The sequence below is a fragment of the Pinus tabuliformis genome, chromosome 1_1 (assembly GCF_031772625.1).
Source record: "Pinus tabuliformis cultivar Carrire ecotype Pingquan chromosome 1_1, CPIR1, whole genome shotgun sequence".
Lineage (NCBI taxonomy): Eukaryota > Viridiplantae > Streptophyta > Pinopsida > Pinales > Pinaceae > Pinus > Pinus tabuliformis.
In genome coordinates this window covers 552,763,022-552,907,200 of record NC_142297.1, presented here as the reverse complement: position 1 = coordinate 552,907,200, position 144,179 = coordinate 552,763,022, and the positions used below count along the sequence as shown (strand labels likewise).

Here is a 144,179-nt window from a genome sequence, read left to right as displayed (position 1 = left end):
GAGGTTGTGCCGCAATACAATTATCAATTAATCAGTTAGATCTTTCTGTTTCTAGATCTACAAGAAATTGAGGATTGGGGACAGTATAATCAACAGCCCTTTCGGACTTAGACTCAAACAATGATATTTCAAACCGTTCATCAAACTCAAGCTCTTCAAGATACTAAAAAATATCAGGACATGAATCAGACTTGAACACGTGAGTTATGGTGCTTTCTTGATGAAGGAGTCTAGGAATCAAATTGGGATTTCCATAGATATGAGGAGGATCCGGGTCTGGATTGGCTCTAGTATATCGTCTCGAAGCCAGCATGTTATTGAGGAAAATCACAGGACACAACCAACTTACTCAACCTATCCAATCCTAAGCTCATCATCCGGAAGCTTAGAATTATTATGAAACAAGGGGATTTGATTTCAGTTTTCATCCCCAGTGGAGTCGCCACTATGTTAGCACCTAAAACTTCCCTAGGCTAAAGGAAGGCAAAATTCAGGGTAACCACAAACCACGCTCAGTCTAGTAGCTAGCCCTACCAGAACAGGAGAGGGCTCTCTCTGAGTCATGCTCAGTGAATAGATAAGCAAAAAATGGTCTGAGATGTATTACAATGAAATATTGATCTTAGGCTAGTAAGTGAATATGGATACAAGAAACAATTTTTTTGAATGACCAAGCTTCTGGGTTGGTATGGGACCAACGGTCAGCAAAGAACAGAGAATTTAATACAAAGGCATAGATTACTTCGTGAGGTAAGGCAGGCAGAAAGTGTAGCAATTTAGTTTGGAATAACGTGGAACGGAGAGATTTCTGAGGAGTGTGAAAAGGGCATAGGAACATGAATCCTTTTCAACAGAAGAAGAACACTGAACATGAAATTTTCCCACAGGCAGAGCAATAAAATTGAATTCTACCTAATCTCACTTAGAAAATTTCACTGGAAATGAACATGAATTTGTTGGAAATAATACTGAGAGGGGGGGGGGTGAATCAATATTATCTAATCAATAAAACTTTTTCATTTTCATACTTCAGAATCATATATGCTACTTCAGTTAAGTATACCCACATATATATGCGACTGTGTCTATTGCAACTAGTGTATAACAATTAAACTTGCGATTCAGTTATGTGATCTTTAATGGATGCATCAGAACATTATTAGCCATATTAACAGTCAACAGTAGTAGTAAAACAGATAGATCAACACACATAAGCAACACACATGAACACCATGATATAAGGTGGAAACCCAATGTGGGTGAAAACCACCTGCCGCAATTCGTTTCTATCTTCCTTTATTAAGAAACTTCTTTTACAATGTACTAGCGTAGTCCTTTACTAGCACGCAGGCTACAACCTGCAGAAGGCTACAACCTTCTCTCATTCTCCAGATTCTCTTGGAAGGGAGCTCCGACCCCCTTTGCTCTTGTACTAGCTAAGATACTAGTTCGTAGGTGCCGGCCTACAATCTTCTCTCCTCCAGGTACCATGTTTCATACATTTTTAGACTGGATACTCCTGAAGCACAACACATAATCTGAAGGCCACATTTCATCAAATTTTCATACTGGACCCATAACTATCATTGAAGCTCAAAACAATCACTACTAGCATCATCAATCTCTGAATCACTGAAACACTGAAACCCTGTCAATCAACACAGTCACAGAACTCTGTAAAATCAATCAGAACCAACTGTATCATCAAAAACATGCATCAGAGTGCATATGCTACTTGGAAGTGCCGAACATGCGTGTATACGCAACTTCATCAAGATGAACCAGGGTATATGTCATTAATCACTTATTCATAACTCCGCTGCACTTCCTGACTTCAGACATAACCAGATCATTACATATACAAGGATAAATATATGTGTTAGCACCCAGATCTAGTCCATTGGATCACATAAATATGAGTCATTATGATCTTGATCCATATTAGTTCTCATCCATCAATACACAATCATCCAACCAAGATATGCAAAATACTGAGACCATTAAACTATCATCAGAACTCGTCAACAGTCAGAACCACCTGTAACTTCAGACATCATGGCGCAAATGGTATACGCTACTACAATGAACGCAACCTGCGTACATACGCACTTACACCAAATCCAACCCGCGTACAGATCTATAAATATTCAATCATGACTTGCAGCGATTTCAAACTTAAGTTATACCCAGTTCAGATCATTACATGCGTCAATATACAGATCTAGAATAAACATAATCAATCATATAGAGATAGTTCATTTCAAACCATTTGAACCCGATCTATCCTTAGATCTTGTTCTCCATCCACCGGTGAGATCCCTCCTTATCTCAGATCAAACAATGCATCATCAACCCATAACCTGCATACTGGATCTCATACTTCCTCAGATATATAAGACTTTTCGGATACCCTTGCCTAATGATCTTCTTCTCCTTTTATAGTCTTAGGCCTTGCTCAATACCACGGTCCAAAATGATAATAAACCAATACTACGGACTCAATACTTGGGATCAACATGTCTGACGAGGTACCATGGTCCAAAACCATAGGTTCAAATACCAAGGACTAACTACCATGGACCAAAGGTAAGTTTTCCAACATATACGTGCTTTTCCTTGCATGAAAGTGCGTGTATACGCATACGTGCCTTTGTAACGTCTAACCCACGTGTATACGCGGCTTGGTCATGATGAACTTGCATATATATATTTTTCTTCATACTTGTAGTCTGATCATCAATTCCTTGCTGCTAACCTTCTGCTCATCAGTTCCTTGCTGCTGACCTTCTGCACTATGATTTGTCATCTGTGCGATTTGCCATCAAGGACAACACTTGTCTCATAATGCCAACAATCTCCCCCTTTGGACTTGATGGCAAAGCTAACTTGTCACTCTTAGAATTATCATCTGATTCCTTTGAAATGTCCTGCATCCTATGCATTTAGTCACATCTGAAGATTCATCTAGTTATAAATAAGTGAGTTGATATTCTATGAGTGGGTTGCCATCAAGTACAACACATGCATCATAATGCCAACAATCTCCCCCTTTGGACTTGATGGAAACAACATCAAATCACTCTCCCCCTTTGACATCAAGGGAAAAGGGCGAACCAAGATATTCTCTTTCCTTGATAATCCTTCTGCTGCCCATACTCCCCCTGAGTACCTGATGAAATCTCTGAATGAGCTCAAGATCATTTGTCAAAACTTCTTGATATCATCAGCAGCAACAATGTGAGCACAAAGAACTATAGGAATCCTGTACCATAACTGTAATATATGATCTTTATGCATATGACGACAGCAACATATGAGTGATTCATCATCAAGTAAAGAAGATGTGAATTCAAGCTTAAAACTTCTCCTTATCCTTATGAAGGTCACCATGTAAGCATCATATATACATCAGTGAATCCACAAATCTGATTTGAAAGTCAACTATGTATCACAAGAGATTTTGTCATGGACAACTCATAACCATATCATAGTAAGATATATCATTTAGCCATATAAGCATCATCACCAAGGACTATTAACCATAATGCCAACAATGAATTATTAAAGGCATATGTTCCCCCTCAACCTGTGCCATCTGTTTGCTGTTAGATCTGATCATGCATATTTCAGCAATAAGCATCAAGACATCATCATCAAAAACCCCTCTAAACATCTTACAAGTATCAAGACATTTTCACACATCCTCAACAGACTATAACTATTAGCCAATAGAGAAAATAATGGACTGAATCATATCAGATCCTTTTCCTGAACCTGTCGCTACTGCATTTCTTCAGATAATCATATACGCGACTATGTAGTATCCAACTTGCATATATATGTGACTTCCCTTTATGAAACTTGCGTATGAGATTCAGGACACTGAAGTTTTATACTTTCAGCTCCCTCTGAGTTTGTTATGTCTGTGTTGTGTTGTATCTGAGTACATTGTGTTGTGCCACATATTTCTGACTATACTTCATTCTTCTTCCATATCTTCAAGTGTGATGATGTTTTCTCTTTTTGGTGTGATGTCCGTACTTTGTTCTTGCATTCCTTTGCTATATGTCCAAGCTTGTTACATGCATAACATCTCACATGTTTCATATTCCTCTTGTAACAATCAACAGCTTTGTGACCAAACATATTGCAAGAAAAACAATATCCCTTGAAGTACCTGGAATGTGATTATCTTTCTGTGTGATGATCTTGAACCATCCTTCTTCTGAATCTGGCTACAACATGTCCAAGATTATGACATTCATAACATTCAATACTATTCATCTGAGTAAATGGCCGACCATAGTTAGGAGTAAGATATTTTCTTTGAAGAATCTCTTTCCTTGATTGTTGATGAGGTTGACCTCTCATATCCTTGTTGATCATTTTGGATTTTTCTATAGAGTTCCGTGCCTCACCTTGTGAACTAGATTCACCTTCAACAGATTCATGAAAACCAAGACCAGTCTTGATAGCAGGAGACCTTTGACTACTAAGAATATCATCCAAGGCTTTAGTACTATCTTGAAATCTCAACAGTTTATCCTTTTCTTCTAATTTACCTTTCAAGATATTTACCTCAACTTGAAGTTGTTCTTCCATTTCTAGACATTGCTTCTTCAAGTCTTCTTCAGCTTTCCTTCCTTCTTCCAACTGATGCCTTAGTTTGAGAATCTCCAAGCATTGAGGAAACTGATAGTCATAGGATTAGGAACGAATAAAACAGAAAAAATAAAAAATAAAAATAAAAATAAATAAAAAATAAATAAATAAATAGAGAAAAAAGGGCTATTGAACACTATTGAACATTTTGTGGAAATAAGCTGGAGGAGACAGATGTTGTGAGAGGGTCCAGAAAAATATAAAGAGGGCCAAAGGAGCAACAGGACAGTAGACAGTCGAAGGGGAGAAGTAGCCAGCAGAGAAACACAGAAAGTTGTTCTTTATGCAGAGCTTAGTGGAGCTCACAGTAGACTGACTAAAGCTGTGTGAAGACATTATCAGAAGTCATGAAGGCTATTGGACACTCTGTGTGGGAAGTATGAAGAGTTATAAAGACTCCTTCATAAGAATACTCGTTGTCATTGATGTTGTAGGATGGAGACTACAATGAAGCTATAAACAGACAGAACTCAATAGAGAAGATTTTTGGGAGTAGAACATTACTATCAAATGTGCGTTGACAAGATTGGTTCAGAACACTTGGGGCTGGTGCCTCAGAAGTAAGTATGATTATAGTTCTTGGGGCTAGTGCCTCAGAAGTAAGAAGGATAGGAGTCCTTGGGGTTTGTTGTCGCACAGATTATCACGACAATGCTCAGACTGGGGGTTGTCACCCTGATCCCCAATCTCTCAGTTTAAGCCTATCTCCTGCGGCTAAGGGAGGTAGACCCTATGGGATAATTGATGACCAACTGTGGACCGGTTGGGTTGGGAGACACAAAGGAAACAAGCACTTAATTGATTTTATTAAGTTAATAGACCAGTGCTTTATGAAATAAATGATTAAACAATTATTTGTCGAATGCTACAGAAATATGAACTCACTAACAATTGTTTACCATCAAATAACTCAATCAAAGGTTAACTTTTACCAAATGTGAGATAATCAATAAACATTCAATGGCCTAACAATATTCCAACAATTAAAATTTTGAAAGATTAAAAGCTTTAAATAACCACGTAATTTTAAATGCTAACCAGAGATCACATTCATGTAGCTAATCTTCAAATGAACATTTAAGCATGTTTAACCACATAAAGAAATGAAAAATATTAATCCTACATCAAGATTTTAGCCTCAACAGGAAAGATATATCGCAAACATGACAAATACTTGACCCAAGACTAAATCTGGCAAAATATTTCCAAAATATTTTATATTGTTTAAATAAAAGAAGACTAAGCCAATTGAAATCTAAATAAATGAAACTTAAATGTAAAGAAAATTCCAAACTATAGGACAAAGTAAAAAGTCTAAAGATATTTTTTGGTGCCGTTGTCGGGGGTAGAGATTTTATATCCTTGGCCCTTTCCTTTCGAGCATTTCCGCATTTCACTCCCTATCCAGGTGGTGACTCCACTTCATATATTATCTACAATAGTGTATACTAGAAGACATCCAAGCAATCTGTACAATCCTGCTCCTGATCCTTAAAGGGCTCTCACGGTACAATTACACAAACTCTCTTCTCGTACACTTCTTGTTAATCTCAGACAGGAAGCCCTCTCTGATATCCATTTGCTTTTTACTAGTCAAGTTGGGCACAACATCATGGATATATACGCCCCTTGCGATTTTTCTAACATTCCAGGGTATCCCAATGATCTTCCATCACTTGGGATAGATAAGTTGTTTAACTTTCAGGGAGATAATGCGATTAGTGCTAATTCGCATTTGAGAGATTTTAGTATATCGATGTCTAAGTACGCAAGGTCTGCTGATTTCGATCATCAGGATGTTAGGATGACTCTTTTCATCTTAACTTTAGGAGGTGATGCCTATGATTGGTTTGCAGAAAAGCCTCAGAATTCATTTAATTCCTTACAATCGATCATTGATGTGTTTAAGGAAAATTATGGAGATAAGAGAGATGGAAGACACCTCGTAAAAGCTATTAGCATAATAAAAAAGAGAGAGAATGAAACTCTTGAAGAATTTAACAAAAGGTTTAATGGTATTGTTAGAGAATTACTGCAAGACTATAAACCTACAGACAAATCTCTCCGAGATTTTTACACTGATGCCTTTAGTCCTGAGCCATCTTATGAATTAAGGCGTGCTAGGCTTAATGATTATAGATATTTCCAAGCCTTAGCTATAGAGCTTGAAAAGGTCAAGGTAGCATCTAGGAAATTTGAGATCCCAGGTTTCGATAGGGCTGCTACGAAACTAAAAGAACCTAAAGGAAAAGCAGTTCAAGAACCTGAAAGAGAGCTTGTTCAGAAATTTCTCCAATAGATCAAAAGCATGGAAATCAATCATAATAAGGAATAGCTACTTTGCAGAATAGGTTGATCCAAATATAAATAACACAAATGCAAAATTTCCAACCTTGAAATAATAATAATAGAAATAAAAATTGGCAAAAGAAGGGTCAATCTAGTGACCAGAGACCTCCTAATTCGTTAACTAATTTGGTTGATAATGCTCCTCCTTACTGTCGGGTTTGTGATGCTCTTCATGAAGAGGCCACTTGTCCCATCGTCAGAAGAATTTTAGATAATGGAATGTTTGGGGCAAGTGATCAAATAAATGTAGTAGATAACAAGTTTCCTTTGTCTATGGATGATTGGATAGAGGTCAAGGAAAATAGTCGTGACGTTATGAATCCTTCATCAGCTTTTAGTATAAATAACCTTGAAAATGAAGATGACATTTTGGCTAGGTTATATGGTGAAAAACCTTCTCCCGAGCAAATCATGGAAATTGCTAGAGATAAAGGTTTGACATGTCAAAGAAGGGATAAAGATTAGAGCAGGAATCAAATTCCCCCTCGAACTCTTAACCCTGGTTTAAACTTTGGATTAGATGTCTATTTGGGAAGTTGGTTCAACAATGCGAAAATCTGGGTTCCTGTCTCTAAGATTGCTAAAATCCCTTCCCAAAGAGATAAGTTACTAAAAGTTATTCAAGGTCCTCAAGTAAATACTTCTCAATTGAAGACTCGGGAAGTTGACTATCATGATGCTCCCATATATTTACAAAGCTTAGATGTAGATAACAGAGATCACCAGCCTTTATTTATCACCTTGTTAGTTAATCGATATAAATTGAATAATTGCATGTTGGATTCTGGTGCATCAACTTGTGTAATGACTAAAAGGGTCATGGAACAGCTTAACTTAAGAGTTTCTAGACCCTACTATAACATATGTGCCATGGATTCTAAGAAAATTGAAGTGCATGGTTTGATCAAAGATTTGCAAGTTCATCTATCAATTTACCCTGATATCATAATTGTTATGGATATTGTGGTTGTTGATATGCCTGATGCCTGGGGTATGCTTTTATCTAGAAAGTGGGCCTCTAATCTAGGAGGAAGTATTCAAATGAATTGGTCATATGCTATGATTCATTCTCCTAGGGATGATGGTTTTGTAAGACTTAATAGAGAGCCTGAAAGAAAATTCAATGTTGAAGATCCTAAGAGACCTCACAATGAGATAATCAAAGAGAATTCTGAGATTGGGAATTATGCTAGCATGTCTAATTTCATAATTCCTCCTGATGATAAGATTAAGGATCTCAATGATAGAGTTTGGTACATTTACTTTGATGGTGCATCGTCTAGGCATGGTAAGGGTGTTGGACTAGTGCTTAAGTCTCCCCTTGATCACATTTTCAAGTTTGCCTATCGATTAGAGTTTGAAGCAACCAACAATGTCGTTGAATATGAGGCTTTGTTGTTGGGACTTGAATTGGAAAAGTCTTTGAAAATTAAGTTGCTTAGCATTAAGGGGGATTATGATTTAATTATCATGCATCTTAAAAATAAATTCACATGTAAAAATCAAAGACTAACAAATTATCGAAATGATGTGTGGGACACTATGGAACATTTTGATGCCCTTGACCTCGAAGATATCCCAAGAGAGCAAAATAGTTTGGAGAATGAACTTGCCATAGCTGCTACTACCTTCTAGTTATCTGATGAGCTAATTAATGATAAGATCAAAATGGAAGTAATTTTTAGACCATCTGTTCCAGATAACTCAGAGAATTGGCAAGTCTTTAATGATGAAAATAAAGTCATTCGTTTTCTTAATAGTTTGGATGAGTTTGAGGATTTCTGGATAGATTCTAAAGAGGATGGATCTTTCAATCATGAGCATATCATAAATCCTACTCCTAGGATTGTGGTTGCCTTAGAGCAACATTTTGATCGGCATGATGCCACGAAGTTGAGAGAAGAAAATAAGATGGACCTAGGCGAATATCTCGAGATAAACATTGGTACTTCTGAAAACCCAAAGATTGTTAAAATTGGTAAAGGTACTAGTGTGGAGGAAAGAAAAATGTTAACTAATTTACTTCGCGAATATCGAGATGTTTTAGCCTTTTATTATGATGAATTAAAGGGCTATAGGGAAGACGTCATGGAACATACTATCCCCTTAAAACATAAAAATCCTAAACCCTTTCGCTAGAAGCTTAGGCAGATTAAACCTAAGTTAGCCCCTTTGGTTCAGAGAGAGCTTGCGAAAATGCTTGCAGCGGGAATTATCACTCAAACAATGCATTTGACATGGTGTTCAAATTTGGTGATTGTTACGAAAAAGAACAGTACGATAAGGCTTTGCGTCGATTTTCAAAATATTAATCTAGCATGCAAGAAAGATAATTACCCTTTGCCAAACATGGAGACTTTATTTCAAAGAGTAACCAGTTCTGGAATGATGTCATTGCTAGATGGTTTTTCTAGGTACAATCAGGTATGGGTTAAAAAGGAAGATCATCATAAAACGACATTGACCACGCCATGGGGTACTTTTGAATACATCAGAATTCCATTTGGATTAACCAACGTTGGGGCTACATTTCAAAGGGCTATGGAATATGCCTTCGAGGAGTTAATCGAGAAATTTATTGAGATTTACCAAGATGATCTTACTGTATTTTCTAGAGATGGTATTAGTCATATAAATCATCTTAGGCAGGTTTTCGACAGATGTAGAGGATACGAGATTTCTTTGAACCTAACTAAGTATTTTTTTTGGAGTAATAGAAGGGAAATTACTTGGCCATATCATTTCTAAGGGTGGAATCAAGATTGATCTTGAAAGAATTGAAGCAATCCAAAATATTCCTCTTCCTCATAATCTTAAATCCCTTCAATATTTTCTTGGAAAGACAAATTTTCTTAGAAGGTTTATTGCAAATTATGCAGAAATAACTAAGCCTATTCAAAATCTTCTAAAGAAAGATGCAAAATTTGTTTGGCAAGAAGACGACAAAAAGGCTTTTCAAGAAATCAAATGCGCTATTGCAAGAGCTCCTGACTTAGTTAGTCCTGATTATTTCAAGAATTTCATGATTTTTTCTTTCGCTTCTGAAGATACCATTGCTGGTGTCCTGTTACAAAAGAATAAAGACGGTCACGAGCATCCTATTGCTTTCATGAGTAAAGCGCTTCAAAATTCCGAATTGAAGTACAATACCATGGAAAAGCAAGCTTATGCCCTGGTCAAGTCTCTTAAGCACTTCAAAACTTATGTGGGTTATTCTAAAATCATTGTTTTCATCCCACATTTTGTTGTTAAAGATATATTAACTCAAATCGATTGCTTAGGGACTCGCGCTAGGTGGTTTACTAAAATACAAGAATATGATTTAGAGATCAGACCCACCAAGCTAGTCAAAGGCCAAGGTTTGGCTCAAATGTTGACCGAAAGTAACGAAAAGACTCTTGGTTTGTTTTGTCTTAGTGATCTATCTTCACTGGAATTGCAAAGATTAGGGGAGCATGAGTGGTACAAGGAAATCGTTTATTACTTGATGAATCTTACATGTCCTAACCATTTAGCTGCTCATAAGAGAAGGGCTCTTAGACTAAAAGCCATTAAGTATTGCCTTATGAAGGATGGCCTTGGATGGAGAAATCATGATGGCATAGTGCTTAGGTGTGTTGACGAAATTGAGTCCAAGAAATTAATCTCTAAGTTTCATTCAATATTTTGTGGTGGTCATTATGCTGCTAGAACTACTGCCCACAAAATCCTGAGAGCCGGTTATTATTGGCCTTCAATTTTTTTTTTTTGTGCATAAGTTTGTTAGAACTTGTAAAGCGTGTCAACTATTCACTCGGAAACAGAAGCTTGATGCCCTGCCCCTACAACCTATCATTATAGAGGCACCTTTTCAGCTTTGGGGTTTGGAGTTCATTAGGAAGTTCCATGAAATTTCTAGCAATGGCTATTCATGGATTTTGACTGCTATAGATTATTTCACTAAATGGGTTGAAGCCATTCCAGCTAAGAATGCCACTGAAAAGGTTATTATGGATTTCATTGAAAATAATATCATTACTAGATTTGGTGTCCCTACTAAGATCACTACTAACAATGCCAAAGATTTTAGTTCCTCATAGTTTTCATATTTTTGTTTCAAGTATGGCATTGTCTTATCTCATTCGTTAAATTACTATCCTCATGTAATGGTCTGGCCAAATCAAGTAACAAGAATCTCATAACCATTATCAAAAAAATAGTAGGAGATAATAAGAGATCATGGGATAGCAAAATAAAGTATGCTTTATGGGAAGATAGAATCACTAAGAAGAAAGCTACTGGTAAATCTCCCTTTGAATTAGTTTATGGCTTAGATGTAAGCTTACCTATGCACTTGAAATTTCCAGCTTATCAGCTCCTTTAGAATTTTTCTACTAATAAAGATGTTGCTCAGAATAGAATAGATCAGATTGTGGAGTTAGATGAAGCTCGTAGGACAACTTTTGATGCTATATGTAAAAATGAATCTAATAGTAATAAAAGCTTTGATAAATTCTCTTGATATAGATCTTTGCAGGTGGGAGATATGGTACTTCTTTGGGATCGCAAGAATGAAAAACCAGGAAAACATAAGAAGTTCGACAATTTGTGGCTGGGACCGTACATCATTTGAGGTATAGCTGGACCAAACTCATTCCACTTGAGCAGATGGATGGTGAACCACTTGATCTACCTGCAAATGGCCAAATGCTCAAGTTGTTCTTCAAAGATGATATCTGATGCCATAGGGAATCCCTTGTATTGTATTTCTAACCCTACTCTTTGTTATTTCAGAATTTTATTTATGTTTTAGTATTAGATTTACTTTCCTTGTTAATAAATGAAGGGCTTATATCTTTCATGTGCTTAAATGTTATATGATGATTTCTGGATGGACGCTACTTATTTCTATTGTGTGTTGCATGGATGCAGATTTTGGATTCTCACATTCCTGCAGTGCAGCAACGTGTCCCCAAGTAGAGCCAGATGTTGACCACTACGTGTCAGCTTCCCATAGCAAGTACACCCCATTTTCTTTGCAAAAGGGATACCGCTTGATTGACGTGTCCATGCCATTCGACAGTCATCATCAACTTGATACTATTATGTTGTAAACATAGTCTGCATGTGTGAATTGTAATAATTTTAGCAGAGTTGAGTCATGTATGTAAATTGCCTAGGTGGACCTAATTTTCTAGTGATAATCTACGTTTCAAAAGGTTTTTTGTCTCACTGATCCATGATCGGCAGAGTTTCTTTCAGCTTAACCCCAAAGCCAGAATGAATTTTGTCATTAGAATCTTAAGGGAATCCTAGTGAGTTAATCTTCTAGATTATATCTGTGTCACAAGACTGGGTGGTCTATGAGGGTTTATGTCAAATGGGTTTCCCCCCCTTGATATGTAAAATTGTAAAAGTCATGATGAAAAGTGTCTTGAGGGTTAGGAAATGTTTTAATCCCGTCATAAGTCCTAAGTCCTAAGTCCTAGGTCCTAGCTGATTTTTCCAAAGTCTAAGTTTGAGGATCCATAAAAAAAAATAAAAATAAATAAATAAATAAAAATAATAATAAAATTTAAAAATTTAAAGAAATAATTAAAAACAATAATAATAATAAGAAGAAGAAGAACAAAATAAAACAAAAATTTTAAAAATAATAAAATAATAATAAGTCAAATTTTTGAGTAAATAAATGCTGAATTTCAATTTTTTAATATATTAAAATGCATTTAAAAATTTTGATGGATTAGATTAAAAGATATCTTGATACTCATCGACGGTCGTGATCATTTTGAAATGGATCACTCGAACTAGCCGTTGAGATTTTTTCCTTTAAATAGGGTGCTAGGGGTCATTTGAGATCATTGGATCTATGAGTCTTGTGCTGAAGAAATCTCTCTTGTAAACTTTTTCTGGTGCAAATAAAGAAAGACTTTTGGGTTGAAATCTTGCTGGTGTTACTATCTTGAAGTGCTGTGAGCTGTTTTATTTTCTGCATAATTTTATTTTCAACCATTAGTAATAGCTTGATGTAGAATATTGTGGAACACAGGTATCTTGTTCACTTACTAGGGTTTGAATGGTAATAAAATTTCTGAAATAATGGTAGGTATCTCCATTGCATATGGAATTTAATACTGTTTTTCCCCTCTTTATTGATGGTTGAAGTGAGCTGTGCAGGAAACCCTTATTGAGAAAATCAGTGGGCATTTGGGGAAGTTATCGGCTGAAGCAGCCAACTCCCGCAAGAATTTTCTTGTAGAGCCCAGCCAGTTTCGATTCTGGGTCTGATATTTTAAGTTTTTTTTTTAATTACATGAGACATTTATAAAGTGTCTCATAGTAAAATTGAAATTTTGAAAATAATATTAAGGATTACTAACAACTCTAGCTGTTGTAGAGTCACAAAGTTGTAAATATTGTAGCTGGTTTGTAGGGTTTTATTTTTTATATATATTCTCTGGCTGTTTATCTTTCCATTACAGGTTGCAGGGTTTCCTGAATATTTCTAAGGGTTTGATCAGCCCCTTGCTATATCATAGGGTTCCTTTATGTTACAAGGGCATTTTGAAATTTTTTTTAGGGAGATCGACATTCTATATTAGATACGTTTCTGCAGTTACAGCACTCAACGCTACCCGATGTCTCCAATCACACAGAAAAATCAAGCAGCTTCATCCTTTACCATCCAGCTGCCGTTTATGACTTCTTTTCTCCTGTACATGGTATCCTACTCATCACGCTATTCATCTGTTGTTGTCCATGTTCCACGCCTCTGTTGAAACCTACAATCCCACCTGCGCCCTTGCTATCTCATCCTTTTCTCCCACGCAGTCACATACACACGTTGCCGCTGCCATCGAAGCACCATCACGCAGCAGATCCTGCCGTCTCTCACCTGCAGCATTGCAGCTGCCACTTCTGCTCCTGCGTTTTCTTTTGAACGCCCTCCAACCTGCAAAACAAATTGGCAGCGTGGTGCCATTCCCACGGATTTCTTTCCCCTGCTCGTTGTCCCTAAAGCTTGCGAACCTTGCAGTGTCCCTCCAAGAACCCTCTCCCCCTCTGACCTAAGCTCCTCATGCTGCCATTTCTGCGTTGATTCCACGCTCAGCTCGTTTGGTTCTCAACTGCACAGGCAGACCCGTAAACAACAAGACAAGCGTTGGGTTTCTTATTGTGTTCGCGTAGCAAGAAAAACTCAAAACACTACCAGCATTGTGTTTCCCTGCTCGAGATTCACCTTCCTATCGCCATCCACTTACCTGTACATGTAACAGCCAAAACTAAAGATTTGATATGCGTAAGTCTTTCTCCATATGCATAAGGAGAGATCATTTTTTTTCAGTTCAACGTAAATACAATTTTAGGTTTTACTTTAAATTTTGGTTTCATATAATAAGGAAATAAAAATCAATTTCATTTTGTTATATTTAGATCATAATTTAGCTTAGGGTTAATGTTTTTAGATTTATGAATTAAATTTTATCTTAGTTCAAAGATTTTCGATTTTATTTTAGTTAGGTTTTGATTTATTCCATTTTAGTTTTGATAAGAGAATTTTAATTTTAAATTTAGATTTAGATTAGATTTTAATAATTTCAAGCTTTGTTTACTTTAGTTTAGATTAGATTAGGACTTTAATTTGTTTTATTTGAACCTTTATATATATATAAAGGGATAGTCTTTAGACTTTTTACTTTTTCCTATAGATTAGAATTTTCTTTACATTTAAGTTCTGTTTATTTAGATTTCAATTGGCTTAGTCTTGTTTTATTTAAAAAATATAAAATATTTTGGAGATATTTTTCCAGATTCAGTCTTGGCTCAAGGCTTTGTCATGTTTGCAATATATCTTTCCTGCTAAGGCTAAAATTTTGATGTGGGATTAATATTTTTCATTTATTTATGTGGTTAAACATGCTTAAATGTTCATTTGAAGATTAGCTACATGAATGTGATCTCTGGTTAGCATTTAAAATTACGTGGTTATTTAAAGCATTTAATCTTTCGAAATTTTAATTGCTGGAATATTGTTAAGCCATTGAGCGTTTATCGATTATCTCACATTTGGTAAAAGTTAACCTTTGTTTGAGTTATTTGATGGTAAACGATTGTTAGTGAGTTCATATTCTGTAGAATTTGACAAATAATCGTCTAATCATTTATTTCATATGGCACTGGTCTATTAACTTAATAAAATCAATTAAGTGCTTGTTCCCTTTGTGTCTCCCAACCCAACTGGTCCACAGTTGGTCATCCATTATTCCATAGGGTCTACCCCCCTTAGCCACGGGAGACATGCTTAAATAGAGAGATCGGGGATCAAGGTGACAGCCCCAGGTCTGAGCGTTGTCGTGACAATCTGTGTGACAACAGGGTTGATGCCTCAGAAGTAAGAGGGATTGGAGTCTTTGGGATTGGTGTCTCAGGAGTAGGACGGATAGTTGTCCTTGGGACTGCTGTCTTAGGAACTGGAAGGATTGATGTCCTTGGGAGTTGGTGCTCCTAAGTCCAAGATCAGTGTCTTGGCGAAATAGAGTTGGAGCCTCGCAAAAGTCCAAGTTGGTGCTTGGCAACTAATTGCAACCATCTATATATTGTATCTATTTTACCACACAACTTATATTAATAAAAGCATTTATTTTTGTTGTTCATCTTGTGTTCTGAATATATATGTTTTAACTGGTAAAACAATAGTCAGAAAAGGAAATACTGATTAACCCCCCCTCTTAGTATTTCCAACATATATAAAATCGATCAAGCAAAACAAAATGTATAACAAGGTGGAAATTACACTTTAATTATTTGACCACGCACAAAGGGGATTGTGAACATTGAAATTTTTCAGTTTTTTCTTGTATCTACTAAAATTTGACATTGCTTATAGGAGATGCATGTGTTGACGGTATGGGAGGGTTCCAAGGTTAAAATATGACTCACACAAATAATTCGACAAAATTATGACATAAATGTTAAGGATATGAAATTATATGGATGGCAAGATGTGATCATAGAAGCAACAATCCTAGCAACTACTAGAAGAAACAAAATACCAATACTCATCACATGGTTTCATTGAATCTTAAATTTATCCATTCTCATAATAATGAAACACCAACACAAGATTGAATTTGAATTAAGGACTAGTGTCTATGATGATATTTAACAAGAAGAATTTTTTTGGCCCTCTTATTTGAATCTTGTCTCCTCATAATGAAAAAGATGCCTTGGGTTTATGGTTTAATGGATCAACCTAAATTTTGGGGGATAATCCTTAAACCTAATATCCACTCCCTTTTGTAATTTGTAATCCCTGCTTCTCCTTGAACCCTTTAGCCCTATAACATTTTTAACATATGGTATCTAACACTTAATAATTCCCCACACCCATAAATCACATAATCTATATATCCCTGATAACTCCTAAACCCATAAGTCTCAAACCCTTTATAACCTAATATAAATATATAACCCTCAATATTGAAATTTTAATACTTTAAGCCTTCAAATCATAATATAATAATCAATGCATCTATTACTTGACAATAACACCTAACCATTGAACCATGTAACTTATGTGGCATATAAAACTCAACTCCTAGTCCTTAAAATATAAGCATAATACAAAATTTTAATTAATCATTAAATTCACATCCATATATCTCTTTATTAGTAACTAATAACACTAATAATCCAGAAATTGTATAACAATTATCCCTATATAACTCGAGAACCGTAATAAAAAATCAATATATTGTATTATCATTATAGTCCATATTGCATATAATGCTTGATATCACTAATACTTATAATGATTAATCCCTATATCCCATACAATCCTTACTCCTAAGATATTTCTATTTTAACCATTATACTTAATACTTCAAATTAAACATTATAACCTTCAACATTTATATGTCTAATATAATCCATAACTTGGATGACGTAACCATAAGCATAAAACTTAACCAATATAAACCAAACGTTATAAACTACGATATGAAAAATTACCTCACAAGAAATATAAAGCATATTCCTTATAGCATATAGCATAGAATTTTCATAACTCCTATAAACCCATTCTTCAAATTTTTATAACCTTTAAACCTTATACGCCATTATTATCAATATAGCCACTATAAATAACCGCGAATTCTAATAATAGTTAACAGTAAACCTTGTAAGTCATATGAGATCTATAACCCCTTAACACTATAATATCTACCCACTCCCCCCTTCCCACTCATTCCTAACCATTGTATCTCCTAAAAATAACCATTCAAGAATAACTTCTAATTATAAAAATAAAATGAAAATTATTTAAAATAATAAAAATTATAATATTTATTTCAATTTCAAATATAATAGGCATAGTGTGTGGGTGAATTTGGGGTTTTATAGACATAGCATAGAAACAAACCATTAAATTTGGGATTTCCAAGAACAATTTTGGGTTTTCAAGGCATAAAACAAGAAGGGACAAATTGGGTCTCCCAGGTAAGCATAACACAGGAACGAATGACTATCAGGAAACCTTCTTAGAGCGCATGAGCTACAAGCAATTAGACATTGCACAAGGACCTAGGGTAACGCCCTCTGTTACTGACTATAAATATGAGTGGGAGTATATTTGGTCTTTGTTGGAGAGTCTTCTAATTGATGAATACCTTCGGGCAGGTTGATAACCTAAGTTATCCCTTACGAAAATGACGAAGGCAACAAAGGCATGAGCATCTCGGGTTTCGTTCTCAACAAAGGCATTATAATTTAAGGTTTTGTTCATTATGAAGGCATGAAAATTTGGGCTTTTGTTCAATGATGAAGGCATGAGCATTTGGGGAATTTGGTGTTTTTTTCAAGGACAAAGGTGTGAGCAATTGGGACAAAATTGCACCTCCTTTACTGTGTTGAATTTGGCATAGTTTAATGAGTAGGCAAATGCAACACTCAATGTGTTAGAGGCATGCTATAAGGATTTTCAAGATTACCATCAAGTTCCCATGCACTTTCATACTATGAATTGTGTTTGGCTATTTTAAACCTTGTAAACCTCTATAAAACAAATATTTGTGAGAAAAAATAAAATGCATAATTAAGTTGCAAACTAATGCCAAAGAATATTACTAGCATTATATTTAAATAATAATATAAGTTTTCCAATTTTTTCAAAACTCATTTGAAATCAAAATTTACTTAAAAACATAAATATCCATTTAAGTGATATATAATTCATCATTTACACAAAAACATATTTTTTATGTCATAAGGTGTTTCCCTTTGATGCCAACACCCCTCTATGCACACCTGTCATCACACTTTTCCATTTTATCCATCGTTAGATGATTGGATTGTCCTAGTATATTGATTTAATTGCACCAACACAGAGAGTTTTACTTTTCCCTTTATGCCGATGTCACCCTTCTTATACAATTGCTATTATGTGTTTCGTCGACAAGGGTTTTCCCATAGGGACGAAATCATAAAATAGAAAATGATGAGGATGATGGGGCCATAGGATCATGGGAGAGAAGTGGATTGATGAGGGCAGTAGCGAGGAAGAGAACCTATAGATATTGTAGTTCTAATTGAATGTTCAATGCATCTCTATAAAATAACGATTAGCCTCTCATTCATTCATTTCTCAATCCATCAATTCAAGAAGAAATGAGTCCATCAATATGAATTCAAGAAGAAATGAGTCCATCAAAATGTCCATCTACGACAGTGTCTAGCTTCAGTTTATCATCTCACATTAGGTAGGGAAGTGTGCTCCCACGATGAGCCCTGAATGTTTCATTAAATCAATGGTTGGGATTTATAGCTTTGCATTGTGGTTTGGATTTTGAGTGTTCATGCATGTTCTTTGTTTACAATTGAAGTGATTATTCTCAATGCCTATGGTGGATTAGCCCCGGAAGACTCTATTTCTTTATGCATCAGGAAATTACACACTAATGCATAAAGAGGTTGCATACATTATGTAATACACTAGTTTTTGAGAAATATAGAGAAAAATAAATAGAGAAAATAAATCGTTTCTCTTCCTTCTTGCATTGGGTTGTGGATGAAAGCTCATATAATACTCCCTTTATTTATTTTTCTATTTTTACTATGGTGTGAAAGGCCCCCGTTCCGTACTTTGGCATTTGAGATTTCAATGGGAAAGGATCGCTTCAAAGAGTTGCGGTATATTATAATGGAAACAAATTTTTTCATCTTACTCCATTGCTTTTGCTTATTCTGATGCTTGTAGTGATCATGTGTATACCATCAAACTTATATGCCCGTAATGAAAGATGCCTGAGTTTTCCCCCCCGACTGGTTTTCATATCGAAACCTATTGTTGTGATTACACCCTTTCTTTATGTTGGACATCATATAATATTTGCATCTTCTGGTTTCTTGTGAAGGTGAGTACAAAGAATGTTACTTATATAACTATATTCTTTTGCTTTTATTTTCAAGTGCCTTTTGTGTTCTTGTTTCTTGGCCTCCATATTTATTCATCGAATTTTTCAACTGCCTGATCACTGTCCTCCTCTGTTTCAGTTCTACAACCTGAAGGCACGTCCCCTGCATCGAGTGTTGTTTTCGAGAACCTCTCCTAGTCTGCTTCTAAATTTCATCTCATTTCTGTTTCGATTATAAATTTATATGGTTGTTTAGTTGTAGCTTGAAATTAGTTTCCATAACCCTATTTTGTTTACATTAGAACTGAATAGAGGAATTCAATATGCAACCTCCTTTAAATCAATATGAATTCAATAAGAAATGTGTCCATCAAATTGTCCATCTACAATAGTGTCTGGCTTCAGTTTATCATCTCACATCTTGTAGGGAAGTGTGTTCCCTCGATGAGCCCTGAATTCTTGCATTAAATCAATGCTTGGGATTTTTAGCTCTGCATTATGGTTTTGATTTTGTGTGTTTATGCATTTTCTTTGTTTACAATTGAAGTGCTTATGCTCAATGGTTATGGTGGATTAGCCCCAGAAGACTCTGTTTCTTTATGCATCAGTGAGTAACATACTAATGCATAAAGAGGTTGCATACATTATGTAATACACTAGTTTCTGAGAAATATAGAGAAAAATAAATTTGAAGTATTCAAACATTCTCTTTGCTTTATGATTGACCTAACCACTCTCCTTAATTGTAGGATATGACTTTTATGAAACCTATCCATTCTTTTCATCCCCCCATCTTCTCCCAATGGAATTATGTGTTCCTCACTTTCCCTCAATGGCTACGCACCTCTTCTTCTTCCTTATTGTTACTCCCTGTTGTGTGTCTCTACTCCCCTGCTTAGTATGCGCCGGGGATAAACAATATGCGTTTTGCTAAAATAATGTTACTACATGTGGGATTATGAGTATCACATATCCTTTCAGTGTTGGAAACTGTGGATGTGGTCTCCCTCACTTTCAAATTGACTGTGTGCAAAACTCAAATCCTACAATCACCATTGATGGCCTCAATGTCACATTATTAGGGATTGATTTCCACTCCCACTTCTTCTTTATTTTGAGGGAAGAGAACTGTCGATTTTTCGATCAACACCTTCATATAGGGTACATCATCTTCAATGTTACAGGCAAATTTAACAGGACTCTAAACGTCTACACCTGTTCTCCATGAGAAATCAACACAAGGAAAGGGGATCTTAGTAAATGCAATTCTAGCAGCTATAATAGTTTGTTCGACAATGGGAATTTGATGAAGGAATGTTCTTCGACACAAATAATAGTTGATGTGAGAAGAGTGGCATAGGTTTCAAATGATACAGTTAGAGATGAAAGGTGTAGATCAAGTGGAGGCATATGTGGTTTTAACACTTCGAATTCAATTGAGCCCTTCCTCTGCTATTACAAATATGGGCCACAGACGGACAAGTGTCCCGGCCATGGTATTCTTTCGATTTATATTTATGTGGAAGATCCCTTAATGCTTGCTTTAAATCAATGCTTGGGATTTATAGCTCTGCATTGTGGTTTTGGTTTTGTGTGTTTATGCATGTTATTTGTTTACAATTGAAGTGCTTATCCTCAATGCCAATGGTGGATTAGCCCCGAAAGACTCTGTTGATTTATGCATCAGGGAATTGCATACTAATTCATAAAGAGGTTGCATACATTATGTAATACATTAGTTTCTAAGAAATATAGAGAAAAATAAATCGTTTCTCTTCCTTCTTGCACTGGGTCATGGATGAAAGCTCACAGAATACTCCCTTTATTTATTTTTCTGCTTTTACTATGGTGTGAGAGGCCTCGGTTCCGTACTTTGGCATTTGAGGTTTCAGTGGGCAAGGATCGCTTCAAAGAGTTGCGGCATATTATAATGGAAACGAATTTGTTCATCTTACTCCATTTTTTTTTTTCTGATACTTATAGTGATCACATGTATACCATCAGACTTATATGCCCGTAATGCAGGACGCTTGAGTTTTCCCCCCAACTAGCTTTCATATCGAAACCTGTTGTTCTCAATAAACCCTTTCTTTATGTGGGACATAATATAATATTCAAATCTTCCGGTTTCTGTGAAGGTCAGTACAGAGACTGTTCGTTATATAACGATCTTATTTTGATTTTATTTTCAGGTTCCTTTTGTGTTCTTGTTTCTTGGCCTCCATATTTATTCATTAGATTTTTTAGCGGCATGATCATTGTCCTCCCCTAATTGAGTTTTGTAACATGAACACAATTGATACCTTCTATGCGCCCCCTCCGTCGAGTGTTATTGCCCATAACCTCTCTCGATCTGCTTCTAAATTTCATCTCATTTCTATTTCGATTATAAATTTATATGGTTGGTTAGTTGTAGCTTGAAATTAGTGTCCATAACCCTGTTTTGTTTACATTAGAAATGAATAGAGGAATTCAATATGCCACCTCCTTTAAATCAATATGAATTCAAGAAGAAATGAGTCCATCAAAATGTCCTTCCATGACAATGTCTCACTTCAATCTATCATCTCACATCAAGTATAGAAGTGTGTTCCCTCGATGATCCCTAAATGCTTGCATTAAATCAATTCTTGGGTTTTATAGCTCTACATTGTGGTTTGGATTTGGTGTGTTTATGCATGTTCTTTTTTTACAATTGAAGTTCTTAGGATTAGCCCCAGAGGACTCTATTTCTTTATGCATTAGGAAGTTACATACTAATGGATAAAGAGGTTGCATACATTATGTAATACACTAGTTTCTAAGAAATATAGAGAAAAATAAATTCGAAGTATTCAAACATTCTCTTTGCTTTATGATTGACCTAACCACTCCCCTTAATGGCAAGAGATGAATTTTATGAAGCCTATCCTTGCTTTTCATCCCCCATCTTCTCCCAAAGGAATTATGTGTTCCTCACTTTCCCTTGATGGCTACGTGCCACTTCTTTTTCCTTATCATTACTTCCTGTTGTGTGTCTCTACTCCCATACTCAGTATGAAATTGGGGCAAACAATATGAGTTTTTTGAAAATAACGGTAGTACATGTGGGATTATGAATATCACGTATGCTTTTAGTGTTGAAAACCGTGGTAGTATATGACTTTTATGAAGCATATCCCTGCATTTCAGTGATCACTTTCATATAGGGGATGTTGTCTTCAATGTTACAGGAAACTTTAACAAGACTCTAAACGTCTATACCTATTCTCCGTGTGAAATCAACACAGGGAAAGGGGATCTTAGGAAATGCAAAGCTAGTGCCTATTATAGTTTGTTCGACAATGGGAATTTTATGAAGGAATTTTCTTTGACACAAATAATAGTTGATGTGAGAAGAGTGGCATGGGTTTCAAATGATATAGATAGAGATGAAAACTGTAGATCAAGGTGAGGCATATGTGGTTATAACACTTCAGATTCAACTGAGACCTTCCTCTGCTATTGCAAGGATGGGCCACGGACCGACAAATGTCCCAGCCATGGTATGCTTTCAATTTCTATTTATGTGGAAGTGTGTCTGAACTATTTGGTTGAGTAGCCGTGGAATTAAATAGAATAGCCCTTGAAGCTAATTTAAATTATATTTTTGAACCATGGAAGAAGATTAAGAATGGTGTTGCAATAGGTAAAGATCTTTCTTGTAGGTACATGTATTTTCACTTATCTATTGACGGGTATTTGTTGGGCTTATTAATTACTAATGGATTTTAACAACTCTAGGTGAATCCATTGGAGTGACTGTGTTTATAGTAGCTGCTTTATTAGTGAATATAACTATGTTCAGAAGGAAGAGGCTTTATTTTCGCAAGAGTTTTGTTGTTAGGAGTTTTAAAAAAAAATGAGAATAAAGTTACAGAAGCAACTACACAAAGTAAGATAGGGATGCTACCCATTTTCTCCTACCAAGTATTGAAACAGATGACTGATAATTTCCACGAGAAGAATCAAGTTGGAGATGGAGGATATGGTTCAGTTTAAACTTCAGGATGGTCGTGTCGTGGCAGTGAAGGGACTGCATGAGGATAATTGTAAAATATTCAAACAGTTCATCAACGAGGTGCAGATTCTTTCGACCATCTATCATCCAAATCTAGTTGGTCTCTATGGTTGTAGTCTCCCACAAAGTCCAGATTTGCTTCTTGTTTATGAATATGTTCCAAATGGTACTTTGTCAGATCATCTTCACTAGGAAGTGAAGAAGGATAAAGGTCTAGATTGGGATACCTGTCTTAGAATTTGTATAGAGACTTCATAGGCCCTAGCATTTCTTCACTGCCATGAACCGCCTATTTTCCATAGAGATGTAAAATATTCAAATATTTTGCAGGATGAGGAATTGCATGTCAAAGTAGCGGATTATGGGATTTCAATATTTGTACCATTAGATGTAACTCATGTTTCCACTGATCAATAGGGCAGGCCCGTCTACGTTGACCTGAAATACCATCAATGCTTTCAAATCATAGATAAATATGATGTCTACAATTTTGGAGTTGTTTTGATGGAAATCATCTCTGCCAAGCAAGTCGTGGACATAAGTCGTAATAAAAGGGAAATTGCTCTAGCCAATATGACAATGGCAAAGATTAAAGTGCGAACTTTGCATGAGCTAATAGACCCAGATCTGCAAATTGACTCAAAATCTAACATAAAAGTGATGGTTATTGCAGTTTGTGAATTCGCTTTAAGATGCCTTGCAGAGAACAAATAAGAACAACCAGATATGAAGGAACTTGTGGCCAAACTTGAGAAAATAAAATAAAATGGTGTCCATTGTAAACACACGCTATTTATGGTCCCTGATGATGATGGGTAATGGGTAGACATAATGGGTAGTGTCTACCCAAAAAGTTAATGGGTAGTGTCTACAGAACATATGTTAACCATTAAGAAATTGGTATTCCCATAAATACTCAAAGAATAGGATTTAGAAATACAATTTGTTAATTGAAATTTATAATGAAAATCATTTTCGTACCTGGAAAAGAGTGAAATGAATGAAGAAAAGGACAAGTTGAGGGCAATTGAACCAAAAAAATTTATTTTTTGGCTACACAGTTGGGGTTCCTTTAATTACATCATGCCTCCCTTGAATTTCTAAGGCCAACTATGTTATTATAGCTTGTAGCTTTGTTCCAACCAACAAAATTATCTATATATTTTGGAGATAAAATGACATAAAACCCAAAGAATTCAATCAAAAAAATTGTCGTGATTATTAACTCCCATTATCAATAATTGAGTGTCATATTAGTCCAAGATTTTTGTGCACTTAAAACTAAGGGAACTAAAGAGAGCCAAAAGAATGAATACCACCTTGCTCATAGAAATAAATCCAACCAAAAAGAGGATGTTAGCTTAAACAACAACATAAACTCTTTTTAAGAATATGCATATTGAAGTCATTGGAAGTAGAGATAGAATGTTGAAGGTTTACCTACACATTGAGGACTGTAGATAGCAATTTTTAGCCATTCTTATTTCCTCTTTTCTTGTTGTCCTTATTTATCTTACTAACGACCATAACATTCTGCTCCTCCTCAACACCTGCAATAGTATCCAATATTGTCTCCTTCTAGTTGAAGTCATTCCATAGCCTGCTAAAAGTGGGAAGTTTCAAGACCTATTTAATGCAATGGGCATTGGGTACTAGCTCTTTACCCTTCACCTAGTAATTTTCATCTTCAATGATTCTTGATATGTCACAATGCTTCTCGAATTAATGCCTTACGGTGTTTCCTTTGCAACATCTCGTACAAATGCTAGTATTATTTTTAATAAGAAAAGTAATATATATATATATATATATATATATATATATATATATCCTCCAACACAAATGATATATACAAAAATTTGAAAGGTTTACATTACAATGAAGTTTTTTAATTTAATATATAAATATAACTAATGTACTTATATAAATTAAATGAGAGGTAAATGCTAATAGCATCAATCAATTATAAACATCAAAACACTTACTTTATCATACATTTCACGTTGCTAAAACTAAACAAATTATAAAATTTAACTTAATTATAAATTTATTTTAAACTCTTATTATTATTAATTGTAAAAACATTAATATATAAGTTAAACATATATATATTTCAAAAGACATGTAATTAGATTTTTAACCATGAAAATTGATCCCAGTTTAACATAGATGCAAATAGACTTTATTACAGTATCAATAAAGCAATGCCATGGCTTATCAATACCACATGCCCTCATTTCATATAACACTTACTAATAAGACCTTTTATTTATTTAATTAATCTAATTTAAATAAAAAATAAATAAAACAACTACTTTAAACATAAATATAACCTTAATTTTTACATACTATTAAAAATATTAAATTTCTATCATCGATCCAACCTAACCTTATAAATAATTAAACTAAAATTTCTCAAAACCCCTAAAATAAAATAAAAAATCTACCAATCCAACCTAACTTTTATAATAATTAAATTAAAATTTCTGGGAATCCCTACAATAAATATAGTTAGAGAATAAACATAGTTATATTAAACCTATGTAAATTATATTATGGCATAAAATAAATTGACGAAATTTACTCAAAGTTTTTGCATACTATTAAAAATATTAAATTTGTACCCTCAATCCAACCTAACCCTGATGGATCATTAAATTAAAATTCCTTGGAGCCCCCATAATAAACATGGCTAAATTAAACATTCTTTAAATTTATTCTGTCATAAAATAAATTGGCTGAAGTTATCAAAAGTCAAACTGTATGGACAAATGTTCGACATATGGTACGGTAATAACATAAATATTTAATCAAATATACAAAGGCTACTGACGATAGAAATTTTCAACACATGGCAGGCCATTAACATAGATATTTAATCACACTGCTACTAAATCAGAACTTATAGCTAATACTGAGGAACCGGTTCAGGTTGATCAGATCGGCGCAATTTTTGGAGTTTCAGTTCGGCCATTGGATTCTGGTTTCATATACTAGGATTCCATATCAAACCTAACCATTCCATATCAAACCGAAGCAGCCAATTTTTTTGAGATTCAGTTCGGACATTGGATTTTGGTTTCATATAGTTGGGAATCCATATCAAACCACATATTTGATTTCTGACTGGGGATGGATCATTAATAAAATTGACTATAAGATTAATCATTGAGCCCATAGGAGGCTTCCAATGGGTGGAAGGCTTATACTGATTAAGACCGTTTTATAATCAATATCTGTATTTTGGATGCACATTTACACCCTCTCGATGGCCATCATCAGGAAGATTGACGCCATTCTGGTTAGATTCCTATGGTGTGGTCTGGTGCACTTAAAAAGATCCAAAGATCCATCTTGTACGTTTGTCCACTCTAGCCTGCTGACTGTGGGGGCTGGGATCCTAGATACTTTATCTTTCAACACAACATTAATCTGTAAGAGTCTGTGGAGAGGACTGAGTGGTAGTGGCATCTGGTCACAGATTACTGAGGAAATTATATGGCTTATAAGTATCTAGAAGATTGGATTAAAGATGGGGCTTATCAATCATCCTTTCCTCTTGTATTTGGCCCAGCATGATCAGAAATAGACACTGGCCATTCGCTGGTATATGTTGGGATGTAGGAAATGGTAACATGACAGGTGTGGGTATGGACATCATTAAAGGACTATTGCGCTCTCATTCTCGGCGGTCTCCTTTCTTTCATCATCTGCGCAGTAGAGGTATGTACTCTATATCTCATATTCTATCTCATAGAACTACATCTCGTTGCATCCAATCTTGGATTCGGGCTGTAGACATTGATCTCTCTCGTACATTGGCTACAGAATGGGACCTATACATCAGACAGATTGAGGCTGTTGGGATTCAACTCACTGAAGAGGAAGATAGATTGCCCTGGATTGGGAAAACCAATCAGAACCATATTGTCATCAGCGAAATTTATAATTTCATCTCTAACTCAACACCTGTAAATAAAAAACCACATTGGCTCTACAAGATATGAAAGTGGAAGATTCCATTAAAACTTAAATGTTTTCGCTTGACTGGCCCTCCACTATAAAATACTCACTTGGGAAAACCTCTCTCACATAGGCTTCTACGGTCCTAGCATATGTCCTCTCTACATGCAAAAGAAGGAGGATGTGTCTCACCTACTTTTAAACTATTCTATTGCATTAGAGATCTGACTTTCTTTTCTCAATATTTTCCAGAACGATGGGAGCTGGACACACCACAACCTGGAGGCATGTTTCAACCTTTGGTTCACTTCACACAAAAAATTCTTCTCCTTTACATCATATGGGGCATCTGGAATTGCAGAAATAGTAGGATCTTTGAGCATAAGAAAGTACATATCAAATACAGTGTATTGTATTGGGGACAGCTAAGATTGGATCCAAGAAAAAATGATGTGTGGCCAAAGTTGTTCCTTGACATTATCTTCATTTTTGGTGGGAGGGATAAATGGGCAGGCTCAGAAATCATTGTTCTCTAGGGTTTACTTACAATGGCTCAACATAAAAAACATACAGATATTAGGAGACTCAAGGGTTCACCTGCTTTCAACCACCATCGATGTCCCATTAAATGAAGCGTATTCGATCCATAAGGCGTTCATTTTAGCGAATCTCTAATGATCACATTTACATAAGGCGTTCTTTTTAACGAATCTCCTATGATCACATTTACCCAGAGCAAAATACCATGGTAGGCATGCTCGCCAAGAGAAGTGTGTCTGGCTCTCATGGATCCACTATGCTTCTTACAAGCAGGACACCACACCAGAGTTGATTCCGGAAGCATACCTATTTCATGATCTATATATCTTAGATTTTGATTAACCAGAGTTATCGTGATTTTTGAGAACTAGTTTTATAAATGTAAAACGCCAAATGTACTTTCAAACATACAGTATCCTGCAAATTTTCCACTTTTGTTTATAAAACAAGTATAGGTAAAACTTCTGTTTTTATGTTCAGGATGAAAAAAAAAGACATGATCCATGATCAAGTATACGTACACTCTTTTTCTTTGTATAAAAAAAGCTTTTTTTCTAACATATATAGATAGATAGATAATCACACATACAAATACTATCCCAATTCCGAATTGATATCTTCATTATTCAGCTGAGTATTACAATGTAGGCCGCCTTGAAACATTAACTACTATGACAGAGAAGTAATAATTCAAATCGTAGTGAGCATCTAAGTACGTTATATGTTCTAAAGCTTGTAGAAATATACAGGATTAACTTGTATTAAGGATTACAGGATTAACTTGTATCATTCCGTTTCTCAGATCCTAGACAATAGCGGGTGGCTGCGGTCCATGTCATCCCACCCTGAAAGATGGCGTTGAAGTAACCCCTTTTTGTGTAAGCTTTCGACGGTGTCAGCTACACTCTTTATCACAGGTGTAAATGAGAAATTTAAATCCTTTAGCTTCTGGTTAGAAAGCTCATATGGCTGCTTCCTTAGATTTATCTGGTCTGAACACCTGCGTGAATGATGGTGCAGAGAATTACAGTGCTTATTTTGCTTGATTCGTGTATATGTATATAATTTGAAAATAAATATATTAAAATATATATTATGCAAAAGGGCTGTGGGTGCGTACTCGGTAGGGAGGGGACAGCGTGGGCACAGTTTGGCCAACATGTCGACGAGGTCTCCTCGGTGTATGTTGCATTGTGCGCACATATATCTGTGGCCGCTGGCTGAGGGCGTTTCATACACTAAAATATGAGCCTCTGCAACGTCTCTCACATCCACATATACGTGAGTTAAGTTCGCATACGTCTTCGCTGACCCTGGCATCGATCTTCGTCGATTAAATCGGTAATCGTGTAACTAACTAGGATAGAAAGCTTTACCTACCTGTCAAGTATTTCATAATATGAGCAGTGCCAACGTCCATGGTGGGATTCAAATTCGGACCTAAAACCAGCCCAGGAATCAACACTACCAGCTCTAAATTCAATTTCTTGGCTAGCTCCCATGCCGATCTCTCTGCCAAGGCTTTTGCATAGCAATACCAGTTCTGCAATTAATGAACAAAACCAAGTAATACAGTTAGCCCAAATCCATACGATCCAACTTGATATTTCTATATATATTGAGAGTAGTGTATTAATCCAGAGAAAGTAATAAATACACTGGTCTGTATGCAGTAATCCAAATTGCTCCAGCAATCCTCATCGACTTTGGCAAATGGGTTTCTGTGAGGGTCCAGGTAAACAGCACCGATAGAAGACGTAAAAACTACGCGCTTCACCCCCATTTCTGCGCAAACCTCCATCATATTCTTCGTTCCTTTCACCGCTGGCGCTATTACCTCTTCCTGCATATAATTACATCCATCATGTACGGACCTAAGCCCATCAGTGGCTACAATGGTTAACAATATCTAACAGCCAAATGGCCACAAGACTAATACAGTTGCTTGCCGCCATTTTAAACTACAACTAAATTGATGGGCGCTAACTAAATATATTGGAATTGCAAAGGTCTAGAGGTTATAAAATAATTAATTACGGGGTTATTGCTCATAGCGGTAGCCACATGAAATACACCATGGCAGCCTCGGATGACTACTACTAAGCTCTGGTAATCGAGAATATCAGCTCTCACAAGCTCAAGCTTCTCTTTTGGTCCTTCCAACGCTCTAAGATGTGCATACTTCCACCCATCATCTGTATATGTCAAATACCATCGGAAACCCTAGCTCCATGAAGAAATAAACAAATAATTAAACTGATTATATGGTAAGCCTACATACCATTTGGGTTGGTGCGAACTACTCCTCTCACGGTGTAGCCTCTTTTGAGGAGCATCTTAACAAGCCACGAGGCAATGAATCCCCCTGCTCCCGTCACGCAAACTGTTCTGTTCGTTTCTTTCATCTGGTGTTATCTGGTGCCTTTTGCCTAGATAGTGCAGGCTGCAACTCTCAGATGAGCAACTCAACCGTTGATATGAAGTCAGGCAACTAGCTCATCGAATCGTATACATGTAAACTTAAAACAAAAAACTTGCACAATTTCATTAATTTCTTTACTCAATTACATCATGCTTATATAGGAATTCCTAAATACTCATAACTAACTCTGTTCAACTGCTCATAACTAATTCTGTTCAACTGCTCCATAACTATAACTAATTCTGTTCAACTGCTCCATAACTAAATCTATTTCTGCATTATTCTCACATCCTCCCTTAATGGAGAAATGGATTTTCTACCATACCTAACTGACTTCTAGAACTTGTACTTTGAACATCTGTTGTATTCTCTAGATTGATCTAACTACTGCATTAACAGAGGGGCAAAAAATATAATTCGACGGAGCAAATACTAAAGCCTTGAAATATCTAAGTCTACAACCTCGATGTTGAGCGGAAAAACAAGGAAGGCTTGGCTAACGAGAAGCTTCTAGCGAATGTTATCAAGCTTTCGATCCTTAAAAAGGAAAACAATTCAGTGCATTAAATTAATTATGTGCCTCTAAATTGCACTAAAATGTACAGAGGCCGACTCCTCGCAGAATTCTTCTGCAAACTTTGCACAGAAACCGTCTTTTCACTAAATTTCCACGGCAAAAACGCTCTACACACGAAGCTTTCCAACGGCTATGCTATTTCGCATGCTCTCTGCAACTCACGCAGCAACACAGGGAGGTCCGCCTCACGCAGGATCTTCCACAAGCCAGGCGTTCACACATAGCAGGCTCTGTGCCTTTGGACCTTTCACGCCCTCACCCAGGTCTCAAGGAGGTCGACTTTGGCTGCTTCACACATCCACCCTACCTTCACTCCTTCTTGGCTTGGAACACATCACTCAACACCTTCCAAACACTGGGCACACTCCTCCGGTGAAAACCTCTTCACTTCTAGACTCAACGCACTCCACACAGCACTGACACACAGGTTTCAAGAAAATCAAAGAAACTCCAGCAAACGGTTCTTGACAGCCTTCAACTCAGACCCTTGCTTCAGGCCTCACTCAAAACTCCAACGCACAACAGCAGACGGACGGTTCTTCAGTCCACGCAACAACAGCTTCTTGATGGCTGCAACGGGCCGGTTCTATGGTGACAGCACACCAGCAAATGGATTATACGAAGTTAAAACACTGCTACCCGAGTTCTTGACAGGGGTCTTGGCAGCAACATACGCACAACAGCGCAGATCCGGCCTCACGCAAACACCACTCGGCCTTCCTCACCTGCGCTCTCACCCCAGCTCAAATCCTGAGCTCTGATACCAACTTAAAACAAAAAACTTGCACAATTTCATTAATTTCTTTACTCAATTACATCATGCTTATATAGGAATTCCTAACCACTCATAACTAACTCTGTTCAACTGCTCATAACTAATTCTGTTCAACTGCTCCATAACTAAATCTATTTCTTTCTCACATGTAATTTGTAAAGAGAAATGCGGCTTTTGAATGCCATTGATGGTGAGAATGTGATGACAATACATAACCGCCATGCCTAGAATTTGACTGCCTGTAGGATGTTGTTGGTTTATTGTTTTTTTTGTTGACAGTAAACATAAAAATGACATGTCTATAATAACAAGTACAAAATGAGTAAAACCTAACCGACATAAATCTGATTAGTTGGATCCATCAATTCTAGTCCGTTTATAGGCAGAGGAGGGATGGTTTATTAAACTTGATAAGACCAAATTGAAGTTTGAAGGACTCTTGTATCGTCACTCTGATACAAAAGAGTATGTTTTCTAATTTAAACTGTAACATTGTAAGTCCTTTAATGTGTAGACTAGACGATCTCTCGAATGATTCTTTGGTCCGTTGTCACAATATGGCCAAAATATTAAATAATTTTGAGGATAGTATAATTAGCTGGAGGAATTGGTTTGAAAGTTATGGAAATTCTGGTTATATTTAAAGAAAATCAGGTAAGGATTTTTGTAAATACAAATTATAGTTGTTAAACTTTAAAATTTTAAGTGTCTTAGACATTTTTTTATGGTGCTGAATCTATTTCCACCATCAAAAATACTATTCAAATACTGACTCTACAAAAATTTGACTTTTCTCCCCAGATTCTTACCACTTTTAATTTGACTTTTTTCCCAAATTCCTCCACCTAAATAGACTACTCCAATAATTTTTCAATTTTAGTCCTTGTCCCTCATATGTAAGTAATTGTAATGCATTCACACTCACATTCAGAGTAATGCCGACGGGCCTGGTTTGATGTGTGATTTGACATGGGCCTGGTTTGATCTATGATTTGACATGTTCTTTAATAAGCGTGTAAGATCTGACATTGCACCTGCATAGCAAGTAGGTAGGGTGCAGATTGACGGATGTTGGAGGCGAAAATAGCGGCCGAAGGGATGGATTTGGATTGAATAGAGGTTCTAGAAAATTTATATGGAGATGAATTAATTAGGAGGTCATTGATCACAGCAATAGCCCAGTGAAATGCACCATGGCAACCTCGGACAACGCTAAAGTCTTGAAATAGAGAATATCTGGTCTCTATTAAGCGTTTATTTTTCTTCTCCCAACACTCCCACACATCGTTGGATTTCTCTTTATCCGTTAAACACATTTTTAAAACCCACACATGGTTGGATTTCTCTTTATCCGTTAAACACATTTTTAAAACCCACACATGGTTGGATTTCTCTTTATCCGTTAAAAACATTTTAAAAAAAAAAAATTGATTATATGTTTGGGATGTTTATGCTTCCGCTCAAGGAGTTATGTTTCATATTTTGTTTTTATGATGTTTTCATAATAAATTTTCATTTCATTTAAAATTTACACTTCAATAATTATTCATGTTAAAAAAAATTCAAATATTTTAAAAAATGACTATAATACACAAATCACTTATTAAATTTTGATTTTTGGTTTGAAATTGTATGGAATACTCACAATACAATCTCCACAATCTTGAATTCAAATGTCTTTGACCTGAACATGCCAATGTTCCATAGCATTTGTATATATATGAGATATGACTAAAGAAACCTTATAAGATATAAAATGACAAAAGAAGTAAAATTATTGAATCTTATCAATAAAAACTCAAAAATAGATTAATTAATATGGTTTATGCTAAGATTTACATATATAAGATATACTATATGATCTATAGATAAATTATACATTTAACAATATATATTTTAGCACTGTTTTGAATCATGGGATATACAGTAATACTAACAAAGATTAAATGCATAATATCTAAACCTTTTGAAAATTAAAAGACTAAATCTATAACAAACCGATATTGCAAATCTCTTGACATCATGTTATAGGCTTATGTTATGGTTTCCTCCATTATTACATTATTGGAGAGAAAATACTAATAAGAATTAAATGTGGTAAAAATAGGGTTTGATCCAATAATTTCTTCTTTTATTACCAAAATTAAGGAAAACCAATATATATTATTGTTCATATATATAAATAACTAAACAAACACACATATAAAAACAAGTGTGCGTATTAAAGTAACAATGAATAAAATCACAACAAACTCACTCTCACAGACATAAAAAAACAAGTGTGTGTTACAAAGTAACAATGAATAAAATCATAAAAAGTTCACTCTAATAGAGCTCCATATCATATCTAACTAGTTAATTTTTTAGAGAAAAGAATTTCCTTGAAAATTGACAAATAATTTTCAAACAATTGAACTTATAACCCTAATGCAAGCAAGCATGGAATTATGTTTGATCGTTGAGTTTTGCCAACTCAACTAAAGGTGACCCTACATTCATCTCATCTCTTAATAGGATGCTTCTAGCTTTGGGAGAGGTGGGAGGACCTAAGAGAATGCATGGGAGATTGAAATTGAATAATGAAGGAATAACTTATCAAAAAAAAAACAAAGGGCTTTGGCAGTATGTCTAAAGAAAACTTATGCCTAAATGAGGATGATATAAACAATTATGGTAAATATATTCATGAACTACAGGTGGCCCTATGTTCATCCCATCTTTGATTGAGATGTTTCTATCTCATGAGCATAAACAATCGATAGATGTGGTGTTTAGGAACTAGAATCCAATAAACATACCCAAAAGAAGAAAAAGGATTTGGTAGTATGTCTAGAGAAAACGTATGCCAACATGAGCATGATGGAACAAATTGGTTGCAATTTTATCCTTTTCCTACATAGACTCAAATATTGCATACAACTTTCTAGACACATCTCATCATCCACTAGCTCAAATGAAAACTCTAGATCAAAATCCTCATTGTGCTACTCACAAATATTATGCAACAAATAACATGCTCGAAGAAAAATTTTCAAGTCAAGCAACTTCACCTTATTGCAATTTTCTAGATAACACCACCTCCCTTTCAATTGATTGAATCCATCCCTTGCAATTTTCTGGATCTTGCTTATCTTGTCAATGAAACCATGTTGAGTCTAGGTAAGATTATCTTGAACATATGGAATTAGAAGCAAATCGAAGAGTGGATAAGCGGAGCTACCCATAACCCAACCCCTATTAAAGAAACCATTCATTCCCTAGTTGAACAAACCGAAAATCTCTAGGACTAAGTCATCAAACATAAAACCCAATAAGCCTATACAAATATTAGTGAAGGATCATGTGCTATCAACAACTCCCTGCAATGTAATGTAATAGGATGTTGTTTGGTTTCTTTTAGTGTGCCTTTTATTGAAGAAAGAAGCTACACGAGCATTGGTTTCCTAATCTACCCTTCCATAAACTAACTGTTGGGTCCCTATAATACTAGTGATTACCCCATTACTATTGTAGTTATACCCCTTATTTATATTGATGTACCCATGTAGTGCCCATATTGTTACTATTGTGCCACATAGAAGCCCACTATTGTTATTGTTGTGCCCTACAATATTATTGTTATGTAGGCTCTGATTGTATTGGGACCACTTAGACTCCTATATATAGAAAGGAGGTATTTTCATTTGTATCATCCAAGAATTGTTCATTTATGTAATGTAAAGGAGGTTGCCCCCTCGAAGAGGCTGAATTCTAAGTCGTGGATCTCTCTTTTCTATCTTTTTGTGAGCTGGTTTCATAACATTTGGTATCAGAGCTTTGGATTCTAGGGTTTCGCTGCTCCAAACAGGTCATCGTGGCATTTTCGCTATAACTTTTTTTCTGGGACGTTTCAGAAGTCGAAAAAAAAAACCCATTTGAGAAGAATTGGCGCTGAACCTTGGGTCCGAATTTCAGAGTACCTTATCAAGTGGAAGAACTTATCCGCTGAAGATTCCACATGGGAGGACGAGAATTTTATGCAGAAGTATCCTGAACTACTCAAGCGTTGAGGACAACACTTTTTTTGAAGGAGAGGGGCATGTTGGGTCCCTATAATACTAGTGATTACCCCATTACTATTGTAGTTATACCCCTTATTTATATTGATGTACCCATGTAGTGCCCATATTGTTACTATTGTGCCACATAGAAGCCCACTATTGTTATTGTTGTGCCCTACAATATTATTGTTATGTAGGCTCTGATTGTATTGGGACCACTTAGACTCCTATATATAGAAAGGAGGTATTTTCATTTGTATCATCCAAGAATTGTTCATTTATGTAATGTAAAGGAGGTTGCCCCCTCGAAGAGGCTGAATTCTAAGTCGTGGATCTCTCTTTTCTATCTTTTTGTGAGCTGGTTTCATAACACTAACCTTGTCCAATGTAACTTCACCTACTTTAGTTAAGCTAGCCTTTCTTTTCCCAACCAAACCTATTCCAGAATAAACTACCATAGCCTACCTAAATCTTACCTTAACTTAGCTTAATCTAATCTAACCTAGCCACCTAACATAACCTAGCATATCCTATCTTAACTCATCCTTAACCTAGACTAGCATACTCCATCTTAAAGTATATAAGCTAATCTCTAACCTTCATACACCAAATTATTCTTTCCTACCATAAAATTATGTCTAAAGCCCCGAGTTCAATCCAATGTTTAAATACTAATCCCAAAACTAGAACTATAGTGCATCCATAACCTAGACCTAAGACAAAGCCTTCCTCACATTGTATTTGCTTAAATAAATGATAATACTTCATTGAACACATATATGATGTAACAATTACATCTTATTCAAACCCACTTTTTAATATGAAATAATCGATCATAGACCCATAATGTGAAACAAATTAAAAATGACATAATCTAATAAAAAAATACAAACTAAACTAAGTGATTTAAAAAAATGAAAATAAACACATCAATAGTGCAGCCATAACAATCAAAACACTTACCACATGAGACATCTCATGTTCCTAAAATTACAAAAAATTAAAATATAACTTTACTTTAAATTATTATTATTAATATGAATTATGAGAAAAATTAATATATAAGTTCAACATTTATATATTTAAAAAACATGGAATAATATTGTTAGCAATGGATATTTACAATGGAGATTTTTAATTTATAAATAGGATTTGTCACAATAACATGGGTCAATACTATACTATGGCTTATGAGGACACCATGTCCAAAAAGCCATAAATCACTTCATACAATGCTTGTTTATATGACTATTTCTTTTATTTGATCAATTTAAATAAAAACAAAAATGGGGCATGGAAATAAATCTCATATTTTGGTTTGTGTCCAAAAAACCAAACACCGCAACACTTCCAAGTTTTGACCAGGCTCTCACACTAATTCTTCGATCGTTTTGAACTTTCCAAAAAAATGTCTCAACACAGCAATACGACCCCTTCAACAGTAATATTATTGTTGAATACAGCATGCAGTGACACGCTTCAACGAATGTATTCAAGAATGAACGAGATTTGCAGAGTTTCGACAAAGATTTCAACATAAAAGCGCAGAGAGTGAAATGAGCTCGGATAGGTCATGCATAGAGGCACCAATGAATATCTAGGCAGGCAATGGAATATGGAGCAGAGCACAGATCAAGTAGCTTCCAAATTATTTCAGGACAGAGGCAGAGCAGCTGGCAGTGGCAAATTATTTAAGGACAAAGGCAAAGCAGTGCTGAGTGGACAGAACGACAGAGGTGTTTGAGGACAAAGGTCAGGCCAGCGTACATCCCACAGTAGCAAAGAATGAGGGGAGTTACAACTATTTTTAGAACTGGCTCTGATACCTATCAGGACAGGCAGTAACTCTCCAAAGGCAGTAAAACTGATTCGTCTATTATTCCATAGGTAGCCTATTGTTATATACAATAGGAGTGATTGTTCAGTTCATCTCTCGATGACTGTTCACATTCCTAATTTATTTATTTACAAATTCCCCCAATCATGAAGATTAGGTGTCGACAGTGTGTTTTAGTATGAATATTCCAAAATATTCCATGGAGGTTAAATCTCTCCCATCCACCAAATAATTATTCATAATTACATTAACTTTTGGTTAGTTTGTTTTAGTATGAATATTATAGAATATTCCACGGAGGTTAAATCCCTTTCATCCACCAAATAATTACTCATAATTACATTGAATTTTGGTAGGTATGTTTTACTATGAATATTCCAAAATATTTCATGGAGGTTCAATCCCTACCATCCAACAAATAACTATTCATAGATACATTAATATAATCTAAAGACTATTCCAAAATAGACATGTCAATGTAATTAATTAAATCATTAATTATTTAATCAATTTAAATAAAAAGAAAAACGGGGCATCAAATGACTTATGAGGACACCATGTCCAAAAAACCATAAATCACTTCATATGATGCTTACTTATATGACAATTTCTTTAATCAATTTAAATGAAAAGAAAAATAGGGCATGGAATGACTTATGAGGACACCATGTCCAAACAACTATAAATAACTTCATATGACGCTTGTTTATATGACTATTTCTTTTATTTAATGAATTTAAATAAAAAGAAAAACAGGGCATGGAATGACTTATGAGGACACCATGTCTAAAAAAACATAAATCACTTCATATGATGCTTGTTTATATGACAATTTATTTTATTTAATGAATTTAAATAAAAAGAAAAACAGGGCATGGAATGACTTATGAGGACACCATGTCCAAACAACCATAAATCACCTCATATGATGCTTGTTTATATGATTATTTCTTTTATTTAATCAATTTAAATAAAACGAAAAATGGGGCATGGAGTGACTTATGAGGACACCATGTCCAAGAAACTATAAATCACTTCATATGATGCTTTTTTATATGGCTATTTATTTTATTTAATCAATTTAAATAAAAAGAAAAATGGGGCATGGAAATAAATCTCAACTTTTGGTTGCTGTGTTTTAGTATGAGTATTTCAAAATATTCCATGCAGGTTAAATCTCTCCCATCCACCAAATAATTATAAATAATTACATTAACTTTTGGTTGGTGTGTTTTAGTATGAATATTCCAAAATATTCCATGCAGGTTAAATCCCTCTCATCCACCAAATAACTATTCATAATTACATTAACTTTTGGTTGATATGTTTTACTATGAATATTACAAAATATTTCATGGAGGTTCAAGCTCTACTATCCACCAAATAACTATTCATAAATACATTAATATAATAGAAAGACTAGCCAAAAATATATACATGTATATGGACTTAGTTAAATCATTTATTATTTAATCAATTTAAATAAAAAGAAAAATGGGGCATGGAATGACTTATGAGGACAACATGTCCAAAAAACCATAAATCACTTCATATGATGCTTGTTTATATTACTATTTCTTTGATTTAATAAATTTAAATGAAAAGAAACTGGGCATGGAATGGCTTATGAGGACACCATGTCCAAAAAACCATAAATCACTTCATATGATGCTTGTTTATATGACTATTTCTTTTATTTAATCAATTTAAATAAAAAGAAAAACATGGCATGTAATGACTTATGAGGACAACATGTCCAAAAAACCATAAATCACTTCATATGATGCTTGTCTATATGACTATTTCTTTTATTTAATCAATTTAAATAAAAATAAAAATGAAGCATGGAATGACTTATGAGGACAAAATGTCCAAAAAACCATAAATCACTTCATATGATGCTTGTTTATATGACTATTCCTATTATTTAAATAGAAAAAAAAAATGTGGCATGGAATGACTTATGAGGACACTATGTCCAAGAAACCATAAATCACTTCATATGATGCTTGTTTATATGACTACTTCTCTTATTTAATCAACTTAAATAAAAAGAAAAATAGGGCATGGAATGACTTATGAGGACACCATGTCCAAACAACCATAAATCACTTCATATGATGCTTGTTTATATGACTATTTCTTTTATTTAATCAATTAAACTAAAAAGAAAAATGGGGCATGGAATGACTTATGAGGACACCATGTCCAAAAAAAACTTAGATCACTTCATATGATGCTTGTTTATATAACCATTTCTTTTATTTAATCAATTTAAATTTTAAAAAATGGGGCATGGAAATAAATCTCAGCTTTTGGTTGGTGTGTTTTAGTATGAATATTCCAAAATATTCCATGGAAGTTAAATATCTCCCATCCATCAAATACTTATTTATAAGTACATTAACTTTTGGTTCGTGTGTTTTATTATGAGTATTCTAAAATATTCCATGGAGGTTAAATCCCTCTCATCCACCAAATAATTATTCATAATTACATTAACTTTTGGTTTGCGTGTTTTACTATGAATATTCCAAAATATTTCATGGAAGTTCAATCCCTACCATCCACAAAATAATTATTCATAATTACATTAATATAATAGAAAAACTATTCCAAAATAAACATGCTATAGACTTAATTAAAAAAATAATAATTTTTTTTATCATATTTAAAAAAAATATATATATATATAACATAATTATAATTTATTTATCAAAATCACAATCTTATCTATAACAATAAAATATAATTATAAATATAAGTTAAAATAAGATATGTATCATATAATAAAATATATTTTCTATAAATTTTTTTATAAAAATTATTCCATTAAAATAAAAAAATATATAAAATAAACTTTATAATTATAATTTAAGTAGAGAAACATTACAATATATATTGAACATTAAAAGCAATTTATTTATTTATTCCCATTTATACTTTAGTTATTTATTATTATTTATTAAAAAGATATATAATAACATAGTATACATCTTCTTCCTCTTTCCAAAAGGAAATTATAAATCTACAAAATAAATACTTGATATATAATCATAATCAGGTAAATACAGAAAACTTCCTTTATCCATATAAATATTTCAAATAAAAAAAAGTCATATGCCATGTAATGTACAAAGGACAAATATTTGGTTTCCAAAGCTTGATCGAAAAAATTACAATTGGTTCCAGAATCTCGATTGAAAAAATTACCTAAATGTAATAAGCAGGGCATAAAATGCAAAGAAAACTAAAATGCGCTATAGAGGTGGGTTAAATTATTATAGCTTGCATCGAGTGGAGACGCGGTACATTCTATAAGACAATACTAAAACAACTAAATATGATATAGTGAAAAATGAAAAATAATGTTATGTTTATAGTTAGTAACTGAATATTTCATACTTCACATACAAAATATAAGTATAAAATTTGGTTATGAAATCTGCTTTAAGATTTATAAATTAAAGAGAGAGATTTGAGATAAATGCAAAGACACTAAAATTCCTGAATTCATATGCAAAAATGATAAAAGGTTGAAAAATAAAAAAGGGTTTTGAAAGGTATTAATAACATTTTCCAGATCAACTATCAAATATACGTTATATATACTTCAATACATTTCACAAGAAACGATTATCGAAATATTTTAACCATATAATACGGTAAAAATGAACTATGACAAATCCCTGTCAAACTCCAACCCTGCTCCTTGATGTTCATAGTTCTACCCATCCTTTTTACATGTCAAATCCCATTAGAAAATCTTTCACAGGAAGTGATAAAGAAATGCGTAGCTTAACTATTATACGTGTTTATTATTCTTATTGTGTGTGTTTAACCTTCTTATATATTTTCAGGTTGAAATTTTTTGGACATGACTTTAGTCTCTACGGGATTATAATTATTTTGATATTAAAAAAAAAATTAATCAGTAAAAAATTATAATCTTATTTGATTTCAAATAAAATAATCATAATATTTAATAGTTAAAATATTTTATTACTTAAAATAATTATTGTATTTAATAGTTAAAATACACTATTATTAAATACAAAATTTGGTTTAGTGAAAAATGTTCTTCTCACACTAGCTTTTTTTTGTAGGGTAGTTAGAATGTGATGGCCCTTTGTAGTTGCATGCCTCTAATTTTACATTCTCTCAATAGACAAAACAACATGTGAACTATGTGAGGTAGAAAGAGATATAGATTTCAAATTCTTTTAGTAGTTGATTTCATAGATTTTAATAATTAGTTTAATTGACATAAATAGTAGGTTAAAGTTGATAAAATCAGTTTGAAGAATTAGTGATTTGTCACTCACTTTCAAGGATTATTGATTCATTGATCTCACCCTAATATGCTCAAGAGAATATTTGACAATGTAAGCTTTTCCATCTTATGTCCTAATTAGAAGTACAATAAAACATATTATAGCATATTTGTCCCAAAGTTTCTTATTTCATTAGCTGAAAGCCTTTTATTTCAACTTCATGTGGATGAGACCATGTTTACCTTTCTTTTAAATTATAATTAGACAACCAAAATTAAATATGGGGCGAACATGACTCGAATATGATTCTTCTGAGTCGCACATCGACGACTAAGTCGCGAGAGAGTGTGAAGCGATGGATAAATATTAGTTTCATTGATTCTTTAATTTATGCAATTTGGTGTAGCATTTTAGAGTCGGCATTTCCATACTCCATCAGTTCGATTTGCATTGTCAGGCATCCAGATGTGGTCATATTATATTAATTTATGCAATCCGGTGCGACATTTCAAGAGCAAGTACTTCTATTCTCCACCGGTTCTGTCTGCATCACCACACATCCAAATCTGGACAAATTATATGAGGTACATTAGTTAGGATTGCAAAATTTTTTATCTACAACAGAAAATTTTGGAAGCAGATGAGTTTATTTAAACGTTGGTTTGGCTCTGAAACAGGTTTTGTTGAGTAAGAAGAAAATATACATTGTCATAAGAGGTGAATTAATGAACAAAGTTGTGAGTGTGACCTTCAATGGAATCCAACAACCATTAAGGTAATGAGTTGCAATATATGTTGTCATGTTCATGTGACTAACCATGCTCTTCCTTTCCAACATTTAGTCATATAATGACAAAGTATAGGAAAATGAAGCGAGATGTTATTTCCAGCAAATTAAGAAAATTATTGATGTCATAAGATATTGTCATAGCAAGAGTGTTTATTACAAATATTTGAAGGTATATACACGGCGAAAGTCGCATACCACTGAAGTCTAAAGATCCTTACTTTTTCCCATTTAATTTCACTAAAACATGAAAATATCAGTAACCCTATACAAATATCAGTGAAGGAGCCTGTGTTATCTGCAACTCCCTCCAATGTAATGGAGTAGGATGTTCTTTGGTTTCTCTTAGTGTGCCTTTCATTGAAGTAAGAAGCTACATTAGCATTTGTTTCCTAGTCTACCCTACCTTAAACTAACCTTTTCCAATGTAATTTCACCTATTCTAGCTAAGCTAGCCTTAATTTTCCCAACCAAACCTATGCCGGAATAACCTATCATAGCCTACCTAAATCTTTCCTTAACTTAGCCTAATCTAATATAACCTAGACACCTAGCATAATCTATCATATCCTACCTTAACCCATCCTTAACCTAGGCTAGACTACATTATCTTAAAGTACATAAGTGATCCGAATCAGATCCATAAATGACTGTCATAGAACCGTGACTAAATCAAGTCGAACAAATCCTTGAAGAATCCAAAACAGCAATCGAAAACACCTTGAACGATTGCCCATGGCAGCCGGTGCAGAACGACGAGGAACTCGGTCAAAGCACGCTGATCAAGGCCGATGGAGATTGTGCAGGAGGTCAAAATAGCCCTTGGGAGCCCCGGATCGGGAAAAGGAGCTGATTTTGGATGCGCGTTAGCGCTTAGCTAGGCAAACAGGGCTGAAATGGTAGAGCTTAAGAACTCGGTCATGTTGGGAGCCAGAGGACCGTGGGCAGAGAAACGTAAAGTGCCATCGTACGAAGGTGGGACCCACAACCTGGAAACCAGCGGTTTGATCGGGGCGCCCTTGAACGTAAGCAGTTTTGGAGAAAATGGAGCGTGCACCCTCAGCGAACGATGCGTGGTAGCAGAGGTGAGAGAAAAACCACCGTGATTGTGCATTATCGGTCGAGCAAGTCAACCGCGCTCGATGTGCGAATGACGTTGGATCTGAAGGAGCCCAGATCAGACAACTGAGATTGTGCCTGATAATCAGAGTGGAATCGACAGGGGATTGAGCCGCGATTTAAGGGGATTTAGAATCCGTTGACCACCACAGTGGAGAAAGAAATGAATCGACGAACAAGCTGGCACTGTTCCAGTGAGGACACGTGGCTTCTTCTCGAGCATTCATGCTAATGCAGAACAGGGAACTCCAAGCACATAGGTGGCAAGCGAATCGATGTAGGCAGGAGAGGAACCGAACATGCATGGAGGCCAAGTGGCTAAAGCCATGAACAGGGATAGTGAACAGGGATTAGAGGAGAGATTCAAATCGAAGAGCCGAAGTGACCAAGAGAGACAGTGAACAGTGAACCTTGAGAGGAGGACTAAGCACAGAGAGCAGTAAAGCCAAGCAGAGGAGACAGAAGGCTGAGCTGACCACAGACAGCATCGAGCACTAGAGAGCTTCAAGAATAAAGCCATCCCATAAAGGAATCTGTCCAGGTTGAGCATCGCAGTTACCTCTTTCCACTATAGACAGAGGGTCACAGAGCTGGTAGGAAGAACAAGAGTTTGTGTACTCCAAGTGGCTTGGGGAATCCAAGAACCACCCTGCCAAGAAAACTCTACTTTAGGAGAACTCATATTGAGTCCCTGCATTCTAATTTCTCTGCTGAAAGACACAATAAAATAAGGCCACCACTGAAGCTGGACTCGAGACGTAGCCTTGGAGAATAGGGCGAACTCCTTATTAAAATTGTTTGTGTCTTTGTGTTGCTTACTATATTTCTCTGTTGTCTTTCGATTCAAAATTTCTGTGTATTAGCAATTTGATCGATCCATTGTTTCAATAACACAAAACGCACACCAACACATGAGTCTGTAATACCTTTTGTTTAATAAATATTAACTGAGGTCACTCATAGGGTCATTATTAGATCAAGTGGTATCAGAGCTCTAGGCTCTAAGGTTAGACAAGCTTGTGTTGGTTTAACTGTGGATGGTCACTAGATCAAAGCTCAAATTAGGAGAAGTAGAGTTGGTGGAAACTAATCTTAAAATTGGGAGAGTCTATTCTTGAAAGACAATGTCAGAAGAAGTTTTTGTAGGGCTAGACTCTCAATTCATAGAAAGTTTCCTAGCTATAAAGTCCATGGTGGAAGAAATGTATAGGGACTTTAGAAAGCATAAGGGTGAAGATTCATCGGACTCTAAGCAAGACAAATAAGAGGATGAATCTCATTCCCAAGACCATTGCAAAGGAAAGGGGAAAGAAGAGAGCTTCCCTACACCTCCTACTAGCCCTGCGCATAATAAGAAAGCATATTTGATTAAGTTAGATGTTAAATTTGATTTTCCTATATATGATGGAGAGTTAAATGCTGAAAAGTTGGACAATTGGATAAGAAAAATTGATGTGTATTACAGAGTACAAAATATAGACTCAGACAAGAGCAAGATTCAGACGGCAAGCCTTCGCCTAGGGGGCACTCCCTTGGTATGGTGGGAAGGTAGAACCCAAGCTGATATGGAGAAGCATGGTAAGACTATCTATGTCTAGAGTGACTTTGTTTCTGCCATCAAAAAGCAGTTCTATCCATTGGCCTACATGGAACAATCCATGATGAGTTGGCAAACAATTCGGTAGTTGAAAGGGCAAAGTGTACAAGGGTATACTCAAGAGTTCAGAAAGAGAGCATTGATGTTTGGTATTTCATTAGACTCACCGGAAACTCTTTTGAAGTACATTGCTGGTCTACACAGCTACATGAGGCATACCATCCTCATGTTTAATCCCACTAGTATAGATGAGGTATCTGTACAAGCTACTCATCTAGAAGCTAGAGGAAAGAATGGAAATCCAGAAGTTGGGGGACCATCCCAACCCACTGTAATCAAAAGCAAGGAGAAAAGGAAGCAAAAATTGAAAGCAAGGAAGGCTAACACTACAAAAAAAGGCAAAGCTTCATGCACTCATTGTAAAAAGGAGGGGCATGATGATGAGCACTCTTGGATTCTGCATCCAGAGCTGAGACCTAAGAAGTCCGAGGGCAAGAAGAAGAAAGTTGCTACAGCTATTCAAAAAGATTTGGGGTTAGACTGGGGAGATGAAACAATCATTGCAGCCATAGGTATAAAAGGTTATCTGCTTTAGAGAATGCTGAAATCAAGAAGAAGGTGCAAGAGTTGCTCGAGAAAGGGTTCATCAGGCCTAGCACATCGCCATGTCGGTCACCAATCGTTTTGGTGAGAAAGAAAGATGGCTCGTGGAGAATGTGCATTGACTACCGAGCACTGAATAAAATAACGATAAAAAATCGTTAGCCCCTTCCTTGCATAGATGATCTCTTAGATCAATTGAAGGAAGTTGTTTATTTCACCAAGATGGATTTGTACAGTGGATACCATCAGGTCAGAGTTGTAGAGCAAGATGCATGGAAGACTGCTTTCAAAAAAAAGCAGGGATTGTATGAATGGCTGGTTATGCCTTTTGGCTTGACCAATGCCCCTGCTACTTTCATGAGATTAATGAATGATGTACTTAGACCTTTTCTTGATGATTTTGCTGTTGTGTATCTGGATGACATTCTGATTTTTAGTAAGACGTGGGAAGAACTTTTAGATCATGTTAAGCAGACATTAGATGTTTTGAAAAGAGAAAAACTTCATGTTAAACTCTCCAAATGTGAATTTGGCAAAACCTCTATAAATTATTTGGGTCATATAGTAGGGGGAGGTGAATTGAAAATAGATCCCTCTAAAGTGGAAGTCATCGTAAACTAGTCTAAACCCAAGTCTGCTACAGAAGTGAGAAGTTTCTTAGGAGTAGCATAGTATTGAAGGAAGTTCATTTCAAACTTCTCCTCAATTGCATCTCCCTTACATGCTTTGACAGGATTGAACAAGGTGTTTCAATGGGGAGGCAAACAGCAGAAAGCCTTCGACACCTTGAAAAAAAAAATTAGTACAGCACCTATACTAGGACTGCCAGATCTACAAAGACCATTTGAGATTCAAACTGATGCCAGACTATGTGATGGGAGCAGTGTTGACACAGTGCGGTAAACCCATATGTTACCATTCTAAGACTTTTAATCCTGCAGTACCTAACTATACTACCTATGATAAAGAATTGTATGCATTAGTTTAGAGTGTGAAAAAGTGGAAACATTACTTAATGGGCAAAGAAACAATAATCATACTGATCATGAGCCACTTCAATATCTACACTCCCAAACTAAGTTGCAATAATCAAGACATTACAGATGGATGGGTTTTCTACAACAGTTTCATTTAGTCATCATATATAAAAAGGGCATACATAACAAGGTTACAAACATGTTATCAAGACCCATTATAAATGCATCTACCATACTTAAGCATAATTATGTGCTACATGAAAGCTACATAGAACAGTATGCTTAGGATATGGACTTTAAAGATGTATATGCAACTTTGAGTCAAGGCAAAAGAGTAGAAGAATTGGACTATCATGTGAACGATCGACTCTTAAATCATTGTGGGAAACTCTACATTCCACAAATTGAGAGAGGAAAGATATTTAGGGAAGCACACACTTCTCTGATATCAGGTCACTTCGGAGTAAGTAAAATAGTTGCATAGCTGCAAAGGTTCTGTTATTGGCCAAGAATGACTGAAACAGTTTCTAGATATGTAAAGGGGTGTGCTATGTGTGCTAAAAGCAAGCCCAACAATAGAAAATTAGGCTTGTACACTCCATTTCCAGTTCCTTCTCACCCTTGGGAGAGCATTTCCATGGATTTTGTTGGAGGATTGCCTAAATATAGGAAAGGTCATGACTATATATATGTTGTTCTGGATAGGTTCAGCAAAATGTGTATTTTGATACCCTGTAGTAAACAAATTACAGCTGAACAAACAAAAAAACTATTCTTTGAACATTTATGGGTTCATTTTGGATTACCCAATTCCATTATATCTGATTGAGACACCCGATTTGTGGGAACGTTTTGGTCCAGTCTGTGGGAACTAATGGACACCAAATTAAAGAAAGCACAACTTTTCATCCACAAACAGATGGCCAGACAAAAGTAGTTAACATGACAGTGATCTAGTTACTGATAGGATATTGCAAAAAACACCCTAAGCTTTGGGATGAATACTTGTGTTATGTGCAGCATGCTTACAATAGAGCCAAACACTTCTACCTAGAGATCTGCTTTCGAGACTTGCTTTGGTTTCATAGCAAGGTCTCCCTTGGATGTTGTCTTTGGTAAAGATACCATGGTTGATGGACACATTGATGTGGACAAAGCAACTAGGTTCATTGAATAGATCCAGGAGATCCACCAAGCAGTAGAGGAACAATTGGAAAAGAGCCAGGCCAAGTACAAGGCTAGGCATCATAAGCATCAGATGGAGCATAGTTTTCAAGTTGGAGACCAAGTCTCGCTGTATATCATCAAGGACAAGATGCAAGGTGAAGGCAAGAAGCTAAAACCTATCAGGTATGGACCCTTAAGGATACTTGACAAGATTAGTGAGAATGATTTTCACCTTGATCTGCCAGCTTACATGTACATCTACTCAGTCATGAATGTAGATTGCTTTATGTTGTTTGAACCTTCAATGATTGAGGACCCTGAAGAGCAGAGTCAATTACCTTCTGTTGATGACCTACTACCTGAATATCTTAATGAGTTGTAGGAAGATACAATGCTGGACAGGAAGGTAAGGACGACGCACAGTGGACAGGTGGAATACCTTAGAATTGGGCTTAAAGTTTCAAAGCCGAGCAATGTGAAGTGGATTGAGATTGGACGAGTGAGACAACAGTTTCCTCACATAGTTAATGCTTCAAGAAAACCAAATTTTGGTGGTCCAAAAGCTTTTCAGTTGAGAGGTCGTGATCCGAATCGGATCCATAAACGACTGTCATAGAACCGTAACTAAATCAAGTACAACTAATCCTTGAAGAATCCAAAACAACAATCAAAAACACCTTAAACCAGTGGCCATGGCAGCCAGCGTAGAACGACGAGGGCCTCGGTCAAAGCGCACTGACCGAGACCCATGGAGACTGCGCAGGAGGTCAAAATAGCCCGTGGGAGCCCCGGATCGGGAAAAGGAGATGATTTTCGATGCATGTTAGTGCTTAGTGCTTAGCGCTAACACGTATCGCTGGGCAAACAGGGCAAAAATGGTAGAGCTTAAGCACTCGGTTACGTTGGAAGCCAGAGGACCATGGGCTGAGAAACGTAAAGTGCCATCGTACGAAGGTGAGATCCACAACCTAGAAACCGGTGGTTTGATCGGGGCACCCTTGAACGGTATGCAGTTTTGGAGAAAACGGAGGGAGCACCTTCAGCGATCGATAAAAGTCGCTGCGATCGCGTGTTATCAGTCAAGCAAGTCAACCGTGCTCGACGTGCGAATGATGTTGGATCTAGAGGATCCCAGATTAGACCACTGAGATTGCGCCCGATAGACAGAGCGGAATAAATAGGAGATTGAGCCGCGATCTAAGGGGATTTGTAATCCGTTGACCGCCACGGTGGAGAAAGAAATGAATCGACGAACAGGCTGGCGCTGTTCTAGTGAGGACACATGGCTGCTTCTCGAGCGTTCATGCTGAGGTCGAACAGGGAACTCCAAGCACACAGGCGACAAGCGAATTGACGTAGCAAGAGAGGAACCGAACAAGCGTGGAGGTCGAGTGGCTAAAGCCATGAATAGAGACAGTGAATGGGGATCGGAAGAGAGATTCAGATCGAAGAGTCGAACTGACCAAGAGAGACAATGAACAGTGAACCCTGAGAGGAGGACTGAGCACATAGAGCAGTAAAGCCAGACAGAGGAGACAAAGGTCTGAGCTGACTACAAGCAGCATCAAGCACTAGAGAGCTTAAGGAATCAAGCCATCCCATAGAGGAATCTGTTCGGATTGAGCATCACAGTTGGCTCTTTCCACTGTAGACCGAGGGTCACAGAGCTGGTAGGAGGAACAAGAGTATGTGTACTCCAAGTGGCTTGTGGAATCCAAGAACCACCCTACCAAGCAAAATCTGCTTCAGGAAAACTCATATTGAGTCCTTGCATTGTAATTTCTCTGCTGAAAGAAACAATAAAATAAGGCCACCACTGAAGCTGGACCGGAGACGTAGCCCTGGAGAATAGGGTGAACTCCTTATTAAAATTGTTTGTGTCTTTGTGTTGCTTACTATATTTCTCTATTGTCTTTCCATTCAAAATGTCTGTGTATTGGCAATCTAATCAATCTGTTGTTACAATAACACAGAACACACACCAACACATGAGTCTGTAATACCTTTTGTTAAATAAATCTTAATTAAGATCACTAATAAGGTGATTATCAGATCAATAAGTTAATCTCTAACCTACATACACGAACTTATTCTTTCATTTCATAAGCTTACGTCTAAAGAACCATGTCCCAATCCAATGTTTAAATACTTAGTCCCAAAACTGAGACTATAGTGGATCCATATCCTAAACCTAAGAAAAAGCCTTCCTCACATTGTATTTAATTAAATAAAATGATAATACTTCATTGAACACATATTATATATCAATATACATCTTATTTAAATCCACTTTTTCATATGAAATAATCAATCATAGACCCATATTGTCAATCAAAGTAAAAATTACATAATCTTATAAAAGCATATGAAGTAAAGTAAATGATTTTAAAAAATGAAAATAAGCACATCATTAGTGCAACTATAACAAGCAAAACACTTACCACATGAGACATCCCATGTTGCTAAAACTACAAAAATCATAAAAAAAAATATAACTTTACTTTAAATTATTATTTTTATTAATATTCATTATGAAAAAAATAATATATAAGTTAAACCTTTATACATTTAAAAAACATGGAATAAGATTTTTAGTAATGGATATTTAAAATGGATATTTTTAATTTATAAATAGGATTTGTTACAATATCATTGGCCAATACTATAACTTATGAGTACACCATGTTCAAAAAACCATAAATCACTTCATATAATGCTTGTTTATATGACTATTTATTTTATTTAATCAATTTAAATAAAAATAAAAACACGTTATGGAGATAAATCTCAACTTTTTGTTGGTGTTTTAGTATGAATATTTCAAAATATTCCATGGAGGTTAAATCCCTTCCTTCCACCAAATAATTATTCATAATTACATTAACTGTTGCTTGGTGTATTTTGGCATGAATATTCCAAAATATTCCATGGAGGTTAAATCCCTCCCATTCACCAAATAATTATTTATAGTTACATTAACTTTTGGTTAGTTTGTTTTAGTATGATTATTCCAAAATATTCCATAAAGATTAAATCCTTGCCATCCACCAAATAATTATTCAGAATTACACTAAAATTCTAGAAAGATTATTCCAAAATAGACATACTTATAGACTTAATTAAACAATATACATTTTTTAATCATATTTAAGAAAAAAACTTAATATAAAAAATATATAACATAATTATAATTTATTTTAAAAAATGAGAATCACAATCTTATCTGTAACAATAAAATATGTTTACAAATATAAAATAAAATAAGATATATATCATATAATAAAATAAATTTCCAATATACATGGTTAATTAAATAGATAATTTCCTTTTATAAAAAGTATTAAATTAAAATAAAATATATATTAAACAAACTTTATAATTATAATTCAGGTAAAGAAACAGTACAATATATATTTAACATACATATATATATATATATATATATATATATATATATATATTTCCAATTAAAGTTTTAGTTCTTTGCTATTATTTATTAAAAACAAGACAATGATATAAGATAACTTAGTATAAATCTTCTTCCTCTTTCCAAAACGGAATTATAAATCTAAAAAATAAATACCTGATATATAACCAGGTAAATACACAACTTCTTTTATCCATATTAATATCTCAAATAAAAACAGTTATATGCCATGGCTTATACAAAGGACAAATATTTCGTTTCCAAAGCTTGACCGAAAAAATTACATTTGGTTCCAGAAGTTCGATTGAAAAAATTAACTAAATGTAATAAGCAGGGGATAAAACGCAGAGAAAACTAAAATGCGCTATACGGGTGGGTTAAAAATTATAGCTTGCATCGAGTGGAGACGCAGTACATTTTATAATACAATACGAAAAACAACTAAATATGATATAGTGAAAATTAATGTTATGTTTATAATTAGTAATTGAGTATTTCATACTTCAAATCCAAATTCAGAGACAAAACATAAGCATAAAACTGGGTTATGAAATCCACTTCAAAATTTATAAGTTAAAGACAGAGATTTGAGATAAATCGGAAGACACTATAAATCCCTGAATTGATATGCACAGATGCTAGTTTTGAAAAAAAAATAAAAAAAATTGAAAGTATTAATATCATTTTTAGAAAAATAATTAACTAACAAAAATATGTTATATGCACTTCAGTGCACTTCACAACAAACGATCATGGAAATATTTTAACATACAATATGGTCAAAATGAACTATGACCAGCAAAATCCCTGTCAAATTACAACCCTGCTCCTGCATGTTCATACTTATACCCATCTTTTGTACATGTCAAATCCCATTATAAATTCTTTCACAGGAAGTGATAAAGAATTGCGTAGCTTAGCTATTATACGTGTTTAACATTCTTATTTTATGTGTTTAACCTTTCCATATATTTTCAGGTTGAATTTTTTTGGTCATGACTCTAGCCTTTAAGGGATTATAATTATTTTCATATCTGAAATTTATAAAAAATAAATTTTAAATAATAAAAATTTTAATCTTATTTTATTTCCTATAAAATAATCATAATAATTAATAGTTAAAATATTTATTACTATATATAAAATTTGGTTTTACGAAAGATGTTCCTCTCACATTGTAGCTTCTTTGGAGGGTAGTTAGAATGTGATGGCCATCCATAGGTGCCATGCCTCTAATTTGACATCCTCTTGCTAGACAAAACAACGAGGTGTGAACTGTGCAAGGTAGAAAGAGATATAGATTTCAAATTGATTTAGTAGTTGATTTCATAAATCGTAATAAATAGTTTAATTGACTTAAATGCAAAGAGCAATGTTGAAGTTGATAAAATCAATTTGAAAGATTAGTGATTTGTCACTCACTTTCAAAGATTATTGATTCATCAATCTCACCATAACATATCTAAGAAAATATTTGATAATGTAAACTTTTCCATCTTATGTCTTAACCAGAAATACTATAAAATATATTATAGCATATTTAGCTGAATGTTTCTTATTTCATTAGACGAAAGCTTCTCATTTCAACCTCATGTGGATGAGCCCGTGTTGACTTTTGTTTTTTAAATATAATTAGACAACTGAGATTAAATATGGGGGCGAACATGCCCAAAATATGCTTCTTCTGAGTCGCACATCGACGACTCAGTCGCGAGAGAGCGTGAAGCTATAGGAAAATATTAGTTTCATTGATTTTTTAATTTATGCAATCTTGCACAGCATTTGAAGAGTCGGCGCTTCCATACTCTGTCGGTTTGATAGACATCGTGAGACATCCAAATGTGGTCATATCATATTAACATTTCAAGATCCAGTGCTTCCATTCTCCACTGGTTCGGTTTACATTGCCGAGCATCCAAATGTGGTCAGATTATATGAGGTACATTGGTTAGGATTGCAAAAATTTTATCTACAACGAAATTTTTTTGAATTAGATGAGTTTATTTAATCGTTGGTTTGGCTCTGAAACAAGTTTTGGCAAGTAAGAAGAAGATATACATTGTTCTTGAATTTGTCACAAGAGGTGAATTGATGAACAAACTCGTGAGTGTGACCTTCAATGGCGTCCACCAACCGTTGAGGTAACGAGTTGCAATTTATGTTGTCATGTTGATGTGAATAACCATGCCCTTCCTTTCCAACATGTAGTCGTATAATGACAAACTAGAGGAAAGCGAAGCGAGATGGTATTTCCAACAAATTATTGACGTTGTAGGATATTGTCATAGGAAGGGTTTTTATCATAAATATTTGAAGGTATATATACAGTGAAAGTCTTGCATACCACTGAAGTCTGAAGATCCTTATTTTTACATGTTACATGTTTAATTTTCCTAAAACATGAAAATGGAAAGTGACTATTTGGCATAATCGTATTTGTTGAAAATGACTTATCAAAAAATAGATATGTGAAGATATGTGATTTTGACCTCAGCAGCTAAGGGTATGTCTGCGATGATATTTGGGTGAAATTTCAATGAATTTAGGAGAAATTTCAATGTAATTGTCGATAAATTTGGATGCAATTTTGATGAAGGTTTCCTTTAGCTAATTTTGTTTTTCTAGTGATCACAGGTTGTGCATTCAATCCTCAGTTTAATCCTAAGTCGATGGACCCTGTATGCCAGATTTTGTTTTTTTTTGGGTTTTTGTGCTTTGCTGTGGGCTGTGTTTTTTGCCCTAGCTTTCCTGGTTTAATTAGGAGTATAGTCAAGATGCTGTTTATTGGGTAGTTTTGGACTATGTTGTTCAATGAGAAGTTTTGGACAAATATATGTGAGACTTTTTCGTGTATTACTCCTTACATGTGCCTGAGGTAAAACATCTTATATGCTTCTTCTCACCAAAGTTATGAGAAGTTGATTTTTTTTGTCAATGTTTATATTACTCATATAAATGAAATATAGCTTTTTTCGTTCTGATTTTTTTGGATGCAATGATATTTGGGAGAAATTTCGATGCATCAGGATTTTAAAAATTTTAATTTTATTATTTTGGAAGGTCAAAAATAATCATTAATGATAAATAGGTGCTAGGTAGAAGGTACGACTTAACTCATGGAAATATATTATAAATGATAAATAGGTGCTAGGTAGAAGGTACGACTTAACTCATGGAAATATATTTTACGTTTTCTGTTGAGAGACTGCATATTTTTACAATTATTTATGGTAAGAAGATTTTTGGAGAAAATTATGAAATGAGATTTATCATTAGAGAGAGAAGAGAGAATGATGACAATCTGGTGCTAATGGTTTTTTTTTATAGAAATAAATTCAATTATCTGTTAGAGAAAATAATTAATTTAATCATGTAATCTTAAAAGGTCAAGTGAAAGATTAATTAATAAATTAAATAATTTAAATAAGATATTAAGATTAAAAGGGGCAAGTTACACGGTTAAAAATTAATAAAATAAAATATTAAGAATTAATTAAATTAAAATAACGAGAAACAAAAGAAGATGTTTAAAGAGTTAAAAGAATAAAAGAGCAAACAAAATGTTTATAATAAGAAAAAAATAAAAAAAAAAAAATGAAAAAAATATAATCAAAGTTAAAATGAAAAAAAAAGGCAGCTGAATTAAACTAAATAAAAACAAATAAAGACTCATACGATAATGAGAGATTGGTGCATTGGAATAACTAATGAAAGACAAAAGGGAAATTAATAATGAGAAATCGATATTTTAGAATAACTATGACACTCACATTATTATTTAATAATAATTATTATTAATTAAATACTTTATTTTTAATAATCAAGCATGATCATCCATGGTCAATCATGATTAGCCATGGTCAACCATGACTAGCCATGGTTGAATTTTATAAACCATGATCAACCTTGATTAAATTTTGTTTGATCATGATCAACGATGATGATCAACCATGGACAATCATGGTCAACTGTGGACAACCATGGTCAATCATAGTCAACCATGGTCGAATGTCACATTGTGACAAAGATTGTCTCAATATGACAATCAACCATCTTCAACCATTGTCAAACGTCGCATTATGACAAGGCTTATCTCAATATGAAAATCAACAATGGTCACTCATGTTTATTTTAGTGTTTATAATATTTATCTTCGTGCCTACATACTTTGAGATTATAATATTAGTCCCTTTGGTTTAATATTATTCACTTGGGTTCATAATCCCTTGGGGTTTTAGTATTAACCCCTTGGGTTTATAATATCAATCCCTTGGGTTTATTGTTACCTTGGGTTTATAATATCAATCCCTTGGTTTTATTATTCCCTTGGGTTTATAGTATCAATCATGGTCAATTATTATCAATCATAGCCAACAACGGTCAACCATGGTCAAACACGATCGAATGTCGCATTGTGACAAGGATTGTCTCAATATGAAAATCAACCATTGTCAACAATGTTTATTTTAGTGTTTATAATATTTATCTTAGGGTTTATATACCTTGGGTTTATAATATTAGTCCCTTGTGTTTAATACTATTCCCTTCAATTGATAATTTCTTGGTGTTTTAATATTAATCCCTTGAGTTTATAACATTAATTGATTGGGTTTATAATATCAATCGTGATCAATCATAGTCAATCATAGCCAACCATGGTCGCATGCCGCATTGTGACAAAAATTGTGTCTATATGGAAATCATCGACAATCATTGTAAACCATGGTCAACTATGTTTCGTCGAATCAAACATGGTCAAGCATGGTTGAATGTCACATTGTGACAAATATTGTCTCGATATGAAAATAAACCATGGTTAACTATGGTAAACTATTGTTCAATGTTGCATTCTGATAAGGATTGTCTCAATATGAAAATCAACCATGGTCAGCCATGTTTATTTTATTGTTTATAGTATTTATCTTAGGGTTTATATACCTTGGGTTTATAATATTAGTCCCTTGGGTTTAATATTATTCCCTTTGGTTTATAATCCCTTGGGGTTTTAGTATTAATCCCTTGGGTTTATAATATCAATCATGGTCAAGTGTGATCAATTATAGCCAAACATTGTCAACCATGGTCAAATGTCGGGTTGGGACAAAGATTGTCTCAATATGGAAATCAACCATGGTGTAATGTCACATTGTGACCAATATTGTCTCGATATTGAAATCAATCATGGTCAACCATGGTCCAACGTCTAATTGTGATAAGCATTTTCTTAATATGGAAATCAACGTTAGCGAGCCATGTTTTTTTTCAGTCTTATAATATTTGTATTATGGTTTATATACCTTGGGTTTAAAATTTGTATCCCTTGGGTTTATAATATAAATCCCCTCAGTTTGTTGATGTAAGGGTTCATATTCCTAGGGTTTAATATTATTCCCTTCAGTTTATAGTGCCCTTAGTTTTTAGTATAAATCCCTAGGGTTTATTATTCCCTTGGGTTTATATTATCAATCATGGTCAACTATGGTCATTCATGGTCAATCATCCTCAACCATTGTCTACCATGTTTAAAAATTCAGCCATGGTCAATCATGGTCCAACATCACATTGTGACAAGGATTGTCTCAATATGAAAATCCCCCATTGTCAACCATGTTTAGTTTAGTGTTTATAATATTTATCTTAGGGTTTATATACCTTGGATTTATAATATTAGTCCCTTGGGTTTAATATTATTCAACTAAGCTTAACCATGTTTTATAAAATCAATTATGGTCAACCTTTGTTTATAAGGATCAACCATGGGCCAATGTCACTTTGCGACAAAGATTGTCTAATATGAAAATCAATCATTGTCTCAACCATGGTCGAATGTCACATTATGACAAATATTGTCTCAATATGATAATCATGGTCAACCATTCTTAATAAAGTCAAACATGGTCAACCATGGTCGAATGTCTCATAGTGACAAGAATGTTTCAATACGAAAATCAATCATTGTCTCAACCATGGTCCAATGTCACATTATGACAAATGTTATCTTATTATGATAATCATGATCAAACTTGGTCAACCATGTTTTATAAAATTAAACATTATCATCCATGGTTAATCATGGAAAACCACAGTTGAATGTCGCATTGTGATAAAGATTGTCTTGATATGAAAATCAACCATGGTTAAGAATGGTAAACCATGGTCCAATGTCACATTGTGATAAGGATTTTCTCAATATGAAAATCAACCATGGTCAACCATGGTGGACCTTGTTTATTTTAGTGTTTATAATATTTATCTTAGGGTTTATATGCCTTGGGTAAATAATATTAGACTCTTGGGTTTAATATCATTCCCTTGGGTTCATAATCCCGTGGGGTTTTAGTATTAAACCGTTGGGTTTATAATATCAATCATATCCAACCATAATAAACCATAGTCATATGTCCCACTGTGAAAAATATTATCACAATATGAAAACCAACCATGATCAACCATGGCCCAATTTCACATTGTGAGCAATATTGTCTCGATATAAAAATCAATCATGGTCAACCATGGGTCAACATCGCATTATGACAAGTATTCTCTTAATATGGAAATCAATCACGGTAAACCATGCTTATTTTAGTGTTTATAATATTTATTTTAGGGTCTATATACCTTGGTTTATCATATAAATCCCTTAGGTTTATTAATCTAACAGTTCATATTCCTAGGGTTTAATATTATTCCCTTAGGTTCATGGTCGACCAAGGTCGAATATCACATTATGACAATAATTGTCTCAATATGAAAATTAATCATTATCTCAACCATTGTACAACATCACATTATGACAAAGATTATCTCAAAATGATAATCATGGTCAACTATGGTCAATCATGGTAAATCATGCTCAACCTTGGTCAATCATGTTTTATTAAATCAAACATGGTCAATCATGGTTTAAAATGGTAGAATGTCACATTGTGAGAAACATTGTCTTGATATAAATTTCAGCCACTGTTAAGGTTGGTTAACTATGGTCCAATGTCAGATTGTCACGAGGATTGTCTCAATATAAAAATCAACCATGATCAACCGCTTTTTTTTTTTTATAATATTTATCTTAAGGTTTATATACCTTGTGCTTATAATATTAGTCCATTGGGTTTAATATCATTCCCTTGGGTTCATAATCCCTTGAGGTTTTAGTATTATTCCCTTGTGTTTATATATCAATCCCTTGGGTTTATTATTCCCTTCTGTTTATAATATTAGTCATGGCCCCTGTGGTCAATCATAGGCAACCATCCTCAACCATGGTCAATTGTCACATTGTGACAAATATTATTTCAATATTAAAATCAACCATGGTCAACCATGGTCCAACATCACATGGGGACAAAGATTTTCTCGACATGAAAATCAATCATTGTCAAGCATAGCCTAGTGTCGCAATGTGACAAGGGTTGTCTCAATATGGAAATCAACCATGGTCAACCATGGTTATTTTAGGGTTTATAATAAATATCTTATGGTTTATATACCTTGGGTTTATAATTTTTATCCCTTGGGTTTATTAATCTAAGGGTTCATATTCAACCATGTTTATTTTAGTGTTTATAATATTTATTGCAGGGATTATATATTTTGGGTTTATGATATTAGTCCTTTCATTTAATATTATTCCTTTGGATTTATAATGTTACCTAAGATTGATCGTATAAATCCCTTCGGTTTAATATTATTTAATATATGATAATATAATAATATTTAAATTAATATTTATTAATACAATATTTTCTTAATACATTAGTAATATGTTAGTATTTAATATTATGGTCTATAATATAGGTTTTATAATTAGAGCTTATAATATTGGGGTTCATATTATGGTTTATATTAGTAATTTTATAATATAGCATATATTAAGTTGACGCCTACAGCATATATCAACCACATTTATTAATGTGGTTTTTTTTACATTTATAAAAAACTAATAATTATATTTTTTAATAAATAGTAGTAATATTTACTTTATTATTTAATTATTTGAAATACAAAATGAATTAATTTGTAACACGCTTATTTAAATCAATCCCCTTACCCCCAAGAGTTATGGCCTTCCCAATATTCATAAGGCTCGGGTCCCCCTTAGACCTATTGTTAACACAATAGGTGGACCTGCATATCTTCTCACTAAATTCTTAGCTCAGAGACTCAAACCTATTGTTGGTCGCATTGATTCCTTTGTTAAGGACTGTACTTCCTTTGTTAAAGAATTGAAGGATATTAGGCTGGAACTTGGTGATTTTTTGGTGAGTTTTGTTATTGTTTCCATTTATACATGTATTCATATTCAAGAGGCCATTGATGTCACAAATAGTATCATTGGCAATGACACTACCAAATTAGTTGGCCTCTACCTCACCTCTAATTTCTTGAGTTTTCAAGATGAGTTCTTTGAACAAACCTGTGGGGTGGCGATGGGTTCTCCTCTTTCCATTATAGTTGCTAACTTATTCATAGAGAATTTTGAGGCTAAGGCATTAACTTTAGCTCCATTTTTCCCTAAAAAATGGAAGACGTTTGTTGATGATACATGTTTCGTTTGGCCTCATGGTAACGAAAAATTGGATGTGTTTATTAACCATATTAATTCTCAATCAGACTCCATCAAATTCACAATGGAGGTTGAAGTGAATGGGTGTCTTCCTTTCTTAGACATCCTTCTATCAAGAATGAATGATGATTATGTTTCTCACCATGTCTTTCGCATGAAACTCACACAAAACAATATCTTCATTCCAGTAATCATTATTTTTCGGTGCAACAATTCAGGGTTGTTAGTACTCTAGCCACCCGTGCTTTAAGAATTTTGGATGAGATGCACCTAGAAGAAGAAAAATCTCATCTTCTTAAAGTTTTTGAAAAGAATGGATATAACAGGCCTCAAAGCCTCAATGCTTTCCAAAGGGCCCATAAAGATTGGAGGGTTAAGTCTCCTAGTGATGGCCCAATCTCTAAGGTGCAACTATCATTTATCTAAGGGACCACTAACAGGATTTCCCATATTCTAAAGAAGAATAATCTCTCATCTACTTTCAAGCCCCTTAATACCATTATAAATTCTCTTAGATCCTTTAAAGACCCTATTGACCCCAAGGACATGAAAGGAGTCTACTCGATCCCATGTTCATGTCTGGTTCCCTACATTGGGGAGACTGGTCGCTCTATTAAACAGAGAATCCAAGAGCATGTTGCAAACATCAGGCACAACCGATCTATCTCATCAGCTCTTGCAGAGCATGTAGAGAAATATAAGCACCATGTTTTCATTTAGGATGCGAAGGTCATTGCAAGGGTTGATCATTTCCACCATAGAAAACTAAGAGAGGCTATTGAGATTGAGAAACATGCTAACAATATCAATAGGGATGATGGGTGGAAATTGAGTCAGAGTTGGATTCCAACTCTTTTATCTTGATTATTCCCCCACTTTTTTTAGATAATGAGTAATTTTATATATGTCTAAACTATTGGTAAATATTATATCTTTTCATTTATCTATTTATTGATTGATTTATTTATGAAATAGAAATAAGGCTAGTTGGTATTTTTAATTTGACTCTAGTCATTTTATAAACAAAAATGGTTATTATAATCAATAAATACAATAATTTAATATTATTTTATTTACTTATTTATTTATTTATAAAATAGAAATAAGGTCAGTTTGTATTATTAATATGTTTTTGATTTGATTATGGTCATGTTACAAATAAAAATTAATTATTATAATCAATAATACATATATAATAATTTAATATTATTAATAAATAATTTCTTATTTGGTTAATATATATATATATATATATATATATATATATATATATATATATATATATATATATATATATATATAATAATTTTAATATTAATAAATAATTAAATATTTATAATTAATGGCTAATTTTATAACAACTAACCTTTTGATCGGAATTTAAAAATTTAAAAATATATTTATTTATTAATTAAATAACTAATTTCCTAATGGTTAGTTTCTAACAGCTAATTCTGGACTCTCATGCATACTTTCTATTTATTCATTAGGATCTATGGATTTTTTCACCTTTGTCCCGAGGATGAACCACATTAGTTGGTTCGAAATGTTGACCAAATAATACTGATGTGATTAATCTGAAAGCCATGCTTACTACATTATGGATCACAAAATCCTAAGATCTAATATTAATACTTTTATTTAATTAATTATTATTATTTAGTAATATTTAATTAAATAAGTATTATTTTTGTTTTAATTAATTAATAAATAATTATTATTAGCAACTTATTTTAACAATATTATCAGTGACAATAATTATTATTATTATTATTATTATAAAATAGAATAGAAACGAGTAGCCTTTAGTGTGACTTTTTGGAGTTTCTAGTGCCGGAATCCAACGGAAAAAATTGAGGTGATATCTTGATTTTTGTTAATTAAACTTGTTTTTTGACATTATATATGGATTTAACACCCTGAAAAAACCCTAGCACACTTTAGTTGTGCAGAAGTTACCCAGCAAGCTTGTGATTGCATTAAATTCCTACCTGATTTTACATAATTTAGACTAGAAAAACCCACCGAAAAAGCTTCCAAGAAGTCTCACTAAAGACAACTCGTTTATCAATGACTTGTGTGACAGATAGAAATGAACCCTTCGTCATGTATCAACCACATTTACTAAAATAAGTATTGTTATTAAGATTATCATTGTTAATAAATATTACTACTACTATTATTAAATATTTAAAATTAAATATTTAATAATATTATTATTATTATTATTATTATTTATTCTAATAATAATATTTTTATTAATATATATTTATCATAAAGCCTTCAGTGTATATCAACCACATTAATATTTTTAATGTGGTTGTGCTAGTTAATAATGCAAAATGTTTTCTCCTCCACCTTAATCAAATTACAAATCTGATAGAATACAACTAGATGATTTTTTATGTGAAAAGATGATGTTTGTCCTCATTAAATTTATCCAAGTATATGATACTTTGTGTATCTATTACATTTATGATATTTTTAATAAGTATTATGCAACATGTTGTACCACTTTAGTATGTACCATTTTATTAAGTAATTGTTTAATTTGGTTTTGCTTAAATATTTTATATTTTGGAGAATTTTTAGTTTAAATTTGGTGAAACTACTTTTTAGTCATATCATTTTGTTTTTGCAATTTTTAGTTATATGATTTTTTTCTTAAATGAATGGATAAATATATTGAGCTCCCAAAAAATATCTATGGTACTAAACCTTTGATTTCGACAAATCTCCGCAAAATACAATGAGATTTAGAAGGAAAAAAATAACCAAAAAACTTCAATCATCTATTCATAAAGTAATATTGCATCTATCTCACAAGGTTTTTTAATAAGAGATATGCATCAACATCTAACAATGTGCCATTTATGTTGCAACATGATGAAGCTTGGAAGCAACAATGTGAGGAGAGAATTTGAATTGGAATGAATTGAGGTTATACAATTATTATATGGTGATGAATTAATTATTGGCTCATTTTTCATTGTGATACCCATTTAAAATATGCCACAGTAACCTTAGATGATTGTGAGTAAGCTCTTGTGATCCAGAGTATTATCTCTCACAATCTTAAACCTTACTTTTTAATATACAATGTATTATTATATTTTTCTCATCCATTTGGATACTTAGAGAGTAGAAAAAATGGAAGACTCACCCCATACAACCATTTTACCAATGGGACCCACTGTGGAAAATTGGTGTCTAAACCCTTTTAGGGGCATTTTTAGGCATCAAATGAAATTTTTTGGGGAAAAACTTCGTTTCTTTAGTGTTCGTTGTTTTCTCCCATTCTCACACAAAAACCTTTCCAACAACGCACAAATATACTCATTCAGAGACCGCATACAAAAGTTATGCCACTTGGAAGTTGACCTTCCTATTTTGTCCCCAATAATTTGAGAGAATGCCACATTAGCCCCATTACTCATGGAAAATGGTCTAGGCACATGCCCCTGATAAATAGACTCTATAAGTGTCAATGATGTAACTCCATTTAAGAGATGAAAGAGTCAAACTTAACCAATAGTAGGATATCAGGCTATGTTATAACTAGGCCAATAGGAGGAAATTATGTTCAATTTCTTTCAAGTGCATTTCTTCCATAGACAAATGAAGTAGTCAAGAGGGATAAGAAAAGATCACATACAAATGGTTTCTTCACTATAGTAGCACACATGCCACAAGGCTCAAACGTCTTGTTACTCATAGCCACTTTCATAGAAAGAGAGAAAAGGAGCCTCACTTTCCATCTAGGTTTCCTACCGAAATGGTTTCACAAGTTATATCTCGAGTAAAATAATGGTTTGTGAGTTTTTATTTCACTCTTCTCTATTTTTTGCATAGTTATAATTTGCATGTATATGCAATAAAATGTAATTTATACATCCAAAAATCTAAAGAGATATAAACCCTCAAAGTATAGGTTTCATGTTTTTAAGTATAATTTATCATATTTTTTCTGACGAATTTTCTAGTGGAATATACATGGAAGATTATAGATAAAATTCATATCAGAGTAAGTTTCTTTGGGTATATTGTACATATTTGTAGGGGATCTAGATCAACGAATCCAAAAGTAAAAAAACCCTAGTAATGGTCGACAAGTATGTGAATAACCCTTGTGATTCTATACAGGAGAATTTTTTGCAGTTGGAAGCATAAGTTGAAAATATAGATTGTTACATGAATCTCCTCATGGCAACCTTAACGAATAAGCTTAGGATATTCAGAGAAGATGGGGGTTCTTACATAGATACCCAATCATAGGTGAGATTAGGAATAAATATAGAATGAGCCAAAGAAAAGACTCGAAAAGATCAACCCAGTTCGAGTGTAACGAACCATTCTTAGTCCTTGTTCAAAATGGAAGAAAAGATTGATATTAAATAATACCAAGGTGATATCGATGGTCTTAAGATAAATCATTGGTTGCAAAAATTAGAAGTTTATTTCAATGTTCCTCATATGGAGGAAGAACAGAATATTTCATTTTTGCAATTGAAATTAGAGGGTCATTCCCTAACTTGATGGAAGGTGACATGGATACCTTGAGATTGGAGGGTTATCCTCTAGTGACTCAGTGGAAGGAATTTAAAGCCCTCATAAATTCTCAATTTTAACCTATTGAATATGTAGAGGAACACTAGATCCAATGTTACTTCTTTAGGTAGAAATAGAGGCAAAGTATACAAGCATATGCCATAGAGTTTAGAAATATGGCGATAATGTTCAGTATATCCCCAAAGAATCTAGATGTAATCCTCAAGTATTTTTCAATCCTAGATTAGTGGAAAAGGATTATGTATAAGCACAATACCTAGAGAACATAGGCTTGAAGAAAGGGAAATAAACTTGATCGAAACAAAAGGAGCACCGAGACACTTCTAAGGTGGGGTATAAGAAGTGGAAAGGTGGAAAAGATTAAAAAAGAGGCACTGAAATTACACCAATGAAAGGATCTGAATAAGCATTGTCACATTGACATCCATACAAAGGAGAAGTGGTTGAAGTTGTATCCAAAGATAAACCCAAAGAAAAAAAATAAGAAGAAGAATCTAAAGACCACTAATTTAAGAAACTAGGTTGAAATCAACTCGAAAATGGATGGGAAGATAATTTGCACATTAGTGAAGAAGGAGTTCAATATAAGTATCCTTTAGTAGAAGGAAGAGAAAGAAATTACCAAACTCTTCCACATAAAGATGTAGGTAAATTAGACAAATATTGATGCTCTCATTGACACAAGATAGTAAGTGAATCTCATTGCAACAAAGAAAGTCAACAATTTTGGATTAGAAATTCATGAAAATCCAACCCCATATCGAAGAGGTCACTATCTTCCAATATTCCATTTGGATTAATGGTGGATTTTTTATCAAGTTTGAGTACAATAGGGGTTTCACAATAACAGAGAGTCTTAAGGCTTTCATAATATCTAGTTTCATGGCATCAACAATAACCCCTAAAAAATTAATGTGGTAGCATGAATATATTATTGGTATGCAAATTAACAACTTGGTTGGTAGTGTTGCATATTTGGTTGCAAGAGCCCTCCACCCGGCCCCGAAAAAATAAAATATCATTAGGTTTGACAATTTTACCATGACGTGGATAGTTTGGGCATCATTCCTTATTCCATCGACCCTTCCCAATCAAAGTTCCCTGATCACTTTTGAATAGATGGGAATATCATTGATGTATTGAACCAATAGTACTTTGAAACACGTGTTCTTGGGTTCTTCCAAGAAACCAAACTTAGGCTGCGTAATAGGTTTCTCCTGGGTCAACATCTTTAGATAAGGTGGGCTATTAGTTTCATGGAATGCATGGTCATTCAAAGGTCCAGGAGATGGTTCTTATTTTGGCTCTTCATTTTGAATATCCTCATTAAATTCTTCAACATGAACAAGAGGATGGGATTGGTTTAATTCCTTCCCAAACTGAAGAGGATTATCCTACTCGTCTACGAAAGAGATAAAATAGGTAGGGCAAGTAGCAAGTCTAGAATCCTACGCTACTTGGGTTACTCTCCCATTATTAGGGTTAATAATAGTTTATTTAGGTAATTGTAACACCCCTCCATAGTATGTAAAACTTTGCTGACCTAAGCTAAGAAAAGCTAGGTCTGATGTGTAACAAGAAAAGTAAATACTTTATTATGAAATAAATAAAATAATTTAATTACTTGGAAAAGTGAGACACCAAGAGATGATATTATTTCCAAATCCCATTGGTGAATGGGAAGGGATAATTATTTCATGATAATACTTCTAGATCAAATTCTAGATAAGCTTAATGGATTGGATATAAATGTCTATTAAGCTACTTAGATAAATAAATATGCTAAGTTAAGAAAAACAAAAAAGCCTTGCTGGAGAGAAAGGCAAGCTTTTATGAGGAAAAGCCTCGCGGGAGATAAGGGCGAGATTTTTGGGAAAAGCCTATGCAAATGGATAAAAATATCCTTAAAAGCGGGATGCCGCTAATGGAAACCATATCATGAAAGAGGGTATTAAATACCCATTGAAGAGATCAACATGAGGCAGTTGATCCATGGAAAAAACTCTCGGCTCAGGGGTGAACTAGAGGAAGTCAGTTCTAGGTTGGGTGGCCATGCTTAGTTTTCCAAGTGACATCCTTTCAGATAATTTGGTTTGGATGGGATGTTCTGTATGTTGAATCCTTACTCTTTATGTTGTCAATTTTGTAAGCATATAAGAGAATTTCTTAAGTTGTTCTTGCATATGAGATGATTGAATAATTTGCATATGATCGCTATGCATGAGTAAAATTTCCTGTGTTAACTATGGGTATGAGATGATTATATATGGGCACTTGTGACAACCATTACATATAAATTAAATGCAGGTTAAGATTAGTAAAGGAACATAATATGTGGATCTTATGCAGTATTGGTGATATCCCATTTTTTTTAAGATAGTGAATAATTATGCTTGAGACAACTATGCAACTTGAGTAACTATGGTTAAGGCTTGAAATTGTATAGCCTATGGTTTAGGTTATCTATGATACGAATTATGCATCATGGGGGAGGGAAAATTTCATCCAGTGAGGCTATTTTTACTCATTCTACATATTACATAAGATATATATGTTAGAAATACATTTGATTATGGCAGTAGGACTATGATAATGACATAGGCAATGATAGCTACAATATATTTATGTTAAAGTTTCCATTAATGCTGGTGTTGAGTTAGCAAAGGAAGGATGTCTTTATGCATAATCTTGTCTTGTTGAATGCCCATGATTGATTTTCCTTTCAAGTTGTAATGCATGCATAAGGGTTGATTTGGAAGGTTGTATTGAAGTCTATTCATTGAACCTAAGAGTCCACATCGTGAAGAATAGTAGGTAGTTGGAAGTATGGTGCCATGGGGTTATGTGACAAATGGTATCAGAGCGCTAAGTTCAAATATGGCCGAAGGGTCACCCCACATCTGCAAGATATGAAGGAGTTGTAGGGTTCAGTTATAAATGACTATAAGGAAAATATTCCAGAATCCATCAAAGGTGAAATTAAATCTTAAAATTATTTATGGAATGAGGAGTTTGTAGCAAGAACATATATAGTATAGTATATATTCTATATAGATTAATTTCTTGCAAGAAAAGTTAATTTTGATTAAGATTGTTTGAAATAATGGATATTGAGTTAAGAGTGAAGTCTTCCATGTTGCTGGAAAATCATGTAACTAGTTGTGTTTCCCATTTGTTTAAAGATATCACTTAAAACAGAATTAGTCGTCAGATCATTAGATAGTGAAGGGAAGGTTTATGAATGATTTGAATAAGGTACAAAATATCATTAGTGTAATGGTATTCTCCTCGATTAAATAGTAAAATTTAAGAGTACCTTTACTCAAATCATAGTTAAGGTGCATGAAAGAGAGGATGAAGGGAGGCACAAGCTTCCTTGGCAATGGTCACCATTGAAAAATTATTGTTAAGAGTTCTTCGATGAAGGAGGAGTTTCCCTTCCAGGTTATATACTTTCAAATCCATGCACATTTTTCTACAATTGTAACCTCGTCAACCTAGCTAGACACTGCATGATCATCTCCTTCCTCTTTGCAACCTCTTGCGAAAGAAAACCCAACCCTAACTGGTGTTTCACATATCAGAAATAAGTCAGTCTTTTCAGGCCACTGGTCGTTAGGCAATCACCAAGGCCAACCCTGTCGTTAAAGCTTCCAAGATCGCCAAACTTTGACGAGATATTTTTAAATTCTAAACGATTAAATTCTTGACTAGAGTTTGGTTGGCACTTTCTTTTTAGGAATTAGCATCCACAAAAATTAAAAAATTTGGCTGCCTATGACCTAGAAAAAAATTGAAAAGTTAAGTGGGTAGTCATGCCATTCACCTTGCCCAGTTGAAAATGTGTATATGAATTATATCATAATCAAGGGAGCCAAGTAAATGTGAAACCACAGGCACCTGCAAGGCAGAGTTCGTGATGAATTTTACGGTCTATTGCACTCAGCATAATATTTGTCAGTAATAGCCATGGCCACTTGGCTCTAGCATTGGGATCCATACCAAAGGACGCTAGTCAACAGTAGATCTCATTTAATTGTTGCATATGGTGAGGACAAGAATATTGAATAAAGTATGGCAGAATTTTGGATATAGACGATGGGCCAATCATTAGTACAATGTGTGCCACACTGAGTGGAAAGAAAGGACCTAAGTATGAGAGAGCAAAGAACTCCTCATGAGTGCCTAGCCATTGGCCGAACAGTGAAATTGCAACTTTAATCCCCAAAATGACCACATTTAGATATTTAGAAGTTTTTTTGTGTGTTGATAATGACTATTGAAATTCATTGGAAGTGAAAATTATGATGCATTCAAACAATTGATAAGAAAGGTTTCATGCATATAAACAGCAGGGCAATTTTTTATTTTTATTTTTATTGATATTGCGATTCTATTTCTTCATGCGTTGTTTTTTTATTGCTTTATAATTGAATGTATGTCAGTTATGGTAGCCTTAGAATAATGTTTTATGGGTAATATATTCCAATTGCAATAAGGGAGAACATCATGTTGAAGATCGATGGGTTTCCTTTTGATCCGCAATATTGATTTTTTCTTTAGCTATTGATCCGGAGAGGTTCGAGTTGCCTTAAAATCACCTTGAGGAGGATTTCTCCTTTCGGTCCAAAGCCGTTTTTCTTGGTATGTTATCCACTGATGTGGAAATGTTTGGGAGAATTTTCTTGTTGAGATACCTTAAAGCAGCCAGTTGGATAAGGCTTATCCCTATGACAATGCTCATAGCTATATTTTTTTCCTTTATGCTGAAGACTGGATCGGAAATACTGATGTTTTTTTAGTATCACTCGGTGTGCTCACCATATTTTCTGAGTTGGAGATGTTTCCATTAGGGACATAACTGTCAGATAATGATTATCCAGTTTCTCGATAACTTTATCACATCTCTGGTGTAGGGACAGTGACAACACATATTTGAGGGGGTAAGAACATTCTAATTAACTATTGTAACCATTGCGTGAGCCACCTTGAGAGTTACGGGTTGCACCTTCATTCAAATGATATAATTTTGTTTAATATAGCTTGACCGCATGTCGAAGCATTCTGTTGAGCCTACAACTGGAGAAATGCATGCCAATAACCTCACCTAAACTGATTGCTCCATATAGACTAACAACTCCTAAGTACCCCGAATTATTGGATGACAATAACCTCTTATAAACCTTAATGTGTTAACCCCTAATCCCTCAACTCTGAACCCCTTATAAATTAAGCAATGGCCTCTAATTGGTTGGGCTGAGGAAAGTGGCCATTGAATCCAAACATGCGATATCCAAGTAAAATCAAGAAAGAATATGACATAATGATGGTGGTGAAATAAGAATGGGTTGTTTTTGTTGGTTGTGAGTATATATCTAATAAAATATCTCTCTTTCTAAATGACAAGAAAACTAACAATTTTCCTATATTTTTTCAACATATTCATAAAGATATTAATAAATTACACAAGCTTCATCATTGATTCGTTGTCCTTATTTCTCACTCTCAGCTAAGCTTTCTTTGTCGTTCTCTTTGTTTTCATATATTATATTTTTAAAAGTTGTATCATTTAAATACTTGTTATATACACTACTATTACTTGCTTGTTTGTAATTATAAATAAACAACACCCAAGGGCACTGGTCATGGATCAGGATAATGTGGTCAATATACAAGCGCATGTTCAGGAACATGGAGTGAATATTGAAGATCAAGTTAATGATCCTATGGAAGAAGATGATGATTCCAACACAATTGAAGAAGAGGGGAGAAATATCTTGATCCAAAATATATTTAATAATGTTGTAATGGATGATGATGATGACCAAGTAGATGGTTGTTTTGATAGACCTCTAATTGAGAAGGAAAGAAAACCTCTTTATTAAGACTACAAAACAAGTCTTCTCTGTGTACAATTTGGATGTAATATGTACCATTAATATTATTTATATTAAGAAGTACCAATTCTTTAATTATGTTGTAGACTGATACGTGAATTTTTGTTACCATCGCCAAAGGTTTTAGATCGCACATATCGAGATATACATGATGTTATGAAAGATATTGGAATGGAGTATCAATTTATTCATGCATGTCCTAATGATCATATTATTTATTATGGCGAAGACGCATTGAAAAAATAATGCCCAAAATGTCAAATAAGTATATATCAAATCGATCAAGCAAAAAAAAATGTCTAACAAGGTGGAAATTACAATTTGATTATCTGAACATGCATAGAGGGGATTGTGAACGGGGCCAACATTGAGATTTTTTAGTTTTTTCTTGTATCTACTAAACTTTGACATGGTTATATGAGATGCATGTGTTGACAGTATGGGAGGGTTCCAAGACTCAAATATGACTAACAAAAATAATTCAACAAAATTATAACATAAATGTTGAGGAGATAAAATTATATGGGAAGCAATATGCGATCATAGAAGCAACAATCCTAGCAACTACTAGAACAAACAACATACCAATACACATCACATGGCTGCCTTGAATCTTAAATTTCTTCATTCTCATAATAATGAGACACCAACACAAGATTGAAGTTAAATTAGGGACTAGTGTTTATGATGATATTTAACAAGAAGAATTTTGTTGGCCCTGTTACCAGAATCTTGTCTCCTCATAATGACAAAGATTCCTTGGGTTTATGCTTTAATGGATCAACCTAAATTTTGGGAGACAATCCTAAAACCTAATATCTGCTCCCTCTGATAATTTGTAATCCCTACTTCTTCAACCCTTTAGCCCTATAACATTAGTAACATATGGTCTCTAACACTTAATAATTCCCCACACCCCTAAATCACATAATCCATATATCCATGATAACTCCTAAACCCATAAGTCTCAAACCCTTTATAACTTAATATAAATCTATAACCCTCGATATCGAAAGTTTAATACTTTAAGCCTTCAAATCATAATATAATAGTTAATGCATCTATTACTTGAAAATAACACCTGGCCATTAAACCATGTAACTTATGTGGCATATAAAACTCAACTCCTAGTCCTCAAAATATAAGCACAATACAAATTTTTAATTAATCATTAAATTCACATCCATATATCTGTTTATTAGTAACTGATAACAATAATAATCCAGAAATTTTATAACAATTATCCATATATAACTCCATAACCATAATAGAAAACCAATATATTCTATTATCATTATAGCCCATATTGCATATAATGCTTGATATCACTAATACTTATAATGATTAATCTCTATATCCCACACAATCCTTAATCCTAAGATATTTCAATTTTAACCATTATACTTAATACTTCAAACTAAACATTATAGCCCTTAACATTTATATGTCTAATATAATCCATAACTTGGATGACATAATCAGAAGCATAAAACATAACCTACAATATCAAAAATTATCTCACAAGAAATACAGAGAATATTCCTTATAGCATATAGCATAGAATTTTCATAACTCCTATATCCCCATCCTCGCAATTTTTATAACCTTTAAATGCTATATGCCATTATTATCAATATAGCCGCTATAAATAACTATGAATTGTAATAATAGTTACACAATAAACCTTGTAAGTCATATGAGATCTATAACCCCTTAACACTATAATATCTACCCGCTTCCCCCTTCCCCCTCATTCCTAACCATTGTCTCTCCTAGTAATAACCATTCAAGAATAACTTCTAATTATAAAAATAAAATGAAAAATTATTTAAAATAATAAAAATTGTAATATTTATTTAAATTTCAAATATAATAGGCATAGTGTGCAGGTGAACTTGGTGTTTTCCAGACATAGCATAGAAACAAGTTGTTAAATTTGGGATTTTCCAAGAACAATTTGGGGTTTTCAGGACATAGCATAAGAAGGAACAAATTGGGTCTTCTAGGTAAGCATAGCATAGGAACAAATGATTATCAGGCAACCTTCTTATAGAGCATGAGCTACAAGCAATTAGACATTGCACAAAGCCCTAGGGTAATGCTCTCCCTTACCGACTATAAATATGAGTGGGAGTAGATTTGGTCTTAGTTGGAGAGCCTTCTCATTAATGAATACCTTCGGGCAGGTTGATACCCTAAGTTAGCCCTTACGAAAATGACGAAGGTAACAAAGGCATGAGAATCTGGGGTTTTGTTCTCAACGAAGGCATTAGAATTTAGGGTTTAGTTCATGATGAAGACATGACAATTTGGGGTTTTGTTCAACGATGAAGGCATGAGTATTTGGGGATTTTGGGGTTTTTTCAACGACAAAGGTGTGAGAAATTGGGACAAAATTGCACAACCTTTATTGTTTTTAATTTGACATAGTTTAATGAGTAGGAAAATGCAACACTCAAAGTGTCAGAAGCATGTTGTAACGATTTTTAAGATTATCATCAAGTTCCCATGCACTTTCATACTAGGAATTATGTTTGGCTATTTTAAACCTTGTAAACCTCTATAAAACAAATATTTGTGAGAAAAAATCAAATGGATAATTAAGTTGCAAACCAATTGTTTTGGAGGTAAATCCTCTCTGCGGATAGAGACGATCTCTACTAGCCTAGACCGGGTCTAGCAAAAATCACACAATGCTATCACACAAGTTCCTAATTGCAAATACAAAGTAGATGGTGAGAACCTACTTGGATTCCAACGCTAGTATTCGTCGAAGAGATGTCGCCCTCGTTCCTTTGCCTTGGTTGGTCATGATCCTCACGATCTCCGTGATTAGTCACCTGCACATGCAAAGAACAACACGAAAACAAGCATAAAATCTAGTAGATGCAATTATATATCAGTCAGAAAAGATATAACTCAACATCAAACATAAGACAATGAGAGTGGAACCATAATGATAGTCATCTATTATTAATAAATAACAAAGAAGAATACAACCATTGTTCTGACGTCAAATCCTCCTTTGGCTGGGTAGTCAGCTACACAAGTCTTGCAAAGCTTGTTGGGATGAGGAACAAGCCTCTCTCTCTTTGGGTGACAAGAATCTCCTTACTTAGATTTGGCTTTATGGGTGCAAAGAAGGCTCTTGCAGCTTCAAACTCTCTATCACTATCTTAGAACTGGAACTATTGTAACTCTAACTAGCTTGCTCAAGGCATAGAGACAAGCTTTTATAGACAGAGAGGGAAAGAGATAGGATCAACCACATTATTCATGGGATTGGCTATATCACTTGGAAACTTCCATGAAAGGTGGTAAACCACTTTCCTTTCTATGGAGATTCGAAGCCAAACCATCCTAGCTCAACATAGATTCAGTTGGTGAATGGGTTGAAGAGAACCTTCGGGAGTTTGGTGGTTGAAAACTTTACTCAATTCGGTTAGCGCGAGTGCGACTCTGGGACAGAGTGCCAATGGCGCGCCCTTTTTAGAGGATTTCCCTCATTGGCGTGAGCAGTGAACTGTGGACTAGCGCTAATGCAAAAAGAGCTGTTTTCATGAGGATTTTGCAGGAGATGTCTTCAGGCAAAATGAAGCTCATACTCAGAGGAATATAATGAAAGTGGTTTCAGGTCATGTCACTTCTCACAGGTACCAGAATGAGTCCTCCAGTGTACAGGTGAGGGGTAACAGGGACGGTGACAAACGGTGACAAATTGCTGTGTAACACCAATGCCAAAAAATACTACTAACATTATATTTAAATAATAATATAAGTTTTCCAATTTTTCCAAAACTCATTTAAAATCAAAATTTACTTAGAAATATAAATATCCATTTAAGTGATATATAATTCATAATTTAAACAAAAATATATTTTTATGTCATAAGGTTTTTCCCTATGAAACCATCACCCCTCTGTGCACACCTGTCATCATGCTTTTCCGTTTGATCCATCGTTAGATGATTGGATTGTCCTAGTCCATTGATTTAAGTGCACCGACACAGATGGTTTTCTATTTCACTTTGTGCAGATGTCGTCTATCTTATACAATTCTTATTATGTGTTTCTTCGGCGAGGGTTTTCCCGCAGGGAAAAAGGCATAAAACATAAAAGAACGAGGATGATGGGGGCAGAGGATCATGGGAGATAAGTGGATTGATGAGGGCACTGGCGAGGAAGAGAACAAATAGATGTTGTAGTTCTAATTGAACGTTCAATGCACCTCTATAAAATAATGATTAGCCTCTCATTCATTAATTGCCCAATCCATCAATTCAAGAAGAAATGAGTCCTTCAATATGAATTCAAGAAGAAATGATTTCATCAAAATGTCCATCTGCAACAATGTCTGGCCTCCTTTTATCATCTCACATCAGGTAGGGAAGTGTGTTACCTCGATGAGCCCTAAATGCTTGCATTAAATCAATGCTTGGGATTTATAGCTTTGCATTTTGGTTTGGATTTTTTTTGTGTTTATGGATGTTCTTTGTTTATAATTGAAGTGATTATGCTCAATGCCTATGGTGGATTAGCCCTGGAAGTCTTTGTTTCTTTCAGGGAATTACATACTAATGCATAAAGAGGTTACATACATTATGTAATACACTAGTTTCTAAGCAATATAGAGAAAAATAAATAGAGCGAAATAAACCATTTCTCTTCCTTATTGCACTGGGTCATGGATGAAAGCTCACATAATACTCCCTTTATTTACTTTTCTGATTTTACTATGGTGTGAAAGGCCACGATTCCGTACTTTGGCATTTGAGGCTTCAATGGGCAAGGATCGCTTCAAAGAGTTGGAGTATATTATAATGGAAACGAATTTTTTCATCTTACCCCATTGCTTTTTCTTTTTCTAATACTTGTAGCAATCTCGTGTATACCATCAAACTTATATGCCCGTAATGCATGATGCTTGAGTTTGCCCCCCTGGCTAGTTTTCATATCGAAACATGTTACTGTGAATACACCCTTTCTTTATGTTGGACATCATCTAATATTTGCATCTTCCAGTTTCTTGTAAAGGTGAGTACAGAGACTGTTCTTTATATAACAATATTCTTTTGCTTTTATTTTCAGTTGCCTTTTGTGTTCTTGTTTCTTGGCCTCCATATTTATTAATCAGATTTTTCAGCGACCTGATCAATTTCCTCCTCTCTTTCAGTTCTACAACATGAAGGCACGTCCCCTGCATTGAGTGTTATTGCCAGAACCTCTCCTGATTTGCTTCTAAATTTCATTTCATTTCTGTTTCGATTATAAATTTATATGGTTTGTTAGTTGTAGCTTGAAATTAGTTTCCATAACCTTGTTTTGTTTACATTAGAACTGAACAGAGAAATTCAATATGCCACCTCCTTTAAATCAATATGAATTCAAGAAGAAATGAGTCCATTGAAATGTCCATCCGTGATAGTGTCTTGCTTCGGTTTATCATCTCACATCACGTAGGGAAGTGTGTTCCCTCGATGAGCCCTGAGTTCTTGCATTAAATCAATGCTTGGGATTTATAACTCTGCATTGTGGTTTGGCTTTTGTGTGTTTATGCGTGTTCTTTGTTTACAAATGAAGTTCTTATGCTCAATGCCTATGGTGGATTAGCCCTGAAAGACTCTGTTTCTTTATGCATCAGTAAGTTACATACTAATGCATAAAGAGGTTGCATACATTATGTAATACACTAGTTTTTGATAAATATAGAGCAACATAAATTTGAAGTATTCAAACATTCTCTTTGCTTTATGATTGACCTGACCACTCCCCTTAGTGGTAGGATATGACTTTTATGAAGCCTATCCATGCCTTTCATCCACCCATATTTTCCCAATGGAATTATGTGTTCCTCACTTTCCCTCGATGGCTATGAACCTCTTCTTCTTCCTTATCGTTAATGCATGTTGTGTGTCTCTACTCCCCTGCTCAGTATGCACCTAGGACAAACAATATGAGTTTTTCCAAAATAACATTACTACATGTGGGATTATGAATATCACGTATCCTTTCGATGTTGGAAACCGTCGATGTCGTCTCCCTCGCTTTCAAATTGACTGTGTATAGAACTCAAGTCCTACAATCACCATTGATGGCCTCAATTTCATAGTATTAGGGATTAATTCCCACTCCCACTTCTTCTTTATTTTCACGGAAGAGAAATCTTGATTTTTCTATGATCGCTTTCAAATAGGGGACATAGTCTTCAATGTTACGGGAAATTTAACAGGACTTTAAACGTCTATTCCTGTTCTCCGCATGAAATAAGTATAGGGAAAGGGGATCTTAGGAAATGCAATGCTAGTGTCTATTATAGTTTGTTTGATATTGGGAATTTGATGAAGGAATGTTCTTCAACACAAATAATAGTTGATGTGAGAAGAGTGGCATGGGTTTCAAATGATATAGTTAGAGATGAAAGGTGCAGATCAAGTGGAGGCATATGTGGTTATAACACTTTGGATTAAATTGATCCCTTCCTCTACTATTGCAAGGATGGGCCATGGATTGACAAGTGTCCGGGCTATGGTATTCTTTCAATTTATATTTATGTGGAAGAGCCCTGAATGCTTGCATTAAATCAATGCTTGGGATTTATAGCTCTGCATTATGGTTTGGATTTTGTGTGCTTATGTATGTTCTTTGTATACAATTGAAGTGATTATGCTCAATGGCTATGGTGGATTAGCCCCGTAAGACTCTGTTTCTTTATGCATCAAGAAATTACATATTAATGCATAAATATGTTGCATAAATTATGTAATACACTATTTTATGAGAAATATAGAGAAAAATAAATTGTTTCTCTTCCTTCCTGAATTGAGCCATGGATGAAAGCTCACGGAATACTCCCTTTATTTCTTTTTCTGCTTTTACTATGGTGTGAAAGGCCCCAGCTCCGCACTTTTTCATTTGAGGTCTCAGTGGACAAGGATCACTTCAAAGAGCTGTGGTATATTATAATGGAAACGAATTTGTTCATCTTACTCCATTGCTTTTTCTTTTTCTTATAATTATAACGATCACATGTATACCATCAGACTTATATGCCCGTAATGCAGGACGCCTGAGTTTGCCACCCCAACTGGTTTTCATATCGCAACCTGCTGCTATCAATACACCCTTTCTTTATGTGGGATATCATCTAATATTTTCATCTTCAGGTTTCTTGTGAAGGTGAATACAGATACTATTCGTTAAATAATGATCTTATTTTGCTTTTATTTTCAGGTGCCTTTTTTGTTATTATTTCTTGGCCTGCATAGTTATTCATCGGATTTTTCAGCAGCATGATCATTGTCCTCCTCTATTTTAGTTTTGTAACATGAAGGAAATTGATATCTTTTACGCATCCCCTGCATCAAGTTCTATTGCCCAGAACCTCTCCTAATCTGCTTCTAAATTTCATCTCATTTCTATTTTGATTATAAATTTATATGGTTGGTTATTTGTAGCTTGAAATTAGTTTCCATAACCGTGTTTTGTTTACATTAGAATTGAATAGGGGAATTAAATATGACACCTCCTTCAAATCAATATGAATTCAAGAATAAATGAGTCCATCAAAATTTCCTTCCGCGAAATTGTCTTGCTTCAGTTTATAATCTCACATCATGTATGGAAGTGTGTTCCCTCGATGAGCCCTAAATGCTTGCATTAAACCAATGCTTGGGATTTATAGCTCTGCATTGTCGTTTGGATTTTGTGTGTTTATGCATGTTATTTGTTTACAATTGAAGCGCGTAGGATTAGTCCGGAAGAATACATTTCTTTATGCATCAGGAAGTTACATAAGAATGCATAAAGAGGTTACATACATTATGTAATACAATAGTTTATGAGAAATATAGAGAAAAATAAATTTGAAGTATTCAAACATTCTCTTTGCTTTATGATTGACCTGAACACTCGCCTTAATGGTAGGAGATTAATTTTATGAAGCCTATCCCTACTTTTCATCCCCCCATCTTCTCCCAATGGAATTATGTGTTCCTCACTTTCCCTCGATGGCTACATGCCACTGCTTCTTCCTTATCATTACTTCCTGCTATGTGTCTCTACTACCCTGCTCAGTATGCGCCTAGGACAAACAATATGAGTTTTTCCAAAATAAGGGTACTACATGTGGGATTATGAATATCATGTATGCTTTCAGTGTTGGAAACCATGGTAAGAGATGACTTTGATGAAGCATATCCCTGCTTTTCGATGATCACATTCATATAGGGGATATCGTCTTCAATGTTACGGAAAAATTTAATAGGACTTTAAATGTCTACCCCTATTCTCTATGTGAAATCAACATAGGGAAAGGGGATCTTAGGAACTGCAATGCTAGTGTCTATTATAGTTTGTTCGACAGTGGGAATTTGATGAAGTAATTTTCTTCAACACAAATAATAGTTGATGTGAGAAGAGTGACATGGGTTTCAAATGATACAATTAGAGATGAAAGTTGTAGATCAAGTCGAGGCATATGTGGTTATAACACTTCAGATTCAACTGACACCTTCCTCTTCTATTTGAAGGATGGGCCACTGACTGATGAGTGTCCCAGCCATGGTATTCTTTCGATTTATATTTATGTGGAAGTGTGTCTGAATTATTTGGTTGAGTAGCAGTGGAATTAAATAGAATAACCCTTGAAGCTAATTTAAATTTATATTTTTGAACCAGGAAAGAAGCTTAAAAATGGTGTTGCGATAGGTAAAGATCTTTCTTGCAGGTACATGTATTTTCCCTTATCTGTTGACGAGTATTGTTGGGTTTATTAATTACTAACTAATTTTAACAGAGCCAGGTGAATCCCTTCAAGCAACTGTGCTTATAGTATCTGCTTTATTAATGGCTATAATTGTGTGCAAAAGGAAGAGTCTTGATTTTCACGAGATTTTTGTTCTTAGCGAGTTTACAGAAAATGAGGATAAATCTATGGAAGTAGCTACACAAGGTAAGATAGGGACGCTACCCATTTTCTCCTACCAAGTAGTGAAACAGGCAACTGATAATTTCCATGAGAAGAATCAAGTTGGAGATGGAGGATATGGTTCAGCTTATCTAGGTAAACTCTAGGATGGTCGTGTCATTGCAGTGAAGATACTACATCAGGATAATTGTAAAAGATTCAAACAGTTCATCAACGAGGTGCAGATTCTTTCAACCTTCTATCATTCAAACCCGGTTCGTCTCTATGGTTGTAGTTCCCCACAAAGTCCATATCTGCTTCTTGTTTATGAATATGTTCCAAATGGCACTAATTGTTAGATCATCTTCACGGGGCAGTCAAGAAGGATAAAGGTCTAGATTGGGATACCCGTATTAGAATTTGTATAGAGACTTCCCAGGCCCTAGCATGTCTTCACTGCCATGAATTGCCTATTTTCCACAGAGATGTAAAATCTTCAAATATTTTGGTGGAAGAGGAATTACATGTCAAAGTAGTGCATTTTGGGCTTTCAATATTTGTACCATTAGATGTATCTCATGTTTCCACTGCTCCACAGGGCAAGCCTAACTACATTGACTGGGAATACCACCAATGCTTTCACCTCCCAGATAAATATGACGTCTACAATTTTGGAGTTGTTTTAATGGAAATCATGTCTGCCAAGTTAGCTGTGGACATAAGTCGTAATAAAAGGGAAATTGTCCTTCCCAATATGGCAATATCAAATATTAAAGTGGGAGCTTTCCATGAGCTAATAGACCCAGATCTGGAAATTTACTCAAACTCTGACATAAAAGTGATGGTTATTGCAATTGTTGAATTCGCTTTAAGATGCTTTGCAGAGAGAAAAGAATACCAACCAAATATGAAGGAACTTGTGGCCAAAGTTGAGCAAATAAAATAAAATGGAGTCACTATAAACAATCACTATTTCTGGTCCCTGATGATGATGGGTAATGGGTAGACATAATGGGTAGTGTCTACAGATAATAAGGTAACCATTAAGCAATTGGTATTCCCATAAATACTCAGTGAATAGGATTTAGAAATACAATTTGTTAACTGAAATTTAGAACTCATATCATTTTGATACCTAGAAAAGAGTGAAATGGATCAAGAAAATGATAAGTTGAGGATGATTGAACCAAAAGAATTTATTTTTTGGCTGCACAGTTGGGGTTCCTTTAACTACAACATACCTCCCTTGAATTTCTAAGGCCAACTCTGTTATTATAACTTGTAGCTTTGTTCCAACCAATAAAATTATATGTATATTTTGGAGATAAAATAACATAAAACCCAAATAATTCAATCAAAAAAATTATCATGATTATTAACTCCCATTATCAATAATTCAGTGTCATATTAGTGCAAGATTTTTGTGCACTTACAACTAAGGCAACTAAAGAGAGCCAAAAGAACGAATACCACCTTTCTCACAAAAATAAATCCAACCAAAAAGAGGATGTTAGCTTAAACAGCAACATAAAATATTTTTAAGAATATGCAGATTGAAGTCATTGGAAGCAGAGATAGAGTGTTGAAGATTTACCATACACATTGAGAAGAAAAAATATTACAACAAAATCCCACAATGGAGGATTGTAGATAACCCTTTTTACCCTTCTTATTTCCTCTTTTCTTGTTGCCCTTATTTATCTTACTAATGAGGATAGCATTCTACTGCTCTTCGATACCTGCAACAGTATCCAATATTTTCTCCTTCTAGTTGAAGTCATTCCATAGGCTGCTAAAAGTGGGAATTTTTTTTGGATAGAGCCAAAAAGTTTCCAAAAACAACAAGACCTATCTGATGCAATGGGCATTGGGTACTAGCTCTTTAACCTTCACCTAATAATTTTCATCTTCAATGATTCTTTATATGTCACAATGCTTCTCGCATTTATGCCTTACAGTGTTTTGTTTGCAACATTTGCTACAAATGTTCGTATTATTTTTAATAAGAAAAATAATAGATATATATATCTATATATATATATATATATTCTCCAACCCAAATGATATATACGAAAATTTGAAAGGTTTACATTACAAAGAAGTCTTTTAATTTAATACATAAATATAAGTAATGTACTGATATAATTAAATGAGAGGTAAATGCTAATAGCATCAATCAATTATAAACATAAAAACACTTACTTTATCATACATTTCAAGTTGCTAAAACTAAACAAATTATAAAATTTAACTTAATTATAAATTTGTTTTAAATTCTTATTATTATTAATTGTAAAAAAATTAATATATAAGTTAAACATATATACATTTCAAAAAACATGTAACTGGATTTTTAACCATGGAAATTCATACCACTTTAACATAGATACAAATAGACTTTATTACAATATCAATAAAAACAATGCCATGCCCGGATGCGGGTGACACCAGGCATGAAGTGTTAAAGCCACTTGGCACGGTCGATAGGACATGCGACGGACAGAGAGCATTAAGGCTCCTCGCCGCCACCTCCCATCAACCTGCAAGGCAGCATTCGAGCCTTAATGAAGGCGCAGGGTTCACAGCGAAGGCGGATGGCCGCATTCAATGCGGGGACATTCCGACGGAATGCAGAGGTCGTTAAATTTGCAGAGTTGGCCGGGGATGAAACCCACAGTGATGGTGCTCCTGCTCTGTGTCCTGAAAATTCTGGAGTTTTGGTGGAATTGGGGGAGACTGGTCGACTCCTGGTCCTCCCTGGTTCATGCCTACAGTCTTTTGTTTGCCATAGTGAGACGAATTGGGAGGAAGCTTGGTTGGAGGAAGTGGAGCTTGGGAAAATGGTGCGTGATAGAATGCCATGCCGTCGGGGCAGAGGCTCAGGGAGAGCCAGATCCGCTCGCGGGCCTGCAACTAACCAACACCACCATTGTTGTTGCATTTACTGCCACCGACGAGAAGAAGCACCTCAGGTGCAGGCAAGGCAAGTCACGGAGGTCGGAGGGTCCAACAATGGAGAGCAAACTCTACCAGCATTCGGCTCTGTCATCTTCTCGCTGTGCAATCCCAGAGAAAATCTGGGCATCAATGCGCACATTTCAGTCTTGTTTACCAGAATTCCGGAGGACCTGGAAGAAGGCTTGCCTCAACCTTCTGCAATGGAGCACCCCGCGGTCAATGAAGAGCGACTCCACTCGGAAAATCTGCCTCAGGCTCTGGAGGCAGAGTGCAGGCTCGTGGACAAAGGCAAAAGGCCAGTGGGGGAGGCCTCTAGCTCGAGGGAGGCAGAATTGCAGAAGAACGAACCTGTACTGCCGGCTTTCTTGGACGGTCTGCCGGAAGGACAAGGCTGGGCGTGGATACGGGAAGCTAACCCAGGGGAGTGCGAGCCCGAGGATGACGAGACAGAGGGCTAAGCCCAGATGGCTCTCATGCATGAAGACTGGACGCGTGTTGGGCTCGTGGTTGGTTCTCTCTCCTGCGGTCTTTAGTGATTCTAGTATGTTTTTTCTGTTCAATGTCGGTCATTCTCGGTCATATAAATCGTCTGCTGTTTCTGTGTCACTCTTCCGTCATGGAATTGAGTTTTGTCTGGCCTGGGCTATATCCACAAGCTCTGGTCAATCTCTGCCCCTGCGAGGGCTTTACAGAGATGGTTTTTTGTCTTTCTGCTGAAGGTTTTGGGATCAATTCAGGTATCTTCAGAGGGGTTTCTCAGAAATGTAATGGGTTGGGGGACTTTGCTACAGCTGCCATTAGGCAGCATGATACACTGCATGTAATTTTCCGTTGTACATATTAATACATAGTAGATAATGTTGCTTAGAAAAAAAAAATAAAAACAATGCCATGGCTTATAAATACCACATGTTGTCATTTCCTATAACACTTACGAATAAGACCTTTTATTTATTTAATCAATCTAATTAAAATAAATAATAAATAAAACAACTACTTTAAACATAAATATCAACCTTAATTTTTACATACTATTAAAAATATCAAATTTCTACCATCAACTTTTATAAATAATTAAATTAAAATTTGTCGGAGTCCCCACAATATACAATAAAAATAATTATAGAATTAACATAGTTATATTAAACATATATAAATATTATTATGTCACGAAATTTACTTAAAGTTTTTGCATACTATTAAAAATGTTAAATTTCTACCATCAATCCAACCTAACCCTGATGGATAATTAAATTAAAATTTCTTGGAGCCCCTATAATAAAAATGGCTATATTAAACATGCTTTAAGTTTTATTCTGTCATAAAATAAATTGACTAAAGCTACTAAAAGTCAAACTGTATGGATAAATGTTCGACATATGGTACGGTAATAACATAAATATAAATTGATTGAAGTTACTAAAAGTCAAACTCTATGGACAAGTGTTCGACATATGGTACGGTAATAGCATAAATATTTAATCAAGTATACAAAGGCTATTGACGATAGAAATCCTGAACACATGGCGGGCCATTAACATAGATATTTAATCACACTGATACTAAATCAGAACTTATAGCTAATACTGACGAACCAGTTCAAGTTGATCAGATCAACCTACTTTTTGGAGTTTCAGGTTGGCCATTGGATTTTGGTTTCATATACTTGGGAATCCATATCAAACCACACATTTGATTTCTGATTTGGTTGGATCATTAATAAAATTGAATATAATATTAATCATTGGGCCCATAGGTGGCTTCAATGGGTGGAAGGCCTATGCTGATTAAGACTGTTTTATAATCAATATCTATATTTTGGATGCACATTTATATGGTGTCGATGACCATCATAAGGAAGATTGGTGCTATTCTGGTTAGATTCCTATGCTGTGGTTCTGATACATTTGTCCACTCTAGCTACTGACTGTGGGGGCTGGGTGTTGGTAGAATAGGAGAAATAATAGGAAAGAATTACACACATTCATTTCTCGGGCATTCACTAGTTTTATACCATTGACCTCCATTACACAACTAACATTTCGGTGTAGAACTCACTAGTTACATTTTACCCAAAATTACATAATTCGTTGTCAAACTAACAAACTCCACCTTGACAACAATTTTCCTAACCCCTTGCCCATGCCCATTCATCATCTTTTCTGCAAGCCAAGAGAATCTAAACACCACAATGGCTTCTCCACTGTAACTGGCTTTGTGAATATGTGTGCACATTCTCTCGTGTATGGACCTTTTGAAGAGCTACTCTTCCGCCATCGATCACATGTCTTAGAAAATGATACCTTACATCAATGTGCTTGTTTCTGTTGTGATACGTAGGGTTTGTAGCGAAGTGAACAACACTTTCACTGTCACAAAGTACATTCACTTTCTCCTGCATTCTTCCAATTTCATCGAGCAAATCGTTTAACCAGATTGCTTCTTTACTGGCATCTGAAGCAGCTATATATTCAGCTTCGGTAGTGTACAATTCAACTATTTCTTGAAGCTTTAACATCCAAGTAATTGCTCCACCTGCAAGAGTAAAGACATAACCTGTAGAAGATCTTCTTTTGTCCAAATCACCTGCATAGTCAACATCTACATATCCGCAGACTGATCCTTCACTACCATTAAAGACGATGCAATGGTCACTTGTGCCTCTTAGATATCGAAGCACCCATTTCACTGCTTGCCAATGTTCTTTACCTGGATTTGCCATGAACCTGCTGACAACTCCAACTGCATGTGAAATGTCAAGTCTTGTAGATACCATCGCATACATTAAGTTGCCTACAACATTTTCATATGGTACATGAGACATATAATGCTTTTCTTCATCAGCTCTAGGACTCAAAACCGAAGAAAGCTTAAAATGGGAAGCTAGTGGAACATTAACAGGTTTCACATTGTTCATAGAGAACTTTTCAAGTACTTTCTCCACATACTTCTGCTGTGATAGCCAAAGCTTACCATTTTTCTTGTCTCTGTGTATCTCCATACCCAAGATATGTTTTGCTGCTCCAAGATCCTTCATAACAAACGTCCTAGAGAGTTGAACCTTTATCGTGTTGATCTCTTCCATTCTTTTGCTTGCAATAAGCATATCGTCAACATACAAAGCTAAGATAATCAATATGCCATTGAAACTTTTGAAGTATAAAAAATGATCATACTCACTTCTTATAAAGTTCTGGCTCACCATAAAGGAATCAAACTTCTTGTACCATTGTCTAAGAGACTACCTCAGACCATATAATGATTTCCTGAGCTTGCAAACTAATCTTCTGCTGCGACCTTGTACAAAACCTTCTTGTTGTTCCATATATACCTCTTCATTCAAATCACCATGTAGAAAATCTGTTTTAACATCTAACAGTTCTAACTCAAGATTAAGCAACGCAGTTAGTGCCAACACAGTACGAATAGAAACAAGTTTTACAACTGGAGAAAAAATCTCATGAAAGTCTATACCTTCAACGTGAGAATACCATTTTGCTACCAGTCTCGCCTTATACCTTTCGATACTTCCATCAACTTTCCATTTCAGCTTGAAGACCCATTTTCATCCAAAAACACTTCTCCCTTCAGAAAGTTCTACAAGATCCCAGGTATTATTCTTGGCTAAGGAGTCCATTTCTTCTTCCATAGCCATTTTCCATTTTTCGCTATCTGTATCATCTACTGCTTCCTGATAGCAAGAAGGTTCCCCATCTTCAGTAATCAAAGCAAAAGATGAAGCAGAATCTTCATACCTCTTGGGAGTTTTCCTTTCCCTTGTAGACCTTCCTAGAGCCACTAGTTGCTGAACTGGTTCAGAAACTTGCACTGGTTCAGAATCTTCAACGGCTTCCTTTGTGTCTTCAACACCTTTTTCTCCAGAAGTCTCTACTTCCTTTCGACTGTCACTGAAAGGTCTAGCCTCCAACTAAACTCGTTGATTTGGCGATACCTGTTCCTATTCAATTATTTCAACATTTGATTTTAAAAGATAGGATTCATCAAATGTTACATCTCTACTAATGACTATCTTCCGCAATGTAGGATCCCACAACCTATATCCTTTCACTACATAGTCATACCCCAAATACATAACATTTCAACTTTGGATCTAATTTTGAATGTTGATTTTTCAGAATAAGAGAATAAGCATCACAGCCAAATATCCTCAAATGTGAATAGTCACAAGACTGACCTGTCCAAACTTCTTCAGGAATTTTACAATCAATTTCTACTGAAGGTGATCTGTTAACTAAATAACAAGCAGTAGACACTACTTCTGCCCGCAACTCCTTTTGCATGTTAGCATTGTTGATCATGCTTCTGGCTCTTTCCATAAGAGTCTGATTCATACGCTCAGCAACACCATTTTGCCGAGGAGTATAAACCACAGTTTTGTGTCTAACAATTCCCTCATCCTTACAGTATTGTTCAAATTCAACTGAAGTGAACTCACCACCATTTTCAGTTCTTAAACATTTAATAGATTTGCCTGTTCTTTTCTATATCATTACTTTAAATTGTTTAAAGACATTTAATACATCAGCCTTCCTTTTTAGCATATAGACCGAAACTTTACCGGAGTAATCATAAATAAACATTAAAAAATACAGTGCACCTCCATATGACGCAACAGGGGATGGTCCCCATAGATCAGAATGAATATACTCTAAAACATCTTTACTATTATGATTTCAAACTTTAAATATTTGTTTACATTGTTTTCCATACACACAATGTTTACAGAAATATAACTTCAATGATTTCAGATCGGGAAGAGATTTACGTTTCATCAGAATCTGAAGACCTTTCTCGCTCATATGACCCAATCGCTAATGCCATAGACGCGTACCTGCTTCTTCCTTTTCTCACGCAACTGCTACTTCACTGACCTAAGTACTTCTTTTTAACCTGTAAAGATTTTGGACCTTTCCTGCCTTCATAACCACAAGGGCTCCTTTAAAGACTTTCAAGACGCCATCCTGACCTGTAAACTTATAACCATATGAATCGAACACTCCCAAAGAAATAAAATTTTTCTTCAAATCAGGTACATGTCTAACACTAGTTAATGTTCTAATTGTGTTATCATACATCTTAATCCTGATATCTCACATCCCAACAGTCTGACATGACACATTGTTACCCATAAACACAGAACTACCGTTTACATTTTTATATGAAGTAAACCAATTTCTATGTGGGCACATGTGATGCGAAGCACTAGAGTCTAACAACCAGCTATCTAAACCTTGAGATACATTACATTCAGGGGAAGTTTCATCTATCATACATAATTCTTCAGCAGATAAAACTTCATCTATCATACCTGAGTCGACCTGATTCTCTTCCTTATTTGGGTTTTCGGATTCCTTTCATTTCCAACTATATTTCTTCAAGTGTCCAATTTTATTGCAGTTCCAATATTTTTCCTTACACTTCTTTCCCTTCGATTTCGATCTGGAAGGACCCCTTGGTTTTTCTCATCTTTCCTTTGAGTGTCCTCTAGCTACCATGGCTTCTGATGTAGCTATTTTAGTGCTAGATTTCCTTCATACTTCTTTAGATAGGAGAGCTCCCACGACTTGATTCAAACTTCAAAGAATCAGCAGTGCTCAAGCTGATTGAAGTTACGAAGTGATCCCATGATTCAGGCAGAGAACACAACAAGGTTATGGATTTATCTTCTTCTTGTATTTTAACTTCCGTATCTGTTAATTGACATATTAGTGTGTTAAAAACATTCAAATGTTCTGCAACGTTTGAACCTTATTTCATTTGAAGACTCTATAACTGTCTTTTTAGATAAATTTTGTTGGTTAATGACTTTTTCATATAGAGTTTTTCGAGTTTTTCCCACAATCCTGAAGCTGTAGTCTCTTCAACAATATTGAAGAGAACTTCATCCGCCAGGCATAACCGGATGGAATTGAGAGCTTGGGCATCCAAGTCCTCCCAGTTTGAAATAGTCATGGTTGCAGGTTTCTTAGTTGCCCCATCCAATGCCTTGTGCAACCCTTGTGGCACAAGCAGATCCTAACCTTCAGTTTCCAAAGAGCAAAATTGCTCTTTCCGGTGAATTTCTCCACCTTGAATTTTGCATTCGACATCTTGGCCATTTTCTAAGGTTTCAATCTTCAGTCTAGGGTTTCTTAAAAAAAATATTTCAATTGTCTTCTTCCAACAAAGGATTTCCAAGTTTTAACTCTTCCTACTTCAATTTTCTTGAAAATTTCCACAAATTGACTTAAAACCCTACAAAATTTTTCTGAATATTTTTTAGGGAAAACCTTTGTTTTTTTTCGATTCAAAGAAAACCCTTTAACAAACCCAGAATTTATTTAACAATTGCTGGAAGAAAAAATAATACCCGATCTTTCACGCAGCTTTGACCAACACCTGCTCTTCGAGTTGGCTCTAGCTTCTTCAACCAATACGTAGAAAAAAAGGCTCTAGCTTCTTCAACCAATACATAGAAAAAAAATACAGCACGTAGCGTCTCAGCAATCAGAAATTAGACAGATTCACCAGCGTTTTCTTTTGGGCAGCGGGCACGTAGCATCTGAGAAATCAGCAATCAAGCAGATTCACCATCGTTTTCTTCTAGGCAGCGGTCAGACTTCCTCGATCTCTGGTATGCAACAACACCACAGTTCCAGCTATCTCTGCTCCAGCATGCAGAGGGTAGTGGCATTCTGGTCTTCACGCAGGCCACCCTTCCTTTCTTACATGTGCTCCTCACACAGGCAGATGATTGACACTCCAACACGCAGACAACACTAGAGTCTGGTCTTCATGGCCTCCCTTCACACTAGACGCAGGTACACAGGCAAACGTAGCCTGGGTTCTACTCTGCCTATCTCCCTCTACGAACGTTGATTGCAGCGGGGCAAGGGATTGACCAAGAAAACAACATAGCTAACTGGAAACCAAACACACTCAAATAAACACACACAATTTACATGGTAAAACATCGACAGGGTGTCGAGGAAACATCCATGGGGCAAGGGATTGGAATCTCTATCAATTGAACGATGATTCTTCACACTTACATTTCTCGGGCATTCACTAGTTTTATACCATTGACCTCTGTTACATAACTAACATTTAGGTATAGAACTGACTAGTTACATTTTACACAAAATTACATAATTCGTTGTCAAACTAACAAACTCCACCTTGACAACAATTTTCCTAACACCTTGCCCATGACCATTCATCATCTTTTCTGCAAGCCAAGAGAAGCTAAACACCACCACATCTTCTCTATTGTAACTGGCTTTGTGAATATGTCTACACAATCCTCTTGTGTATGGACCTTTTGAAGAGCTATTTTTCCGCCATCGATCACATGTCTCAGAAAATGATACCTTACATCAATGTGATTGGTTCTGCTGTGATACGCAGGGTTTGTAGCCAAGTAAATAACACTTTGACTGTCACAAAGTACATTCAATTTCTCCTGCGTTCTTCCAATTTCATCGAGCAAACCATTTAACCAGATTGCTTCTTTACTGGCATCTCAAGTAGCTATATATTCAGCTTCGGTAGTGGACAACGCAACTATTTCTTGAAGCTTTGACATCCAACTAATTTCTCCACCTGCAAGAGTAAAGACATAACCTGTAGTAGATCTTGTTTTGTCCAAATCACCTGCATAGTCAACATCTACATATCCGCAGACTGATCCTTCACTACCATTAAAGATGATGCAATGGTCACTTGTGCCTCTTAGATATCGAAGCACCCATTTCACTACTTGCCAATGTTCTTTACCTGGATTTTCCATGAACCTGCTGATAACTCCAATTGCATGTGAAATGTCAGGTCTTGTAGATACCATCGCATACATTAAGTTTCCTACAACATTTGGATGTGGTACATGAGACATATACTGCTTTTCTTCATCAGCTCTAGGACTCAAAACCGAAGAAAGCTTAAAATGGGAAGCTAGTGGAACATTAATAGGTTTCACATTGTTCACAGAGAACTTTTCAAGTACTTTCTCCACATAATTCTGCCGTGATAAACAAAGCTTACCATTCTTCCTGTCTATGTGTATCTCCATGCCCAAGATATGTTTTGCTACTCCAAGATCCTTCATATCAAATGTCCTAGAGAGTTGAGCCTTTAACCTGTTGATCTATTCCATGCTTTTGCTTGCAATAAGCATATCGTCAACATACAAAGCTAAGATAATGAATATGCCATTGAAACTTTTGATGTATACACAATGATCATACTCACTTCTTATAAAGTTTTGGCTCACCATGAAGGAATCAAACTTCTTGTACCATTGTCTGGGAGACTGCCTCAGACCATACAATGATTTCCTGAGCTTGCAAACTAATCTTCTGCTGTGACCTTGTACAAAACCTTCTGGTTGTTCCATATATATCTCTTTGTTCAAATCACCATGTAGAAAAGCTGTTTTAACATCTAACTATTCTAACACAAGATTAAGTAATGCAGTTAGTGCCAACATAGTACAAATAGAAACAAGTTTTACAACTAGAGAAAAAATCTCATGAAAGTCTATACCTTCAACCTGAGAATACCCTTTTTCTACCAGTCTCGCCTTATACCTTTCGATACTTCCATCAACTTTCCATTTCAGCTTGAAGACCTATTTGCATCCAACAAAACTTATCCCTTCAGGAAGCTCTACAAGATCCCAGGTATTGTTCTTGGCTAAGGAGCCCATTTCTTCTTCCATAACCATTTTCCATTTTTCACTATCTGTATCATCTACAGCTTCTTGATAACAAGAAGGTTCCCCATCTTCAGTAATCAAAGCAAAAGATGAAGTATAATATTCATACCTCTTGGAAGTTTTCCTTTCCCTTGTACACCTTCTTAGAGTGACTGGTTACTAAACTAGTTCAGAAACTTGCACTGGTTCAGAAGCTTCAATGGCTTCCTTTGTGTCTTCAACATCTTTTTCTCCAGAAGTCTCTACTTCCTTTCAACTATCACTAAAAGGTCTAGCCTCCAACTGAACTCGTTGATTTGGCGATACCTATTCCTATTCAATTCTTTCAACATTTGATTTTAAAAGAGTGGATTCATCAAATGTTACATCTCTACTAATGACTATCTTCTGTAATGTAGGATCCCACAACCTATATCCTTTCACTGCATAGTCATACCCAACAAAGGCATAACATTTCGACTTTGGATCTAATTTTAAACACTAATCTTTCGGAATAAGAGAATAAGCATCACAACCAAATATCCTCAAATGTGAATAGTCACAAGACTGACCTGTCCAAACTTCTTCAGGAATTTTACAATCAATTTCTACTGAAGGTGATCTGTTAAATAAATAACAAGTAGTAGATACTGCTTTTGCCCACAACTCCTTTTGCAAGCTAGCATTGTTGATCATGCTTCTGGATCTTTCCATAAGAGTTCGATTCATACGCTCAGCAACACCATTTTGCTGAGGAGTATAAATAGCATTTTTGTGTCTAATAATTCCCTCATCCTTACAGTATTGTTCAAATTCAACTGAAGTGAACTCACCACCATTATCATTTCTTAAACACTTAATAGATTTTCCTGTTCTTTTCTCTACCATTACTTTAAATTGTTTAAATACATTTAATACATCAACTTTCATTTTTAGCATATAGACCCAAAATTTACAGGAGTAATCATCAATAAACGTTAAAAAATATAGTGCACCTCCATATGACACAACAGGGGATGGTCCCCATAGATCAGAATGAATATAGTCTAAAACATCTTTACTATTATGATTTCCAACTTTAAATCCCTGTTTACACTGTTTTCCATACACACAATGTTTACAGAAATCTAATTTCAAGGATTTAAGATCGGGAAGAGATTTATGTTTCATCAGTATCTGAAGTTCTTTCTTGCTCATATGACCCAATCACTGATGCCATAGACGAGTACTTGCTTCTTCTTTTTCTGATGCAACCACTGCTTCACTGACCTAAGTACTTCCTTTTAACCTGTAAAGATTTATGATCTTTTCTGCCTTCATAACCACAAGGGCTCCTTTAAAGACTTTCAAGACGCCATCTTGACCTGTAAACTTATAACCATCTGAATCCAACACTTCCAAAGAAATCAAATTTTTCTTCAAATCGGGTACATGTCTAACACTAGTTAATGTTCTAACTGTGTTATTGTACATCCTAATCCTGATATCTCCCATCCCAACAGTCTGACATGACACATTGTTACCCATAAACACAGAACTACCATTTACATTTTTATACGAAGTAAACCAATTTCTATGTGGGTACATGTGATGCAAAGCACCAGAGTCTAACAGCCAGCTATCTAAACCCTGAGAGACATTACATTCAGGTGAAGTTTCATCTATCATACATAATTCTTCAGCAGATAAAACTTCATCTATCATAACTAAATCGACCTAATTCACTTCCTTCTTCAGGCTTTCGGATTCCTCTTGTTTCCAATAGTCCTTCTTCAAGTGTCTAATTTTATTACAGTTCCAACATTTTGCCTTACACTTCTTTCCCTTTGATTTCGACCTGGAAGACCCCCTTGGTTTTTCTCCTCTTTCCTTTGAGCGTCCTCCACCTACCATGGCTTCTGATGCAACTATTTCAGTTCTAGATTTCCCTTGTACTTCTTCAGACAGGAGAGCTCTCACGACTGGTTCAAAATTCACAGAATCAGCAGTGCTCAAGCTAATTGAAGTTACAAAGTGATCCCATGATTCAGGAAAAGAACACAACAAGGTTATGGCTTTATCTTCTTCCTGTATTTTAACTTCCATATCTGTTAATTGACATATTAGTGTATTAAAAACATTCAAATGTTCTGCAACGTTTGAACCTTCTTTCATTCGAAGACTGTATAACTGTCTTTTCAGATAAATTCTGTTGGTTAATGACTTTGTCATATAGAGTTTTTCGAGTTTTTCCCACAATCATGAAGCTGTATTCTCTTCAACAATATTGAAGAGAACTTCATCCGCTAGGCATAACCAGATTGTACTGAGAGCTCGGGCATCCAAGTCGTCCCAGTCTAAAGTAGTGCTCGTTGCAGGTTTCTTAGTTGCCCTATCCAATGCCTTGTGCAACCCTTGTTGCACAAGCAGATCCCTAACCTTCATTTTCCAAAGAGAAAAATTGCTCTTTCTAGTGAATTTCTCCACCTTGAATTTTGCATTCGACGTCTTGGCCATTTTCTAAGGCTTCAATCCTCAGTCTAGGGTTTCTTAAAAAAAATACTTCAATTGTCTTCTTCCAACAAAAGGATTTCCAATTCCAACAAAGGATTTCCAAGTTTTAACTCTTCCTACTTCAATTTTCTTGAAAATTTCCACAAATTGACTTAAAACCCTACAAAATTTTGTTGAATATTTTTCATGGAAAGCCTTTGTTTTTTTTTCGATTCAAAGACAATCCTTTAACAAAACCAGAATTTATTTAACAATTGGTGGAAAAAAAAATAATACCAGGTCTTTCACACAGCTTTGACCAGCACCTGCTCTTCGAGTTGGCTCTGAGTGGTAGTGGCATCCCATCACAAATTATTGAGGAAAGTATATGGCTTATAAGTATCTAGAAGACTGGATTAAAGATGGGGCTTGTTCATCATCCTATTCCTCTTGTATTTGGCTAAGCATGATCAGAAATAGACACTGGATATTCGCTTGTCTATGTTGGGAAGTAGGATATGGTAACATGACAAGTGTGGGTCTGGACATCATTAAAGGACTATTGGGATCTCATTCTCAGTGGTCTCCTCTCTTTCATCATCTGCATAGTAGAGGTATGTACACTATATCTCATATTGTATCTCATAGAACTACATCTCCTTACATCCAATCTTGGATTCGGGCTGTAGACATTCATCACTCTGGTACATTGGCTACTGAATGGCACCAATACATCAGATAGGTTGAGGCTGTTGGGATTCAACTCACTGCAGAGGAAGATAGATAGATTTCCCTGGATTGGGAAAACCAATTAGAACCATACTGTGATCAACAAAATTTACAAGTTCATCTCTAACTCAACACCTGTTAATAAAGAACCACATTGGCTCCACAAGATATGGAAGGGGAAGATTCCATAAAAACATAAATGTTTTTGCTGGCTGAAATACTCACTTGGGAAAACCTCTCTCGCAGAGGCTTCTACAGTCCTAACATCTGTCCTCTCTGCATGCAAAACTAGGAGGATGTGTCTCACCTACTTTTAAACTATTCTATTGCATCAAAGATCTGACTTTCTTTTCTCAATATTTTCCAAATCAATGGGAGCTGGACACACCACAACCTGGAGGCAAGTTTTAAGCTTTGGTTCACTTCACACAAGAAATTCTTCTCCTTACCATTTTACATCATATGGGGCATCTGGAATTGTAGAAATAGAAGGATCATTGAGCATAACAAAGTAGATATCATATACACTATATTGGAGGACAACTAAGATTGGATCCAAGAAAAGAGGATGTGTGGAAAAAATTTCTCTCATTGTTAAGGAAGCGTGACACTATTTTCATTTTTTGTGAGAAGGATGCATGGGCAGGCTCATAAATCATTGCTCTCTAGGGTTTACTTTTCTTGGCACCATGGCTCAACATCAAAGACATACAAGTATTAGGAGACTCAAGGCTCACCTGCTTTCAACCACCATCGATGTCCCATTAGATGAAGCTTATTCGATCCATAGGGCGTTCTTTTTAACGAATCTCTTATACCCAGAGAAAAATACCATGGTAGACATGCTCGCCAAGAGAAGTGTGTCTGTCTCTCATGGATCCACTATGCTTCTTACAAGCAAGACACCATACCAGAGTTGATTCGGGAAACATACCTATTTCCTGATCTATATATCGTAGATTTTGATTAACCAGAGTTATCATGATTTTTGAGAACTATTTCTATAAATGTAAAACACCAAATGTATTTTTAAACATACAATACCCGACAAATTTTCCACTTTTGTTTATAAAAAAAGTATAGGTAAAAATTTTGTTTTTATGTTCAAGATGAAAAAAAGACATGATACATGATCAACTATATGTACACTCTTTTTCCTTATATAAAAGAAACCTTCTTTTTCTTAATATATATATATAGATAGATAATCACACATACAAATACTATCCCAATTCTGAATTGATATCTTCATTATTCAGCTGAGTATTACAATGTAGGCCGCCTTGAAATATTAACTACTATGACAGAGAAGTAATAATTCAAATCCTAGTGAGCATCTAAGTAAGTTATATGTTCTAAAGATTGTAGAAATATATATACAGGATTAATTTGTATCATTCCGTTTCTCAAATCCTAGACAATAGCGGGTGGCTGTCGTACATGTCATCCCACCCTGAAAGATGGCGTTGAACTAACCCCTTTTTGTGTAAGCTTTCGATGGTGTCTGCTACATTCTTTATCATAGGTGTAAATGAGAAATTTAATTTCTTTAGCTTCTGGTTGGAAAACTCATATGGCTGCTTCCTTGGATTTATCTGGTCTGCACACTGGCATGAATGATGGTGCATAAAATTACAGTGTTTATTTTGCTTGATTCGTGTGTATATATATAATTTGAAAATAAATATATTAGAATATATATTATGCAAAAGGGCTGTGGGTGCATACTCGATAGGGAGTGGACAGTGTGGGCACAGTTTGGCCAACATGTCGATGAGGTCTCCTCGGTGTATGTTGCATTCTATGCACATATATTTGTGGCTGCTGCCCGAGGGCATTTCATATACTAAAATATGAGCCTCTGCAACATCGCTCACATCCACATATACCTGAGTTAAGTTCGCATACGTCTTTGCTGACTCTTCGCTGATTAAATTGGTAATCGTGTAACTATATAGAAAGCTTTACCTACCTGTCAAGTATTTCATAATATGAGTAGTGCCAATGTCCATGGTGGACTTCAAATTTGGACCTAAAACCACCCGAGGATTCAACACTGCCAACTCTAAATTAAATTTCTTGGCTACCTCCCATGCTAATCTCTCTTTGCAAGGTTTTAGCATAGCAATACCAATGTAAATTTGTTAGAAAACCTACACAGATGAATCTAGCTACTAAAGGCTGAACACATAGCTTTGCAGAGCAAAAACACTAAAAGAAAATTGAAAGAACGAAAGAATGATTCATTAGAAAATAGGTACAATGCTCATGATATAGCATTACTAGGTGAAGATCCCAAGGTAATGCACCATAGTGGTGATCAATAAGAAGACTCAACACCTACAATAAGTTCTAGAGATAACTAGCCAGTTGCGGAGTGAAAGAAAGAGCAATTTAGGGAGTAAATCATGCAGAAGAAATAACGAGTTGTGGAGTTAAAGAATGAGCAAATCAGGGAGTAAATCATGCAGAAGAACTAACTAGTTGCGGAGTTAAAGAAGGATCAAATCAAGGAGTAAATCATGCAGAAGGAATCTTGCATGTAGTCCTATGCTCTAACTAAGAGTCTGCATGTAGGTTTGTAGTACTTCCAACACCCCCTCTAAACACCACTATGGGGAAAAATAGAAAATGGGCCTTGGCAACTGAGGCCAAAGGTCACCCAAAATATAGTGCAACTTGTACTAAAATTGAGGAAAGAGGGAAAACCTCGTGGGAAAAATCCCCCCTCAAAATACAATGTAATCAAAAGAAAAGAGGAAGAAAAGACAGTTGCTAAGCAACTGTGTCCTTCACTGCAAGACGATCGCGCAGAGAGAAAAACTTCTGCTCAGTGAATGTCTTGGTGAAGATGTCTGCAGTCTATTCTGCTGAAGGAAAAAACTGCAAATCAATGACCCGATCATGTACTAAGTCTTTGATGTAGTGCATATGGATCTCTATGTGCTTCGTCTGTTTCCGCTGTACTGGATCCTTGCAAAATTTGAGAGTGCTTTGGTTGTCACACCAGATGACAATAGGCTGGTGGAACTGGACACCCAACTCAATGAGGAGGTGTTGTAGCCATAGAGCCTGAATGGTGATGTTAACTACTCCTCTTTACTCAGCCTCAATTGAAGAGAGAGAAATGGCAGCGTGCTTCTTACTCGACCAACAGATAGGGCCAAATCCTAAACTGAGTGCATATCCAGAGGTGGACTTGCGATCAATGTTGTCTCCTGCCCAATCAAAATCTGTGAAGCCAAGGAGATTAAATGCAGTGCCTACTGCATAGTGAATCCCGAAGATGATGGTGCTGTGCACATATCAGAGGATGCGCTTGGCAGCATTCCAGTATAGCTCATACGGCTCGTGCATGTATCTGGAAATTGCCCCTACTACATATGAGAGATCTGGTCTGGAGTGGGTGAGGTACAATAAGCTCCCCACTAGCTATCAGGAGAGAGTTTTGTCAACTAATGGAGTGGCACCTCCATCCTCAAGGCGGACCCCAGAAAGAAAAGGAGTCAGTGCTGGCTTGCAGTGAGTCATGCGAAATCTCTCGACGAGATCCCATGCATACTTAGCCTGAGAGAGTTTGATGCCTGTGGCATCCTGGCTGATCTCAAGACCAAGAAAGAAGTGTAATGGACCCATGTCCATCATAAAGAACCTATCATGCAAGGCCCTCTTGAATGTAGCAATGGTCGAAGCCGAGCTGCCGGTGATTAGGAGATCATCGACATACAAAACTAGGATAAGAAGAGAATCATGTGTCCTGAGCATGTAAACATTCGGATCATACTTACATCTTTCAAGGTTTTGTGATAAGAGAAAAGAATCCATCTTCGCATACCAAGCTCTCGAGGCCTGCTTAAGGCCGTAGAGATATTTCTTCAGTCTACAGACCAAAGATGAATCATGAATGAAACCATGCGGCTGCTCCATGTAGATCTCCTCCGATAGGTCTCCATGAAGAAAGGCATTCTTCACATCCATCTGATGTACTTCCCACCCCTGGGTAGCCGCAATGGTAAGTGTAAGACATATGGAATCCATCTTTGCTACTGGAACAAAGGTCTTGTCATAATCAATGCCATGCACTTGTTGGAAGCCTTTAGCTACTAGCCTTGATTTTCATCTGGTGATTTGCCCATCTTCAGCACTCTTGGTCCTATAGACCCATTTGCATCAGACAAGCTTCCTTCCCATAGGAAGGGGGACCAGGTCCCAGGTCTGGTTCTTGAGGAGGGAGTTATACTCCTCCTACATGGTGGACTCCCAAGATTGATGCCCAACAACGTCAACATAAGACTGTGGATCAGAAGACTGAACCAAATGACAATGCCAGGATGGCGATGGTTCAGTGGTAGTGAGAACAAGAGGAGGCTCAATAAACTCTGAGCTAGTCCTCTGCAAATCAGAATTATCCCCCACAAGACCATTTCTAGCAGCTGGGTGATCTTGTGCATATATCTCACGTAAAATATTTGTTTTTTGATTTATGATAGGGAAATTTGATTCATTGCTGGAAGCCTGATCTGGGCTTGGATGTGGATCATCATATGCATGCATTGGATTTGTATCTGAAGACTCTGTCTTTCCATATGCATGCTCTACAGTGGCATCAGCATGCTCTGTATCTACATCTAAGTGTACTGAGTCATCATCTCAGACATGATGTAGATAAAAAGTGTCTGCATGCGGCAATTGAGGTGCATGCGAGAGACTTTCCTCAAATTTGACACTTTTCTCAATAATGAGCTTGTCCGTAGAGGAAATCAGGATTCGGTATCCCTTCACACCATTAGGGTATCCAACAAAGATGCACTCAATGCTCTGTGGATCAAGAGCTTTCCTCTTTTCATAGGGGATTCTGGCCCATGCTTGGGAGCCGAAAACACAGAAGTGGGTGACCTCTATTTTAGTGCTGCTCTAAGCCTCAAAGGGGGTCTGATCCTTGACAGACCTATGAGGAGATCTATTTTGGATGTATTTAGCACAATTAAGTGCTTCAGCCCATAACTTATGAGGCAATGACTTAGCATGTAACATGCAGGAAGCCATCTCTTTGAGAGATCGGTTTTTTCTCTCAGTAACTCCGTTCTGCTATGGAGTATATGGAACTGCGTACTACAACTATATGTCAGACTAAAGGCAATGGTTCTTAAGTGTTGTGTTAGCATATTCCCCCACATTTTCTGTACGGAGGGATTTGATATTTCTCTTTAACTGTGTCTCAACTGGTGCTTTGAAATCTTCAAAGTGCGCAAAAACTTCAGATTTGTTCTTGAGAAGATACACCCAAGTATATCGTGAGAAATCATCGATAAATGTTAGAACATACCTTTCTTTGTTGATGGAAGGATGATGAAAAGGCCCCATGAGATCACCATGGATCAGATCTAGAGGAGAGGATGCTCTGTGAGTCTTGCCAGTGTCAAACTTTTCTCTAGGATGTTTGCCAAAGACACACCCTTCATAAACTCCTTTGGAGAAACTGATATTTGGCAAGCCTTCCACCATCTCATGCTTGCTTAGCTGCTGCATATACTTGTAATTTAAGTGACCAAACATCTTGTGCCAAAGCCTACTACTATCATCATCATGTGTAAGCAATAAGGAGGATTCAGATTCAATAAATTCAGAAAATGTATACAGTCTGACTCCATTGTTTACCTCACCGATTGCAATTTTGGAGCTGCTATGTAGGTCATATATGTTCACTGCATCTATAGTGAATTCCACTCTCTTTACGGTGCCGGAATGAGTGATCTGATAAACCGAAAGCAGGTTTACTGAAAGGTTTGGAACATGAAGCACATCTTCAGAGCTTCCATGTAAAAGTCCCACTCTACCTTTTCTAGTGACCTTAATAGGTGACTAGCCAATTGCAGAGTGAAATAAGGAGAAAATCATGGAGTAAATCATGCAAAAGAACTAACCGGTTGCAGAGTTAAAGAAAGAGTAAATCATGCAGAAGAACTAACCAGTTACGGAGTGAAAGAAGGAGAAAATCACGGAATAAGTCATGCAGAATAAATATTGCATGTAGTCCCATGCTCTAACTAAGAGTCTGCATGTAGGTGTGTAGTACTTCCAACTACTAGTTCTGCAATTAACGAACAAAACCAAGTAATACACTTAGCCCAAATCCATACGATCCAACTTGATATTTCTACATATATTGAGAATAGTGTATTAATCTAGAGAAAGTAATAAATACACTGGTCTGTATGCAGTAGTCCAAATTGCTCCAGCAACCCTCATCAACTATGGCCAATGGGTTTCTGTGAGGACCCAGGTAAACAGCACCGATAGAAGACGTTCTGCGCAAACCTCCATCACATTCTTCGTTCCTTTCACCGCTGGCGCTATTACCTCTTCTTGCATATAATTACGTCCATCATGTATGGACCTAAGCCCATCAGTGAACTACAATGGTTAACAATATCTAACAGCCAAATGGCCACAAGACTAATACAGTTGCTTGACGTCATTTTAAACTACAACTAAATTGATGGGCGCTAACTAAATAATTAATTACGGGGTTGTTGCTCATAGCAGTAGCCACATTAAATACACCATTGCAGCCTCGGATGACTACTACTAAGCTCTGGTAATCGAGAATATCAACTCTCACAAGCTCAAGCTTCTCTTTTGCTCCTTGCAACACTCTTGTTAGACTAAACAATGCGCAACATAAATAAAATAAAAAAACATACACAACACATTAAAAAATCACAAAACCATAACACACAGATTTAACGTGGTTCACCCAACCAATCTGGGCTACGTCCACCAGAACAGAGGCATCGGCAATCTTATTATTCAACAAGAGATTACAACAATTTTAATTCTTCACACATACTCTCAGCTCACCCTATTTTCTCTACACTCTACCAAAATCCTCTACGGGATTACATTTCTTATATCTTGAGTATAAAACTGAATCATAAATTCCCTCACAACAAATATAGGATGCATTAACTCCTCCTCAAAAAATACTGGAGCTAATATAGCAACTAATCCTATTGTTGTCACATACATGAGATTTTTGCCAAATTTAATTAAAACAGAAAATCTCAACAATCTCCACCTTGACAACAATTATCCTAATACCCTGTTCATTTATTATTTTTATCTTTTCGGCAAGCCAAGAGAAGCCAGACACCAATGTAGCTTCTCTAACAAAACTGGTTTCGTGAACATGTCTGCATAGTTTTCCTTCGTATGCACTTTTTCAAGAGAAACACCCCTTTTAGTGATAACCTGTCTTACAAAATGGTACTTGATAGGTATATGATTAGATTTACTATGATAGGCCGGATTCTTAGCCAAATGAATTGCACTTTGACTATCACAAAATAACTTGATGTTGTCCTGTAACCTACCAAACTCATCAATCAAACCTTTCAACCAAACCGCTTCTTTGCAAGCATGCGAAGCAGCTATGTATTCTACTTCAATAGTGGATAAAGCAACAATATTCTGTAGCTTTGGCATCCAGCTAATAGCTCCACCTGCAAGGGTAAAGACATACCCTGAAGTTGACCTTCTCTTATCCAAATCACCTACAAAATCGGAATCAACATATCCGCAAACAAATTCACTACTTCTATTATAAGTGATACAATAATCACTTGTGCCTCTCAAATACCAAAGCACCCATTTCACTGCTGACCAGTCTTCCTTTCCTGGATTTTCCATATACCTACTAACAACCCCAACTACATGTAAAATATCTGGTCTAGTACAAACCATCACATACATTAAACAACCTACTACATTGGCATATGGAATCCGAGACATATATTCCTTTTCTTCATTTGTATTAGGACATAAACTTGAAGAAAGCTTAAAATGGGAAGCTAAAGGGACTAAAACAGGCTTCACATTGTTCATACCAAACCTCAAGAGTATTTTCTCAATACACTTCTGTTGTGATAGCCACAGCTTACCATTGTTCCTATCTCTGAAAATCTCCATGCCCAAGATTTGTCTTCCTGCTCCTAGATCTTTCATATAAAATGTCGTAGCCATCTGAGCCTTTAACCTGTTGATCTCTGTTATGATTTTTCTTGCTAAAAGCATATCATCAACATATAACACTAAGATAATGAACATGCCATTACTTAATTTCTTAAAGTAAACACAATGATCATCTTCACTTCTTATATAATTTTGACTCAACATGAAAGAATCAAATTTCTTGTACCATTGTCGAGGCGATTGCTTCAGACCATACAATGATTTCTTGAGCCTGTAGACAAATTTCTTGTTGCGGTCTTGAACAAACCCTTTCGGTTGTTCCATGTAAATATACTCATCTAAATCTCCATGTAAAAATGCAGTTTTAACATCTAGTTGTTGTAATTCTAAATCAAGTAAGGCAACTAATTCTAATACAATTCGAATTGAAACAATTTTCACAATTGGTGAAAATATCTCATGAAAATCAATGCCTTCTTTCTGAGAAAAACCTTTCGCGACTAGTCTTGCTTTGTACCTGCCCTTTGAACCATCAACACCCCTTTTCAATTTGTACACCCATTTACATCCCATAGTTTTTCTGTCGTTAGGAAGTTCTACCAGATCCCATGTGTCATTCTTGTCTAATTCCATCATCTCGTCCTTCATAGTTTCTTTCCACTTTTCACTTTTAGAACCTTCTACAGCTTCCTGATAGCACAAAGGTTCATGATCATTAGCGGTTAAAGCAATTGAAGTAACATAATCATCATACCTTCTAGGAGGACGTTTAATTCTCGTGGACCTCCTTAAAGATGTTTCTGGTACTTCCACAATTTGTTGATTATTATCTATAGGAACTTCTTCATGATCTGCATCTGAAACATGTTCATGATCTACATCTGAAAATTGTTCATGACTAACATCTGAACCATGTTCATCTTGATCATCATCAGTATTTGAACTGGTTTCAAACTAAATGTGTTGAATCTTAGATACATTATCTTGTTTCAATTTATCATCTACATCTGAACTTTCAAGTGAGGATTCATTAAATTTAACATCTCTGTTAATGATGATCTTGTGAGTAGTAAGATCCCACAATCTGTATCCCTTAGTCCCATCACCATATCCAATAGAGATATATATTTTTGATTTAGGATCTAATTTAGAACGCTGATGTTTTGGAACTAGAGCATATGCATCACAACAAAAAACATTCAGTTTAGAATAATCACAAGGATGACCTTTCCATACCTCTTGAGGAATTTTGCATCCTATTGCAGTTGATGGTGATCGATTTATCAAATAGCAAGCTGTAGCAACCACTTCTGTCCACAATTCCTTCTGCAAATTGGCGTCACTCAGCATACTTCTTTCTCTCTCTAAAAGAGTCCTATTCATGCGTTCAACAACTCCATTTTGTTGAGGATTATATACAGTGGTTTTATGTCTTTCGATCCCAGCTTCCTTGCAATAATTATCAAATTCCTTTGAAGTAAACTCACCACCATTGTCAGTTCTTAAACATTTAATAGTTCTTCCAGTGATGTTTTCAACTAATTCTCTAAACTATTTGAAAACTATAAACACATCAAACTTCTTTTTTAACATGTAGACCCATACTTTTGTAGAGAAATCATCAATAAAAGATACAAAATATGACGAACCCCCATATGAGGTTATAGGATATGGACCGCAAACATCAGAATGGATATAATCAAGGATTCCCTTATTAGTATGTTTTCCAATTTGAAACTTCTTCTTGCTTTGTTTCCCAAACATAAAATGTTTGCAGAAATCTAACTTAACAGACTTTAGACTAGGAAGTAACTTATGATCAGATAAAATCTTTAAATCTCTTTCACTCATATGGCCCAACCTTTGATACCATAAACGAATAGAATCACTGTCATTTTCAGACACTATAGAAACATAATCTGACTCTGTTCTTCCTTCTAACTGAAAAATATTTCCAACCTTCTTTGCTTTCGTTACTAGTAAAATTCCTTTATAAATTTTCATTACTCCACCTTGAATAAAGGTTTTATATCCATTTGTGTCCAGCACTCCTAATGAAATGAGGTTTCTCCTTAGTTCAGGTACATTTCTTACATCAGTTAAAATTTTATTTATCTCATCAAACATTTTAAGCTGAACGGTTCCAATTCCCACAATGTTACATGTGACATCATTTCCCATGTAAAGTACTCCATCATTGATTGGTTTATAAGTTTTAAACCATTCCCTATGAATACACATGTGATTTGATGCACCAGAGTCTAACAGCCAATGTTGATCATGACTAGACAAATCAACTAATAACACTTCATCACTCATACCTGTCTTGGATGCCGAACCTGTATTTGTCATGTTTTCTTCTTACTTCATTGGTGAAGAGTCTTGTTTGGATGCTTGTTGTCTCTTCCAACAGTCCTTCTTCAAATGTCTCGATTTGCCACAAAACCAACACTTTACCTTACTCTTCTTCCCTTTCGATTTTGAACACGAGTCACTATGCTTATTGGAGCGTCTTTCTCTAGAACGACCTCTAGCCATCATTGCTTCTCATGTTGAGGTTTCGGAATTTGACCTCTTCCTTGTCTCTTCGGACAACAAAGCTCCAACAACATCATCAAATTCAAGGGTTTCTGATGTACTAAGACTTATAGAAGTAACAAAATGATCCCATGACTCGGGCAACGAGCATAATAAAGTTATAGCTTTATCTTTTGATTCAAATTTTACTTCTATACTTTCTAATTGCACCAGAAGAGTATTAAACACATTTAAATGATCATTAATAGCTGTAAATTCCTTCATGCGCAAAATGTATAATTGTTGCTTCAGAAGAATCCTATTGGTCAAGGATTTTGTCATGTACAGCTTCTCAAGCTTTGTCCACAAACCAGTAGCAGTTTTCTCTGACACGATGTTAAACAAAACATCATCCGCCAAAAAGAATGGAATACCACTCAAAGCTCTTCCATCCAATTCATTCTATTCATCATCTGTCATGGTGTAAGGCTATTTGGATTTCCCAACAGCGCCTTTGCCACGCCTTGTTGCACAAGCAGATCATACATCTTCACTTTCCATATTTCGAAGTTATTTTTGCCATTGAACTTCTCGATCTCAAAATGAGCACTCTGAGTTTTTGGCATGTTGTAACAAACTGAATCTCTAATTCCAACTTAATAAATAAAGTTAATGTCTAACAAAAAATGCCTTTGCCTTCTACTGTGCTGCCTTTACCTTATCATACAATCCCTCTGCTGTACAAACTGCAGATTAGAAATAAAAAACAAATAACAAAATTGCAATTTTACCAAAGCGATTCTCGCTTGGCGGGTTGGCGCTTCTTTGATAGCAGATGATCCGCGCCAAAACAAAAACGGTGTAAGTGACAAAATATTGGCATGCTTAAACGCGTCGATTCCATGCCAATCGGGATACTAGCGCTCTGGCACGAGTATTAAACTCGGATCCGCACCACTAGCGCGTCTGTTCCAAAAATAAAACGCGTCAACCCGATCTCTATCAGAAATTGGCGCGACTGCCTCTGCCGAAACCGCGCCAATCGCCAAAACTCCACGTTCAATAGCTCTGTCACACGCACCAGCTCCACAACCAGAGACCTGTAGGTTATGGGCCCTCCATGCTTCCGCTGTGCCGCTCTGATACCACTTCTTAGACTAAACAATTCGCAGCGGAAATAAAATAAACAAACATACACAGCACATCAAAAAATCAAAAAACCATAACACACAGATTTAACGTGGTTCACCCAACCAATCTGGGCTATGTCCACCAGAACAGAGGTATCGGCAATCTTATTACTCAACAGGAGATTACAACAATTTTAATTCTTCACACATGCTCTCAGCTCACCCTATTTTCTCTACACTCTACCACAATCCTCTAGGGATTACATTTCTTATAGCTGGAGTATAAAACTAAATCATAAATTCCCTCGCAACAAATATAGGATGCATTAACTCACGCTTATAAAAGACACATTAATATAGGAGACACATTCTGGAAGAGACACACAGGCTTATAGATTTATTTGAACATTTTGCTTGTCAACATATTTACAGGGAGCGCAACTCAAGGGCGGACCTCCTATCAAAATAGGCAGCGCAAAGGCAAGAAGAAGACTGGCTGATACAGGAAGAGTTGGATGGACTCTTCCATCAACACTACCACAGACCTTTTGTCGATCTGCGCTCTCTCCGGAGGATACAGCCATGAGGCTGTTTTTATATTTTTACAAAACTATCTACAGGTTTCTTTTTGATACTTTTTGGCACACTGGAACCTCACAAAGCTATGAGACAGCAACTGTTGTTAACTATTGGGAAATATTTTGAACTCATCACAGATCTATCAGACATATCTCCTTTTTTCTTTGATGAATTGCAGATGTTATTTTTGTTTTTATCAGCATGTCTCCCTGCGTGGAGCACACTCTTGTTATTTTGTATAAATTTTGGTTTATGATACATCTGAGAACTGAACTCCCTGCGTGGAGGAAAAAACTGTTAAGATTATCTGTACAGGGTTGTAGACAAAAGTTTTTGCTACTATCCGTGGAGGTGACCAGCCTCATTATGCATATGCCTAGGCATCTACAGAATGTAATTTCTTATGATCTAATAGAAATTATGACTTTTTTCTATGGGAAAAACAAAGGATGCATTAAGTCCTCAAAAAATAATAGAGCTAATATAGCAACTAATCCTATTGTTGTCACATACATGAGATTTTTGCCAAATTTAATTAAAACAGAAAATCTCAACAGCTCTAAGATGTGTATAGTTCCATCCATCATATGTACATGTCAAATACCATCAGAAACCCTAGCTCCATGAAGAAATAAACAAATAATTAAACTGATTATATGGTAAGCCTACATACCGTTTGGGTTGGTGCGAACTACTCCTCTCACGGTGTAGCCTCTTTTGAGGAGCATCTCAACAAGCCACGAGGCAATGAATCCCCCTGCTCCCGTCACGCAAACTGTTCTGTTCGTTTCTTTCTTTTGGTGTTATCTGGTGTTATCTGGTGCTGTTTGCCAAGATAGTGCAGGCTGCAACTCTCAGATGAGCAACTCAACCGTTGATATGAAGTCAGGCAACTAGCTCATCGAATCATATACATGTAATTTGTAAAGAGAAATGCGGCTTTTGAATGCCATTGATGGTGAGAATGTGATGACAATACATAACCGCCATGCCTGGAATTTCACTGCCTGTATGATGTTGTTGGGTTTTTGTTTTTTTCTGGTTGACAGTAAACATAAAAATGACATGTATATAATAACAAGTACAAAATGAGTAGAACCTAGCCGTAATAAATCTGATTAGTTGGATCCATAAATTGTAGTCGGTTTATAGGCAGAGAAGGGATGGTTTATTAAGTTTGATAAGACCAAATTGAAGTTTGACAAAATAGCATGTTTTCTAATTTAAACTGTAACATTGGAAGTCCTTTAATGTGGAGAGTAGATAATCTCTCGAATGATTCTTTGGGCCATAGTCACATGATACGTTTTTAATAACCGTTGTCCAAAATACTAAATAATTTTTCAACTTTAGTCCGTCATCTGTCAGTAATTGTAAGGCATTCACACTCACTTTCAGAGTAATGCCGACGGGCCTCGTTTGATCTATGATTTGACATGGTTCTTTAATAAGCGTGTAAGATCTGACATTGCACCAGCACAGCAGGTAGGTAGGGTGCAGATTGACGGATGTTCGAGGCGAAAATGGCGGCGGAATGGATGGATTTGGATTGAATAGAGGTTCTAGAAAAATTGTATGGAGATGAATTAATTAGGAGGTCATTATTCACAGCAATAGTCAAGTGAAATGCACCATGGCAACAACTTCGGACAACGCTAAGCTCTTGCAATAGAGAATATCTGCTCTCTATTAAGCGTTTATTTTGCTTGTCCCAACACTCCCACATATGGTTGGATTTCTCTTTATCCGTAAAGCAATTTTTATTTATTTGTATGTTTTGGATGTTTATGCTAGCCGTCAAGCCATTATGTTTAATATTTTGTCTTTCATTATGTTTTCATAATAAATTAATTTTTCAATTTATTTAAAATTCACATATTAAAAAAAAGACCATAATACACAAATCACTTATTAAATATTGAGTTTTGAAATTGCATGGAATACTTATAATACAATCTCCATAATTTTGAAATCAAATGTCCTTGACCCAAACATGCCATAGCATTTGTATATATATGATATATGACTAAAGAAATCTTATAGGACATATAAAATGATAAAAGAAGTAAGATTATTGAATCTTATCAATAAAAACTCAAAAATAGATTAATTAATATGGTTTATGCTAAAATTTACGTATATAAGATATACTTTATGATTTATAGATAATTTATACATTTGACAATATATATTTTAGTGTTGTTTTGAATCATGGGATATACACTAATACTAACAAAGATTAAATGCATAATATCTAAACTTTTTGAAAATTAAAAGACTAAATTTATGACAAACTTATATTGCAAATCTCTTGATATCATGTTATATGTTTATGTTATGGTTTCCTCCATTATTACATTATTGGAGGGAAAATACTAATAAGAATTAAATGTGGTAAAAACAGGGTTTGATCAAATACTTTCTTCTATTTATTACAAAAATTAAGGGAAACCAATATATATTATTGTTCATATATATAAATAACTAAACACAGACACACATAGAAAAACAAGTGTGCGTTTTAAAGTAACAATGAAGAAAATCATAACAAACTCACTCTCACACACATAAAAAAACAAGTGTGTGTTATAAAGTAACAATGAATAAAATCATAACAAACTCACTCTAATGAGCTCCATATCATATCTAACGAGTTTATTTTTTAGACAAAAGAATTTCCTTGAAAATTAACAAATAATTTTCATCCCAATCGGATGCTTCTAGCTGTTTTTCTTAACAGTTGAACTTATAACCCTAATGCAGACAAGCATTGAATTATATTTGATCATTGAATTTTTCCAAGTAAACTAAAGGTGACCCTACATTCATCTCATCTCTTAATGGGATGCTTCTAGCTTTGGGAGAGGTGGGAGGACCTAAGAGAATGCATGGGTGGTTGAAATTGAATAACGAACGAAAAACCTAACAAAAAAAAAAAAAAGGTCTTTGGGAGTATGTCTAAAGAAAACTTATGCCTAAATGAGAATGATACAAACAATTATGGTAAATATATTCATAAACTATAGGTGGCCCTATGTTCATCCCATCTTTGATTGAGATGTTTCTATCTCATGAGAATAAACAACATATACATGTGGTGTTTAGGAACTAGAATCCAATAAACATCCCCTAAAGAAGAAAAAGGATTTGGTAGTATGTCTAGAGAAAACGTATGCCAAGATGAGCATGATGCAACAAATTGGTTGCAATTTTATCCTTTTCCTACATAGACTCAAATATCGCATACAACTTTCTAAACACATCCCATCATCCACTAGCTCAAATGCCAACTCTAGATCAAAATCCTCATTGTGCTACTCACAAATATTAGGCAACAAATAACATGCTCCAAGAACAATTGTCAAGTCAAACAACTTCACCTTATTGCAATTTTCTAGATAACACCACCTCCCTTTCAATTGACTAAATCCATCCCTTGCAATCTTTTGGATCTTGCTTATCTTGAAAATGAAACCATGTTGAGTCTAGGTATGATTATCTTGAACATATGGAATTAGAAGCAAATGCTAGAGTGGATAAGCAGAGCTACCCATAACCCAACCCCTATTAAAGAAACCATTCATTCCCAAGTTGGACAAATCAAAATTCTCCAGGACTAAGTCATCAAGCATAAAACCTAGTAAGCCTATACCAATATCAGTGAAGGATCATGTGCTATCAACAACTCCTTGCAATGTAATGTAATAGGATGTTGTTTGGTTTCTTTTTGTGTGCCTTTTATTGAAGTAAGAAGCTACATGAGCATTGGTTTCCTAATCTACCCATCCATAAACTAACCTTGTCCAATGTAACTTCACCTACTTTAGTTAAGCTAGCCTTTGTTTTCCCAACCAAACCTATGCCAGAATAACCTACCATAGCATACCTATATCCTACCTTAACTTAGCTTAATCTAATCTAACCTAGCCACCTAACATAATCTAGCATATCCTATCTTAACCCATCCTTAACCTAGACTAGCATACTCTATCTTAAAGTATATAAGCTAATCTCTAACCTACATACACCAACTTATTGTTTCCTACCATAGGCTTAAGTCTAAAACCCTGAGTCTCAATCCAATGTTTAAATACTAATCACAAAACTAGAACTATAGTGGATCCATACCCCAAACCTAAGACAAAGCCTTCCTCACATTGTATTTGCTTAAATAAATGATAATACTTCATTGAACGTATATATGATGTAACAGTTACATCATTTTCAAATACACTTTTTAATATGAAATAATCAATCATAGACCCATAATGTGAACCAAATTAAAAATGACATAATCTAAAAAAAAATACAAAGTAAACCAAGTGATTTGAAAAAATGAAAATAAACACATCATTAGTGCAGTCGTAACAAGCAAAACACTTGCCACATGAGACATCTCATGTTCTTAAAATTACAAAAAAAAAAAAAATATAACTTTACTTTAAATTATTATTATTAATATGAATTATGATAAAAATTAATATATAAGTTAAACATTTAAATATTTAAAAAGAATGGAATAATATTTTTAGCAATGGATATTTACAATGGAGTTTTTTAATTTATAAATAGGATTTGTCACAATAACATGGACTAATACTATACTATGGCTTATGAGGACACCATGTCCAAAAAACCATAAATCACTTCATACAATGCTTGTTTATATGACTATTTCCTTTATTTAATCAATTTAAATAAAAAGAAAATAGGGAATGGAAATAAATCTCAGCTTTTGGTTCATGTGTTTTAATATCAATATTCCAAAATATTCCATGAAGGTTAAATCTCTCCCATCCACCAAATAATTATTCATAATTACATTAACTTTTGGTTACTGTGTTTTAGTATGAATATTCCATAATATTCCATGAAGGTTAAATCCCTCTCATCCACCAAATAATTATTCATAATTACATTAACTTTTGGTAGGTATGTTTTACTATGAATATCCAAAATATTTAATGGAGATTCAAACCCTACCATCCACCAAATAACTATTCATAAATACATTAATATAATCGAAAGACTATTCCAAAATAGACATGTCTATGTACTTAATTAAATCATTTATTATTTAATAAATTTAAATAATGAGAAAAATGTGGCATGGAATGACTTATGAGGACACTCTGTCCAAAAAACCATAAATCACTTCATATGATGCTTGTTTATATTACTATTTCTTTTATTTTATAAATTTAAATAAAAAGAAACTACGCATGGAATGGTTTATGAGGACACCATGTCAAAGAAAATCATAAATCACTTCATATGATTCTTGTTTATATGACTATTTCTTTTATTTAATCAATTTAAATAAAAAGAAAAACAAGGCATGGAATGACTTATGAGGACACCATGTCCAAAAAAGCATAAATCACTTGATATGATGCTTGTTTATATGACTATTTATTTTATTTAATCAATTTAGATAAAAAGAAAAATCAAGCATGGAATGACTTATGAGGACACCATGTCCAAAAAAACCATAAATCACTTCATATGATGCTCGACTTATGAGGACACCATGTCCAAAAAACAATAAATCATTTCATATGATGCTTGTTATATGACTATTTCTTTTATTTAATCAATTTAAATGAAAAGAAAAACAGGGCATGGAATGACTTATGAGGACACCATGTCCAAACAACCATAAATCACTTCATTTGATGCTTGTTTATATGACTATTTCTTTTATTTAATGAATTTAAGTAAAAAGAAAAACAGGGCATGGAATGACTTATGAGGACACCATGTCTAAAAAATCATAAATCACTTCATATGATGCTTGTTTATATGACAATTTATTTTATTTAATGAGTTTAAATAAAAAGAAAAACAGGGCATGGAATGACTTATGAGGACACCATGTCCAAACAACCATAAATCACTTCATATGGTGCTTGTTTATATGATTATTTCTTTTATTTAATTAATTTAAATAAAAGGAAAAATGGGGCATGGAGTGACTTATGAGGACACCATGTCCAAGAAACTATAAATCACTTCATATGATGCTTGTTTATATGACTATTTATTTTATTTAATCAATTTAAATAAAAAGAAAAATGGGGCATGGAAATAAATCTCAGCTTTTGGTTGGTGTGTTTTAGTATGAGTATTTCAAAATATTCCATGGAGGTTAAATCTCTTCCATCCACCAAATAATTATAAATAATTACATTAACTTTTGGTTGGTGTGTTTTAGTATGAATATTCCAAAATATTCCATGCAGGTTAAATCCCTCTCATCCACCAAATAATTATTCATAATTACATTAACTTTTGGTTGGTATGTTTTACTATGAATATTACAAACTATTTCATGGAGGTTCAATCCCTACTGTCCACCAAATAACTATTCATAAATACATTAATATAATAGAAAGACTAGCCCAAAATATATATGTATATGGACTTAGTTAAATCATTTATTATTTAATCAATTTAAACAAAAGGAAAAATGGGGCATGGAATGACTTATGAGGACAACATGTCCAAAAAACCATAAATGACTTCATATGATGCTTGTTTATATTACTATTTCTTTGATTTAATAAATTTAAATAAAAAGAAACAGAGCATGGAATCGCTTATGAGGACACCATGTCCAAAAAACCATAAATCACTTCATATGATGCTTGTTTATATGACTATTTCTTTTATTTAATCAATTTAAATAAAAAGAAAAACATGGCATGGAATGACTTATGAGGACAACATGTCCAAAAAACCATAAATCACTTCATATGATGCTTGTTTATATTACTATTTCTTTGATTTAAAAAATTTAAATAAAAAGAAACTGGGCATGGAATGGCTTATGAGGACATCATGTCCAAAAAACCATAAATCACTTCATATGATGCTTGTTTATATGACTATTTCTTTTATTTAATCAATTTAAATAAAAAGAAAAACATGGCATGGAATGACTTATGAGGACAACATGTCCAAAAAACCATAAATCACTTCATATGATGCTTGTCTATATGACTATTTCTTTTATTTAATCAATTTAAATAAAAATAAAAATGAAGCATGGAATGACTTATGAGGACAAAATGTCCAAAAAACCATAAATCACTTCATATGATGCTTGTTTATATGACTATTCCTATTATTTACATAGAAAAAAGAAATGTGGCATGGAATGACTTATGAGGACACTATGTCCAAGAAACCATAAATCACTTCATATGATGCTTGTTTATATGACTATTTCTTTTATTTAATCAATTTAAATAAAAAGAAAAATAGGGCATGGAATGACTTATGAGGACACCATGTCCAAACAACCATAAATCACTTCATGTGATGCTTGTTTATATGACTATTTCTTTTATTTAATCAATTTAACTAAAAAGAAAAACAAGGCATGGAATGACTTATGAGGACACCATGTCCAAAAAAAGCTTAAATCACTTCATATGATGCCTGTTTATATGACTATTTCTTTTATTTAATCAATTTAAATAAAAAAAAAATGGGGCATGGAAATAAATCTCAACTTTTAGTTGGTGTGTTTTAGTATGAATATTCCAAAATATTCCATGGAAGTTAAATCTCTCCCATCCATCAAATAATTATTTATAAGTACATTAACTTTTGGTTGGTATGTTTTATTATGAATATTCCAAAATATTCCATGGAGGTTAAATCCCTCTCATCCACCAAATAATTATTCATAATTACATTAACTTTTGGTTTGTGTCTTTTACTATGAATATTCCAAAATATTTAATGGAAGTTCAATCCTTACCATCCACAAAATAATTATTCATAATTACATTAATATAATAGAAAAGCTATTCCAAAATAAACATGCCTATAAACTTAATTAAAAAATATAATTTTTTTATCATATTTAAAAAAAATATAATATAAAAAAATATAACATAATTATAATTTATTTTAAAAAATGAAAATCACAATCTTATCTATAACAATAAAATATATTTATATATATTTATAAATATAAGTTAGAATGATATATAAATTATATAATAAAATATATTTTCTATACAAGTTTTTATAAAAAATATATAAAATAGACTTTATAATTTAAATAGAGAAACATTACAATATATATTGAACATTAAAAATAATTTATTGATTTATTCCAATTTATACTTTAGTTCTTTATTATTATTTATTAAAAAACAAGACAACGATATATAATAACATAGTATAAATCTTCCTCTTTCCAAAAGGAAATTATAAATCTACAAAATAAATACTTGATATATAATCAGGTAAATACACAAAACTTCCTTTATCCATATTAATATTTCAAATAAAAAAAAGTCATATGCCGTGGAATATACAAAGGACAAATATTTGGTTTCCAAAGCTTGATCGAAAAAATTACATTTGTTTCCAGAATCTCGGTTGAAAAAATTAACTAAATGTAATAAGCAGGGCATAAAATGCGAAGAAAACTGAAATGCGCTATAGAGGTGGGTTAAATTATTATAGCTTGCATCGAGTGGAGACGCAGTACATTTTATAAGACAATACGAAAAACGACTGAAAATGATATAGTTAAAAATAATGTTATGTTTATAGTTAGTAGTTCAGTATTTCATACTTCAAATCCAAATTCAGAGACAAAATATAAGTATAAAACTGGGTTATGAAATCCACTTCAAAATTTATAAGTTAAAGACACAGATTTGAGATAAATCGGAAGACACTAAATATCCCTGAATTGATATGCACTTATGCTAGTTTTGAAAAAAAAATTAATATCATTTTTAGAAAAATAGTTAACTACCAAAAATATGTTATATGCACTTCAGTGCACTTCACAAGAAACGAACATGGAAATATTTTAACATACAATATGGTCAAAATGAACTATGACCAGCAAAATCCATGTCAAATTACAACCCTGCTCCTGTATGTTCATACTTCTACCCATCCTTTGTACATGTCAAATCCCATTATAAATTTTTTCACAGGAAGTGATAAAAAATTGCGTAGCTTAGCTATTATACGTGTTTAACATTCTTATTGTATGTGTTTAAACTTCTTATATATTTTCAGGTTGAATTTTTTTGGTCATGACTCTGAATTATTTTCATATCTAAAATTTGACTCTGAATTATTTTCATATCTAAAATTTATAAAAAATAAATTTTAAATAATAAAACTTTATAATCTTCTTTTATTTCATATAAAATAATAATAATAATAGTTAATAGTTAAAATACTTTATTACTATATATAAAATTTGGTTTTGCCAAAGATGTTCCTCTCTACAGCTTTTTTGGAGTGTAGTGAGAATGTGATGGCTATCTGTAGGTGCCATGCCTCTAATTTGACATCCTCTTGGTAGACAAAACAATGACGTGTGAATTGTGAGAGGTAAAAAGAGATATACATTCCAAATTGATTTAGTAGTTGATTTCATAAATTTTAATAAATAATTTAATTGACTTAATGCAAAGAGTAAGGTTAAAGATGATAAAATCCGTTTGAAAGATTAGTGATTTGTCAGTGACTTTAAAAAATTATTGATTCGTCAATCTCACCTTAATATACCTAAGAAAATATTTGATAATGTAAATTTTTCCATCTTATGTCTTAACTAGAAATACAATAAAACATAAAGTATCCTATTTAGCTAAAGGTTTCTTATTTCATTAAATGAAAGCTTCTTATTTCAACCTCATGTGGATGAGCCCTGTTGACTTTTGTTTTTTAAAAATAATTAGATAACTGAGATTAAATATGGGGCGAACATGCCCAAAATATGCTTCTTCTGAGTCGCACATCAATGACTCAGTTGTGAGAGAGCGTGAAGCGATACAAAAATATTAGTTTCATTGATTTTTTAATTTATGCAATCTGGCGCAGCATTTCAAGAGTCGGCGCTTCCATACTCTGTCAGTTCGATAGACATCGTGAGACATCCAATCTCTGTCGTCATATTATATTAATTTATGCAATCTGGTGTGACATTTCAAGATCTAGTGCTTCCATTCTCCACTGGTTCGGTTTACATCGCTAGGCATCCAAATGTGGTCAGATTATATGAGGTACATTAGTTAGGATTGCAAATTTTTGTCTACAACGAAAATTTTTGGAATTAGATGAGTTTATTTAATCGTTGGTTTGGCTCTGAAACAAGTTTTGGCAAGTAAGAAGAAGATATACATTGTTCTTGAATTTGTCACAAGAGGTGAATTGATGAACAAACTCGTGAGTGTGACCACCAACTGTTAAGGTAATGAGTTTCAATTTATGTTGTCATGTTGATGTGAATAACCATGCTCTTCCTTTCCAACCTGTAGTCGTATAATGACAAACTAGAGGAAAGCGAAGCGAGATGGTATTTCCAACAAAATATTGACATTATAGGATATTGTCATAGCAAGGGTTTTTATCATAAATATTTGAAGGTATATATATAGTCAATGTTGCATACCGTTGATGTAGAGAAAATGCTGAAGGCACAGGCAGAGACGGAACGGGAGAAAAACACGCAACTAGGGTTTTAGTGTGCTTCAATGCTAGCTCCTAATGGAGGGCCGCAGAGGAGGGAGCTCCACTCCCTCCTACAAGAAGGCTGTAGCCAGCAAAGGCAAGGCCCCACAGGGTAAAGTCAATAGTTATAGGGAAGGGGGAAAAACTAATAATGAAAAGGAGACAGATGGGGTCAAGCCCAAGGAAAACGTCAGCACTAAAGACAAGGAGGAAGAAGAGAAAAGCCAGAGAACAAGGGATACAAAACAAAAGGGACCATGCAAACCCAAATCGGAGACTACTCCTAGAGTAGTGTTAAATGATCCTGCACTGCAGGCACACAGGAAACACATGGGGACTTATGCTATAATCTACAAATTCATGGGACTATGGTCCACTGAAAAGGCTTTACAGATGTGGATAAAGTACCACTGGAAACCCAAAGGAAGCATCGATATGCATCTGGGGTCAAAGGGATTCTTCACTATGGTGTTCACAAGTATTGAATACAAAGACATAATATTCGAAGGAGGACCCTACTTTTATGTAGCAGCTGGCCTCTATATGCGACCATGGATTATGAACTTTGTTCCAGAGCAAGAGACTTTTACTTCAGTACCAGTTTGGGTAAGGCTCTATTGTCTACCTCTTGATTATTGGCAAACTGAATCGCTTGCTGCCATAGTTAATAAACTAGGTCGCTTTGTCAAAGCTTCGGAGGCCACAAGAAGGGATAAATACACTTCCTATGCAAGAATCTGTGTAGAAATGGATTTATTTGGAGCTCTTCCGGATGAAGTCATACTAGAAGTTTTTGATGAGGACTCGGTGCAAATAGTGGATTACGAGCATATCCCATTCAGATGTCGTAAATGCCACAAACATGGACACTTGTTCAGAGATTTCCCTCTTAGCAGAGATGACAATAGAAGCAAACAAAATGCAATGAAGGACATAGAAAGCTTTCAGAAAGTGGTAAATAAAGGAAAAGGAGGAAGAAAAGGACCAAAAAATCTTCGAAATGAAGGTCAAAAGGCTAGTCAAAACAGGTATCAAGCTGTGGAAGAGAATGAAGAAATAGTTAATGTAGATCAATCTATGGAGGAGGGCCCTAATGAAAAGGAAAAGGAAGGAAATGGCCACCCAACACGAGAGATGGGGAATGAGAAAGAAATTATGATGAGTGAAACAAAACTAGAGTTGGATTAGGAAATGATCCAGAGTGAAACAGATATGGAGGACCAAGAACTTCAAGAAATTCTAGATAAGGAACACCTAGATCTGGAAGGGTTCTTGATGCAGGGAACCACGGGAGGGATAGATTCACTACCCCAAGAAGAGTGCAACAGAATTCAATAGTTGTTTTTATGGAGAACTCGGGAAAAAGGTCCAGAGAAAGGAAAAACCATCAACAAGCAAGCATACAGAGGGGTGGAAACAATTAAATCAAATCCAGGACTAGCTACCAGAAACGCTAGAAAGAAAAGGGGTAGGAAAAAGCAGAAGGACCTATTGATGGAGTGTGGAAAGTTGATGATAGATTCAGGTAAGATGAAAGACCTAACCAGTTATTCCTTTACAAATCTTGAATTATGAAGTTCACATCCTCGAATATTAGAGGTCTAGGTAGTAAGAGGAAACAAAGAATGCTAAGTTACAGAATAAAACAAGAAATGCCGGATATGATCTTCATCCAGGAAACCAAATGTTCCATTCAGAAAATAAAACAAATTCATATCAAATGGTTGAACAGATTTGAGTTTCTAGAAGTTAAAGCCGAAAGCACAGCGGGGGGTATTCTAACTCTTTGGAATCCCCAGAAAATTAACATCATAGATGCTAAAGAATCCAGAAATTACTTATCAATAGTCATGCAACCAATGGGGGTTTCAGAAACCTTCCTAGTCACAAATGTTTATGGCCCTCAAAAAATAGATGACAAACTCAAATTAATAGATTCCCTAAGAGATCTCAAGAATAGACAGGATGAGATTTCTTGGATCTTGTGAGGTGACTTTAATATGATCAAGTCTCTTTAAGAAAAAAAAGGAGCAACTAGAGTGCTAGCCAAAGACTCGTTAGTGTTCCAATCATTCATAGAGGATATGAAATTGGTTGATGTAGAATAGAGCAATGCCCTTTTTAAATGGAGCAACAAAAGAGGAGGTGAGGCACAAGTAGCCTTTAAATTAGATAGGTTCATGATTTCAGAGGAGCTAATGATAATAGATAAAGAAACAAAAATAAGAATCCTTCCCTTTGGAGGCTCCAATCACTGGCTGATTCAATTAGAAATCATGGGTATGGTTTCTCTTAGAAATAGGCCCTTTAGATTTAAGAACATCTGGCTCTCCCACTCGGATTTCATTAGTAACATTGAAAAATGGTGGTCTAAAGATCTGCAATTACAAGGATCACTAATGTACCGCCTTCATAAAATACTAAAGCATGTTAAGTTTAGGCTCAAAGAATGGAACAAGAAGGATTTTGGAAACATTTTTGTGAACAAAAAATCTTTGGAAATCAAAATTCAGGAACTCAACCAGGCATTGATCCAAGACGGCTTTGACAAAGTCAAGAGTGATCAGGCTGACAAACATCATCAAGAATGGGAAAATTTATGCAAACAAGAGGAAATATTTTGGAGGCATTAGTCTAGAGTTCAATGGTTCAAGGAAGGAGAGTGAAACACAAGATTTTTCCATAGATCCACCATAGCCAACAGAGCACACAACAAAATCTCTTAGATAAAGAACAAGAATGGGGAGCTTCAGAATAGTCATAATAATATTGAAGAGGTGCTTGTTAAGCATTTCCGAAACATCACTCGGGAAAACAATTCAAACAGGGAATAATACTGCAAGGAATTATAAGGCATATCCATAAATTGGTGTCTAGAGAGGACAATTGTAACCTCAATAGACCAGTCATTGAAGAGGAAGTAAGCGAGGTTCTCAAAGACATGCAGAATTGCAAAGCACCAGGCCCAGATGGTTTCAACGTGGATTTTTTTAAAGCCTGTTGGCATGTTGTCAAACAGGATATTCTAAATGTGGTGGAGGATTCCAGGTGTAGCAATACCATCCTGAAAGCCCTCAACACCTCCTTCATCTCCTTGATCCCCAAACAAGAATTAGCTCAAACTGCAGATAAATACAGACCCATAGCTTTATGTAATGTAGTATACAAGATTATATCCAAAGTGGTTGCTAATAGATTAAAACCTCTCCTTCCCTTCTTAGTATCAGAGGAACAGGTAGGTTATGTGGAGGGTAGACAAATTTTAAATAACATCATTCAAGCCCAGGAAGTGATTCACACGCTTACTAGTAAAAAGCAGTCAGGGATGATCATGCAATTGGATATAGCCAAAGCATATGACAAGGTGAATTGGAATTACATCAAGAAGGTCCTCACTACTTTTGGCTTCGATCACAACTGGGTCAGATGGGTCATGTCTCTGGTGACTTCATCTAGCTTTTCTATTCTGGTAAATGGATCTCCCTCAGAGATTTTCATCCCTTCCAGAGGCCTCAAGTAGGGAGACTCACTCTCTCCCTTTATTTTTATTCTCATGATGGAAGGACTTGGAAGATCCATTAAACATACCAAGGAAACAAGAAAAATCAAAGGACTTCAATTATCTTAGAATGGTCAAGCCCTGATTCACCAACAATTTGTAGATGACATTATGCTGTAAGGTATCCCCACAGTCAAAGAAGCTTTAACCTTCAATCAAATCCTTAAGGATTTTTCCTTGGCTACAGGTATGGAGGTCAATCTCTCTAAGTCCAAAATCTTCTTCTTAAACACTAATATAGCTATCCAAAGAAATATCTCAAGAATTCTTGGCTTCCAAAGGGACTCCCTACCCACAAAGTATTTGGGAATCCCCCTCATAGCTATACCTATGCAGAAAAGCATCTGGAAACTGCTGCTTACTAAGATGTAGGACAAAGTCAAAAAATGGACCTTTAGAGTCTTGAACTTGGCAAGTAGGTTGGTTCTGATAAAGGCGGTTTTGCAATCCATCCCGGTTTTTATGTTATCAACCCTCCCAGCTCCCAAAGGGGTTTTAGAACAATTTAGAAATATACAAAGAGATTTCCTCTGGGGCAAGGATGAAACAGAGAAAAAGTGGGCCCTGGTCTCTTGGGATAAAATCTGTAAACCCAAAAGTCATGGAGGTCTGGGCTTGGATGATCAGGAGATTCTTAGTAAAGTGCTAGGAGCCAAGCTCTGGTGGTGATGGATTCAGGAGCCAACAACCCAGTGGGCAAGGATCTGGAAAGAGAAATATGCCAGCACTTGGCACACTAATGATCCCATTAGGATGTTTGGAAACTTAAAAGGATCTCATATCTGGAACAGAGCCTGGGAAAATAGAAGCATAGTTCAAAATAACAGTTTTTGGGAAATCAGGGTAGGAGATCTTGCACTCTTTTGGGAGGACAAATGGCAACAAGAACCAACCCTGTTAAGAGAGGAATTTTTAAGTCTCAAGCAAGAAACAGACTCCCAAGGGTTAAACAAAGTCAAGTATTTCTGGGATCTTGCACAGAACTCTGGAAAGTGGAGAAGATGGAGGAAAATTGATTGCAGAGAGGATAGCCCTATTAAAATTAAAGCAGAGGCTCTGGGGAGCTTGCTTAAACAAAGAATGATTTTAGTTACAGAGGGGCAGGATCAATTGAGATGGGGCAGTAACAATAGAGGCACCTTCAATCTTAACGAAGCTAAAGGTATTCTCCTAGGGCTTGATTCCAGAATTCTAGAAGATACCTGGAAGCACCTATGGAAGTACCAAGGTTGGATGAAAATCAAGCTTTTCATGTGGTTGGTTCATCATAAGAAAATTTTAACCTGGGACAACATTAGGAAAAGGGGGGTTATGGGACCTTCCAAATGCCAGCTTTGTGAAGAGCAAGAGGAAACCATGGAGCACATTCTTAACAGCTGCTCTTACACCACTTGGTTGTGGGATGATTTTTCTAGCATTTTCCAATAGACAGATAGGGATAGAAGCAGTATCACAAATACCTTAAAAAAGTGGAGAAGAAACTATTCAGAGAATGAGTTCCTTAATTTGGCCTCGGCGTTCACACCAAGCTTCATTATCTGGAATGTTTGGAAAGAAAGAAATAAAAGAATTTTTAAAAATGAAAAGGTGATTCCTCTAAGACTTTTTGATCTGATCCTAAAACAGCTCAGGGAGACAGTAAGTATCACAGTTCGTAATCTCCCTAAAAATCCCCCCTCTGAGACTGAGCTAATAATTCTCAAACAATTGGGAATGAAAGAGATTATTCCCCAAGGACTGATCAAGAAGCACATAACTACGGGTACAGAGAAGGATTTCTGGCAACCACCACCAAAAGGCTATCTGAAATTCAACATAGATGGGGCTTCAAAAGGAAACCTGGGAAAAACTGGTTATGGAGGTGTTTTAAGAGATGAAAAGGGTAGTATTATCTTTATCTTCCACTGTCATTTGGGAAGAGCCACCAATAATATGGCAGAACTAATGGCTCTGGAACAATGTCTAGAGTGTCTGATCCAGTACCATATCTCTAACGTCATTATAGAAGCAGACTCAGAAATAACCATCAACTTTGGGAAAAGAATCAATTGCAGTTCTAGGCCGGAGAAATTCTCCACCCACTGGAAACCTTCCAGGTCTACCAAAGAATCCATGTTCACCTCCAAGAGCTACGAACAATTATTTTCAACCATGTTCGATGCCTGGCCAACAAACTAGCAGACCTTCTAGCTAACCAAGGGGTGAACAATGTTGATGGCGGATTGGCGAAAAACTGGCAGGAGATACCTCAAAACCATTTAAAGGTTCTCTGCGAGGATCTAGCAGCAGAAGACACAGAAGTGTTTAGATATCAGGCCAGGTTGACTGGCATGAATTGATTTCTCCGGCAAGAACTTTTGTAACCATTCAGTATGTTTGTAGTAGAAAGGAAAGCTAAAGATGGTCTTATTTTATCTTGGACTCCATTGATCGAGGTTCTCAATTCTCTGGCAGACCAGTTACCTGGTCTTATCCCGAATAAGCACAGTATCGAAATCAGGCTCCGCAGTAGGAATATTCAGATTGTGGGGACCATTTTTCCAGCGGCTGAAATTTTCTATCTTTCCGCTATCGGGCTTGGAAACCAGGGCATGGTGGGTTTTCCAGTTATCACGTGTCACATAAGCGGTTTATGCTTTTTCCGCTTTGGGAGCGATTCCATTGAGATTGTGACAAGTGGCAAGTGGTTGACTTCGATACTGCCTTTGATCACACACTATCTATCAGTCGTGTAAGGCTGTGCGATTTGATTGTGGGTCGTTGGATTCGGTGGCCAGGATCAATGGTTGGGATCGTACGTGCTGGTTTTGGTAGGGCCAGGTGGGCCCTATCCTTTCTTCCGGTATGGCGCGTATTCCTCCTCTTTCGCGGGGTGTGGACTTTGTTTGGTCGGGGGTTTCCTTGCAAGTTTGTTGGCTCTGGGAAATTTGTTTTTTCCGAAAGGGTGGTTGGGAGCTCTAGCAAACTTTTCTTGTTTTTCTCTCAAAAGTTTGGTTATCATTGTAATAGCTTGGAGGGTTTTGGTCTTGGGTAGGGACTTCTTTTTACCCGTATTCTTGTAAAGGATCGGGTCTTATGTACAATATGTATTTTTCTTTTGAATTAATGAATTAGAAGTATCAACACTTGCTTCAACAAAAAAAAAAGAAGTTGCATACCGTTGAATTCTGAATATCCTTATTTTTACATGTTTAATTGCCCTAAAACATGAAAATGGAAAGTGACTATTTGGCATAATCGTATTTGTTGAAAATGACTTATCAACAAATGGAAATGTGAAGATATGTGATTTTAACCTCAGCAGCTAAGGGTATGTCTGCAATGATATTTGGGAGAAATTTTGATGCAACTGTTGAGAAATTTCAATGTAATTGTCGATAAATTTGGATGCAATGATATTTGAGAGAAATTTCGATGCATTAGGACTTGAAAAAAATTATTTTTCTTATTTTGGAATGTCAAAAATAATCATTAATGATAAATAGGTGTTAGGTAGAAGGTACCATTTCACTCATGGAAATTATTTTAACTTTTGTTGAGAGACTGAAGATTTCTACAATTATTTATTGTAAGAAGATTTTTGAGAAAATTATGAAATGAGATTTATCATCAGAGATAAGAGAGAATGATGACAATATGGTGCTAATGGTTTTCTTTTATAGAAATAAATTCAATAAATTCAATTAGCAGTTTGAGAAAATAATTAATTTAATCAATGTAATATTAAAAGGTCGAATCAATATAAAATTAAAAGGTCAAGTCAAAGATTAATTAATAAATTAAATAATTTAAATAAAATATTAATATTAAAAGGGGCAAGTTAAATGGTTAAAAACTAATAAAATAAAATATTAAGAATTAATTAAATTAAAATAACGAGAAGCAAAAGAAAATATTTAAGGAGTTAAAAGGATAAAGGAGCAAACAAAATATTTATAATATGAAAAATAATTAAAAAGAAAAGAAAATGAAAAAGGTAACCAAAGTTAAAATGAAGAAAAAAGGGCAGCAAAATTAAACTAAATAAAAACAAATAAATATTTATACAATAATGAGAGCTTGGTGCATTGGAATAACTAATGAAAGACAAAAGGGAAATTAATAATGATAAATCAATATATTAGAATAACTATCACACTCACATTATTATTTAATAATAATAATTATTAATTAAATAATTTGTTTTTAATAATCAAGTATGATCATCCATGGTCAATCATGATTAGCCATGGTCAACCATGACTAACCATGGTTGAATTTTATAAACCATGATCAACCTTGATTAAATTATGTTTGATCATGATCAACAATGATGGTCAACCATGGATAATCATGGACAACCATGGTCAACCATGCTTTGTAAAATTAAACATAGTCAATGATAGTCAACCATGGTCGAATGTCGCATTGTGACAAAGATTGTCTCGATATGACAATCAACCATCTTCAACCATGGTCCAACGTCGCATTATGACAAGGCTTGTCTCAATATGAAAATTAACCATGGTCACCCATGTTTATTTTAGTGTTTATAATATTTATCTTAGTGCCTATATACCTTGGGTTTATAATATTAGTCCCTTTGGTTTAATATTATTCCCTTGGGTTCATAATCGTTTGGGGTTTTTGTATTAACCCCTTGGGTTTATAGTATCAATCATGGTAAATTATCATCAACCATAGCCAACAATGGTCAATCATGGTCAAACACGATCGAATCTCGCATTGTGACAAGGATTGTCTCAATATGAAAATCAACGATTGTCAACAATGTTTATTTTAGTGTTTATAATATTTATCTTAGGGTTTATATACCTTGGGTTTATAATATTAGTCCCTTGTGTCTAATATTATTCCCTTAAGTTGATAATTTCTTGGGGTTTTAGTATTAATCCCTTGGGTTTATAATATTAACTCCTTGGTTTATAATATCAATCATGATCAATCATAGTCAATCATAGCCAACCATAGTCAACCATGGTCGCATATCGCATTGTGACAAAAATTGTGTCCATATGTAATCATCGCCAATCACTGTAAACCATGGTCAACCATGGTTTATCATGGTGAACTATGTTTTGTTGAATCAAACATGGTCAACCATGGTTGAATGTCGCATTGTGAAAAATAGTATCGATATGAAAATCAACCATGGTCAACCATGGTTTAATGTCACATTGTGACAATTATTGTCTTGATATGAAAATCAACCATGGTTAACTATGGTCAACTATGGTTTAATGTCGCATTGTGATAAGGATTGTTTCAATATGAAAATCAACCATGGTCAACCATGTTTATTTTAGTGTTTATAGTATTTATCTTATGGTTTATATACCTTGGGTTTATAATATTAGTCCCTTGGGTTTAATATTATTCCCTTGGGGTTTTATTATTAATCCCTTGGGTTTATAATATCAATCATGGTCAATTGTTGTCAATTATAGCGAAGCATTGTCACCCATGCTCAAATGTCAGGTTGGGGCAAAGATTTTCTCAATATGGAAATCAACCATGGTCAACCATGGTCCAATGTCGCACTGTGACAAATATTGTCTCGATATAAAAATCAATCACGGTCAACCATGGTCCAATGTCTAATTGTGATAAGGATTTTCTTAATATGGAAATCAACCTTGGTGAGCCATGTTTATTTTCAGGCTTATAATATTTATATTATGGTTTATATACCTTGGGTTTAAAATTTGTATCCCGTCGGTTTATAATATAAATCCCCTCAATTTATTGATGTAAGGGTTCACATTCCTAGGGTTTAATATTATTCCCTTCGGTTTATAGTGCCCTTAGTTTTTATTATTAATCCCTAGGGTTTATATTATCAATCATGCTCAACTATGGTCATTCATGGTCAATCATGCTCTACCATGTCTACCATGTTTTATAAATTCAACCATGGCCAATCATGGTCCAACATCACATTGTGAAAAGGATTGTCTCACTAAGAAAATCAACCATCGTCAACCATGTTTATTTTAGTGTTTATAGTATTTATCTTAGGGTTTATATATCTTGGCTTTATAATATTAGTTCCTTGGGTTTAATATTATTCAACTAAGGTTAACCATGTTTTATAAAATCAATTATGGTCCAACTTGGTTAATGAGCGTCAACCATGGGCTAATGTCTCACTGCAACAAAGATTGTCTAATATGAAAACCAATCATTCTCTCAACCATGGTTGAACGTTGCATTATGACAAATATTGTCTCAATATGATAATAATGGTCAACCATGTTTAATAAAGTCAAACATGGTCGAATGTCACATAGTGACAAGATTGTCTCAGTACGAAAATCAATCATTGTCTCAACCATGGTCCAATGTTGCATTATGAAAAATACTATCTTAATATGATAATCATGGTCAAACTTGGTCAACCTTGGTCAACCATGTTTTATAAAATCAAACATTATCATCCATGGTTAATCATGGAAAACCACGGTCGAACATCACATTGTGATAAATATTTTCTTGATATGAAAATCAACCATGGTTAAGCATGGTAAACCATGGCCCAATGTCACATTAAGATAAGGATTGTCTCAATATGAAAATCAACCATGGTCAACCATGGTGGACCTTATTTAATTTTTTGTTTATAATATTTATCTTAGGGTTTATATGCCTTGGGTAAATAATATTAGTCGCTTGGGTTTAATATCATTCCCTTGGGTTCATAGTCCCTTGGGGTTTTAGTATTAATCCCTTGGGTTTATAATATCAATCATATCCAACCATAGTCATATTTCCCATTGTGACAAATATTGTCACAATATGAAAATCAACCATGATCAACCATGGTCCAATTTCGCATTGTGAGCAATATTCTCTCGATATGAAAATCAATCATGGTCAACCATGGGTCAATGTCACATTGTGACAAGGATTCTCTTAATATGGAAATTAATCATGGTAAACCATGCCTATTTTAGGGTATATAATATTTATTTTAGGGTCTATATACCTTGGGTTTATAATATAAATCCCTTGCGTTTATTAATCTAACGGTTCATATTCCCAGGGTTTAATATTATTCCCTTAGGTTCATGGTCGACCATGGTTGAATATCGCATTGTGACACAAATTGTCTCAATATGAAAATTAATCATTATCTCAACCATGGTCCAACGTCCAATTATGACAAAGATTGTCTCAAAATGATAATCATCGTCAACTATGGTCAATCATGGTAAATCATGGTCAACCATGGTCAACCATGTTTTATTAAATCAAACATGGTCATCTATAGTTGTCCATGGTCAATCATGGTATACCATGATAGAACGTCACATTGTGAGAAATACTGTCTTGATATAAAAATCAACCATTGTTAAGGATGGTCAACTATGGTCCAACATCACATTGTCATGCTGATTGTCTGAATATGAAAATCAACCATTGTCAACAATGTTTATTTTAGTGTTTATAATATTTATCTTAGGGTTTATATACCTTTGGTTCATAATATTAGTCCATTGGGTTTAATATCATTCCCTTGGGTTCATAATCCCTTAAGATTTTAGTATTATTCCCTTGTGTTTATAATATCTATCCCTTTGGTTTATTATTCCCTTCTGTTTATAATATTAGTCATGGCCAACCATGGCCAATCATAGGCAACCATCGTCAACCATGATCAAATGTCACATTGTGACAAATATTGTCTCAATATGAAAATCAACCATGGTAAACCATGGTCCAACATCACATGGGGACAAATATTATCTCGACAGGAAAATCAATCATGGTCAAGCATAGTCCAACGTCGCATTGTGACAAGGATTGTCTCAATATGGAAATCAACCATGGTCAACCATGTTTATTTTAGGGTTTATAATAAATATCTTATGGTTTATATACCTTGGGTTTATAATTTTTATCCCTTGGCTTTATTAATCTAAGGGTTCATATTCAACCATGTTTATTTTAGTGTTTATATTATTTATTGTAGGGTTTATATATTTTGGGTTTATGATATTAGTCCTTTCATTTAATATTGTTCCTTTGGATTTATAATGTTACCCCCTAAGGTTGATTATATAAATCCCTTCGGTTTAATATTAATTAATATATAATAATATAATAATATTTAAATTAATATTTATTAATACAATATTTTCTCAATACGTTATTAATATATTAGTATTTAATATTATGGTCTATAATATAGGTTTTATAATTACAGCTTATAATATTGGGTTTCATATTATGGTTTATATTAGTAATTTTATAATATAACATCTATTAAGTAAACGCCTACGACGTATATCAAGCACATTTACTAATGTGGTTTTTTTTACATTTATAAAAAACTAATAATTATATTTTCTAATAAATAGTAGTAATATTTCCTTTATTATTTAATTATTTTGAAATACAAAATGAATTAATTTGTAAGAAGCTTATTGAAATCAATCCACTTACCCCCAAGATTTATGGCCATCCTAAGATTCATAAGGCTCAAGTCCCCCTTAGACCTATTGTTAACACAATAGGTCGGCCTACATATTTTCTCGCTAAATTCTTAGCTCAGAGACTCAAACGTCTTATTGGTCACACTGATTCCTTTGTTAAGGACTCTACTTCATTTGTTAAAGAATTGAAGGATATTAGGCTGGAACTTGGTGATTTGTAGGTGAGTTTTGGTATTGTTTCCCTTTATACATGTATTCATATTAAAGAGGCCATTGATGTCACAAATAGTATCACTGACAATGACACTGCCAAATTAGTTGGCCTCACCTCTACTTTCTTGAGTTTTCAAGATGAGTTCTTTGAAAAAACTTGTGGGGTGGCAATGGGTTCTCCTCTTTCCCCTATAGTTGCTAACTTATTCATAAAGGATTTTGAGGCTAAGGCCTTAGCTTCAGCTCCATTTTTCCCTAAAAAATGGAAGAGGTTTGTTGATGATACATGTTTCGTTTGGCCTCATGGTAATGAAAAAGTGGATGTCTTTCTTAACCATATTAATTCTCAATCGGACTCCATCAAATTCAAAATGGGGGTTGAAGTGAATGGGTGTCTTCCTTTCTTAGACATCCTTATATCAAAAATTAATGATGATTATGTTTCTCACCGAGTCTTTCACAGGAAAACTCACACAGAACAATCTCTTCATTCCAGTTCTCATCATTTTTTGGCACAAAAATTCAGGGTTGTTAGTATTCTAGCCACCCATTCTTTAAGAATTTTGGATGAGATGCACCTAGAAGAAGAAAAATGTCATCTTCTTAAAGTTTTTGAAAATAATGGCTATAACAGGTCCCAAGGCCTCAAGGCTTTCCAAAGGTCCCATAAAGATTCGGGGGTTAAGCCTCCTAGTGATGGCCCAATCTCTAAGGTGCAACTATATTTTATCCAAGGGACCATTAACATGATTGCCCATATTCTGAAGAAGAATAATGTCTCATCTACTTTCAAGCCCCTTAATATCATCAGAAATTTTCTTAGATCCTTTAAATACCCTATTGACCCCAAGGACATGAAAGGAATCTACTCGATCCCATGTTCATGTCGGGTTCGCTACATTGGGGAGACCTGCCACTCTACTAAACAGATAATCCAGGAGCATGTTGCAGACATTAGGCACAACCAATCTCTCTCATTAGCTCTTGCAGAGCATGTAGAGAAATATAAGCACCATGCTTGCATTTAGAATGCGAAGGTCATTGTCAGGGTTGATCATTTCCACCATAGGAAACTAAGAGACGCTATTGAGATTGAGAAACATGTTAACAATCTCAATAGGGATGATGGGTTGAAATTGAGTAAGAGTTTGATTCCAACTCTTTTATCTTGATTATTCCCCACCTTTTTTTTTATATAATGAGCAATTTCATATATTTTTATTTGTCTATTTATTGATTTATTTCTTTATGAAATAGAAATAAGGTTAGTTGGTATTTTTAATTTGACTCTAGTCATTTTATAAATAAAAATGGTTATTATAATCAATAAATATAATAATTTAATATTATTCTATTTATTCATTTATTTATTTATAAAATAAAAATAAGGTGAGTTTGTATTATTAATATGTTTTTGATTTGATTATGGTCATGTTATAAATAAAAATTAGTTATTATAATCAATAATACATATATAATAATTTAATATTATTGATAAAAGAATTCTTATTTGGTTATTATAATAAGTAATATATATATATATATATATATATTCTTATTTGGTTATTATAATAAGTATAATATATATATATATATATATATATATATATATATATATATATATATATATATATATATATATATATAATTTTAATATTAATAAAAAATTAAATATTTATAATTAATGGCTAATTTTATAACAACTAGTCTTTTGATTGGAATTTAAAAATTTAAAAATATATTAATTTATTAATTAAATAACTAATTTCCTAACGGCTAGTTTCTAACAGCTAATTCTGGACTCTGATGCATCCTTGCTATTTATTCATTAGGATCTATGGATTTTTTCACCTTTGTCCTGAGGATGAACCACATTAGCTCGTTAAAAACATCGACCAAATAATACTAATGTGATTAATCCGAAAGACATGCTTACTATATTATGGATCACAAAAGTTTAAGATCTCGTATTAATACTTTTATTTAATTAATTATTATTATTATTTAGTAATATTTAATTAAATAAGTATTATTTTTGTTTTAATTAATTAATTATTAATTATTATTAGTAACATATTTTAACAATATTATCAACTACAATTTTATTGTTATTATTATTATTATTAGTAAAAAATAGAATAGAAATGAGTAGTCTTTAGTGCGACTTTTTCGAAGCTTTTCCAGTCTAATTTCTCTAAAATCTGGCAGGAATTCATTGAAATCACAAGTTTAATGGGTAACCCATGCACAATAGAAATTCCCGAGGGGTTTTCTAGGGTGCTGAATCCATATAAACAGTAAAACAGCTAGTTTAAATGACACAAATCAAGGTTTCACCGAAAAATCCAAAAAAGTCGCACTAAAGACAACTCCAAATAGAAATGTTTATATTTTCTTACAAACAATATTAAAAATTATTTATTTATTTATTTATTATAAAAATGAAATAATTAATTATTATTATTAATTAATATTTTATCTATATTTAATTGAATACATTTATTTTTAAATATTATTATATATTTATTAATGGAGTGGTCCTTAGTGCGACTTTTTGGAGTTTTTGGCGCTGGAGTCCAGTGGAAAAATTTGAGGTGATATCTTAATTTTTGTAGTTTAAACTTGTTTTTTGACATTATATATGGATTCAGGACCCTGAAAAACCCCTATCACACTTCAATTGTTGATCTGAAAATCACCCTATGAGTGACCTCAGTTAAGATTTATTAAACAAAAGGTATTACGGACTCATGTGCTAGTGTGTGTTCTGTGATATTGAAACAACGGATCGATTATATTGCCAATACACAGACATTTTGAATGGAAAGACAGCAGAGAAAGACAGTAAGCAACACAAAGACACAAACAATTTTAATAATGAGTTCACCCTATTCTCCAGGGCTACATCTCCGGTCCAGCTTCAGTGATGGCCTTATTTTATTATGTCTTTGAGCAGATAAATTACAATACAGGGACTCAATATGAGTTCTCCTGAAGCAGATTTTGCTTGGCAGGGTGGTTCTTGGATTCCCCAAGCCACTTGGAGTACACAGACTCTTGTTCTTCCTAACAGCTCGGTGACCCTCGGTCTACAGTGGAAAGAGCCAACTGTGATGCTCAATCCGGATAGATTCCTCTATGGGAAGGCTTGATTCTTCAAGCTCTTTGGTGCTCGATGCTACCTATGGTCAGCTCGGCCCTCTGTCTCCTCTGCTTGGCTTTACTGCTCTCTATGCTCAGTCCTCCTCTCAGGGTTCACTGTTCACTGTCTCTCTCGGTCGCTTGGACTCTTCAATCTGAATCTCTCTTCTGATCCCCGTTCACTATCTCTGTTCATGGCTTTAGCCATTCGGCCTCCATGCTTGTTCGTTTCTTCTCCCGCTTATGTCGATTCGCCTATTGCCTACATGCTTGGAATTCCCTGTTTGGTGTCAGCATGAATGCTCGAGAAGTAGCCACGTGTCCTCATCGGAACTACGCCAGCCGGCTCGTCGATTCGTTGCTTTCTCCACCGTGGCGGTCAATGGATTCCAAATCCTCTTAAATTGCGGCTTAATCCCCTGTCAATTTTGCTCTGTCTATCGGACACAATCTCAGCCGTCCGATCTGGGCTCCTCTAGATCCAACGTCATTCGCACACCGAGTGCGGTTCACTTGCTCGACCGATAACGCGTGATCACAGTGGTTTTTCTCTCTCCTCCACTGCCACGGGTCGATCGTTGAGGGTGCTCGCTCTATTTTCTCCAAAACCACTTACCGTTCAAGGGCGCCCCGATCAAACCGCCGGTTTCCAGGGTGTGGGTCCCACCTTCATATGATGGCGCTTTTTTCGCTTTTCCACCCATGGTCCTCTAGCTCCCAACGTGACCGAGTGCTTAAGCCCTACCATTTCGGCCCTGTTTGCCAGCTCCTTTTCCCAATCCAGGGCTTCTGGGGGCTATTTTGACCTCCTGCACAGTTTCCATGGGCCTCGGTTAGCGTGCTTTGAACGAGGTCCTTGTCATTCCACGCCGGCTACCATGGCCACTAGTTCAGGGTGTTTTCGATTGCTGTTTTGGATTCTTCAAGGATTTGTTCAACTTGATTTAGTCACAGTTCTATGACAGTCATTAATGGATCCGATTTGGATCACGGCCTCCCAACCGAAAAGCTTGTGGACCACCAAAAGTTGGTTTTTTTCAAGCATCGACTAAGTGAGGAAACTGTTGTCTCACTTGTCCAATCTCAATCCACTTCGCACTGCTCGGCTTCGAACCTTTAAGTCCAATTCTGAGGTATTCCACCTGTCCACTGCGTGTCGTCCTTACCTTCCTGTCCAACACTGTATCTTCATGCAACTCATTAAGATATTCAGGTAGAAGGTCATCAAAAGAAGGCAATTGACTGTGCTCTTCAGGGTCCTCAATCATTGAAGGCTCAAACAGCCTCAAGCAATCCGCGTTCACGACTGAGTAGATGTGCATGTAAGCTGGCAGATCAAGGAAAAAAGCATTCTTACCAATCTTCTCAAGTATCCTAAAGGGTCCATACCTAATAGGTTTTAGCTTCTTACCTTCACCTTGCATCTTGTCCTTGCTGATATACAGCCAGACTTGGTCTCCAACTTGAAAACTATGCTCCATCCGATGCTTATCATGCCTAGCCTTGTACTTGGTCTGGCTCTTTTCCAGTTGTTCCTGTACTTCCTGGTAGATCTCCTGGATCTGTTCAATAAACCTAGCTGATTTGTCCACATCATTGTGTCCATCAACCATGGTATCTTTAACAAAGACAAAATCCAAGGGAGACCTTGGTATGAAACAAAAGTAGGTCTCAAAAGGAGATCTCTGTGTAGAAGAGTGTTTGGCTCTATTGTAAGCATGCTGCACATAACACAAGTGTTCATCCCAAAGCTTAGGATGTTTGCTGCAATATCCTCTCAATAAATGGATCACTGTCCTGTTAACTACTTCTATCTGGCCATTTGTTTGTGGATGAAAAGTTGTGCTTTTCTTTAATTTGGTGTCCATTAGTTTCCACAAACTGGACCAAAACCTCCCCACAAATCGGGTGTATCGATCAGATATAATATAAGTGGGTAATCCAAAATGAACCCATAGATGTTCAAAGAATAATTTTGCAGTTTGTTCAGCTGTAATCTATTTACTACAGGATATCAAAATACACATTTTGCTGAACCTATCCACAACAACATATAGATAATCATGACCTTTCCTAGATTTGGGTAGTCCTCCAACAAAATCCATGGAAATGCTCTCCCAAGGGAGAGAAGGAACTGGCAATGTAGTGTACAAGCCTAGTTTTTTGTTGTTGGACTTGCTTTGAGCACACATAGCACACCCCTTTACATATCTAGAAACTGTCTCACTCATTCTCGACCAATAACAGAACCTTTGCAGCTGTGCAACTGTTTTACTTACCCCAAAGTGACCTGATATCAGAGAAGTGTGTGCTTCCATAATTATCTTTTCTCTCTCACTTTGTGGAATACAGAGTTTCCCACAATGATATAAGAGTTGGTCCTTCACATGATAGTCCAATTCTTCTACTCTTTTTCCTTGACTCAAAGTTGCATATACATCTTTAAAGTCCATATCTTGAGCATACTGTTTTATGTAGCTTTCATGTAGCATAGAATTATGCTTAAGTATGGTAGATGCATTTATAATGGGTATAGATAACATGTCTGCATCCTTGTTATGTATGCCCTTTTTATATTTGATGACTAAATGAAACTATTGTAGAAAACCCATCCATCTGCAATGTCTTGATTGTTGCAACTTAGTTTGGGAGTGTAGATATTGAAGTGGCTAATGATCAGTATGTATTACTGTTTCTTTTCCCATTAAGTAATGTTTCCACTTTTTCACACTCTGAACTAATGCATACAATTCTTTATCGTAGGTAGGATTGTTAACTACTGCACGATTAAAAGTCTCAGAATGATAACATATGGGTTTACCGTGTTGTGTCAACACTGCTCCCATGGCATAGTCACTGGCATCAATTTGGATCTCAAATGGTCTTTGTAGATCTGACAGTGCTAGTATGGGTGTTGTACTAAATTTCTCTTACAAGGTGTCGAAGGCTTTCTGCTATTTGCCTCCCCACTAAAACACCTTGTTCAATCCTGTCAAATCATGTAAGGGAGCTGCAATTGAGGAGAAATTTGAAATGAACTTCCTCCAATACTGTGCTGCTCCTAAGAAGCTTCTCACTTCTGTAGCAGACTTGGGTTTAGGCCAGTTTACAGTGACTGCCACTTTAGAGGGATCTCTTTTCAATTCACCTCCCCCTACTATGTGACCCGAATAATTTAGAGAGGTTTTGCCAAATTCGCATTTGGAGAGTTTAACATAAAATTTTTCTCTTTTCAAAACATCTAATGTCTGCTTAACATGCTTTAAATGTTCTTCCCATGTTTTACTAAAAATCAGAATGTCATCCAGATACATAATAACAAAATCATCAAGAAAAGGTCTGAGTACATCATTCATTAATCTCATGAAAGTAGCAGGGGCATTGGTCAAGCCAAAAGGCATAACCAGCCATTCATACAATCCCTGCCTTGTTTTGAAAGCAGTCTTCCATGCATCTTTCTCTGCAACTCTGACCTGATGGTATCCACTGTGCAAATCCATCTTGGTGAAGTAAACAACTTCCTTCAATTGATCTAAAAGATCATCTATGCGAGGAAGGGGATAACAATTTTTTATCATTATTTTATTCAGTGCTCGGTAATCAATGCACATTCTCCACGAGCCATCTTTCTTTCTCACCAAAACGATTGGTGACCCACATGGTGATGTGCTAGGCCTGATGAACCATTTCTCGAGCAACTCCTGCACCTACTTCTTGATTTCAGAATTCTCTAAAGAAAATAACCTGTACATCCCAATGTTAGGCAAAGGAACATCTTGCCGCAAAATAATATCATGTTCTATTCCCTTTTTGGGTGGCAGACCTTGAGGTTCTTGAAACAAGACATCATACTCTGAAACAATCTTTTCTATATCAGCTTGCTGATCAGAATTACAGCCCTCAAATACATTGGTTTTATTAGTTTTCTTTTCCTTTACAACCATTAGTAAGAACTGTTTGCATGAATTTATCATTCTTTTCATCTGTCCTGAGTTTTTGAGAGTATAATTATTCTTGAGCTTATGGGCCCTTACAAAGTATTCGATTCCATCTTTAACAAGTAGATACTTGTTCTCAACTCTATAGAAAATAACCTTTCTATCATACAAGTAAGGACTTCCTAAAACAATTCCACATATATCCAAAGGAATTACATCTAACTCAACCTCATCTACAAATGCTGACCCAAAAGAAAACTTGAGTTTGCACTGTCTAGTCACTTGTAGTTGTGCTTTATCATTCAACCATCCTAATGGGTATGGTTTCTTATGAGGTGTAGTTGCTAATCCCAATTTCTTTACAATTGCTTCAAAAATCAGATTTACTTGTGAGCCACTATCAAACAATGTATCAATCTTTTGATATTTGGAAACAACTCAAATATGGAAAAGCTCACGCCTTTTTCTCTCATGTTCTTCATCAATAACAGATTGAGCAGAATTACTAGTAGATGCTTCAGAATTCTTACCTTTTATACCTGTGGCTGCAATTATTGTTTCATCTCCTAAGTCTGACCCCAAATCCTTCTGAATAGTTGCAACAATCATCTTCTTCTTGCCATCGGACTTCTTAGTTCTCAACTCTGGATGCAGAATCCAACAGTGCTCATCATCATGCCCCTCCTTTTTACAGTGGGTACATGAGGCTTTGCCTTTCTGTGCAGTGTTAGCCTTCCTTTCTTTCCACTTCTGCTTTCTTTTCTCCTTGATTTTGCTTACAATGGGTTGGGATGGTCCCCAAACTTCTGGATTTCTGTTCTTTCCTCTAGCTTCTAGATGAGTAGCTTGTACAGATACCTCATCTATACTAGTGGGATTAAACATGAGGATAGTGTGCCTCATGTAGCTGTGTAGACCCCCAACGTACTTCAAAATAGTTTCTGGTGAGTCTAATGAAATACCCAACATCAATACTCCCTTTCGGAACTCTTGAGTATACCCTTTTACACTTTGCCCTTTCAACTACCGAAGAGTTTTACAACTCATCATGGCTTGTTGCATGTAGGCCAATGGATAGAACTGCTTTTTGATGGCAGAAACAAAGTCACTCTAGACAAAGATGGTCTTACCATGCTTCTTCATATCAACTTGGGTTCTGCCTTCCCACCAAACCAAGGCAGTGCCCCCTAGGCGTAGGCTTGCCAGCTGAATCTTGCTCTTGTCTAAGTCTATATTTTGTACTCTGCAATACACATCAATTTGTCTTATCCAGTTGTCCAAGTTTTTAGCATTCAACTCTCCATCATATATAGGCAAGTCAAATTTAACATCTAACTTAATCAAAGATTCTTTCTTATTATGCACAGGGCTACTAGGAGGTGTAGGGAAGCTTTCTTCTTTCCCCTTTCCTTTGGAGTAGTCATGGGAATGAGATTCATCTTCTTCTTTATCTTGCTTGGAGCCTGATGAATCTTCACCCTTATGCTTTCTAAAGTCCCTATACATTTCTTCCACCACGGACTTTATAGCTAGGAAACTTTCTAGGAATTGAGAGTCTCATCCTACAGAACCTTCTTCTGACATTGTCTTTTGAGAATAGACTCTTCCAATTTTAGGATTAGTTTCCACCAGTTCTCCTTCTCCTAATTTGAGCTTTGATCTAGTGATCATCCACAGCCAAGCCAACACAAGCGCGTCTAACCTTACAGCCTAGAGCTCTGATACCACTTGATCTGAAAATCACCCTATGAGTGACCTCAGTTAAGATTTATTAAATAAAAGGTATTACGGACTCATGTGTTGGTGTGTGTTCTATGATATTCAAACAACAGATCGATCATATTGCCAATACACAGACATTTTGAATGGAAAGATAGTAGAGAAATATAGTAAGAAACACAAAGACACAAACAATTTTAATAAGGAGTTCACCCTATTCTCTAGGGCTATGTCTCCGGTCCAGCTTCAATGGTGGCCTTATTGTATTATGTCTTTGAGCAGAGAAATTACAATACAGGGACTCAATATGAGTTCTCCTGAAGCAGATTTTGCTTGGCAGGGTGGTTCTTGGATTCCCCAAGCCACTTGGAGTACACAGACTCTTATTCTTCCTACTAGCTCTGTGACCCTTGATCTACAGTGGAAAGAGCCAAATTTGATGCTCAATCCAAACAGATTCCTCTATGGGAAGGCTTGATTCTTCAAGCTCTTTGGTGCTCGATGCTACCTGTGGTTAGCTCGGCCCTCTGTCTCCTCTGCTTGGCTTTACCGCTCTCTGTGCTCAGTCCTCCTCTCAGGGTTCACTATTCACTATCTCTCTTGGTCTCTTGGACTCTTAGATCTGAATCTCTCTTCTGATCCCCGTTCACTATCTCTGTTCATGGCTTTAGTCATTTGGCCTCCATGCCTGTTCATTTCTTCTCCCGTCTGCGTCAATTCGCTTGTCGCTTGCGTGCTTGGAATTCCCTATTCGGCGTCAGCATGAATGCTCGAGAAGTATCCACATGTCCTCATCGGAACTGCGCCAGCCCACTCTTTGATTCGTTGCTTTCTCCACCATGGCAGTCAACGGATTCCAAATCCTCTTAAATCGCGGCTTAATCCCCTGTCAATTCCGCTCTGTCTATCAGACCCAATCTCAACCATTCAATCTGGGCTCCTCCAGATCCAACGTCATTTGCATGCCGAGTGTGGTTGACTTGCTCGACTGATAATGCGCGATCATGGCAGTTTTTCTCTCTCCTCCGCTGCCACGCGTCGATCGTTGAGGGTGCTCGCTCTGTTTTCTCCAAAACCACTTACCGTTCAATGGCGCCCCGACCAAACCGCCGGTTTCCATGGTGTGGGTCCCACCTTTGTATGATGGTGCTTTTTTCGCTTTTCCGCCCACGGTCCTCTGGCTCCCAACGTGACTGAGTGCTTAAGCCCTACCATTTCGGCCCTGTTTGCCCAGCGATGTACGTACATCAAAAATCAGCTCCTTTTCCTAATCTGGGGCTCCCAGGGGCTATTTTGACCTCCTGCGCAGTCTCCATGGGCCTCGGTCAGTGCGCTTTGACCGGGGTCCTCATCGTTCCACGTCGGCTGCCATGGCCACTGGTTCAGGGTGTTTTCGATTGCTGTTTTGGATTCTTCAAGGATTTGTTTGACTTGATTTAGTCATGGTTCTATGATAGTCGTTTATGGATCCGATTCGGATCAATTGTGCAGGGGTTACCCATCAAGCTTGTGATTTCATTAAATTCCTACCTGATTTTTGAGAAATTAGACTAGAAAAACCCACCTATAAAGCTTCCAAAAAGTCTCACTAAAGACAACTCATTTATCAATGACTTGTGTGACAAATACAAATGAACCCTTCATCGTATATCAACCACATTTACTAAAATAAGTATTGTTATTAAGATTATCATTGTTAATCAATATTACTACTATTATTATTAAATATTTAAAATTAAATATTAAATAATAATAATAATATTTTTATTCTGATAATATTATTTTTATTAATATATATTTATCATAAAGCCTCTGGTGTATATCAACCACATTAATATTTTAAACGTGTTTGTGCTAGTTAATAATGCCAAATGTTTCGTCCGCCATCTTAATCAAATTACAAATCTCATAGAATACAACTAGATAATTTTTGATGTGAAGAGATGATGTTTGTCCTCATTAATTTACAAATCTTTTACCTTGTTAAATTTATCAAGTATATAATACTTTGTGTCTCTATTACATTTATGATATGATAGAGTTTTTAATAAGTATTATGCAACATGTTGTACCACTTTATTATGTACCACTTTATTAAGTGATTGTTTAATTTGGTGTTGCTTAAATATTTTATATATTAGAGAATTTTTTGGTTTAAATTTGGTGAAACTAATTTTTAGTCATATCATTTTGTTTTTGCAATTTTTAGTTATATGATTTTTTTCTTAAATGAATGGATAAATATATTGAGCTTCCAAAAAATATCTATGGTACTAAACCTTAGATTCCGACAAATCTCTACAAAATTCAATAAAATTTAGAAGGAAAAAAAAAACCTTCAATCATCTAGTCATAAAGTAATATTGCATCTATCTCACAAGGTTGTTTAATAAGAGATATGCATAAACATCTAACAATGTACCGTTTATGTTGCAACATGATGAAGCTTAGAAGAAACAATGTCACTGGAATGGAGAGAATTTGAATTGGAACGAATTGAGGTTATACAATTATTATATGGTGATGAATTAATGTTAGGTCCCTATAATACTAGTGATTCACCCATTACTATTGTCACTGTATCCTTTATTGTTATTGTTGTGCCCCTATTGTCCCCATATTGTTATTTTTGTGCCTTTATATTATTATTGTTAGGTCGGCTTGGTTATATTGTGTCCCCTTAGAATCCTATATATAGAAAGGAGGTTTTGTCATTTGAATCATCCAAGAATTGTTTATTTGTGTAATGTAAAGGAGGTTGCCCCCTCGAAGAGGCTGAATTCTAAGGCGTTGACCTATCTTTTTATCTTCTTTTTGTGAGCTGGTTTCCTAACATTTGGTATCAGAGCTTTGGATTCTAAGGTTTCGCTGCTCCAAATAGGTCATCGTGGCATTTTCGCTATAACATTTTTTATGCGACATTTCAGAAGCCAAAAAAAACCATTTGATATGAAATCGCGCTAAACCTCGGGTCCAAATTTCAGAGCTTGTCTCGCTATATTTTTGGAGCTATGATCTGAGGAAGTTAGGGTTTTTGCAAGCTCCAGAATTTAAGCTAAAACAGGTCATTGTGGGATTTTCGCTATAACGCTTTTGCTACGAAGTTTCAGAAGCTAAAACAAAAACACATTTGAGAAGAAATTGGTTAGAACCTCGGCTCTTAATTTCAGATCCTATCTCACTATAGTTTCAGAGATATAGTCTGAGGAAGTTAGGGTTTTTGTAGGACCCTAAATTACATTCCAAATACGTCAACGTGGCAAAATCGTCCTAGCTGTCTCTCTGAGCATTAGATTGAAATTTCGTAAGAAGTAACAGAAAGAGTACGGACTGTAGTTTCTCGTATATATTTTTTAGATACAAAGGTCAAAACATTGACACGTGGCACTTCATACAAGTTTTCTCTTCTAAAAAGGTATATAATCAGGCCATCTTGGGAGATTGTACATAAATATTTCTTAGAGAATCTAATTTCAATCAGACTAGTGGCATTGGAAAGAGGACGCAGAGGACTACGGAAGGTCGCAATTTTAGAACTGAAAGAAATGAAATTACAGAAATATATCAGATTCAAGATCAAGCTCCTACAAAGTGAAAAAAAAGGTGTGTAGTTTTTTTTTCAATTTTTGCATAAGCTTGGTTTGAAAAAATAGTTTGAAGGAATTCAAAGGGCATAGTGAAGCATTATTATCGGTAATTTATGCAAAATGGAAACACCTAGTAAGCAACCTAAAAGCTCTAGCATGACTCATGAAGAAGAGGAAGAAATGCAACATGATGTATCAAAATTACAAGACCAAGTACAACAAATGTCACTCGCACAAAAAGTAACAAAAGCTAAGATGTATGATTTAAGGAAAGACGTAGAAGCTAAGATGGGTGGTTTAAATAAAGGCGTGGAAGCTAAGATTGATGGTTTAAAGAAAGTTGTAGAAGCTAAGATGAATGGCGTGGAATCTAAGATGGATGGTTTAAAGAAAGACGTAGAAGCTAAGATGAATGGCATGGAAGCTAAGATGGACAGCATGGAAGCTAAGATGGATGGCATGGAAAATAAGATGGACGATTTGAAGACAAGCATGGAATATTTGAAGAAACCACCATGTTCCAAAGATCGATCTGAGGAAGTTTGATGGCAAGGATCCCATAACATGGATACTACAAATGGAGCAATTTTTCAATCTCCATAATGTGCAAAACACAAAAAAGGTACGCATTGAAACTTTATATTTGGAACCAAATAAATTTGTATGGTATCGATGGCTTTGCTCTCATAAACAAATTGTCACTTGGACTATTTTTACAGATGAAATGATAGAACATTATGAGGATACAAAAAGCAACACTTTCTTAGCCATTGATAAATCTAAAACAAAAGGGTTCAATGATGGAGCACATTGAGGACTTCCAAAAATTGAATATAAGGGTAAAAGATATTCCAGAGGAGCATAGGACTGATATGTTCATAGGAACTTTAAAAGATAACATCCAACATGAGGTTTACCTTTGGGAACTAGATTCATTGGAGAAGGCATTCAAGTTGGCAAGAAAAATGGAAAGCAAAATTATGGCAACAAGGAAGCCTACCACTCACAATCATAAAGATGGAAGTGTTGTTGCCGCTAGCCATCCACAACCTACAAGGTTGACACCGCAACAATTGGAAGAAAAAAGAGAAAAAGGTCTTTGTTACAGTTGTGATAGCAAATACACTAAAAGTCATAAGTGTGCCACGAAGAAATTATTTTACATAGATTGTGAAGAGGAGGAAGAAAAGGAACAAGAAACTTCAAAAGAAGAGGATATACACTAGGAACAAACCTTAGAAAAAGAAGAAATGAATCCGACCATATCTTGTAATGCATTGGCTGGAATTACCGCTCCTCAAAATATCAATATAGAAGGGCATATCAAGAAGAAAAAGTTAATAGTGTTGATTGATTCAGGAAGTACCCATAATTGTATTCATTATAAGATAGCCAAATAATTGAATTGCTTCCTATATCCAGCACCAGAGTGTCAAGTGATGGTTGCATGTGGAGGAACCATAAATTGCTCAAGAAACTGCCATTATATCAAGCTATCCATGGGAGAATATGTATTGAATAGCCCAATACTTTCCATTCCAATGGGTGGTGTTGATGTTGTACTAGGAGTCCAATGGCTACAATCCTTGGGTACAATAGCTTTTAATTTTCAAGAAATTTTCATGAAATTCTCTTCAGAAGGAAAGGAACTTAGATTAAGGGGTATCGCAGGGAAACCGGGAAATATAATCATCTCTAATGGAATGACAAAGCTTCTAAAGAAAGAACAATGAGGCATAATTGCACAACTATGTTCACTAGAGGTTCCCACATCAAAATCATCCATTTCTCTAGATCTCCAAAAAGTCTTGGACAATCATTCCAAGGTATTTGAGACTCCCAAAGGCCTCCCATCTATTCATGATCGTGATCATGCTATCAATTTGATTCTAGGAAGTGTTCCTCCAAACATCAAACCTTACAGATATCCCTATGTCCAAAAGAGTGAAATTGAACGTATGGTTGCAGAAATGCTAGAGGCTGGTATAATTCAACCTAGTCAAAGTACTTTCTCTGCTCCAGTTATTTGGTTCACAAGAAGAATGGATCATGGCGCATTTGTCCATATTATAGAGAGCTCAACGAGCTCACTATTAAAGATAAATTTCCCATCCCTGTCATTGATGAATTATTGGATGAATTGCATGGATCAATTTACTTCACCAAGTTTGATCATCATTCAGGTTATCATCAAATCAGAATGAAGACTGAAGACATTCCAAAAACAACATTTAGAACTCATGAGGGTCATTATGAATTTTTGTTCATGCGTTTTGGCCTTACTAATGCACCTTCTACATTTCAAGGTTTGATGAATTCCATTTTCAAACCCTTCCTTAGAAAATTTGTGTTGGTATTTTTTGATGATATACTAATCTACAACAAGTCTTGGAAGGATCATGTCCAACATGTTGACATGGTGCTTAAACTATTGGAGGAGAAACAATTATATGCAAAAATTTCCAAATGTTTCTTTGGAGTACAAGAGGTGGAATATCAGGGTCATATTGTATCTCATGAAGGTGCTAAGGTAGACCCTAGAAAAATTAAAACCATTAAGG

General features: G+C 35.1%; 1 protein-coding gene across 3 annotated transcripts; it reads right to left on the bottom strand.

The window, feature by feature from the left end:
* Positions 1 to 28,542: 28,542 nt before the first annotated feature.
* LOC149214335 (cinnamoyl-CoA reductase 1-like) lies at positions 28,543 to 107,522 on the bottom strand. 3 transcript variants are annotated; one of them, XM_089390882.1, is made up of 6 exons: positions 107,203 to 107,522; positions 29,983 to 30,140; positions 29,603 to 29,788; positions 29,326 to 29,488; positions 29,066 to 29,258; positions 28,543 to 28,945 (listed from the first exon to the last, which is right to left on the bottom strand). In XM_089390882.1, the coding sequence occupies exons 1-6, from the start codon at positions 107,255 to 107,257 to the stop codon at positions 28,744 to 28,746; spliced, it is 957 nt and encodes a 318-aa protein (XP_089247008.1). In that variant the 5' UTR covers positions 107,258 to 107,522; the 3' UTR covers positions 28,543 to 28,743. The 3 variants fall into 3 exon arrangements, with proteins under 3 accessions (XP_089247008.1, XP_089247006.1, XP_089247007.1); XM_089390880.1 differs by lacking the exon at positions 107,203 to 107,522 and adding an exon at positions 30,227 to 30,530; XM_089390881.1 differs by lacking the exon at positions 107,203 to 107,522 and adding an exon at positions 30,227 to 30,528 and having other exon boundaries at positions 29,066 to 29,198.
* Between the last annotated feature and the right edge of the window lie 36,657 nt (positions 107,523 to 144,179).

Excerpts from the sequence above, each read along its gene's own strand:
- LOC149214335 (XM_089390880.1), bottom strand. The coding sequence starts at position 30,350 with ATGAAAGAAACGAACAGAACAGTTTGCGTGACGGGAGCAGGGGGATTC. Across the intron at positions 29,259-29,325 it reads TATTATGAAATACTTGACAG|GGTCAGCGAAGACGTATGCG; the intron begins GTAGGTAAAGCT and ends GATCGATGCCAG. Across the intron at positions 28,946-29,065 it reads CGCTGTCCCCTCCCTACCGA|GTGTTCAGACCAGATAAATC; the intron begins GTACGCACCCAC and ends TCATTCACGCAG.